The 144179-nt window shown below is 46.5% G+C and overlaps 1 protein-coding gene across 2 annotated transcripts; it reads right to left on the minus strand.

The window, feature by feature from the left end:
* Positions 1 to 5782: 5782 nt before the first annotated feature.
* On the minus strand, positions 5783 to 104057 carry cdh15 (cadherin 15, type 1, M-cadherin (myotubule)). Of its 2 annotated transcripts, XM_078210465.1 has the most exons (14): positions 103839 to 103977; positions 56258 to 56428; positions 53048 to 53200; positions 52824 to 52968; positions 30260 to 30417; positions 29403 to 29531; positions 28080 to 28265; positions 26702 to 26955; positions 25955 to 26097; positions 23709 to 23945; positions 22430 to 22669; positions 18932 to 19068; positions 8970 to 9137; positions 5783 to 6541 (listed from the first exon to the last, which is right to left on the minus strand). In XM_078210465.1, exons 1-14 carry the CDS (start codon positions 103911 to 103913, stop codon positions 6341 to 6343), a joined length of 2397 nt encoding a protein of 798 aa, XP_078066591.1. In that variant the 5' UTR covers positions 103914 to 103977; the 3' UTR covers positions 5783 to 6340. The 2 variants fall into 2 exon arrangements, with proteins under 2 accessions (XP_078066591.1, XP_078066592.1); XM_078210466.1 differs by lacking the exon at positions 23709 to 23945 and having other exon boundaries at positions 103839 to 104057.
* Positions 104058 to 144179: the final 40122 nt, after the last annotated feature.

Genomic DNA, 144179 nt, shown 5'->3' on the forward strand with positions numbered 1-144179 from the left:
TCCATTTTGAATGACCAGCCTCCAGCTTGGGAAGGGTTGACAATTGGCTCTGCCTTTGTTGAGCATTTAAATGCATTGCACACAAGTAGAAGAGCATTTTTGGAAGCAGATGTTTCTGAAAGAATTCACGGAGCTTTAAGGCACGGCCATCAAACACCGTTTTCCAGCAAGGAGACATATCAGAGAGATAATTTTAATGAATGGAAAGGCCCAGGGAAGGTTACAGGCAGAGATAAAGAACAAAGAAAATTACAGCAAGGGAACAGGCTCTTCGGCCCTCCAAGCCTGCACCGACCATGCTGCCTGACTGAACTAAAACCCCCTACCCTTCCGGGGATCATATCTCTATTCCCATCCTATTCATGTATTTGCCAAGATGACCCTTAAAAGGCACTATCATATCCGCTTCCACTACCTCCTCCGGCAACGAGTTCCAGGCACCCACCACCCTTTGTGTAAAAAACCTGCCTCATACATCTCTTTAAACCTTGCCCCTCGCACTTCAAATCTATGCCCCCTAGTAATTGACTCTTCCACCCTGGGTAAAAGCTTTTGATTATCCACTCTGTCCATGCCCGTCATAATCTTGTAGACTTCTTTCAGATCCCCCTCAACCTCCGTCGTTTCAGTGAGAACAAACCAAGTTTCTCCAATCTCCCCTCATGGTTAATGCCCTCCATACCAGGCAACATCCTGGTAAATCTTTTCTGTACCCTCTCCAAAGCCTCCACATCCTTCTGGTAGTGTGGCAACCAGAATTGAATACTATATTCCAAGTGCGGCCCAACAAAGGTTCTATAAAATTGCAACATGACTTGCCAATTTTTAAACTCAGTGCCCAAGCCGATTAAGGCAAGCATGCCATATGCCTTCTTGGCTACCATCTCCACCTGCGTTGCCACTTTCAGTGACCTGTGTACTTGTACACCCAGATCCCTCTGCCTATCAATAACTATCTGGCATAACTATAGGGTTCATGGTGGGAGATATAGGAAGGATATCAGAGGTAGGTTCTTCACGCAGAGAGTGGTTGGGGTGTGGAATGGACTGCCTGCAGTGATAGTGGAGTCAGACACTTTAGGAACATTTAAGCGGTTATTGGATAGGCACATGGAGCACACCAGGATGGTAGGGAGTGGGATAGCTTGATCTTGGTTTCAGATGAAGGTCGGCACAACATCGTGGGCCGAAGGGCCTGTTCTGTGCTGTACTGTTCTATGTTCTATGTTCTAATACTCCTAAGGGTTCTGCCATTTACTGTATATTTCCTATCCACATTAGACCTTTCAAAATGCATTACCTCACATTTGTCCGGATCAAACTCCATCTCTCCGCCCAAACCTCCAACCGATCTATACCCTGCTGTATCCTCTGTTGGTCCTCATCGCTATCCGCAATTCCACCAATCTTTGCGTCGTCCGCAAACTTACTAATCAAACCAGTTACATTTTCCTCCAAATCATTTATAGATATTACAAACAGCAAAGGCCCCAGCATTGAGGAACGTCACTTGTGACAGCCCTCCATTGAGAAACGCACCCTTCCACTGCTACCCTCTGTCTTCTATGAGCGAGCCAGTTTTGTCTCCACCTTGCCAGCTCACCTCTGATCCCATGTGACTTCACCTTCTGCACCAGTCTGCCATGAGGGACCTTGCCAAAGGCCTTACTGAAGTCTATGCAGACAACATCCACTGCCCTATCCTCATCAATCATCTTCGTCACTTCCTCGAAGAACTCGATCAAGTTAGTGAGACACGACCTCCCTTTCACAAAACCATGTTGCCTCTCGCCAATACGTCCACTTATTTCCAAGTGGGAATAAATCCTGTCTCGGCGAATCCTCTCCAATAATTTCCCTACCACTGATGTAAGGCTCACCAGCCTGTAATTACCCGAATTATTCTTGCTACCCTTCTTAAACAAAGGAACGACATTGGCTGTTCTCCAATCCTCTGGGTCCTCCCCTGTAGTAAGAAGTCTCACAACACCAGGTTAAAGTCCAACAGATTTATTTGGTAGCAAAAGCCACTTTTGCTACCAAAAGTAGCTTTTGCTACCAAATAAACCTGTTGGACTTTAACCTGGTGTTGTTAAAACTCTTACTGTGTTTACCCCAGTCCAACACCGGCATCTCCACATCGTCCTCCCCTGTAGCCAGTGAGGATACAAAGATTTCTCTCAAGGCCCCAGCAATTTCCTCCCTTGCCTCTCTCAGTATTCTGGGGTATATCTCATCAGGCCCTGGGGACTTGTCTACCTTAATGTTTCTCAAGAACCCCAATACCACCTCCTTTTTGATCTCAACATGATTCAAACACCCTTTCCCAGACTCATCATCCACCAAGTCCTTCTCTCTGGTGAATATTGACGCAAAGTACTCATTTAATACCTCGCCATTTCCTCTGGCTCCACGCATAGATTCCCTCTCCTGTCCTTGAGTGGGCCAACCCTCTCCCTGGCTACCCTCTTGCTCTTTATCTCTGTATAAAAAGCCTTGGGATTTTCCTTAATCCTGCTGGCCAATGCTTTTTCATGACCCCTTTTAGCCCTCTTTACTCCTGGCAAAACAATTGTTTTGCAACATCGTAATCAGACTATTGGGGCACATTCATCAAGGATAATGGGTACAGATTGCCAATTTGCAAATTTAGAAATAGTAGACAAACATGATGAGGAACCAGGGTCAGCTGATACTTACGTGTTATAGAATTATGAGAACCAGTTAACTGAAATAGACAGGGTATCGGTAGAGGAACACAATACTTCTGATGAACTAGAACAGGCCATTCTTCCTAAAGGACAACTGCCAGAAGTTCTTACAAAAGTGACTTACTTGCCTGAGGGGTCCAGTCAATGGAAGGATGCAACTGTCATTAGTAGAGCAGGGAAGGCCACTGGAAAGTATAAACACTGGTTGAATGTACAGAATAAGGAGTCTAACACCGGGTTAAAGTCCAACAGGTTTATTTGGTAGCAAACGCCACTAGCTTTCGGAGCGCTGCTCCTTCATCAGCGACTTCGTCTTCCTCCTGACAAAGGAGCAGTGCTCCGAAAGCTAGTGGCGTTTGCTACCAAATAAACCTGTTGGACTTTAACCTGGTGTTGTTAGGCTCCTTACTGTGTTTATCCCAGTCCAACACCGGCATCTCCACATCACGAATGTACAGAATACAGGGAAGGATGTCAAGACCATGGATTGGGAACACGAAGTTCAATAATGGAGGGCACAGAAATGTAGCGCCAGTTCAGATAGCAAGTCCGATAGTGAAGGTGATCACAGGAAGAGATCGAGAACTATTGAAGGAACATCCCACAGCAGGAGGGAAAGATCAAGCAATGGTAGTTTAGAATGAGATATCAGGTGGGAAAAGGGGGTGTAGCTTGACAAGGTCTCAGAATAGGGGGTAAAACTACGAACGATACTAGGAGTAGAAGCCCACATGCTCGCGAGGTTTTGGCAGCTTCCAATAAATTAGATGAAAAAGTTATAAAAGATGTTAAACAGCAAGAACTGCATAGTTGGAGTGAATTTGGGGTATATACGGAGGTACCAGATAGGGGACAAAGAGCTCTATCTCACAGATGGATTTGCACGGAAAGGGTGCTTCCTGATGGAGCTTATAAGGCAAAGGCCAGGCTCATGGCAAGGAGATTTGAAGAAAACTCAGGAGACCAGGATTTAAGGGTAGATTCACCTACGGCAGGAAAGATTATTTTAAAGATCTTCTTGGCTCTGTTAGCTACAAAGGCCCGGGAATGCAAATCTATCGATATTAAAGCTGCCTTTTTGCAGGGGCATCAGCTTCAGAGAGACATCTTTCTCCGTCCTCCCAAAGAGGCAGCTAACACAGAAGGGGTAATCTGGAAATTAAATAAATGTGTATATGGGCTGAATGATGCGTCTCGAGATTGGTATTTTTCGGTAAAATCGGTTTAATTGCCAGTTGAAAGCAAATCCTGCGATGCTTTACTGGCATTAAGAAGAAAATCTTTATGGTGCGTGTTGATGATTTTTTGTGGGGTGGTAGGAGTGATTTTGAAGCTATGGTAATCCCTGGGCTGAGGAAGGAATTCAGGGTCGGAAGTCAGGCAATTATTCAATAGAAGTCACTGCTATATAAAGGGGCCCCAGGTGGCACTGGGTTGTTGGTGGAGAATTGTGTGTGAAGTTGGATCAAAGAAATAAAGGTATTTTATGAAGAAGCAGAACTCGTGTCTCCCTTACTCCACAGCAGCCGAGACGCTCAAACACACTGTACCCCATCCAACTCCCCACCCTCACACACACACTGTACCCCATCCAACTCCCCACCCTCTCACACACACTGTACCCCATCCAACTCCCCACCCTCACACACACACTGTACCCCATCCAACTCCCCACCCTCACACACACACTGTACCCCATCCAACTCCCCACCCTCACACACACACTGTACCCCATCCAACTCCCCACCCTCACACACACACTGTACCCCATCCAACTCCCCACCCTCACACACACACTGTACCCCATCCAACTCCCCACCCTCACACACACACTGTACCCCATCCAACTCCCCACCCTCACACACACACTGTACCCCATCCAACTCCCCACCCTCACACACACACTGTACCCCATCCAACTCCCCACCCTCACACACACACTGTATCCCATCCAACTCCCCACCCTCACACACACACTGTATCCCATCCAACTCCCCACCCTCACACACACACTGTACCCCATCCAACTCCCCACCCTCACACACACACTGTACCCCATCCAACTCCCCACCCTCACACACACACTGTACCCCATCCAACTCCCCACCCTCACACACACACTGTACCCCATCCAACTCCCCACCCTCACACACACACTGTATCCAATCCAACTCCCCACCCTCACACACACACTGTATCCCATCCAACTCCCCACCCTCACACACACACATTGTACCCCATCCAACTCCCCACCCTCACACACACACTGTATCCCATCCAACTCCCCACCCTCACACACACACTGTATCCCATCCAACTCCCCACCCTCACACACACACTGTACCCCATCCAACTCCCCACCCTCACACACACACTGTAACCCATCCAACTCCCCACCCTCACACACACACTGTATCCCATCCAACTCCCCACCCTCACACACACACTGTAACCCATCCAACTCCCCACCCTCACGCACACACTGTACCCCATCCAACTCCCCACCCTCACACACACACTGTACCCCATCCAACTCCCCACCCTCACACACACACTGTACCCCATCCAACTCCCCACCCTCACACACACACTGTACCCCATCCAACTCCCCACCCTCACACACACACTGTATCCCATCCAACTCCCCACCCTCACACACACACTGTATCCCATCCAACTCCCCACCCTCACACACACACTGTATCCCATCCAATTCCCCACCCTCACACACACACTGTACCCCATCCAACTCCCCACCCTCACACACACACTGTATCCCATCCAACTCCCCACCCTCACACACACACACTGTATCCCATCCAACTCCCCACCCTCACACACACACTGTATCCTATCCAACTCCCCACCCTCACAAACACACTGTACCCCATCTAACTCCCCACCCTCACACACACTGTACCCCATCCAACTCCCCACCCCCTCATGCACACTGTACCCCATCCTACTCCCCAACCTCACACATACTGTAACCCATCCTACTCCCCACCCCCTCATACACACTGTACCCCATCCAACTCCCCACCCTCACACACACACTGTACCCCATCCAACTCCCCTTTTGCACAATGTTCCCTATCTCAATGTGTTCTCTGTCTTGCTCTCTCCGTTTACTCTCAATACTTCTTTCACTGTCTCACTCACTCTCCCTCTCCATATCCTACTCGATCTCTGTCTCTCTTTCCCACTCTCTCCATTTCTACCTTACTCTCCTCATGCTCTCTCACTATCTTACCTGGTTTCTCTCCCCCTCCATCTTCATCTTATTTTATCTGTCTCTCCATCAATCACCATACCTCTCTGTCTGTCTCTCTCACTTTCTCTCTTTCCCTTTTAGCCTCCTAATTTTCTGATTGTGAACATGGGAAGAAATGCCAGTGTGATGGACTGAGTTTACAACACGTTCAGCTCAATATCACCCTAACCCACTGATGCCTGAGATGAAAGGTTTAGCTGTTGTGTCCCATACCACAGAGTCGTGGCTCAGAATTCAGGTGGGAACCCGTCCAAAATATTGATAAAGAATGAGAATAATTTCCAACATTTAGTGATTCAGTCAAAAGAATACATTTCCTCAGACTGAAGCTCTGGGGATCTCAGCGAGATGAGAATTAGTGGTCGCCGTACATATCAGCCAGCTTCTTGAAGCGAGGGCCCCAGTCACTGAGGTAGTTGTAATCCTGGTCCGAGTCCGAAGCCCTGGATGTGATGGAGCTCAGAGTCTCAGCGAGAGAGCCCTCACCCTCGTAGTCATAGATCAGAGCAGTGTCATACGGTGGGGCATTTGGATCATTATCAGCTGCATCCAATCCCTACAAAAAGACCAAAGGAGAAGTTAATGAGGAACACAATGATAGCAGCACACGGCACTGCCAGGGAGAGAGCTCAGAGCACACGGCACTGCCGGGGAGAGAGGTCAGAGCACACGGCACTGCCGGGGAGAGAGCTCAGAGCACACGGCACTGCCAGGGAGAGAGCTCAGAGCACATGGCACTGCCAGGGAGAGAGGTCAGAGCACACGGCACTGCCGGGGAGAGAGCTCAGAGCACACGGCACTGCCGGGGAGAGAGCTCAGAGCACACGGCACTGCCGGGGAGAGAGGTCAGAGCACACGGCACTGCCGGGGAGAGAGCTCAGAGCACACGGCACTGCCGGGGAGAGAGCTCAGAGCACACGGCACTGCCAGGGAGAGAGGTCAGAGCACACGGCACTGCCGGGGAGAGAGCTCAGAGCACATGGCACTGCCAGGGAGAGAGGTCAGAGCACACGGCACTGCCAGGGAGAGAGGTCAGAGCACACGGCACTGCCAGGGAGAGAGGTCAGAGCACACGGCACTGCCAGGGAGAGAGGTCAGAGCACACGGCACTGCCGGGGAGAGAGGTCAGAGCACACGGCACTGCCGGGGAGAGAGGTCAGAGCACATGGCACTGCCAGGGAGAGAGGTCAGAGCACATGGCACTGCCAGGGAGAGAGGTCAGAGCACATGGCACTGCCAGGGAGAGAGGTCAGTGCACACGGCACTGCCAGGGAGAGAGCTCAGAGCACACGGCACTGCCAGGGAGAGAGGTCAGAGCACACGGCACTGCCGGGGAGAGAGGTCAGAGCACATGGCACTGCCAGGGAGAGAGGTCAGAGCACACGGCACTGCCGGGGAGAGAGGTCAGAGCACACGGCACTGCCAGGATAGCTAGTGGTATATGGCAGTACTGGCTCATTGGGATTATGTAAGTCTATACCGGCAACATTAGTTTAAAGTTTATTTATTAGTGTCACAAGTAGGCTTACATTAACACTACAATGAAGTTATTGTGAAAATCCCCCAGGTGCCACACTCCAGCACCTCTTCGGGTACACTGAGGGAGAATTCAGCATGGCCAGTGCACCTAACCAGCACATCTTTTGGAGTGTGGGAGGAAACCGGAGCACCCGGAGCAAACCACACAGACAAGGGGAAAATGTGCAGACTCCACATAGACAGTTAATAGTAGAGCATTGGGGAGAGTTACAGAACAAAGAGATCTAGGGGTACATGTTCATAGCTCCTTGAAAGTGAAGTCACAGGTGGACAGAGTGGTGAAGAATGCATTCGGCATGCTTGGTTTCATCGGTCAGAACATTGAATACAGGAGTTGAGACGTCTTGTTGAAGTTGTACAAGACATTGGGAAGGCCACACTTGGAATACTGTGTGCAATTCTGGTCACCCTATTATAGAAAGGATATTATTAAAGAAGAAAGAGTGCAGAAAAGATTTACTAGGATGCTACCGGGACTTGATGGATTGAGTTATAAAGAGAGGTTGGATAGACTGGGACTTTTTTCTCTGGGGCGTAGGAGGCTGAGAGGTGATCTTATAGAGGTCTATAAAATAATGAGGGGCACAGATCAGCTAGATAGTCATTATCTTTTCCCAAAGGTCGGGGAATCTAAAACTAGAGGGCATAGGTTTAAGGTGAGAGGGGAGAAATACAAAAGTGTCCAGAGGGGCAATTTTTTCACACAGAGGGTGGTGAGTGTCTGGAACAAGCTGCCAGAGGTAGTAGTAGAGGCGGATACAATTTTGTCTTTTAAAAAGCATTTAGATAGTTACATAAGTACGATGGGTATAGAGGGATATGGGCCAAATGCAGGCAATTGGGATTGGCTTCAGGGTTTTTTTTTAAAAAAGGGGCGGCATGGACAAGTTGGGCCGAAGGGCCTGTTTCCATGCTGTAAACCTCAATGGCTCTATGACAGTGACCCAAGCCGGGAATCGAACCTGGGTCCCTGGCGCTGTGAGGCAGCAGTGCTAACTGCTGTGCCACTGTGCTGATTAATATCAGTGTATGGTGGGGGATAGGTGACTTCATAGGATGCACTATTTGTGGATAGTTTGTATTTATGATGAGTTATTTATCAGCTTCTCAAATCCATAAGATGCAAACTGTAGGTATAATATTCCTAAATAATTTTAATACTATACCTACAGTTGTATTTATTGGACCCATATCCAGTTAGATAGTTAATAGTTATTAATAACTATAGTTAATAAGCTGGTTTCCTATATTAACAAACTGTTTTTCCATTGGGTCAGTGAGATTGGTATCACTCGGTTAGTGGTGTATTACTGTACAGGGTGAATGAAGTTTATAATGCAGATGCAGGTCAACCTACAGTTAATAAGAACACAACGTGCAGATGGCCAAATTGGGAGGATTAGAGTTTGTTCCATTGGCACCGAGCTCCCCCTTTAGAAACTCACCTCATTAATGAAATCCTTGATGTCGTTGGGATCAGCTGGCGGTTTCCTTGGATACTGTGGCTGCCCATAATTGAAGGGAGCATCTCTTCTGATTGGTTGCTTTCCTCTGATTGGGGTTGGGGACAGGACTTCATCCGGGTTCCTTAACTGGTCAATATTATAAGCATCCTGGGGGAATAAACCCCACTGTTACTCAGAGCCAGGGAGCAGTGTGACAGAGTGCATAAAAATCAGTAACTATATTTCCAGGACAGAAATTATATGCAGGCATCAAACAGAAACTCTCATTACTGTATTTTACTGACTAGTTGTTTCCTGTGATCTTCCTCAACTTCAGAAAAGCTGCAAACTACCAAACAGCATAATTAACCAGTAAACTGATAAATGGATTGAAGCAATCACACCAGTAATCTGTAGCAGTTATAATTTACTGATCTCTCAATTTCAGCAATGTCTGCTGTGCTAAATTTTAATATAGATTGGCCATATGGATAGAACTTAGCAACAAGAAAGGGATAGCCACTCTGATAGGATTATAGACCCTCCCAATAGCCAACGGGAACTAGAGGAGCAGATGTGCAGAGAGATTGCAGATAGTTGTAAGAATAATAGGGTAGTATTAGTGGGAGATTTTAATTTCCCGCAGTATTGACTGGGCCACTCAGAATGCAAAGGGCCTGGATGGGGTGGAATTTGTTAAATGTGTCCAAGAAAGTTTCCTCAATCAATATATAGAGACTCTACTCGGGAGGGTCGAACACTGGACCTCCTCTTGGGAATTGAGGTCGGGCAAGTGACTGAACTGTCAGTTGGGGAGCACTTTGGGTCCAGTGACCAGAACGCTATTCGTTTTAAAATAGTTATGGAAAATGATAAGAAGGGTCCACAGGTTAAGGCCGTAAACTGGAGCAGGGTTAATTTTGGGGACATTAGGCAGGATCTAACAGAGGTCAATTGGGTGAGGCTGTTTGAAGGGAAAGGAACAACTGGCAAATGGGAGGTTTTTAAAAGTCTGATATTAAGAGTTCAGGGGCAGTATATTCCTGTTAGGATGAAGGGAAAGGCTGGCAAGTTTAGGGATCCCTGGCAGATGAGGGACATTGAGGCTCTGGTCTGGAAAAAGAAGGAAACATTCATTGGGTTCAAGCAATCGGAAACAAATGAATCCCTCGATGAATATAAAAAGTGTAGGAGTGCATTCAGAGGGAAATCAGGAGGGCAAAAAGTGGGTTCGAAATGGATCTGGCAGAATAATCCCAAGAGGTTCTATAACTTTATTAAGAGTAAAAGGGTGGCTAGAGAGAGAATAGGTCCCCTTAAAGATAGTTGTGGATAGTGTGGAGGGATGTCAGAAGTTGCAGTGAGACATTGATAGGATGCAAGACTGGGCGGAGAAGTAGCAGATGGAGTTTAACCCAGATATGTGTGAAGTGGTTCATTTGGCAGGTCAAATAGGATGGCGGAATATAATATTAATGGTAGGACTCTTGGCAGTGTGGAAGATCAGAAGGATCTTGGGGTCTGAGTTCATAGGACGCTCAAAGCAGCTGTGCAGGTTGAGGCTGTGGTTAAGAAGGCATATGGTGTACTGGCCTTCATCAATCGAGGAATTGAGTTTCGGAGTCGTGAGATAATGATGCAGCTATATGGGACCCTGGTCAGACCCCACTTGGAGTACTGTGCTCAGTTCTGGTCGCCTCATTACAGGAAGGATGTGGAAGCCATTGGAAGGGTGCAGAGGAGATTTACAAGGATGTTGCCTGGGTTGGGGGGCATGCCTTATGAGAATAGGTTGAGTGAGCTCGGCCTTTTCTCCTTGGAGAGACGAAGGATGAAAGGTGACCTGATAGAGGTGTTTAAGATGTTGAGAGGTATTGATCGAGTGGACAGTCAGAGGCTTTTTCCCAGGGCTGAAATGGTTGCCACAAGAGGACACAGGTTTAAGGTGCTGGGGAGTAGGTACAGAGGAGATGTCAGGGGTAAGTTTTTCACTCAGAGGGTGGTGGGTGCGTGGAATGGGCTGCCAGCAACGGTGGTGGAGGCCGATTCGATAGGGTCTTTTAAGAGACTTTTAGATAAGTACATGGAACTTAGTAAGATAGAGGGTTATAGGTAAGCCTAGTAATCGCTAAGGTGATTACTAGGCTTACATGTTCGGCACAACTTTGTGGGCTGAAGGGCCTGTATTGTGCTGTAGTTTTTCCATGTTTCTAAGATCAGCATGGCTGTCTGTGTGTGGAGTCACAGGAGATGGGTGAGATTTTGAACGAATATGTCTCCTCTTTGTTTACTTCGGAAAATGTCATGGGTGCTAAAGAAATAGGGGAAATAAGAGGTGATGTCTTGGGCCAGATGCATATTACGAGGGAGGAGGTATGTGCAGCCTTAAATGCATTAAGGTGGATAAATCCCCTGGGCCTGATCAAGTGCATCCTTGGATCTTGTGGGAGGCTCTGGAAGAAATTGCAGAGGCCCTTTCGGAGATATTTGCTTCATCGCTTTCCACTGGCAAAGTTCTGGAAGACTGGAGGATGGCTAATGTTATTCCAATGTTTAAAAAGGGTAGCAAAGACAATCCAGGGAATTACAGGCCGGTGAGCCTGACATCAGTGGTGGGTAAGCTACTGGAGGGGAGTTTGAGGCTCAGAATCTACCAACATTTGGATAGTCAAGGTCTGCTTAGGGATAGTCAGCATTGCTTTGTGAGTGGGAATCTTTTAGAGTATTTTGAAGAGGTAACCAAGAGGATAGATGATGGTAGGGCAGCAGGTGTTGTTTATATGGACTTTAGCAATTCCTTTGACAAGGTCCCGCATAGCAGGCTAGTCTGGAAGGTTAGGTCGCATGGGACCCAAAATTGGCTCGATGGTAGGAAGCAAAAGATGATGGTCGAAGGCCGTTCCTCTGACTGGAGGCCTGTAACTAGTGGTGTGCCTCAGGGGTCAGTGTTGGGACCCTTGTTACATGTTATTTATATAAGTGATTTGGATGTGAATGTACAAGACATGGCTAGTAAGTGTGTGGATGATAATAAATTAGGAGGTATTGTTGATAGCGAAGAAGGTTATCAAAAGGTTATCAGGAGGATCTTGATCAGTTAGGGAAGTGGGCCGAGGATTGGCAAATGGGTTTCAATACAGATAAGTGTGACATGTTGTCTTTTTGGAAAATCAAACCAGGGTAAGACTTATACAGTAGAGGGACCTAGGAGTACAAGTACATAGTTCGTTGAAAGCGGCGCCACAGGTGGACAGAGTGGTGAAGAAGGCGTTTGGCATATTGGCCTTCATCAGCCAGAGCATTAAGTGTAGGAGTTGGGACATTATGTTACAGTTCTATAAGTCGTTGGTGAGGCCGCACTTGGGGTATTGTGAACAGTTTTTGTCATAGGTAAGATATTGATAAAACTGGAAAGAGTGCAGAGAAGATTTACGAGGATGTTGCCAGGACCAGTGGGCCTGAGTTATTTGGAGCGGTTGGCCAAGCTTTATTCCTTGGAACATAGGAGAATGAGGGGTGACCTTATTGAGGTGTATAAAATCATGAGGGGCATTGATAGGATGGACACACACAGTCTTTTTCCCAGGTAGGGGAATTGAAAACTAGAGGGCATAGGTCTAAAGTGAGAGGGGAAAGATTTAAAAGGGACCTGAGGGGCAACTTCACGCAGAGGGTGGTGCGTATATGGAATGAGCTGCCAGAGAAAGTTGAGGCAGGATAAATAGAAACATTTAAAAAGCATTTAAATAAGTACATGGGTGGGAAAGGATTAGAGGGATATGGGCCAAATGCAGGCAATTGGGACTAGCTGGGAGGGTGCCATGGTCGGCATGGACTGGTTGGGCTGAAGGGCCTGTTTCCGTGCTGTATTGCTCTATGACTTTTTGGCCAGAATTTTACCGTCCCACCCACCACGGGAATTGGAATGGGCGAGGGGTGGACCACTGAAAGGTCCATTGATCTTGGGCGGGATTTTACGGTTTCAAAATGGGTGAGGCTGGAAAATCCCACCCTATAATTTTATATACAAGTTCCCTGAATGTTAACTGTTTCACAAGGATTGATTACATCTAGACGAGAGAACTATTAAGAACCAGTCTCAAGATGCCCCCCTCTGCGTCCTCCTCTCTCATGTCTCTTTCCATCTTCTTTCTGTCTCTCTCCAAATGTCTCTTCCTTTCTCCAAGTGTGTGTGTGTATCTGTGTGTCTTTCTCTCACTCCATGTCTTGCTCTCACTGTCTCATTGTTCCAGAGGAGCAGCTAGAGTGGTGGTTCAAGTGAGGAGAGCTAGTAGGTGAGAGGTATTTTGAACTTACTCTTTTTTTTCGGAGTTTTTTTTCTCTAAGGCAGCCACGAGTGTAAAACCGGAAGTAGGCCCCAGTGAATTTTTTGAATCAGAGCAAGGGAGGCAGCGAGTGGAACGCGAGACTGCGCAGGCACCTGACGTCAGCCAGTAGCGCGCGGAAGGTTTAAAAAGCAGGCCGCTCTATCCAGCGGGCAGAGTTGTGAGCGGGAGGCGGAGTGAGAGGGAGCAGAGTGGGACGGCTTTGGCTCAAACAGGCTTCGGCGTGAACAGGCAGAGGCGAGGGTAGGTTCCGGTAAGTTGTTTTTGTTTCTTCAGAGTAGAAAGAATGCCAGGCAGGATGTTGGAATGCTTCTCTTGCAGGATGTGGGAAGTCAGGGAGACCTCCGGTGTCCCTGACAACGACACCTGCAGGAGGTGCATCCAGCTGCAGCTCCTAACAAACCACGTTAGGGAACTGGAGCAGGAGCTGGATGACCTCCGGATCATTCGGGGGAATGAGGAGTTTATAGATAGTAGCTTCAGGGAGGCAGTTACGCCAAAGGCACAGAGCACAGGTAATTGGGTTACCGTCAAGTGAGGGAAAGGGAAAGGGCAGGCAGAGCAGGGTTCCCGTGGCCATTCCCCTCCACAACAGGTATATCGGCAGCCGGATCTCTGGCACTGAGTCTGGTTCTGCAGCGCAGAAGGGAGGGTGGAAGAAGAGGAGAGCGGTAGTGATAGGGGACTTGACTGTCAGAGGTACAGACAGGAGGCTCTGTGGTTGTGACAGAGACTCCCGGATGGTTTGTTGCCTCCCGGGTGCCAGGGTCAGGGATGTCTCTGATCGCGTGCACAGCATTCTGAAGTGGGAGGGTGATCAGCCAGATGTCATGGTACACATCGGTACCAATGACATAGGAAGGAAGAGTGAGGAAGTCCTGAAGAGTGAGTATAGAGAGCTTGGTAGGAAGTTAAAAAGCAGGACCCCGAGGGTAGTAATCTCAGGATTGCTACCTGTGCCACGTACCAGTGAGGGTAAGAGTAGGATGCTCGGGCGGATGAACACGTGGCTGAGGAACTGGTGTAAGGGGCAGGGTTTCAGATTTCTAGATCATTGGGACCTCTTCTGGGGCAGGTGGGACCTGTACAAGAGAGACAGGTTACACCTGAACTACAAGGGGACCAATATACTTGCAGGGAGGTTTGCTAGTGTTATTGGGGAGGGTTTAAACTAGATTAGCAGGGGGATGGGAACCAGAGTGCCAGAGCAGATAGTGGAGCGGGGGTGAAAATAAATGATGTTAATAGTTCATGCAAAATCACAAATAGAAGGGTTGTGTGTGGTGGTAATAATCTTCTGAGTTGTGTCTATTTCAATGCCAGGAGTATTGCGAGGAAGGCAGACAAGCTGAGGGCGTGGATTGACACATGGAATTATGACATTACAACCATTAGTGAAACTTGGCAACAGGAGGGGCAGGACTGGCAGTTCAATGTTCCAGGGTTCCGATGTTTCAGACGTGATAGAGGCAGAGGGATGAAGGGCGGGGGTGGCATTGCTAGTCAGGGAAAATGTTACAGCAGTGCTCAGGCAGGACAGATTAGAGGGCTTGTCTACCGAGGCCATATGAGTGGAGCTGAGAAACAGGAAAGGTATGACCACATTAATGGGGTTGTATTATAGACCACCCAATAGTCAGCGAGAATTAGAGGAGCAAATCTGCAGAGAGATAGCAGACAACTGCAGGAAACATAAAGTTGTGATAGTAGGGGATTTTAATTTTCCACATATAGATTGGGACTCCCATACTTTTAAAGGTCGAGACGGGTTAGAGTTTGTAAAATGTGTTCAGGAAAATTTTCTAAATCAATATATAAGAGGTACCAACTAGAAAAGATGCAATATTAGATCTCCTATTAGGAAATGAGTTAGGACAAGTGACGGGAGTGTGTGTAGGGGAACACTTTGGTTCCACTGATCATAATGCCATTAGTTTCAACTTGATCATGGATAAAGATAGATCTGGTCCTCTGGTTGAGGTTCTAAACTGGAAAAAGGCCAAATTTGAAGAAATGAGCAAGGATCTAAAAAGCGTGGATTGGGACAGGCTGGTCTCTGGCAAGGATGTGATTGGTAAGTGGGAGGCCTTCAAAGGAAAAATTTAGAGAGTGCAGAGTTTGTATGTTCCTGTCAGGATTAAAGACAAAGTGAATAACAATAAGGAACCTTGGTTCTCGAGGGATATTGGAACTCTGATAAAGAAGAGAGAAATGTATGACATGTATAGGCAACAGGGAGCAAATAAGATGCTTGAGGAGTATAAAAAGTGCAAGAAACTACTTAAGAAAGAAATCAGGAGGACTAAAAGAAGACATGAGGTTGCTTTGGCAGACAAGGTGAAGGATAATCCTAAGAGCTTCTACAGGTATATTAAGAGCAAAAGGATAGTAAGGGATAAAATTGGTCCTCTTGAAGATCAGTGGTCAGCTATGTATGGAACCAAAAGAAATGGGGGAGATATTAAATGGGTTTTTTGCATCAGTATTTACTAAGGAAACTGGCATGGAGTCTATGGAAATAAGGCAAACAAGTAGGGAGGTCATGGAACCTATACAGATTAAAGGGGAGGAGGTGCTTGCTGTCTTGAGGCAAATCAGAGTAGATAAATCCCCAGGACTGGACAGGGTATTCCCTCGGACCTTGAAGGAGACTAGTGTTGAAATTGCAGGGGCCCTGTCTGTATCCACGGGTGAGGTGCCGGATGATTGGAGGATAGCTCATGTTGTTCCGTTGTTTAAAAAAGGCTCAAAAAGTAATGCGGGAAATTATAGGTCGGTCAGTTTGACGTCAGTAGTAGGTACATTATTGGAAGGAGTACTAAGAGATAGGATCTACAAATATTTGGATAGACAGGGACTTATTAGGGAGAGTCAACATGGCTTTGTGCGTGGTAGGTCATGTTTAACCAATCTATTAGAGTTTTTCGAGGAGGTTACCAGGAAAGTGGATAGGAACATAAGAACATAAGAAATAGGAGCAGGAGTAGGCCATCTAGCCCCTCGAGCCTGCCCCGCCATTCAATAAGATCATGGCTGATCTGAAGTGGATCAGTTCCACTTATCCGCCTGATCTCCATAACCCCTAATTCCCTTCCGATCAGGAATCCATCTATCCGTGATTTAACCATATTCAACGAGGTAGCCTCCACCATTTCAGTGGGCAGAGAATTCCAGAGATTCACCACCCTCTGAGAGAAGAAGTTCCTCCTCAACTCTGTGCTAAACTGACCCCCCTTTATTTTGAGGCTGTGCCCTCTAGTTCTGGTTTCCTTTCTAAGTGGAAAGAATCTCTCCACCTCTACCCTATCCAGCCCCTTCATTATCTTATAGGTCTCTATAAGATCCCCCCTCAGCCTTCTAAATTCCAACGAGTACAAACCCAATCTGCTCAGTCTCTCCTCATAATCAACACCCCTCATCTCTGGTATTAACCTGGTGAACCTTCTCTGCACTCCCTCCAAGGCCAATATATCCTTCTGCAAATAAGGGGGCCAATACTGCACACAGTATTCCAGCTGCGGCCTCACCAATGCCCTGTACAGATGCAGCAAGACATCTCTGCTTTTATATTCTACCCCCCTTCCGATATAGGCCAACATCCCATTTGCCTTCTTGATCACCTGTTGCACCTGCAGAGTGGGCTTTTGCGTCTCATGCACAAGGACCCCCAGGTCCCTATGCACAGTAGCATGTTGTAATTTTTTTCCATTTAGATAATAATCCTATTTGCTATTATTTCCTCCAAAGGGAAAGGCAGTGGATGTTGTCTACATGGACTTCAGTAAGGCCTTTGATAAGGTCCCGTATGGGAGGTTAGTTAGGAAGGTTCAGTCGCTAGGTATACATGGAGAGGTAGTAAATTGGATTAGACATTGGCTCAATGGAAGAAGCCAGAGAGTGGTAGTGGAGGATTGCTTCTCTGAGTGGAGGCCTGTGACTAGTGGTGTGCCACAGGGATTTGTGCTGGGTCCATTGTTGTTTGTCATCTATATCAATGATCTGGATGATAATGTGGTAAATTGGATCAGCAAATTTGCTGATGATACAAAGATTGGAGGTGTAGTGGACAGTGAGGAAGGTTTTCAAAGCTTGCAGAGGGATTTGGACCAGCTAGAAAAATGGGCTGAAAAATGGCAGATGGAGTTTAATGCAAACAAGTGTGAGGTATTGTACTTTGGAAGGACAAACCAAGGTAGAACATGCCAGGTAAATGGTAGGACACTGAAGAGTGCAGTAGAACAGAGGGATCTGGGAATACAGATACATAATTCCCTAAAAGTGGCGTCACAGGTAGATAGGGTTGTAAAGAGTGCTTTTGGTACATTGGCCTTTATAAATCAAAGTATTGAGTATAAGAGTTGGAATGTTATGGTGAGGTTGTATAAGACATTGGTGAGGCTGAATTTAGAGTATTGTGTGCAGTTTTGGTCACCTAATTACAGGAAGGATATTAATAAGGTTGAAAGAGTGCAGAGAAGGTTTACAAGGATGTTGCCGGGACATGAGAAACTGAGTTACAGAGAAAGGTTGAATAGGTTAGGATTTTATTCCCTGGAGCGTAGAAGAATGAGGGGAGATTTGATAGAGGTGTATAAAATTATGATGGGTATAGATAGAGTGAATGCAAGCAGGCTTTTTCCACTGAGGCTAGGGGAGAAAATAACTAGAGGGCATGGGTTAAGGGTGAAGGGGGAAAAATTTAAGGGAATATTAGGGGGGGCTTCTTCACACAGAGTGGTGGGAGTTTTGAATGAGCTGCCAGATGAAGTGGTAAATGCGGGCTCACTTTTAACATTCAAGAAAAACTTGGACAGGTACATGGATGAGAGGGGTGTGGAGGGATATGGTCCAGGTGCAGGTCAGTGGGACTAGGCAGAAAAATGGTTCGGCACAGACAAGAAGGGTCAAAAGGCCTGTTTCTGTGCTGTAATGTGCTATGGTTCTCTTGATCACTGATAGAAACACAGGGAGAGGAGGAGGTCAATCAGCCTCTTGAGCCTGTTCTGTCATTCAGTGAGACCATGGCTGATCTGTGACCTCCTAACTCCGTCCGCCTGGCTTTTCCCTGTATCCCTGAATAACTGTAGTTAACAAAGGACTATCAATCTCCGATTTAAAATTATATTGTATACCAGGAATGGGGATTATATAAGGAGTGGTGGGGATTATGTCCAGAGAAGTGGGGATATATACTGAGGTGTGGGGGTTATATATGGTGATGAGAATTATTTATGAAGGGGTGGGGATCATACAGAGGGGTAAGGGTTATATACAGAGGGGTAAGGGTTATATACAGAGGGGTAAGGGTTATATACAGAGGGGTAAGGGTTATATACAGAGGGGTAAGGGTTATATACAGAGGGGTAAGGGTTATATACAGAGGGGTAAGGGTTATATACAGAGGGGTAAGGGTTATATACAGAGGGGTAAGGGTTATATACAGAGGGGTAAGGGTTATATACAGAGGGGTAAGGGTTATATACAGAGGGGTAAGGGTTATATGCAGAGGGGTATCGGTTATATTCAGAGGGGTATGGGTTATATTCAGAGGAGTGGAGATTATATTCACTGTACAGTGCCACATGTTTGATGTTCCTTGGGGAGATCCACACTGACCTGATCTTCCTCGCCTCCTCCCTGCTCATCATAGTTTAAAATGTTGTCCCGAATGTCATCTTCAGAAGCAGCCAGGAGTCCCTTGTGATGGTGTCGACGATGAAGGCAGTCAGAAACTGCTACAAGCAGAATGAGAACTGGGACAGTGACAGCACGAGGAAGAGAGAGAGAGAATACAAGTCAGCATGACCATCACAATGACCTCAACACAGGAACTGGGCTCCCCTGGACCAGGGCAAAGTATTCCTGTCTCTCAGAGTTTTTTATTTTTCCTTCTTTGTGGATATTGCTGGCTGGGCCATCATTTATTGCCCATCCCTAATCTCCCTTGAGAAGGTGGTGGTGAGCTGCCTTCTTGAACCACTGCAGTCAATATGGTGGAGGTACACCCACAGTGCTGTTAGGGAGGGAGTTCCAAGATTTTGACCCAGCAACAGTGAAGGAATGGCGATATATTTCCAAGTCAACTTGATAAATGGTTTAGAGAGGTACTTCCAGGTGGCGGTGTTCCCAGGTATCTGTTGCCCTTGTCCTTCTCAGTGGTAGAGGTCACCAATTTGGAAGGTGCTGTCAATGGAATCCTGGCGACTTGCTGCAGTGCATCTTGTCGATGATATATGTTGCAGCCTGCACCAGAGAACTACCATCAGCGATGCCTTCACAACATTCTCCAAATGTGATGTGGAGACTCCACTGTTGGACTGGGGTGAGCATGGTAAGAAGTCTCACAACACCAGGTTAAAGTCCAGCAGGTTTATGTGGAATCACGAGCTCCTTCATCACCTGAGACTTCTTACCGTTCTCCAAATGTGGCAAGAAAGGCACACCACCCATAGAACCATAGAAAATTACAGCTCAGAAACAGGCCTTTTGGCCCTTCTTGTCTGCGCCGAACCATTTTATGCCTAGTCCCACTGACCTGCACTTGGACCATATCCCTCCACACCCCTCTCATCCATGAACCCGTCCAAGTTTTTCTTAAATGTTAAAAGTGACCCCGCATTTACCACTTTATCCGGCAGCTCATTCCACACTCCCACCACTCCCTTTAAACTTTTCTCCTTTCACCCTTAACCCATGCCCTCTGGTTTTTTTCTCCCCGAGCCTCTCCCAAGCCAGTGTGCCCAATCCCAGCAGATAGGACACGTCATTCGTACGTCTGACATCAGACACCCAGAGCAACTGTTTATCCAGAATTCAGTTACAGCAGGACAGTCCAGGATGGCAGTAGAAAAACTTTAGGGGTGTCCTCAAAAAATCCCTAAAGAGGTCAAACATTCCTGCTGACTTATTAGAGGCTCTGGCTTGTAACTGACCCTCATAGAGAAGGTTTGTTCGGGAAGGCACTAAACACATTGAGAGACTTCGTTGGGAACACTCAGAGGTGAAATTGAGATGTTGGAGAGAACCCACAAACCTCTCAACACCTAATTTGCCCAACCCTTCAAACCACAACTGCCCCACATGGGGCAGTCTGAAGATCGTGCATTGGACCCATCAGCATTTCAGAACCCTTCAAACCACAGTGCAATTGAGTCATCCTTGATTCTAAGGGACTGCTAAGAGGAAGTAGACGACATATGGCTGCCACTTTCATCGGTTATGGAGGGAATGAATGTTTGTGGATAAGGTACCAGTCAAGTGGGCTGCTTTGTCCTGGATGGTGTTGGAGCTTCTTGAGTGTTTATGGAGCTGCACTCATCCAGGCAAATGAAAATTATTCCAACACACTCCTGACTTGTGCCTTGTAGATGGTGGACAGGCTTTGGGAAGTCACAAGGTGAGTTAGTCATCACAGGATTCCTAGCCTTTGACCGGTTCTGTTAGCCGGTATTTATATGGCTAGTTCAGTTCAGTTTCTGGTCAATGGTAAACCCCGGAATGTTGATAGAACATAGAACATAGAAAGCCACAGCACAAACAGGCCCTTCGGCCCACAAGTTGCGCTGATCATATCCCTACCTCTAGGCCTATCTATAGCCCTCAATCCCATTAAATCCCATGTACTCATCCAGAAGTCTCTTAAAAGACCCCAACGAGTTTGCCTCCACCACCACCGACGTCAGCCGATTCCACTCACCCACCACCCTCTGAGTGAAAAACTTACCCCTGACATCTCCTCTGTACCTACCCCCCAGCACCTTAAACCTGTGTCCTCTCGTAGCAACCATTTCAGCCCTTGGAAATAGCCTCTGAGAGTCTACCCTATCCAGACCTCTCAACATCTTGTAAACCTCTATCAGGTCACCTCTCATCCTTCGTCTCTCCAGGGATTCAGTGATGGGAATGTCACGGAACGTCAAGGGGAAATGGTTAGATTTTCTCTTGTTGGAGATGGTCATTGCCTGTTAATGTGTGGCAAAAATATTACTTGCCATTTGTAAGCCCAAGCCTGAATGTTGTCCAACAGTGGTTAGCACTGCTGCCTAACAGTGCCAAGGACCCTAGTTCAATTCCCAGCTTGGGTCATGTCCGTGTGGAGTTTGCACGTTCTCCTTGTGTCTTCGTGGATTTCCTCTGGGTGCTCCAGTTTCCTCCCACAGTCTGAAAGACGTGCTGGTTAGAGTGCATTGGCCATGCTAAATTCTCCCTCAGTGTACCCGAACTGGCGTCGGAGTGTGGAGACGAGGGGATTTTCACAGTAACTTCATTCCAATGTTAATGTAAGCCTACTTGTGACACTAATAAATAAACTTACTTACTTACTTAGCTCTTGCTGAGTTTGGACATAGACTGCTTCAGTATCTGAGAAGTTGCAAATGGTGCTAAACATTGTGTAATGATCAATGAACATTGTCACTCTGGGAATTGTATCAGAGTGATTGAAGGCATCAGGTTACTGAGAGATGTTGGTGGCAGAGTCTAGCTGTCCTCACCTCCCTTTAGATGCTGGTTTTCCCAAAACCTAGATAGCCCAACAGGTCAGTGTGAAAATGGAGACTGCATCTGAGGTTTGGAGCCTCATTATAATATTTAAATGGCAAACATACCATTTGGGAGAAGATTGGTCACCCACAGGCCTATCCCGCCTTTGATAAATCTGGAAGTTTGTGTTTGGCTTCTGTTTTAACCTACCTCAACACAAACCTAAAACGTAAAATTTCCCCACAGGCAGCTAACATTGAGCAGAAACGGAGGAGCCACCTGCTGATGGTGGGATCCGAAATCTGCCCCCAGTCAACCAGAATTTTCCACCATCTGTGGCAGCTCATTCAATCCTCTCCTTATCTCCTCTTGCACCAGCCCAGTTCCCCCATGACCTTCACAGCTCCACCTTCAGACAGAACTACGGAGAAAACCTACAGGATGGTGCAGTGGAATTCACTGGGTCGTCAGATGTCTGTCCCGGAACACAGCACTGTAACTGGCGCTCAGAACCACAGCCTGATTCACATTAAACTCTCTAACTAGGATATGTAACACCGTGGACAGGATGTGAAACAATTGTTGGGCTATTGGGTCAGGTGGTTGGAAGTTTAAGCAGACAGTGATACTCACAGAGTAAGAGTAGAACACTGGCGAGAATCACCATCGCAGCACCAAAGCTCAGACCCACATGGGTACCAAGGAGTGCAGCTATTCCTGGAGTGCAATCCCCTCTCACACTGCAGAAACAGATGGTCACATTCAGCGTGTGGTCCTGGCTCAGACGTGGCTCCCCTGAATCACTCACTCGAATCTGGAGGCTGTAGGTTCCCTCGCTGACATCCGGCCGAGCTCTCAGCCGAGAGTGTGTATCTGTCACAGCAAGAACAGCGAAGCTGAAAACCACTGCGATCTCATAATCTCTCCACAGCTATCTTCCTGAATCCCACACTCTATCTGTAACATTCCCACAATAATTTTCAGTGCTCCAATCTCAGTATTACAAAATTCAGAATCTAAAGTGAAAGCTCTGTAACGCACCAATCCAGGATCAGGACAGGGAGCAGCTTGGGCGAGGGATAGGTTTGGGAATCAACGTGGGGATTGGATTGGGGTTGGTGAGGGTTTGGGATCAATCACAGTCCATGGAAGTTGCTGGGAAGTAAAATCCAGCAGCCTCATCAGGGGAGGAGTGAACCCACTGGCTTAAACACTGGAAAGGGGGCTCATACAAATCTGGCAAATGATGGGAGGGTGGAGAACAAGGGATCGATTCATATCCATACTGTTTAAATTGTCTTCAGGCCCCAGGACTAGAGAGAGACAGAGCAAGAATTTATAATCATAGAATTCCTACAGTGCAGAAGGAGGCTATTCGGCCCATTGAGCTGCACTGACAACAATCCCACCCAGGCCCTATCCCAGTTACCCCATATATTTACCCTGCTAATCCCCCGAAGGTAAGGAGCAATTTAGCACTAACCCGCACATCTTTGGAGTGTGGGGGGAAACCGGAGCACCCGGAGGAAACCCACGTAGACATGGGGAGAACGTGCAGACTCCGCACAGTCATCCAAGTCGGGAATCGAACCTGGGTTCCTGGTGCTGTGAGGCAGCTGTGCTAACCATTGTGCCATCGTGCCGCCCCAATAATTTAAGATTTTTTGCCAAGTTGTTGTCATCAATTGGAAATGATCAAGTTTGACACAGAGTAAAGCTCCCGCTAAACTATTCCATCCAACACTCACTGTCTGTCAGTGAGTGGTACTCGGTCCACTGAGCGGCTCAGATTTCCCAACACATTTCACCTTCAAACTGCAACACCCACCCCCACAGTGACTCTCATACTGACCCCACCCCACCCCTGTGTCCCTCTCCTACACACCCCTCCCCCACTTCACACTTTACCCACCGTTTAAGTGGCTAATTGTCCAGTTCTGGGAATACTCAGAATCTTCTGGAACAATCTCAAAATGAAAAGGTTCGGCATGAGGCTTTAGGTCTCCATCCACTGCCCAGATGAGGACTCCGTTCTCCTTGTCCCACTGACGGCACAGGAAACCAAGTTGTGGGTAGAGGACAGGGGGGAAATCATTGACCTCAGTCACATGAATCTCCAGGGTCCCTGTCGCTGTGAGTGGCGGCTCTCCTGTCATCACAGACATCAGAAGTTAAAGAATTACTCTGAGCTCCAAGACCAATGCTCCCAGCACAGATATACATCCCATTCCCCACAAGCTACACACAGATGAGATTTCATAACCCAATGCTGCATCAGTCTGGGTCAAGGGTTATGGAAATAGATTGCACAGATGGCCATAGTCTGGAGTGTTTACCAGCCATCAGGGAGAGGGGCTAGAGAGAGAGGGAGAAAGGTCAGAGGGAGTGAAGAAGAGGAATGCAGTGGGGGAGGTAAAGGGATGGTGGAGGCATGGAGAGAGAAAGGAAGAAGGGCACATCAGGGAGGGGGAAAGTTAACTGGATGCTTTGTATCAGGAGGCAGTCACACCACCTAGGATAGAGTCTTCTAGGAAAATGGTCAGAGACAGGAGGGTATGACTGCAGCTGAGACAGGTATGGGAATTCAGAGGGCAGGAGTGTCAGCCTCTGCAATTGTCCAGCAGGTTTGAGGTTCTATTAGCTTGTTTGGATGAGAGTGGGGACTGCAAGGTGGATGAGCTGACTGACCATAGCACCGTGGTACAGGAAGCCATTCAAGTGGAGGAGCAAAAAGGAATGTAGTGCTAGTAGGGGACACTATATTGAGGGTGATTGACACTGTTCCCTGCAGCAAAGAGCAGGAGACCAGATGCCCGGCCCAGTGCCAGTGTTCAGGACATCTGTTCAAGACTGGAGAACTTGCAATGGGATGCAGAGGATCCATTTGTCATGGTCCAGTAGGTACAGATGACAGAGTTAAAACTAGGAAAGAGGTTCTGCATCGTCAGTAAGAGGACCTAGCCAATAAATTAAAAAGCAGAAGCTCAAAGGTAATAGTACCTAGGTTATTACTTGAGCCATGTGCAAACTAGCATAGGGCAAATAAGATTAGGGAAATGAATGTGTGGCTTAAGGACTGGCGTGGGAGAAGTGAGTTCCAGTTTATACTATAGTGTCTAGTTCTGGGCAGCGCACTTTAGGAAGGATGTGAAGGTATTAGTAAAGATTTACGAGAACGGTTCCAGGGATGAGGAATTCCAGTAACATAGAAAGATTGGAGAGGTTGGAACTGTTTTCTTGAGAGGAGAGTTGAAGGACCTGGACAGAGTAGATAGGGAGAAACTGTCCCCATTTTTGGAAGGATTAAGAATTAGAGGGCACTGAATTAAGATCATTGAGAGAAGAAGCAATAGTAACATGAGGACAAATGTTTTCGCATCGTGAATAATAGGAGCTGGAATGCACCGACTGAGCATTCGGTGGAAGCAAGTTTAATCGAGGCAATAAAGAGAGAATTGGACCATTATCTGAAATTAAAAATTTTCAGGTCTATGGGGAAAAGGTAGGACAATAGCATGAGGTGCATTATTCCTTCAGAGGGTCTGCACAAAGATGGTGGACCAAATGGCCACCTGTGCTTCAACCATTTTATCATTCTATCATCGATAGCAGTAAATCTAACCCACCGAAACATAGAGAGGAGATCCTGGGTCTGAGCTGGCACAGAAATTACAGTAAGAAGTTTAACAACACCAGGTTAAAGTCCAACAGGTTTATTTGGTAGCAAAAGCCACACAAGCTTTCGAAGCTCCAAGCCCGTGTGGCTTTTGCTACCAAATAAACCTGTTGGACTTTAACCTGGTGCTGTTAAACTTCTTACTGTGTTTACCCCAGTCCAACGCCGGCATCTCCACATCATGACAGAAATTACAACCTAGACTATCGTTATCATCCTGTTTCATTACTCTAATTCTGCTGTGTTTCTATTAAACGTTAGTATGGACCTTTAGGGCTGAATGGCCTATCTCTGCTGTAAAGAATTTGCAATACTCTATTAATTGCTTTCTTACTATTTATGACACTAGTTATTCTGATTCCTACTCTATTACTCTGCTTTATTATAATAATTTTTCTTTCCAGTTTACTCCTCTATCAGTCCATCATTTCATGTTTATTGATGTCTGTTTGTAACTTGCTGTTTTATTCCTGTGCGCTTACCGCTATCAGTCGCTGTGATTACTGCTGTGTATTGATGGTTGAGTAGGAATGGAGACCTGCGCTCAATATTCTGCTGAAGAATTATCTCCCCTGTGTTCACATCGACTATCAGCCAATCAGCCGGATCGTACTGAATCCCGTAACTGGAACAGCGAAAAGGACAGAGTTAGTGTTCCGGGAGAAATACCCAAAAATGGGGAAAAAATAAACGTGGATCTAGGTAAAACATATCTGACACGGGAAAATATCCAGGAAGCACCACCATGTGGAAGTTCCCCTCCAAGTCACTCACCATCCTGACTTGGAAATATATCTCCCTTCCTTCACTGTCACTGGGTCAAAATCTCCCTAACAGCACTGTGGGTGTACCTACACCACATGGACTGCAGCAGTTCAGGAAGCAGCTCACCCACACCCTGAGGGGTAATTAGGGATGGACAATGAATGCTGATCTCACGGGTGCACCAGAAATGAACAAATAAAATGGAGAAAGATCATGGAGATAAAAAACATAGCTCAGGAGAAAATAAAACCCAGACATGGGAGAAAATAAGCACAGATAATGGGGAAAACATCTGAAACATGGGGAAAATAAAACTGCTGATAGAGGCAACACACCCAGACACTGAGGGAAAATACACCCAAATACCGGGGGACAGTGTCTCGATACCGGGGGGAATATGCCCAGACTGGGGAATAGGAAGTTTGGGATAGTCAGAGAATTAAGCAATTAACAGTCAGCCTGACCTGATATTCTGCTGTTGCTTTGTGTCAGGATCAGTGACTGTGTAGACTGTCAGAAAGCTTCCTGCTGTTAACCCTTCTGGCACACTCAGTTTGCGGGGGTCTTCCACAAAGCTGGGGGCTTCGTTCACGTCAGTGACTGTCACAATGACTTTTGCGGAGGAGCGGAGAGTTTGAGGCGCTCCAGGAGTAACAGCTTCCTTGTTCTTTGCTTTCACGGTCAGGATATGCTTGTCAGCCTTCTCATAATCAAGATTCTGAAACAGACGACAGCAAAATAAATCCCCATGGGTGACTCCTTGTGTTCTCTAACCTTTTCCCATTGCCTCAGCTTTTCTCCCCCCCCCTCCACTGACCCTTGTCCTGACCTGAGTCTAAAGATCTGGAGGCCAATTGTACAACAGCAACTTACATTTAACGTAGCAAAGCAGCCCATGGTGTTTCACACGAGCAGTATGAAATAAAACATGTTACTGAGTGACATAAAGAGTATTTGGGCAGAGTTTTAAAAGCTAGGTAAAGATTTTAAGAAACATCCTGTAGTGGTGATTGTAGTTCTCCCCACATTATCTGCTGCAGCTGAGAGCCACTTACAGCAGAGTCTGAGACTGATCCTTTCACAGGACCTGCTCTGTGAAACATTGGGCCAAGCAACACTTCACTATTTCAGAGCTCAGGTCCTGACTCTGTGTGTGAGTTATTCTCTCTGACATTGTGGGATGGACAGTTCCTGGGTTCTCCTCGGTAGCAATGAGAAATAATTTAATAATAAATAGTGAAAATGCTGGCAACACTCAGGAGATAAACCATAAACTGAGAGGGAAAGGATTGGTTAACCTTCTGAGTTAGACATTTCAGCGCATCTTCTTCAGTTTGGACATTTGGTCAGACTGTCAGAGGATCTGACCCTTGACCCCAGACCATTGGGTAATCTGATCATTTTGTTTCTAGACTGTTAGCTGATGGAGTCTAGCTTCTCGCTGAAAAATTACTCCTGGTTTGGAGTGTATTTGACCATTAAATCTGCCCTTTGACTTTTTCCCCTGGGGCAAAGGGGATCAAAGGATATGGGGGGAAGTTGGGATCAGGCTATTGGATTGGATGATCAGCCATGATCATAATGAATGGTGGGACAGGTTCAAAGGGCCAAATGGCCTCCCTGCTCCTATTTTCTATGTTTCTGCTGCCCAATTGGTCATACCAATTGGTCATACCAACTCTGATAGGCTGAAAGAGAAAACTGCCCAGACCTCTCACCCACTTGGGTTAGATTTGGACGCAGGCTATTTGAATTCTGTCTGGATCTCTCCAAGGTGACAATTCCTTTCTCTAAACATAAATCTAATTGCTAAACTGCTACTTGATTGGTTGCTTCCTTTACTTTTTCAACAAATAGGATGCCTCTGTTGGTCTCCGGCTCAGTCCTGATGCTGAAGAGTCCCTGGTCATTGCCATCAGTAATGGTGTAGTCCACAAGCCAGTTTGACGTTCCAGGCTGGTCCTTGTCCTCCACACTGACTTTGCCGATCTCCGATCCCACCACGTCCTCTGACACTTCAGTAATGAACTGCAAGGGCCAAGTTCAGAGGTTATTAGGAATTGTAACCAATATTTTAAAATGTTATCTTTCTTACTCAATAGGAGTGATGGGTCTGAGCAGAGTCTGCTAAAAATCTTGGCCCAGCATGTCCCTTCCTTTCATGGGGTAAAGCATATTATCCAGAACTAGACCAAGACTCAGTTACACCAAACTAGTCCCCACCTCAATGAGGGGTCAGAGCTGGGAACTCTGAACAGCCCTGCCTTATGATCAGAGCAAATCCCACACAGTAATGAGAAGGATAAGGGAGCCAACATGGGGTCTACTCCGGATGAAGGTGAAGACCTCTGAAAGCAGCCATTGTATGAAGGAAGCCTTGGAACTAAAGGTTTCTACTGGGTGTCCCAGCATCTCTACTGCTTTAGGTCTCTTCATTGAGAGAGCCTTAGATCCACGAAAGGTACATGAGACCTCCAGCCAACACGGTGAAGTTTGGCAGAGTCAGCACTGGATGTTTGGGTTGTGCTCATCACAGCAATTACACCAAGAAACACCAGATTGCAGATACTCTTTATTTAGGTTGTCCTCTTTCGTTCCCCCTCTGCTGATATCATATTCTTTCAGTCAAGACTCTTCACCTTGGGTGATGTCTTGCACCTTGAGCCTTCACTTAAAGTAAGTCTTGACCATTCACCTTGCTGATGTTCTGAGTTCAACCCTTCACCTACAAAGGGTTGTGAACGAAGCCCAGTCCATCACTCAAACCAGCCTCCTATCCATTGACACTGTCTACACTTCCCGCTGCCTCGGAAAAGCAGCCAGCATTATTAAGGACCCCACGCATCCCGGACATTCTCTCTTCCACCTTCTTCCATTGGGAAAAAGATACAAAAGTCTGAGGTCACGTACCAACCGACTCAAGAACAGCTTCTTCCCTGCTGCCATCAGACTTTTGAATGGCGCTACCTTGCATTAAGCTGATCTTTCTCTACACCTTAGCTATGACTGTAACACTACATTCTGCACTCTCTCCTTTCCGTCTCTATGTACGGTAGTATAGTGCGCAAGGAACAATACAGTTCACTGTATACTGATACATGTGACAAGAATCAAATAAGTTTCTCAATAATCAATATGATGAACAGACTGAATTACATCACGAACCTCAGAGGCGATGAACTCTGGGGCATTGTCATTGATGTCATTGATGAAGATGACTGCAGTGGCGGTGTTAGACAGTCCTTCGCCTGACAGATCCGCCACTTGTAGAGTCAGATTGTACACAGAAATATTCTGCAAATAAAACACAAACATTCAGGAAATAATTCCTCACTCACTTACATTGTGACCCCGCACTCTCCGTGCGTGGGATGGCTGGAATGAGGTCAAATCCCATGAGATTCAAAAAGTGCTTGTCACTCCGGTGTGACCGTGTTTCCAATTTCCATTGGCCTTTGCCAATGATGTAATCAGGTTAATGCCCATAATGAGCGAGAGCCTGATTTTAATCAATCTGAACATAATTAACTAATCCCTCGCCAAATTCTATCCCTGTAACCTTGCACATTTTTCAGACAGCAATCCAATTCCCTTTTGAATACCTCAATGGAACCTGCCTCCACCACCCTCTCAGAAACCTCGTTCCAGACTCCAACCACCCTCTGGGTAAAAATAAATTTCTTCACAATATTTTTACTCCTTTTACCCCTTCTTTTAAATCTGTGCCCTTTAGTTCTTGATGTTCTCCAACAGTTTCTCACTCTCTACCCTGTCCATAACCCTCAGGATCTTGGATACAAGTCTCCTCTCAGACTTCTTTTCTTCAAGGACAACAGACCCAACCTCTCCTCATAGTTACAGCTGTTTATCATTGTTGTAAATCTCCTCTGTACTCTCACCAATGTTTTCACATCCTTCCTCAAGTATGGCGTCCAGAACTGGATGCAGTTTTCCAGATGAAGCCTAACTAGTGTCTTTACAGCTCTCTCATTGTACTGGGTTCTTGTTAACTTTTTACTCACCTCCCGATCCAGTCCTACTCCGACAGTACGGATCTCTCCTGTCGTGGGATCAATTCGGAAAATTCCTCTTCCATCGCCAACTATCGAGTAGCCCAGAGCAGCGTTGTCAGTTTGAGGGTCATCAGCATCAGAGGCAGTTACTCGCATTACCAATGTGCCTGCAACATTCCACACAAAGATTAGCAAATGGGAACATTCTGATTCTACCCAAACAAGTTCAACCTGAGGCCAGCACTCAGGAGGTGAGTCAGGTTCTCAACACCTGAACATATCCTCTGTGTGCTCCACCTCATCCCAACTGTATTAATGGGCTTGAGTCCGAGGAACAGGAGGAAGCCACTCACCCCCTTGAGTCTGTTCTGTTATTCGGATTAATCATGGTTGGATTTTGTGTATTAAAAAGCAAAACTTGCATTTATGTTAATTAAACCTATCCACCTTACCCTTATCCAAAATAAACCCCTGAATATTTCTATCCATCAAAAAATCATCAGTCTAAGTTTTGAGATTTTCACTACACACCGGGTATCTTTATTGGGGACAGATTTCCATAAGACCATGCGAAATAGGAACAGGAGGAGGCCACTCGGCCCCTCGAGCCTGCTCTGCCATTCAATAGGATCCTGGCTGATCCGACATTTCTCACATCCACTTTCCTGCCATTTCCCTGTAATCGTTGATTCCCTTACTCATCAAATATCTACTTATGTCAGCCTTAAATTTACACAAGAACTCTGCCCCCACAGCTCAAGGCATTCCAAAGACTCACAACCCTCAGAGCAGCAATTCCTCCTCATCTCAGTCTCCAATTGATGCCCCTTTATTCTGAGACTCTGTCCTCTGGTCCTAGATTCTCCCATGAGGGGAAACATCCTCTCAGCATTTGCCCTATCAAGCCCTTTAAGAATCCTGTATGTTTTTGTGCGATCACCTCTCATTCTTCTAAATTTTGATTTGATTTATTGTCACATGTATTATTATGCAGTGAAAAGTATTGTTTCTTGTGCACTATACAGACAAAGCATAACGTAGACATTCAAGGAAAGATGAGAGTGCAGAATGTAGTGTTATAGTCATAGCTAGGGTGTAGAGAAAGATCAACTAAGTGCGAGGTCGGTCCATTCAAAAGTCTGATGGCAGCAGGGAAGAAGCTGTTCTTGAGTCGGTTGGTACGTGATCTCAGAATTTTATATCTTTTTCCTGACGAAAGAAGGTGGAAGAGAGAATATCCGCGGTGCATGAGGTCCTTAATTATGCTGGCTGCTTCTCTGAGGCAGCAGGAAGTGTAGACAGAGTCAATGGATGGGAAGCTAGTTTGAGTGATGGACTGGGCTTCATTCATAGAGGGGTAAGAAGCAGACAGGGCAGCGATCGCCTGGATCCCCTGTTCCTCTGTATAACAAGTATTCTGTTTTGGATACTGTTGGGGTGAGGGGGGGGGGGGACTTAACAGGGGTAAGCCATGGGGTACAGGTCTCTGGCACAGAGTCTGTCCTTGTTGCTCAGAAGGGAAGGGGGGAGAGGAGTAGAGCATGAGTCATTGGGGACTCCATAGTTAGGGGGATGGATAGGAGATTCTGTGGGAATGAGAGAGACTCGTGGTTGGTGTGTTGCCTCCCAGGTGCCAGAGTCCGTGATGTCTTGGGTTGTGTTTTCGGGATCCTTTAGGGGGAGGGGGACCAGCCCCAAGTCGTGGTTCACATAGGCATCACATAGGTAGGAAAAGGGATGGGGATAGAACATAGAACATAGAACATAGAACATTACAGCGCAGAACAGGCCCTTCGGCCCACGATGTTGCACCGACCAGTTAAAAAAAAACTGTGACCCTCCAACCTAAACCAATTTCTTTTCGTCCATGAACCTATCTACGGATCTCTTAAACGCCCCCAAACTAGGCGCATTTACTACTGATGCTGGCAGGGCATTCCAATCCCTCACCACCCTCTGGGTAAAGAACCTACCCCTGACATCGGTTCTATAACTACCCCCCCTCAATTTAAAGCCATGCCCCCTCGTGCTGGATTTCTCCATCAGAGGAAAAAGGCTATCACTATCCACCCTATCTAAACCTCTAATCATCTTATATGTTTCAATAAGATCCCCTCTTAGCCGCCGCCTTTCCAGCGAAAACAATCCCAAATCCCTCAGCCTCTCCTCATAGGATCTCCCCTCCATACCAGGCAACATCCTGGTAAACCTCCTCTGCACCCTCTCCAAAGCCTCCACATCCTTCCTGTAATGTGGGGACCAGAACTGCACACAGTACTCCAAGTGCGGCCGCACCAGAGTTGTGTACAGTTGCAACATAACGCTACGACTCCTAAATTCAATCCCCCTACCAATAAACGCCAAGACACCATATGCCTTCTTAACAACCTTATCTACTTGATTCCCAACTTTCAGGGATCTATGCACACATACACCTAGATCCCTCTGCTCCTCCACACTATTCAAAGTCCTCCCGTTAGCCCTATACTCAACACATCTGTTATTCCTACCAAAGTGAATTACCTCACACTTCTCCGCATTAAACTCCATCCGCCACCTCTCGGCCCAACTTTGCAACCTGTCTAAGTCTTCCTGCAAACTACAACACCCTTCCTCACTGTCTACCACACCACCGACTTTGGTGTCATCAGCAAATTTGCTAATCCACCCAACTATACCCTCATCCAGATCATTAATAAATATTACAAACAGCAGTGGCCCCAAAACAGATCCTTGAGGTACACCACTTGTAACCGCACTCCATGATGAATATTTACTATCAACCACCACCCTCTGTTTCCTATCCGCTAGCCAATTCCTGATCCAATTTCCTAGATCACCCCCAATCCCATACATCTGCATTTTCTGCAGAAGCCTACCATGGTGAACCTTATCAAACGCCTTACTAAAATCCATATATACCACGTCCACTGCCTTGCCCCCATCCACCTCCTTGGTCACTTTCTCAAAAAACTCAATAAGGTTAGTAAGGCACGACCTACCTGCCACAAAACCATGCTGACTATCACCTATCAATTCATTACTCTCCAAATAACTATAAATCCTATCCCTTATAATTTTTTCCAACATCTTGCCGACAACAGAAGTGAGACTCACCGGTCTATAATTCCCGGGGAAGTCTCTGTTCCCCTTCTTAAACAATGGGACAACATTCGCTAACCTCCAATCTTCTGGTACTATACCAGAGGCCAACGACGACCTGAAGATCAGAGCCAGAGGCTCTGCAATCACTTCTCTTGCCTCCCAGAGAATCCTTGGATAAATCCCATCCGGACCAGGGGATTTATCTATTTTCAGACCCTCCAGAATATCCTGCACATCCTCCTTATCAACTGTAATACTGTCTATTCTACTCCCTTGCAACCCAGTGTCCTCCTCAGCTATATTCATGTCCCCTTGCGTGAACACCGAAGAGAAATATTGGTTCAATGCTTCACCAATCTCCTCCGGTTCCACACATAACTTCCCTCTGCCATCTATAACTGGCCCTAAACTTGCCCTAACCAACCTTCTGTTCTTGACATACCTATAGAACGCCTTAGGATTCTCTTTAACCCTATCCGCCAAAGTCTTCTCATGTCCCCTTTTAGCCCTTCTAAGCTCGCTCTTCAACTCCCTCTTAGCCAATCTAAAGCTTTCTAGTGCACTACCCGAGTGCTCACGTCTCATCCGAACATAAGCCTCCTTTTTCTTTTTAACCAACAAAGAAACTTTTTTGGTGCACCACGGTTCCCTAGCCCTACCAATTCCTCCTTGCCTGACAGGGACATACCTATCACAGACTCGCAGTAGCTGCTCCTTGAAAAAACTCCACATGTCGGACGTTCCCAGTCCCTGTAATCTCCTAGTCCAACCTATGTTTCCTAATTCTCTCCTAATAGCCTCATAATTACCCTTCCCCCAGCTAAAACCACTGGCCCGAGGTTCATGCCTATCCCTTTCCATCACTAAGGTGAACGTAACCGAATTGTGGTCACTATCACCAAAATGCACACCAACTTCCAAGTCTAGCACCTGGTCTGGCTCATTTCCCAGCACCAGATCCAATATAGCCTCACCTCTAGTTGGCCTGTCTACATACTGAGTCAAAAAACCTTCCTGCACGCTTTGAACAAAAACTGACCCCTCTAACGAGCTAGAGCTATAACAATTCCAGTCAATATTAGTCAAGTTAAAATCCCCCATAACAATTGCCCTATTACTTTCACTCCTAAGCAGGATTGACTCCGCAATCCTTTCCTCAACTTCTCTAGAACTTTTAGGAGGTCTATAAAAGACTCCCAACAGGGTGACCTCTCCTCTCCTATTTCTAATCTCCGCCCATACTACCTCAACAGATAAGTCCTCATCAAACCTCCTCTCTGACACTGTGATACAATCTCTGACCAATAATGCTACCCCTCCCCCTCTTCTACCTCCTTCCCTACTTCGACTAAAACATTTGAACCCCGGGACCTGCAGCATCCATTCCTGCCCCTGCTCTATCCATGTCTCTGAAATAGCCACAACATCGAAGTCCCAGGTACTGATCCACGCTGCAAGTTCACCCACTTTATTGCGAATACTCCTGGCATTGAAGTATACACATTTCAAACCCTGCTCCACCCCACCTCTGCAATGCCGTGCATTGCAGTCCCCATCCATGCATCCCTCACTTTCAGCCCCACTACTCAGGATCCCTCCCCCCCCCCCGAATCAGTTTAAACCTCCCTGCATGGCCTTAGCAAATTTACCCCCCAGGATATTGGTCCCCTTCTGATTAAGGTGTAGACCATCCTTCTCATAGAGGTCACACCTTCCCCAGTACGAGCCCCAATTGCTTAAGTACCTGAACCCCTCCCTCCTGCACCATCCCCTCAGCCATGAATTCAAACCTTCCCTCTCCCTATTCCTCTCTAAACTATCCCGTGGTACAGGCAAGAGTCCAGAGATAACCACTCTGTCAGTCTTGGCCTTTAGTTTCCACCCCAACTCCATAAATCCCTGCCTAATATCCCCTTCCCCTATCCTCCCTATGTCGTGTGTCCCCACATGTACAATAACTTGTGGTTTATCTCCCTCCCCCCTAAGAGTCCTGAATACCCTGTCAGACACATCCCGGACCCCAGCCCCTGGTAGGCAACACACCAACCCTGAGTCCCTACCTTTAGTTCCGACCCTCCTATCTGTCCCCTTAATTGTGGAGTCCCCAATCACAAGGCCCAGTCTTTTACAGCCCCTAACCACCTGAGCTTTCTCACTCGGCTCACCCCCAGAGATCTGCTCTCTATGCTCAGTTGATTCCTCCTCAACTGTAGCCTCCAGCACCGAAAACCTATTATGGAGGGGAACCGCCCCAGGGGATTGTCTTCCCGATTGCTTCTTACCCCTCCTCCTGGCATTGACCCAAGCCTCATTTCTAGGAGTTACTATTTCTCTATAACTCCTATCAACTTCCACCTCCGCCTCCCGAATTATGCGGAGTTCCTGTACCTCCCCCTCCAGCTCCTTTACACGCTCCTCCAGAAGCTGCAATCTAATGCACTTCTTACAACTAAAATCTCCTGAAACACTACTGGATTTCCTCACCACATACATCCCACAGGAGATGCAGCATACTGCCTGAACTGCCATCCCTGAAGCCATTACCAGCAAGAAAAAAAGAAAACAAAAAACTTCCCCACACTTATAATTAGGTTAGAGGAGGATGGAAGGGTGGGATCCTCTACCAGTGTAGAGGATCGGGTATCTCCTCTGCACCAATTTATAGGGCTAGGGGCCCGAGAGAAAAAAAAACTACTACTGAGGGGGAACCTCCCAGGTAACTGACTTTTAAAGTTAAAATAAAAACCCTTCCCAGACTCCTAAGATGTAAGGCAGAAATTCAGGGAGTTAGGGTGGAAGCTTAGGGCGAGAACAAACAGAGTTGTTATCTCTGGTTTGTTACCTGTGCCACGTGATAGTGAGGAGAGGAATAGGGGGAGAGAGCAGTTGAACACGTGGCTACAGGGATGGTGCAGGAGGGAGGGATTCAGATACCTGGACAATTGGGGCTCATTCTGGGGTAGGTGGGACCTCTACAAACGGGATGGTCTACACCTGAACCAGAGGGGTACCAATATCCTGGGGGGGAAATTTGCTAATGCTCTTCGGGAGGGTTTAAACTAATTCAGCAGGGGGATGGGAACCTGAATTGTAGCTCCAGTGTACAGGAGGTTGAGAGTAGTGAGATCATGGATAAGGTTTCAAGGTCGCAGGAGTGTACTGGTAGGCAGGAAGGTGGTTTGAAGTGTGTATACTTCAACGCCAGGAGCATCCGGAATAAGGTGGGTGAACTTGCAGCATGGGTTGGTACCTGGGACATCGATGTTGTGGCCATCTCGGAGACATGGATAGAGCAGGGACAGGAATGGTTGTTGCAGGTTCCGGGGTTTAGATGTTTCAGTAAGTGCAGGGAAGGTGGTAAAAGAGGGGGAGGTGTGGCATTGTTAGTCAAGGACAGTATTACGGTGGCAGAAAGGACATTTGATGAGGACTCGTCGACTGAGGTAGTATGGGCTGAGGTTAGAAACAGGAAAGGAGAGGTCACCCTGTTGGGAGTTTTCTACAGGCCTCCAAAAGGTTCCAGAGATGTAGAGGAAAGGATTGCAAGGATGATTCTGGATAGGAGCGAAAGTAACAGGGTAGTTGTTATGGGGGACTTTAACTTTACAAATATTGACTGGAAAAGCTATAGTTCGAGTACTTTAGAGGGGTCAGTTTTTGTCCAATGTGTGCAGGAGGGTTTCCTGACACAATATGTAGATAGGCCAACAAGAGGCGAGGCCACATTGGATTTGATACTGGGTAATGAACCAGACCAGGTGTTAAATTTGGAGGTAGGTGAGCACTTTGGTGATACTGATCACAATTCGGTTAGGTTTACTTGAGCGATGGAAAAGGATAGGTATATACCGAAGGGCAAGAGTTATAACTGGGGGAAAGGAAATTATGATGCGATTAGGCGAGATTTAGGATGCATAGGTTGGGGACGGAAACTGCAGGGGATGGGCACAATTGAAATGTGGAGCTTGTTCAAAGAACAGCTACTGCGGGTCTTTGATAAGTATGTACCTGTCAGGCAGGGAGGAAGTGGTCGAGGGAGGGAACTGTGGTTTACTAAAGAAGTTGAATCTCTTGTGAAGAGGAAGAAGGGGACTTATGTAAAAATGAGACGTGAAGGCTCAGTTAGGGCGTTTGAGATTTACAAGTTAGCCAGGAAGGACCCAAAGAGAGAGTTAAGAAGAGCCAGGAGGGGACATGAGAAGTCTTTGGCAGGTAGGATCAAGGAAAACCCGAAAGCTTTCTATAGGTATGTCAGGAATAAAAGAATGACTAGGGTAAGATTAGGGCCAGTCAAGGACTGCAGTGGGAAGTTGTGCGTGGAGTCCGAAGAGATAGGAGAGGCACTAAATGAATATTTTTCATAGAAACATAGAAAAACTACAGCACAAACAGGCCCTTCGACCCACAAGTTGTGCCGAACACATCCCTACCTTCTAGACCTACCTATAACCCTCCATCCTATTAAGCTCCATGTATTCATCCAGGAGTCTCTTAAAAGACCATATTGAATTCGCCTCCACCACCACTGACGGCAGCCGATTCCACTCGCCCACCACCCTCTGTGTGAAAAACTTACCCCTAACATCTCCCCTGTACCTACCCCCCAGCACCTTAAAACTGTGTCCTCTCGTAGCAGACATTTCCACCCTGGGAAAAAGCCTCTGAGAGTCCACCCGATCTATGCCTCTCAACATCTTATACACCTCTATTAGGTCTCCTCTCATCCTTCGTCTCTCCAAGGAGAAAAGACCGAGCTCCCTCAGCCTATCCTCATAAGGCATGCCACTCAATCCAGGCAACATCCTTGTAAATCTCCTCTGCACCCTTTCAATCTTTTCCACATCCTTCCTATAGTGAGGCGACCAGAACTGAGCACAGTACTCCAAATGGGGTCTGACGAGGGTCTTATATAACTGCATCATTATCCCCGGACTCCTAAACTCAATCACTCGATTGATAAAGGCCAGCACACCATAGGCCTTCTAAACCACCTCCTCCACCTGCGGGGTGATTTTAGAGTCCTATGGACCCGGACCCCAAGGTCCTTCTGATCCTCTACAGTACTAAGAGTCTTTCCCTTTATATTGTACTCCTTCATCCCATTTGACCTACCAAAATGGACCACGACGTATTTATCTGGATTGAAGTCCATCTGCCACTTGTCCGCCCAGTCTTGCATCCTATCTATGTCCCTCTGTAACTTCTGACATCCCTCCAGACTATCCACAACCACACCAACCTTCGTGTCGTCGGCAAACTTACCAACCCATCCCTCCGCTTCCTCATCCAGGTCATTTATGAAAATGACAAACAGCAAGGGTCCCAGAACAGATCCCTGGGGCACACCACTGGTGACCGACCTCCATTTACAAAACTCTGATGCGGCCGCACTTGGAGTATTGCGTACAGTTCTGGTCGCCGCATTATAGGAAAGATGTGGAAGTGTTGGAAAGGGTGCAGAGGAGATTTACCAGGATGTTGCCTGGTATGGTGGGAAGATCGTATGAGGAAAGGCTGAGGGACTTGAGGTTGTTTTCGTTAGAGAGAAGAAGGTTAAGAGGTGACTTAATAGAGGCATACAAGATGATCAGAGGATTAGATAGGGTGGAGAGTGAGAGCCTTTTTCCTCGGATGGTGATGGCTAACACGAGGGGACATAGCTTTAAGTTGAGGGGTGAGAGATATAGGACAGATGTTAGAGGTAGGTTCTTTACTCAGAGAGTAGTAAGGGCGTGGAATGCCCTGCCTGCAGCAGTGGTGGACTCGTCAACGTTGAGAGCGTTCAAGTGGTTATTGGATAAACATATGGATGATATTGGAATAGTGTAGATTAGAGGGGCTTTAGATTGGAACCACTGGTCGGTGCAACATCGAGGGCCGAAGGGCCTGTACTGCGCTGTAATGTTCTATGTTCTATGAGGGTGATTAAGCGGTTTGGATCATGAATTGGCTAGCTGTAAGAAAACAGAGGGTGGTGGTTGATGGGAAATGTTTATCCTGGAGTTCAGTTACTAGTGGTGTACCGCAAGGATTTGTTTTCGGGCCACTGCTGTTTGTCATTTTTATAAATGACCTAGATGGGGGCGTAGAAGGATGGGTTGGTAAATTTGCGGATGACACTAAAGTCGATGGAGTTGTGGACAGTGCGGAAGGTTGTTGCAGGTTACAGAGGGACATAGATAAGCTGCAGGACTGGGCTGAGAGGTGGCAAATGGAGTTTAATGCGGAAAAGTGTGAGGTGATTCACTTTGGAAGGAGTAACAGGATTACAGAGTACTGGGCTAATGGTAAGATACTTGGTAGTGTGGATGAGCAGAGAGATCTCGGTGTCCGTGAAAGTTGGCACCCAGGTTTATAGGGTTGTTAAGAAGGCGTACGGTGTGTTAGCTTTTATTGGTAGAGGGATTGAGTTTTGGAGCCAGGAGGTCATGTTGCAGCTGTACAAAACTCTGGTGCGGCCGCACTTGGAGTATTGCGTACAGTTCTGGTCGCCGCATTATAGGAAGGGTGTGGAAGCATTGGAAAGGGTGCAGAGGAGATTTACCGGGATGTTGCCTGGTATGGTGGGAAGGTCTTATGAGGAAAGGCTGAGGGACTTGAGATTGTTTTCGTTAGAGAGAAGAAGGTTAAGAGGTGACTTAATAGAGGCATACAAGATGATCAGAGGATTAGATAGGGTGGATAGTGAGAGCCTTTTTCCTCGGATGGGGATAGCTAGCATGAGGGGACATAGCTTTAAATTGAGGGGTGATAGATATAGGACAGATGTCAGAGGTAGGTTCTTTACTCAGAGAGTAGTAAGGGCGTGGAATGCCCTGCCTGCAGCAGTAGTGGACTTGCCAACATTAAGGGCATTTAAATGGTCATTGGATAAACATATGGGTGATATTGGAATAGTGTTGATTAGAGGGGCTTTAGATTGGTTTCACTGGTCAGTGCAACATCGAGGGCCGAAGGGCCTGTACTGCGCTGTAATGTTCTATGTTCTATGTTCTATAACCGTTTGTAGTTTCTTGCGGTCTTAGACAGAGCAGGAGCCATACCAAACTGTGATACAACCAGAAAGAATGCTTTCTGTGGTGCATCTGTAGAAGTTGGAGAGAGTTGTAGCAGACATGCCAAATTTCCTTAGTCTCTTGAGAAAGTAGAGGCATTGGTGGGCTTTCTTAACTATAGTGTCAGCATGTGGGACCAGGACAAGTTGTTGATGATCTGGACACCTAAATACCTGAAGCTCTCGACCATTTCTACTTCGTCCCATTGATGTAGACAGGGGCATGTACTCCACGCTGCTCCCTGAAGTCGATGACTCTCTTCTTTGTTTTGTTGACATTGAGGGAGAGATTATTGTTGTCGCGCCAGTTCACCAGATTCTCTATCTCATTCCTGTACTCTGTCTCGTCATCGTTTGAGATCCGACCCACTACGGTGGTGTCATCAGCAGACTTGAAAATCGAATTGGAGGGGAATTTGGCTGCACAGCCATAGGTGCATCAAGAGTAAAGTAAGGGGCTGAGGACACAACCTTGCAGAACAACAAAGTTGAGGATGATTGTGGAGGAGGTATTGTTGCCTATCCTTACTGACTGTGGTCTGTGGGTTAGAAAGTCTAGGTTCCAGTTGCAGAGGGAGGAGCCGAGCCCCAGGCCATGAAGTTTGGAGATGAGTCTCACAGGAATAATGGTGTTAAAGGCTGAGCTGTTGTCTATGAATAGGTGTCTGACAGAGGTGTCTTTGTTATCTAGGTGTTCCAGGGTTGAGTGCAGTGCCAGGGAGATGGTGTCTGCTGTGTAAATTCCATTGAGTAGAGACCCAACTTGTTTAACCTTTCCCCATAAAACAATCCCTCTGTGCCGGGAATCATCCTGGTGAACCTTCTCTGAACTGCCTCCAATGAAATAATATCTTTCCTTAATAATTGGACCAAAACTGCTCTCAGTACTCCAGATGTGCTCTCACCAGTACCTTGTACAGTCGCAGCAAGATTTTCTACTCTTATACTCCAACCCCCTTGAGATAAGGGCCAACATTCCAGGCCTACCTATAACCCTCCAAGGATGGAGGGTTATAGATAGGCCTAAAAGATAGGGATATGTTCGGCACAACTTTTGGGGCCGAAGGGCCTGTTTTGTGTTGTAGTTTTTCTATGTTTCTATGTTTCTTCTACCGTTCCTGATTACCTGCAGACCCTGTGTGCTTCACGCACAAGTGCCCCCAAGTCCCCTTGTGTTGCAGCTTTTTGCAGTTTTTGTCCTTTTAAATAATACTGTTCTTTTGATCTCCTTTCCAAACTGAACAACTTCACATTTACCCACCTGATGCTCCATTTGTCAACTTTTTGCCCACTTACTTAACCTTTCAATATCTCTGTACACTTTATCTCTCTCGCCACTTGCCTTTCCGTCTATTTCCTCTCTCTCTCTTGTGAAGAAGTGCTTCCTGACATCATGCCTCAATGCCTGTTTCAGATTTTATGCTCCTTGTTTCTGAATTCCTTCACCAAAAGAAAGGATTTCTATCAAATCCTTTGATCAGCTTAAAGATCCCCACCTACTATTCTAAACTCAAGGAAATACAAGCTTAGTCTAAGCAACCTAAACCCCTATAGTCACCCTTTAAACCTACACTTGTCTAACAAAAATCCAGCAATCTCAGTTTTGAATTTTTCAATTGAGCCCGAGCCTCAGCAGCCAATTAGAGGAGAGAATTGCAGATTTCCAACATCCTCGCTGTAAAGAGTGATAACTTTAATGATAAATTTGAATTCTAAGGTTCTGCGCCTTTGTTCTGGACTCCCCGACCAGAGGAAGTAGTTTCCTTGACCTATCTGACGAAGGGAAGGCGGTAGATGTGGTTTATATGGATTTTAGCAAGGCGTTCGATAAGGTCCCCCATGCAAGGCTTCTAGAAAAAGTGAGAGGGCATGGGATCCAAGGGGCTGCTGCCCTGTGGATCCAGAACTGGCTTGCCCAAAGGAGGCAGAGAGTGGGTATAGATGGGTCTTTTTCTAAATGGAGGTCGGTCACCAGTGGTGTGCCCCAGGGATCTGTTCTGGGACCCTTGCTGTTTGTCATTTTCATAAATGACCTGGATGAGGAAGCGGAGGGATGGGTTGGCAAGTTTGCCGAAGACATGAAGGTTGGTGGGGTTGTGGATAGTCTGGAGAGATGTCAGAAGTTACAGAGGGACATAGATAGGATGCAAGACTGGGCGGACAAGTGGCAGATGGACTTCAACCCAGATAAATGCATTGTGGTCCATTTTGGTAGGACAAATGGGATGAAGGAGTACAATATAAAGGGAAAGACTCTTAGTATGGTACAGGATCAGAAGGACCTTGGGGTCCGGGTCTATAGGACTCTGAAATCGGCCCCGCAGGTGAAGGAGGTGGTTTAGAAGGCGTATGGTGTGCTGGCCTTTATCAATCGTGGGATTGAGTTTAGGAGTCCGGGGATAATGATGCAGCTATATAAGACCCTCGTCAGACCCCATTTGGAGTACTGTGCTCAGTTCTGGTCACCTCACTATAGGAAGGATGTGGAAAAGATTGAAAGGGTGCAGAGGAGATTTACAAGGATGTTGCCTGGATTGAGTGGCATGCCTTATGAGGATAGGCTGAGGGAGCTCGGTCTTTTCTCCTTGGAGAGACGAAGGATGAGAGGAGACCTCACTATAAGAAGGATGTGGAAGCGCTGGAGAGAGTGCAGAGGAGATTTACCAGGATGCTGCCTGGTTTGGAGTGTCGGTCTTATGAGGAAAGGTTGAGGGAGCTGGGGCTGTTCTCTCTGGAGCGGAGGAGATTGAGGGGAGACTTAATAGAGGTTTATAAAATGATGAAGGGGATAGATCGAGTGAACGTTCAAAGACTATTTCCTCGGGTGGATGGAGCTATTACAAGGGGGCATAACTATAGGGTTCATGGTGGGAGATATAGGAAGGATATCAGAGGTAGGTTCTTCACGCAGAGAGTGGTTGGGGTGTGGAATGGACTGCCTGCAGTGATAGTGGAGTCAGACACTTTAGGAACATTTAAGCGGTTATTGGATAGGCACATGGAGCACACCAGGATGATAGGGAGTGGGATAGCTTGATCTTGGTTTCAGATGAAGGTCGGCACAACATCGTGGGCCGAAGGGCCTGTTCTGTGCTGTACTGTTCTATGTTCTATGTTCTATGTTCTAATCGAGGTGGATAAGATGTTGAGAGGCTTTTTCCCAGGGTGGAAATGTCTGCTACGAGAGGACACAGGTTTAAGGTGCTGGGGGGTAGGTACAGGGGAGATGTTAGGGGTAAGTTTTTCACACAGAGGGTGGTGGGCGAGTGGAATCGGCTGCCGTCAGGGGTGGTGGAGGCGAACTCAATAGGGTCTTTTAAAAGACTCCTGGATGAGTACATGGAGCTTACTAGGATGGAGGGTTATAGGTAGGTCCAGAAGGTAGGGATGTGTTCGGCACAACTTGTGGGCCGAAGGGCCTGTTTGTGCTGTAGTTTTTCTATGTTCTATGTTAGAACCATAGAACCATAGAAAATTACAGCTCAGAAACAGGCCTTTTGGCCCTTCTTGTCTGTGCCGAACCATTTTTTGCCTAGTCCCACTGACCTGCACTTGGACCATATCCCTCCACACCCCTCTCATCCATGAACCCGTCCAAGTTTTTCTTAAATGTTAAAAGTGACCCCGCATTTACCACTTTATCCGGCAGCTCATTCCACACTCCCATCACTCTCTGCGTGAAGAAGCCCCCCCTAATATTCTCTTTAAACTTTTCTCCTTTCACCCTTAACCCATGCCCTCTGGTTTTTTTCTCCCCTAGCCTCAGCGGAAAAAGCCTGCTTGCATTCACTCTATCTATACCCATCAAAATCTTATACACCTCTATCAAATCTCCCCTCAATCTTCTACGCTCCAGGGAATAAAGTCCCAACCTATTCAATCTCTCTCTGTAACTCAGCTTCTCAAGTCCCGGCAACATCCTTGTGAACCTTCTCTGCACTCTTTCAACCTTATTTACATCCTTCCTGCAACTAGGTGACCAAAACTGTACACAATACTCCAAATTCGGCCTCACCAATGCCTTATATAACCTTACCATAACACTCCAACTTTTATACTCGATACTCCGATTTATAAAGGCCAATGTACCAAAGGCACTCTTTACGACCCTATCCACCTGTGACGTCACTTTTAGGGAATTCTGTACCTGTATTCCCAGATCCCTCTGTTCAACTGCACTCTTCAGAGTCCTACCATTTACCCTGTACGTTCTACTTTGGTTTGTCCTTCCAAAGTGCAATATCTCACACTTGTCTGCGTTAAATTCCATTTGCCATTTTTCAGCCCATTTTTCTAGTTGGTCCAAATCCCTCTGCAAGCTTTGAAAACCTTCCTCACTGTCCACTACACCTCCAATCTTTGTATCATCAGCAAACTTGCTGATCCAATTTACCACATTATCATCCAGATCATTGATATAGATGACAAACAACAATGGACCCAACACCGATCCCTGCGGCACACCACTAGTCACAGGCCTCCACTCAGAGAAGCAATCCTCCACAACCACTCTCTGGCTTCTTCCATTGAGCCAGTGTCTAATCCAATTTACTACCTCCCCATGTATACCTAGCGACTGAACCTTCCTAACTAACCTCCCATGAGGGACCTTGTCAAAGGCCTTGCTGAAATCCAGATAGACAACATCCACCGCCTTCCCTTCATCCACTTTCCTGGTAACCTCCTCGAAAAACTCTAATAGATTGGTCAAACATGACCTACCACGCACAAAGCCATGTTGACTCTCCCTAATAAGTCCCTGTCTATCCAAATATTTGTAGATCCTATCCCTTATCACACCTTCCAATAACTTGCCCACCACCGATGTCAAACTTACTGGCCGATAATTTCCCGGATTTCTTTTGGAACCTTTTTTAAACAACGGAACAACATGAGCCACCCTCCAATCATCCGGCACCTCCCCCGTGAATACTGACATTTTAAATATGTCTGCCAGGGCCCCTGCAAGTTCAGCACTAGCTTCCCTCAAGGTCCGTGGGAATACCCTGTCCAGTCCTGGGGATTTATCCGCTCTGATTTGCCTCAAGACAGCGAGCACCTCCTCCCCTTTAATCTGTAAAGGTTCCATGACCTCCCTACCCGTTTGCCCTATTTCCGTAGACTCCATGCCCGTTTCCGCAGTAAATACGGATGCAAAAAAACCATTTAGTATCTCCCCCATCTCTTTTGGTTCCATACACAGTCTACCACTCTGGTCTTCAAGAGGACCAATTTTATCCCTCACTATCCTTTTGCTCCTAACATACCTATAGAAGCTCTTTGGATTTTCCTTCACTCTGTCTGCCAAAGCAACCTCATGTCTTCTTTTAGCCCTCCTGATTTCCCTCTTAAGTAGCTTCTTGCACTTTTTATACTCCTTGAGCATCTGATCTGTTCCTTGCTGCCTGTACATTTCATACAACTCTCTCTTCCTCTTAATCAGTGTTACAATCTCCCTCGAGAACCAAGGTTCCTTATTCCTATTTACTTTGCCTTTAATCCTGACAGGAACATACAAACTCTGCACTCTCAAAATTTCTCCTTTGAAGGCCTCCCACTTTCCATTTACATCCTTACCAGAGAACAGCCTGTGCCAATCCACACATCCCAGATCCCTTCTCATTTCATCAAATTTGGCCTTTTTCCAGTTCAGAACTTCAACCCGAGGACCAGATCTATCCTTATCCATGATCAGGTTGAAACTAATGGCATTATGATCACTGGATCCAAAGTGTTCCCTCACACTCACATCCATCACCTGCCCTAACTCATTTCCCAATAGGAAATCCAATATCACATCCTCTCTAGTTGGCAGCTCTATATACTGATGTAGAAAATTCTCCTGAACACATTTTACAAACTCTACCCCGTCTAAACCTTTAACAGTATGCGAGTCCCAATCTATATGTGGAAAATTAAAATCCCCTCCTATCACACGGCGGCACGGTAGCACAGTGGGTAGCACTGCTGCTTCACAGCTCCAGGGACCTGGGTTCGATTCCCGGCTTGGGTCACTGTCTGTGTGGAGTTTGCACATTCTCCTCGTGTCTGCGTGGGTTTCCTCCGGGTACTCCGGTTTCCTCCCACAGTCCAAAGATGTGCGGTTAGGTTGATTGGCCATGCTAAAAAAAAAATTGCCCTTAGTGTCCTGAGATGCGTAGGTTAGAGGGATTAGTGGGTAAATATGTAGGAATATGGGGGTAGGGCCTGGGTGGGATTGTGGTGGGTGTAGACTTGATGGGCCGAATGGCCTCTTTCTGTACTGTAGGGATTCTATGATTCTATTCTATCACAACTTTGTGTTTCTTGCAGTTGTCAGCTATCTCTCCGCTGATTTGCTCCTCCAATTCTTGCTGACTATTGGGTGGCCTATAATACAACCCCATTAATGTGGTCATACCTTTCTTGTTTCTCAGCTCCACCCATAGGGCCTCTGTAGACAAGCTCCCTAATCTATCCTGCCTGAGTACCGCTGTAACATTTTCCCTGACCAACAATGCCACCCCCCCCACCTTTTATCCTTCTGCCTCTATCCCGCCTGAAACATTGGAACCCTGGAACATTGAGCTGCCAGTCCTGCCCCTCCTGTAGCCAAGTTTCACTAATGGCTATAATGTCATATTTCCATGTGTCTATCCACGCCTTCAGCTCATCTGCCTTCCCCACAATACTCCTGGCATTGAAATAGACACACCTCAAAAAATTATTTCCACCACACTCCACCCTTCCATTTGTGATTTTGCTTGAACTAACCTGTCTTTTTACCCCTGCTCCACTATCTGCTCTGGCACTCTGGTTCCCATCCCCCTGCAAATCTAGTTTAAATGCTCCCCAATAACACTAGCAAACCTCCCTGCAAGTATATTGGTCCCCTTGTAGTTTAGGTGTAACCCGTCTCTCTTGTACAGGTCCCACCTGCCCCAGAAGAGGTCCCAGTGATCCAAGAATTGGAAACCCTGCCCCCTGCACCAGTTCCTCAGCCACGTGTTCATCCGCCCAAGCATCCTACTCCTGCCCTCACTGGCATGTGGCTCAGGTAGCAATCCTGAGATTACTACCCTCGAGGTCCTGCTTTTTAACTTCCTTCCAAGCTCTTTGTACTCACTCTTTAGGACCTCCTCATTCTTCCTTCCCACGTCATTGGTACCGACGTGTACCACGACATCTGGCTGATCACCTTCCCACTTTAGAACGCTGTGCACGCGATCAGAGACATCGCTGACCTTGGCACCTGGGAGGCAACAAACCATGCCACGTTCTATCCTTTTATCATTCTAAATCCCTCAATCGCCTCACCTTCCAAATTCAAGGAAACACAAGCCAAGTCTATTCAAACAGCTCTAATTCTTTACATTCAAGACTATATTCACATCCCCGTTTGTGTGTGTGCAGTCAGTTCCCTTGATTTAATCATTCGATATTTTACTCTGTCTATTCTCATCTTGGATACATATTAAGGTAATCTGGAATTCCATAATTTACTGGGTGGGAGAGGGTTTGATTAAAGGACACAAGACTTTTCAGGGTTTGGTTTATCATTGTAGTCTGCACCCTTCCATCCAACAAAGAAGGTCCAGCAAACAACCCATTTCAGATGCCATGTCTACAGTGTACCTTTGCCGATGGTTGAAGAGGCAGGTCCTGCTACAAGTGCTGCACATGAAGCTACTGTTTTTTTAAAATTCATTTATAGGATGTGGACGTTGCTGGCTGGACCAGCATTTATTGTCCCTTCTTAGTTGCCCTTGAGAAGGTGGTGGTGAGCTGCCTTCTTGAACCGCTGCCAGAAATCTGCTGTTGCGATTGGGGAAATCCTACACAGGCTTTTCTCTCATCCAATATTGAGAGCCAAAGTTTGTATCATAACCTTGCAGACACAAATATTTTTCTGAGGGTGGCAGTAGTTGCTTTTCCACAGGTCTGTTTCCAGTGCTCACCACTTCAGGATCTCATTACCAAACCCACCTGCAATCTTACACCTCTCTTTAAAAATGATTTTTCTCTTTCATCTTTAATTCTATTGTTTTATATTCCCTTAGAAGTGTCCTTTCCCAGAATTTACGGGTCTTTCCATGTTAAGTTATGGCCATTGTTTTTTTAGGTACAAGTGAATTTAGCACTCTGCTCCACCCATTTACAATCTGTGTCAATTGTAAATTTTTTTTTGAAAGGCAATAGTTAACTTCAAGTCACTTCCCTATCTTCCTAAAGTAAATTTCCATTTATGCTGCTCATTGGTACTCCATCTCAGCACTGCTCATGTCCACTTCAAACTAACTCCCTCTTGAAGTTCTGAACCCTGCAGTCTTACTGTCCTCAGTTTAATTAAGTTACTCATGCCCATACTTACACACATAAGCCTGTTTCACAGTATACAGAAAATATTGGAAAAATAGAACATTCCATCCCAGCTAAGCAAAGGTATTTCCTATGATGCTATGGAGTGAGATGCCCCTATAGTTGTTGCAGTCTCCTCTGTTGCTTTTGTTTTTGTGATGATATTTGCACTTCTGTGGAATGGAGCTTAGAGAAGGAGAAGATCGTAAAGATATGGCAATAGATGGAGCTTTCCATGTGTGAGCAATTTGCCTGGTGTCTTTATGTTTGCTAAGCATTCTATGGCCTTCTTCAACTCAAGGTTTTTCATCTAACTCATCCATGATAGAAAGCTGTGGGAAAGGATGAAGCAGGAACTGGGAGATATCCGACTCCCAGACACCCAGCTCAGTAATTTTCAACCCAACAGAACATCTGTTTGCCTCTGTCAGTGAGAACTTCACCATCTGCCAACTTCAGAGGACAACTGTGGTGCTGGTCGGATCAAGCACCTTCTTACATAGCACGTGGATTTCATTGTCATAGGCAGCTTGAATTTTTTGACATCTGTCAATCCGGTGTTTATCTGCGCAGTATCTCCCTGCCTTTTACACAGCTGTCTCGGCCATTTTCAGGTCCTGTAGAACATAGAACATAGAACAGTACAGCACAGAACAGGCCCTTCGGCCCACGATGTTGTGCCGAGCTTTATCTGAAACCAAGATCAAGCTATCCCACTCCCTATCATCCTGGTGTGCTCCATGTGCCTATCCAATAACCGCTTAAATGTTTCTAAAGTGTCTGACTCCACTATCACTGCAGGCAGTCCATTCCACACCCCAACCACTCTCTGCGTAAAGAACCTACCTCTGATATCCGTCCTGTATCTCCCACCACGAACCCTATAGTTATGCCCCCTTGTAATAGCTCCATCCACCCGAGGAAATAGTCTTTGAACGTTCACTCTATCTATCCCCTTCATCATTTTATACACCTCTATTAAGTCTCCCCTCAGCCTCCTCCGCTCCAGAGAGAACAGCCCTAGCTCCCTCAACCTTTCCTCATATGACCTACCCTCCAAACCAGGCATCATCCTGGTAAATCTCCTCTGCACTCTTTCCAGCGCTTCCACATCCTTCTTATAGTGAGGTGACCAGAACTGCACACAATATTCCAAATGTGGTCTCACCAAGGTCCTGTACAGTTGCAGCATAACCCCACGGCTCTTAAACTCCAACCCCCTGTTAATAAAAGCTAACATGAATATAGCTGAGGAGGACACTGGGTTGCAAGGGAGTAGAATAGACAGTATTACAGTTGATAAGGAGGATGTGCAGGATATTCTGGAGGGTCTGAAAATAGATAAATCCCCTGGTCCGGATGGGATTTATCCAAGGATTCTCTGGGAGGCAAGAGAAGTGATTGCAGAGCCTCTGGCTCTGATCTTCAGGTCGTCGTTGGCCTCTGGTATAGTACCAGAAGATTGGAGGTTAGCGAATGTTGTCCCATTGTTTAAGAAGGGGAACAGAGACTTCCCCGGGAATTATAGACCGGTGAGTCTCACTTCTGTTGTCGGCAAGATGTTGGAAAAAATTATAAGGGATAGGATTTATAGTTATTTGGAGAGTAATGAATTGATAGGTGATAGTCAGCATGGTTTTGTGGCAGGTAGGTCGTGCCTTACTAACCTTATTGAGTTTTTTGAGAAAGTGACCAAGGAGGTGGATGGGGGCAAGGCAGTGGACGTGGTATATATGGATTTTAGTAAGGCGTTTGATAAGGTTCACCATGGTAGGCTTCTGCAGAAAATGCAGATGTATGGGATTGGGGGTGATCTAGGAAATTGGATCAGGAATTGGCTAGCGGATAGGAAACAGAGGGTGGTGGTTGATAGTAAATATTCATCATGGAGTGCGGTTACAAGTGGTGTACCTCAGGGATCTGTTTTGGGGCCACTGCTGTTTGTAATATTTATTAATGATCTGGATGAGGGTATAGTTGGGTGGATTAGCAAATTTGCTGATGACACCAAAGTCGGTGGTGTGGTAGACAGTGAGGAAGGGTGTCGTAGTTTGCAGGAAGACTTAGACAGGTTGCAAAGTTGGGCCGAGAGGTGGCGGATGGAGTTTAATGCGGAGAAGTGTGAGGTAATTCACTTTGGTAGGAATAACAGATGTGTTGAGTATAGGGCTAACGGGAGGACTTTGAATAGTGTGGAGGAGCAGAGGGATCTAGGTGTATGTGTGCATAGATCCCTGAAAGTTGGGAATCAAGTAGATAAGGTTGTTAAGAAGGCATATGGTGTCTTGGCGTTTATTGGTAGGGGGATTGAATTTAGGAGTCGTAGCGTTATGTTGCAACTGTACACAACTCTGGTGTGGCCGCACTTGGAGTACTGTGTGCAGTTCTGGTCCCCACATTACAGGAAGGATGTGGAGGCTTTGGAGAGGGTGCAGAGGAGGTTTACCAGGATGTTGCCTGGTATGGAGGGGAGATCCTATGAGGAGAGGCTGAGGGATTTGGGATTGTTTTCGCTGGAAAGGCGGCGGCTAAGAGGGGATCTTATTGAAACATATAAGATGATTAGAGGTTTAGATAGGGTGGATAGTGATAGCCTTTTTCCTCTGATGGAGAAATCCAGCACGAGGGGGCATGGCTTTAAATTGAGGGGGGGTAGTTATAGAACCGATGTCAGGGGTAGGTTCTTTACCCAGAGGGTGGTGAGGGATTGGAATGCCCTGCCAGCATCAGTAGTAAATGCGCCTAGTTTGGGGGCGTTTAAGAGATCCGTAGATAGGTTCATGGACGAAAAGAAATTGGTTTAGGTTGGAGGGTCACAGTTTTTTTTTAACTGGTCGGTGCAACATCGTGGGCCGAAGGGCCTGTTCTGCGCTGTAATGTTCTATGTTCTATGTTCTAACACACTATAGGCCTTCTTCACAGCTCTATCCACTTGACTGGCAACCTTTAGAGATCTGTGGATATGGACCCCAAGATCTCTCTGTTCCTCCACAGTCTTCAGAACCCTACCTTTGACCCTGTAATCCACATTTAAATTTGTCCTACCAAAATGAATCACCTCACATTTATCAGGGTTAAACTCCATTTGTAGTGTTCGAGCTGGTGAGTTTATTCTGTCAGCTTTGTTTTTTGCATCAATGATGGATATTATCTTAACTGATTAATCCAAAGCAGTCCTTGTTGGGTCCTGCCTTTACCAAATGATGCTTCTGTGCTACACAGATGATGGAGGTTAGTGACATCCAAGCTTCACCAAGATGAGCAACTGCGCTTCCTGGAAATCCTTTGGTGGGTCACAGTGCAAAGTGCTGATATTTGTCCTCATTCCGTGTGTAAGGGATGCTGGTGTGTGGCGGAACATCGTGTCTGAAACTGCTCTGATTGGGGGGGCAGCTTCACTGTGCCGCTCACAAGAGAGTGATTGGTGTTGCAATCTGCACTGTGGTAGGTCCAGATATGGAGAACACGAGGGAACTGCCTTCTGCTGGTTAGCTCTAGTTTGTGCCCGTTTCAGTCCTTGAGGTAATTTAGAGACAAATTGCTGGTTAAAAGAAGCTCGTGTCTCTTTGCAACTGATCGTAAATCCGTAGAATCTGGCTTTGGTGGAAATCAGGTTATCAAGGTCAGAAGAAATTGCAGAAAATAACTGAATTCCCCGGTGTTTTTTGAAATATGAGAGATGGACAAGAGGCAAGGCTTTTACAAATATACATTTTCATAGAATCCCTACAGTGCAGAAGAGGCCATTTGGCCCATCGGGTCTGCACCAACTCTCTAACAGAGTAACTTACCCAGGCTCCCAACCCTACCCTATCCTCGTAACCTCACACATTTCCCATGGTCAATCCATCTAATCTACACAGTTTGGAGTGTGGGAGGAAACTGGAGCATATGGAGGAAACCCACGCAGACATGGGGGGAATGTGCAAACTCCACACAGACAGTGACTCGAGGCTGGAATCGAACCCAGGTCCCTGGAGCTGAGGGACAGCAGTGCTAACCATTGTGCCCGCCGTACATTTTAACTACTTCAGCCTGTAATAACAGGGTAATGGTTTTCCATCTCATGGTACGAACCTGGAGCTGATCCCTCGAGAACATGTCCAGTGAAATATTGCTGGTCAAAGGTTGGTCGGTTGTCATTCTGATCAATAACAATGATCTCCAGATCTGTGGGTTCTTCCAGTGGCGTTCCTGTCTCATCAACAGCGTAAGCTTTGATCTATGTAAAACAAAGCCAGCCAATTATCTCAGGTTTCTGGACGTGATGTATCCTCTGCTCACTCTCTCAGTTTTCCTACCTTGTAACTGCTCTTCTCCTCACGGTCCAGCACTGTGGTCAGGAAGACAAGTCCTGTGTCTTGGTCAATGCTGAAGATTCCCTTTGGCTCTTCATCCACTCCTGGTCCTTTAATGCTGTAGATCACCTTGCTGGGAAGCTTGTCTGATTTGATCTGTTCACAAAACAAAATGAAATTATCTGCATCCTCCATCTGTTTTTATTTTTCCCCATGCTCATTTTCCGAATTCCCTCCCTCGCCCTGTTCATTAAGATGACACTCTGAACACTGCCAAATAATGACTAGTAGCAAAAAGCACTGAGTCACACACACTGGAATTCCCTCCTGAATCCTTTCACTGCTCTGCCTTCCTTTCTTTATAAAACCCACTCCCATCCACCAATCTTCAGGGCCCTTCTCCTAATATCCCTTCTTATTTACATCTATGTGAGCTCACGGTGGCATAGTGGTATTGCGGGACTAGTAATCCAGAGACCCAGGGGAATGCTCTGGGGACCCGGGTTTGGATCCCACCACGGCAGGTGGTGAAATTTGAATTCAATAAAAATGTGGCATTTGAAAAAAATGGCATTAAAAGTCCATGAAGTCCATGTGCCTCCATATGCGGCACTCCCTCAGCACTGACCCTCTGACAGTGCGGCACTCCCTCAGTACTGACCCTCTGACAGTGCGGCACTCCCTCAGTACTGACCCTCTGACAGTGCAGCACTCCCTCAGTACTGACCCTCTGACAGTGCGGCACTCCCTCAGTACTGACCCTCTGACAGTGCGGCACTCCCTCAGTACTGACCCTCTGACAGTGCAGCACTCCCTCAGTACTGACCCTCTGACAGTGCAGCACTCCCTCAGTACTGACCCTCTGACAGTGCGGCACTCCCTCAGTACTGACCCTCTGACAGTGCGGCACTCCCTCAGTACTGACCCTCTGACAGTGCAGCACTCCCTCAGTACTGACCCTCTGACAGTGCAGCACTCCCTCAGTACTGACCCTCTGACAGTGCGGCACTCCCTCAGTACTGACCCTCTGACAGTGCGGCACTCCCTCAGCACTGACCCTCTGACAGTGCAGCACTCCCTCAGTACTGACCCTCTGACAGTGCAGCACTCTCTCTGTACTGACCCACTGACAGTCCGGCACTCCCTCAGTACTGACCCACTGACAGTGTAGCACTCCCTCAGTACTGACCCTCTGACAGTGCAGCACTCCCTCAGTACTGACCCTCTGACAGTGCGGCACTCCCTCAGTACTGACCCTCTGACAGTGCAGCACTCCCTCAGTACTGACCCACTGACAGTGCAGTGCTCCCTCAGTACTGACCCTCTGACAGTGTGGCACTCCCTCAGTACTGACCCTCTGACAGTGCAGTGCTCCCTCAGTACTGACCCTCTGACAGTGCAGTGCTCCCTCAGTACTGACCCTCTGACAGTGTGGCACTCCCTTAGTACTGACCCACTGACAGTGCAGTGCTCCCTCAGTACTGACCCTCTGACAGTGTGGCACTCCCTCAGTACTGACCCTCTGACAGTGCGGCACTCCCTCAGTACTGACCCTCTGACAGTGCAGCACTCCCTCAGTACTGACCCTCTGACAGTCCGGCACTCCCTCAGTACTGACCCTCTGACAGTCCGGCACTCCCTCAGTACTGACCCACTGACAGTGCAGTGCTCCCTCAGTACTGACCCTCTGACAGTGCAGCACTCCCTCAGTACTGACCCTCTGACAGTCCGGCACTCCCTCAGTACTGACCCTCTGACAGTCCGGCACTCCCTCAGTACTGACCCTCTGACAGTCCGGCACTCCCTCAGTACTGACCCTCTGACAGTGCGGCACTCCCTCAGTACTGACCCTCTGACAGTGCAGCACTCCCTCAGTACTGACCCTCTGACAGTCCGGCACTCCCTCAGTACTGACCCTCTGACAGTCCGGCACTCCCTCAGTACTGACCCTCTGACAGTCCGGCATTCCCTCAGTACTGACCCTCTGACAGTGCGGCACTCCCTCAGTACTGACCCTCTGACAGTACGGCACTCCCTCAGTGCTGACCCTCTGACAGTACGGCACTCCCGCAGTACTGACCCTCGGACAGTGCAGCAGCCCCTCAGTACTGACCCTCTGACAGTGCAGCTCTCCCGCAGTACTGACCCTCGGACAGTGCAGCAGCCCCTCAGTACTGACCCTCTGACAGTGCAGCTCTCCCTCAGTACTGACCCTCTGACAGTGCAGCACTCCCTCAGTACTGACCCTCTGACAGTGCAGCACTCCCTCAGTACTGACCCTCTGACAGTGCAGCACTCCCTCAGTACTGACCCTCTGACAGTGCAGCAGCCCCTCAGTACTGACCCTCTGACAGTGCGGCACTTCCTCAGTACTGACCCTCTGACAGTGCAGCACTCCCTCAGTACTGAGCCTCTGACAGTGCAGCTCTCCCTCAGTACTGACACTCTGACAGTGCAGCACTCCCTCAGTACTGAGCCTCTGACAGTGCGGCACTCCCTCAGTACTGACACTCTGACAGTGCAGCTCTCCCTCAGTACTGACCCTCTGACAGTGCGGCACTCCCTCAGTACTGACCCTCTGACAGTGCAGCACTCCCTCAGTACTGAGCCTCTGACAGTGCGGCACTCCCTCAGTACTGACCCTCTGACAGTGCAGCACTCCCTCAGTACTGAGCCTCTGACAGTGCAGCTCTCCCTCAGTACTGACACTCTGACAGTGCAGCACTCCCTCAGTACTGACACTCTGACAGTGCAGCACTCCCTCAGTACTGAGCCTCTGACAGTGCAGCTCTCCCTCAGTACTGACACTCTGACAGTGCAGCACTCCCTCAGTACTGACCCTCTGACAGTGCCGCACTCCCTCAGTACTGACCCTCTGACAGTGCAGCACTCCCTCAGTACTGACACTCTGACAGTGCGGCACTCCCTCAGTACTGACACTCTGACAGTGCGGCACTCCCTCAGTACTGACCCTCTGACAGTGCGGCTCTCCCTCAGTACTGAGCCTCTGACAGTGCAGCTCTCCCTCAGTTGCCCCCACAGTGCTGCTCTGTTCTCTCAATCTACAGCTCTGAGAGGGTGAACAGAGATAAATGAGTAATTAATCTGTTTTTTGATGCGATCATTCTCTCTGAACAAAGCTAACATGCTAGAGTTAATCCTGAGTCTGCTCTGTACACACGTTCCTTACAGTGACTGGTGATGCATCTGTACCTGAACTAGCTGGAATGGGATCTTCCTGCTGTTCTCGGAGACAGCAATCGGAGGTATGACCCAGGCTCGTTTCACTCTTGTTAACTCTTCTGTTGCTTTTTTCAGTCTCCATGGATACAGAACAGGGCCATTCTCTGACTGTGGAGGCTGAGCTGTCACAGTCATCAAAATCTGGAAAGAATAATTCAAAACAATTAAATAATCAACACTTTACTGTCGATTAAAGTTGAGTCTGCAACTGTTAACCAAACCCGACACCGTTAACCAAACCCGACACCGTTAACCAAACCCGACACCGTTAACCAAACCCGTCACCACCAACCAAACCCGACGCCATTAACCAAACCCGACGCCGTTAACCAAACCCGACGCCGTTAACCAAACCCGACACCGTTAACCAAACCCGACACCGTTAACCAAACCCGTCACCACCAACCAAACCCGACGCCGTTAACCAAACCCGACGCCGTTAACCAAACCCGACACCGTTAACCAAACCCGTCACCGTTAGCCAAACCCGTCACCGTTAACCAAATCCGACACCGTTAACCAAACCCATCATCGTTAACCAAACCCATCACCATTAGCCAAACCCGTCACCGTTAACCAAACCCGTCGCCACCAACCAAACCCGTCGCTACTAACCAAACCCGACACCGTTAACCAAACCCACCACTGTTAACCAAACGCGACATATTTAACCAAACCCGTCACCACCAACCAAACCCGACACCACCAACCAAACCCGTCACCGTTAACCAAATCCGTCACCATTAACCAAACTTGTTACCACCAACCAAACCCGTCACTGTTAACCAAACCCGTCACCATTAAACAAATCTATCACCGTTAAACAAACCCGACACTGTTAACCAAACCCGTCACCGTTAACCAAACCCGTCACCGTTAACCAAACCCGTCACCACCAACCAAACCCACACTACCAACCAAACCCGTCACTGTTAACCAAACCCGACACCACCAACCAAACCCGACACCACCAACCAAACCCATTACCGTTAACCAAGCCTGTCGCCATTAACCAAACCCGACACCACCAACCAAACCCGCGCCATTAACCAAACCCAACACCGTTAATCAAACCCGTCACCATTAACCAAACCCGTCACCATTAAGCAAACCCGTCACCATTAACCAAACCCGTCACCATTAACCAAAACCTGCCATTTCATAAGAACATAAGAACATAAGAAATAGGAGCAGGAGTAGGCCATCTAGCCCCTGAGCCTGCCCCGCCATTCAATAAGATCATGGCTGATCTGACGTGGATCAGTACCACTTACCCGCCTGATCCCCATAACCCTTAATTCCCTTACCGATCAGGAATCCATCCATCCGCGCTTTAAACATATTCAGCGAGGTAGCCTCCACCACCTCAGTGGGCAGAGAATTCCAGAGATTCACCACCCTTTGGGAGAAGAAGTTCCTCCTCAACTCTGTCTTAAACTGACCCCCCTTTATTTTGAGGCTGTGTCCTCTAGTTTTAACTTCCTTACTAAGTGGAAAGAATCTCTCCGCCTCCACCCTATCCAGCCCCCGCATTATCTTATAAGTCTCCATAAGATCCCCCCTCATCCTTCTAAACTCCAACGAGTACAAACCCAATCTCCTCAGCCTCTCCTCATAATCCAAACCCCTCATCTCCGGTATCAACCTGGTGAACCTTCTCTGCACTCCCTCCAATGCCAATATATCCTTCCTCATATAAGGGGACCAATACTGCACACAGTATTCCAGCTGCGGCCTCACCAATGCCCTGTACAGGTGCATCAAGACATCCCTGCTTTTATATTCTATCCCCCTCGTGATATAGGCCAACATCCCATTTCATTTAATATTAGAAATTATGTCAACATTTTTAATACCCAAACTTATTAATCATTAAGCATTTATTGTCCATCCTTTAGGACATTTAAGAGTCAACCCCATTTCTGTGGATCTGGAGTCACATGTAGGCCAGACCGGGTAAGGATGGCAGATTTCCTTCCCTACACGTTTAATTCCAGATTTTTTATTTGAATTCAAATTTCACCATCTGCCGTGGTGGGATCTGAACCTAGGTCCCAGAACATTACTCAGTCTCCAGATTACTAGCCCAATGACAATACGATTGCAGCATTATCTCCTCCTAATTTTCAGATCAAGGCTATTATCCAGCTGTTAGCAAGAAAATGCAGAACATCTGGAAATCTCACCAGCAGAAAGACTGGAGGGCAATTAAAAAATGTCAAAGTGGAGTTTGGTAGATTCCAGCGAACTAAGCATATTAATGAATAAGGAATCAAAGTGGTATATGGATCTAGAATGTAGATCAGCCATGATCTAAATGGATGATGGCACAGGTTTGATGGGTTGAATGGCCTCCTTGTGTTGCCCTGTCCCTTCCTAGGTCAGGGATGCAGAGCCCTGGACCTCCTCACACGCAGTGAGATGTACAAGCAGTTATCTACCAGCTAAACATCAATAGCATGCAGAGAGGCGTGTCAGGGAGCAGTGTTGGGGGATGGTAGAGTCAGGAAAGGCTGTGTCTGGGGGAGGTAAATTCAGGGGAATTTGGAGTCAGAGTGGGGGAGGGGAGAGGGTCTGGGGTTGGGGATGTTGCAATAAGTGGAGTTGGGGAAGGGGGTGGTGGGTAATGGGAAGTTGGGGAAGGTAAGTCAGTGGGAAGTATGAGTTGGGGCAGGAGAATCCGGGAGGGGGGAGGCTGCAGAGATTGTAAGGGGGTCAGTGAGAATCAAGTGTTTGAAATGAAGGAGCTACAAGCTGAATGCTTGGAATTAAATGGAACATTCTTCGATTCTCCATGGGATTAGAGACAAGGCTGGTGGGGGAGGGGTTGGTGACAAGCAGCAGCTGAAATAATGACAGGTGTTACTGAGTTAAATATTCTTAGACTTTTCCCAAAAATCCAAGCAATGCCTATAAATGTGTCGGGGATTATTAACACAGCACACTTCCTGCTTATAAATTGTTAATAATTAAATCTTGAGAGGCTCCTCTTCCAACCTGGGCAGTTTTGCCAACTTTTCTTAAAATAACGGCCAGTAAACAATCCCACAGTGCTCCCATCTGTCCACCCAGGGCAGAATTTCCACACATTCATTCAAATTAATCATTTGAGGTGTTGAAAATCATGAAGAGTTTTGCTAGAATGGAGATGGGGAGAGAAGGAGACAAAGGAGATGGTAAAGATACAGAGTAAGAGAGTGACAAAGAGAGAGAGGCAGTGAAACAGGGAGTGAGAGTGAGACTGAGAGTGAGATAGAGAGTGAAACAGAGAGTGGGACAGACTGAGAGTGAGACAGGGAGTGGGACAGAGAGTGAGAGTGGGACAGGGAGTGGGACAGAGACCAAGAGTGAGACAGATGGAAAGGAAAAGATGTACACTCAAGAGGGCTAGGGAAAAATAAGGTGACAGAGATAAACAGAAACATAAAGATTGAAAGAAAGAGTGACAGAAGGAGAGAGAGACTAGCAGCGAGAGAGAGAGATCTGTGCTGGGTTCAAAGAATCATAGAATGAAGCATCTCAGGAGAGTAGCCCATTCTGTTTATTGCTTCTCTTAGAAAGAACTCAATTTGTCCCACTCTCCCTTCTCATTTCTTTCCCTTAAAGCATTTATCCAATTCCCTTCTGAAAGTTACTTTTGGATCTGTTTCCACTGCTTTTTCAGGCCGTGTTCCAGACACCATTGCTCACTGCCTAAAATAAATTCCTCTTATCCATTCCTTCAGTTGTTTCGCCAATCACCTCAAGTCTGTGATCCTGCCACTGAAACAGTTACTCCTTCATTATTTCATCACCCTTATGATTTTGAACACCTCAATTAAATCTCCTGTTAGCCTTCTCTGCTCGAACAATGATCAGCTTCCCTTCTCTCTCCCAGTAACTGAGACCTCTCGTCCCTGGAACCATTCAAGTAAATCTCCTCTGCACTCTCTCCAAGGCCTTGTCACCCTTTCTAAAGTGTGATATCCAGAATTAAACACAGTTCCCCAGCTGGGGGCTAACCAGTGTTTTACGGAGGTTTATTATTACTGATGCTAATTTTCAAATCCTCCCAGAGGAGAGGTGCAAGAGGACTGGAGGACAGCTAATGTGATATCATGAAGGAAGCAGGGAAAGCCAGGCAATTACAAGCCAGTGAGTCTAACATCAGCGGTAGGGAAATTGAGTGGCACAGTGATCAGCACTGCTGCCTCACAGGGCCACAGACCTGGGTTCAATTCTGGCCTTGGATGGCTGTCAGTATGGGGTATTCCAGACATGAAGAGAGGCTGGTTAGGCTGGGGTTGTTTTCCTTGGAGCAGAGAAGGCTGAGAGGGAACCTGATTGAGGTGAACAAAATTATGAGGGACATAGATAGGGGAGAAAGGAAGAAACATTTCCCCTTAACAGATGGGTAAGTCTGCTGCCATCAGACCTTTGAATGGACCTACCTCACATTAAGTTGATCTTTCTCTACACCCTAGCTATGACTGTAACACTACATTCTGCACTCTCTCCTTTCCTTCTCTGTGTACAGTATGCTTTGTCTGTATAGTGCGCAAGAAACAATACTTTTCACTGTATACTAATACATGTACTATTACAAGAAGGTAGATGAGGGCAGTGCAGTTGATGTTGTCTACATGGACTTTAGCAAGGCCTTTGACAAGGTACTACATGGTAGGTTGTTGCATAAGGTTAAATCTCACGGGATCCAGGGTGAGGTATCTAAATGGATACAAAATTGGCTTCTTGACAGAAGCCAGAGGGTGGCTGTAGAGAGTTGTTTTTCAAACTGGAGGCCTGTGACCAGCGGTGTGCCTCAGGGATCAGTGCTGGGTCCACTGTTAGTTGTCATTTATATTAATAATTTGGATGAGAATATAGGAGGCATGGTTAGTAAGTTTGCAGATGACACGAAGATTGGTGGCGTAGTGGACAGTGAAGAAAGCTATCTCCAATTCCAATGGGATCTTGATCAACTGGGCCAGTGAGCTGACGAATGGCAGATGGAGTTTAATTTAGACAAATGCGAGGTGATGCATTTTGGTAGATTGAACCAGGGCAGGACTTACTCAGTTAATGGTAGGGCGTTGGGGAGAGTTACAGAACAAAGAGATCTAGGGTTACATGTTCATAGCTCCTTGAAAGTGGAGTCACAGGTGGACAGAGTGGTGAAGAAGGCATTTGGCATGCTTGGTTTCATCGGTCAGAACATTGAATACAGGAGTTGGGACGTCTTGTTGAAGTTGTACAAGAGATTTGTAAGGCCACACTTGGAATACTGTGCGCAATTCTGGTCACCCTATTATAGAAAGGATATTATTAAACTAGAAAGAGTGCAGAAAAGATTTACTAGGATGCTAGTGGGACTTGATGGATTGGGTTATAAGGACAGGCTGGATAGACTGGGACTTTTTTCTCTGGAGCGTAGGAGGCTGAGGGGTGACCTTATAGAGGTCTATAAAATAATGAGGGGCATAGATCAGCTAGATAATCATTATCTTTTTCCAAAGGTAGGGGAGTCTAAAACTAGAGGGCATAGGTTTAAGGTGAGAGGGGAGAGATACAAAAGTGTCCAGAGGGGCAATTTTTTCACACAGAGGGTGGTGAGTGTCTGGAACAAGCTGCCAGAGGTAGTAGTAGAGGCGGGTACAATGTTGTCTTTTAAAAAGCATTTAGATAGTTACATGGGTACGATGGGTATAGAGGGATATGGGCCAAATGCGGGAAACTGGGATTAGCTTAGAGGTTTTTAAAAAAAAAGGTGGCATGGACAAATTGGGCCGAAGGGCCTGTTTCCATGCTGTAAACCTCTATGACTCTCTGTGACAATAATAACTCAAATCAAACCGAAAAGGGGTCAGAGATTTAAGGGGATTTGAAGAAAATCTTTTCAACCTTCTGACGGAGGTGCCCCCACTCCCCCACCCCTTCTCTATATGAGATGTAGCTTTAAACATTTTTCTATATGTCCCCACCCACCCAATCTGTCATCCACTCAGCAGGGCTGCAAAATGCTGTTCAGTGGCCACTAAATGGCCTTAATTGGGGCAAGAACGGCTCCGAGGCCCTGCCTGTCCCACAGTAAAATTGCTTCCAGGTTTGGACGGGCAGGATCCCGGACAAAATCCTGTCCATGCAATTTCACACCCCCACCCCCCAACCACCTCAAAACCCACCAGGTTCAGGCCCAGGTCTGAGTAGAGGCAGTTGGTGATGTAGCGGGAATGTCACTAGACTATGAATTCAGAGATCCAGGCTTGTGTTCTGGGGACAAAGGTTAAAATCCCGACAGGGCAGCTGAGGGAATTTAAATTCAACTTTTAAAATGTGGAATTTAAAGCTGGTCTCAGTAATGGTGACCACAAAATCATCATCGATTGCTGCAAAACCCCATCTTGGAAGGAAATCTGCCGTCCTTACCTGGTCTGGCCTGAATGTGACTCCGATCCCACAGCAGTGTGGTTAACATATTGTAAAGCAATAAGATGATTTCTCCTTCTTCCATACCCCAATGAGTTTAAGCTCAACTTTTCCTTGTAACCCCTTCATACCAAGAATCAGTCAGTGATTGCAAGTATCACCCTCCTTAAGTTAGGAGACAAAAACTAAATGATAATACAGGCATGGTCTCTATTGTTTGTAATAGATTTATCATAACATAGACCAGTACAGCACAGGAACAGGCCCTTCGGCCCACAATGTTGTGCCAAACACAACCATTAAAACTGACAAATCCCCAGGGCTTGATGGCATCTATCCTAGACTACTCAGGGAGACAAGCAATGTAATTGCTGGGCCTCTGACGGAAATCTTTGTCTCAGGTGAGACACAGGTGAGGTCCCTGAGGATTGGAGGATAGCGAATGTGGTACCGTTATTTAAGAAGGGTAGCAGGGATAACCCGGGTAATTATAGGCCAGTGAGATTGACGTCCGTGGTAGGGAAGTTGTTGGAGAGGAATCTTAGAGACAGGATGTATGTGCATTTAGAACGGAACAATCTCATTAGTGACAGACAGCATGGTTTTGTAAGAGGGAGGTCGTGCCTTACAAATTTGGTGGAGTTTTTTGAGGAAGTGACAAAAACGGTTGATGAAGGAAGGGCCGTGGATGTCGTCTGTATGGATTTCAGTAAGGCATTTGACAAAGTTCCTCATGGCAGGTTGGTTAAGAAGGTTAAGGCTCATGGGATACAAGGAGAGGTGGCTAGATGGGTAGAAAACTGGCTTGGCCACAAGAGACAGAGGGTAGCAGTCGAAGGGTCTTTTTCCGGCTGGAGGTCTGTGACCAGTGGTGTTCCGCAGGGCTCTGTACTGGGACCTCTGCTATTTGTGATATATATAAATGATTTGGAAGAAGGTGTAACTGGTGTTATCAGCAAGTTTGCGGATGACTCGAAGATGGCTGGACTTGCGGATAGCGATGAATATTGTCAGACAATACAGCAGGATATAGATAGGCGGGAAAATTGGGCGGAGAAATGGCAGATGGAATTTAATCCGGATAAATGCGAAGTGATACATTTTGGAAGAACTAATGTAGGGGGGAGTTATACAATAAATGGCAGAGCCATCAAGAGTATAGAAACACAGAGGGACCTAGGTGTGCAAGTTCACAAATCCTTGAAGATGGCAGCACAGGTGGAGAAGGCGGTGAAGAAGGCATATGGTATGCTTGCCTTTTTAGGACGGGGTATAGAGTATAAAAGCTGGAGTCTGATGTTGCAGCTGTATAGAACGCTGGTTAGGCCACATTTGGAATACTGCGTCCAGTTCTGGTCGTCGCACTACCAGAAGGACGTGGAGGCTTTAGAGAGAGTGCAGAGAAGGTTTACCAGGATGTTGCCTGGTATGGAGGGTCTTAGCTATGAGGAGAGATTGGGTAAACTGGGCTTGTTCCCCCTAGAAAGACGGAGAATGAGGGGAGACCTAATAGAGGTGTACAAAATTATGAAGGGTATAGATAGGGTGAACAGTGGGAAGCTTTTTCCCAGGTCGGAGGTGACGATCACGAGGGGTCACAGGCTCAAGGTGAGAGGGGCGAGGTATAACTCAGATATCAGAGGGATGTTTTTTACACAGAGGGTGGTGGGGGCCTGGAATGCGCTGCCAAGTAGGGTGGTGGAGGCAGACACGCTGACATCGTTTAAGACTTACCTGGATAGTTACATGAGCAGTCTGGGAATGGAGGGATACAAACGAATGGTCAAGTTGGGACCAAGGAGCGGCACAGGCTTGGAGGGCCGAAGGGCCTGTTTCCTGTGCTGTCCTGTTCTTTGTTCTTTGTTCTTTGTTCTAGTCCCTTCTACCTGGCCTTGGTCCATATCCCTCCATTCCTTGTATATTCATGTGTTTATCTAAAAGTCCCTGCTTAACCTGTCTGCTCCTGTACCCTATGCCCCTATTTATAAAGCCCAGAATACTGCATGCTTTATTGATGTGCTCTCTACCTGTCCTGCCACCTTCAATGATTTATGGACATATACACCTAGTTCCCTCTGCTCTTCCACTCCCTTTATTTGATATTGTTTCTTTGAATTGTTCCTCCCAAAATTAATAACTTCACACTTCTCTGTATTAACTTTAATTTGCCACTTGTCTGCCTCATTCCAACAACTTGTCTACATCCTTTAAAATTCCTCACAGTTTACAATGCTTCCAATTGTCCGGAAATTTTGAAAGTGTGTTCTGTGCACCAGGGTCTAGACCATTCTTTACTCAGAGAGTGGTTGGGGTGTGGAATGGACTGCCTGCAGTGATAGTGGAGTCAGACACTTTAGGAACATTTAAGCGGTTATTGGATAGGCACATGGAGCACACCAGGATGATAGGGAGTGGGATAGCTTGATCTTGGTTTCAGATAAAGCTCGGCACAACATCGTGGGCCGAAGGGCCTGTTCTGTGCTGTACTGTTCTATGTTCTATGTTCTATTAATATATATTAGGAAGGACAGGGTCCCAATACTGACCTCTGGAGAACTCCACTAGAAACCTTCCTCCAGTCTGAAAAACATCTGTTAACCACTTCTCTCCGATTTCCAATCATGTCTAACATCTTTATGAAAGAGTTTGAACAAGGAGCCAGTCTTAAACCTAAACTCTTGCTTTGATATTGTTGACAATATTTACGTCAAATAGCAATAGGAATAAAAAAATCATAGTTTCCTATAACACATTAACAATCACCATTCAAATATTAATTTTAACATGGAGATGGAGCACAGCTTTTCATACCAGTTCTCGATGTTCTTAATACCAAGTCACACAGCAACACTCACACTGATACCTGAGTATCAATCTTCCCATCATCCCTCCAAACTGTTTCTAAAACCCTCGTTAGAAGAACCTACCCGATCAGTGATAAACGTCTACAACAAGAACTTCACCATATTACGTTTATACTTCAACTCAATAGATTCCCTTCACATAAGATTAGCAAGTGTCTACCAGTTGTTTGCTCTATAAAACTACTTCATTAAGACATGAGTCAGCCTTCCATACATCAGTTCCACCTTGCGCAGATTGCTTAAGTTAGCAAAGATAAAAGCCCAACACACACCATCCAAGAAGCTCCATTCCATCCTTCATAAGCACAAGGACAAGAAACCATCTTATAGTGAACCAGGAATTTCCAACATTCCATGGGATAGAACATAGAACATAGAAAGCCACAGCACAAACAGGCCCTTCGGCCCACAAGTTGCGCTGATCATATCCCTACCTCTAGGCCTATCTATAGCCCTCAATCCCATTAAATCCCATGTACTCATCCAGATGTCTCTTAAAAGACCCCAACGAGTTTGCCTCCACCACCACCGACGTCAGCCGATTCCACTCACCCACCACCCTCTGAGTGAAAAACTTACCCCTGACATCTCCTCTGTACCTACCCCCCAGCACCTTAAACCTGTGTCCTCTCGTAGCAACCATTTCAGCCCTTGGAAATAGCCTCTGAGAGTCTACCCTATCCAGACCTCTCAACATCTTGTAAACCTCTATCAGGTCACCTCTCATCCTTCGTCTCTCCAGGGAGAAGAGACCAAGCTCCCTCAACCTATCCTCATAAGGCATGCCCCCCAATCCAGGCAACATCCTTGTAAATCTCCTCTGCACCCTTTCAATGGCTTCAACATCTTTCCTGTAATGAGGTGACCAGAACTGCGCGCAGTACTCCAAGTGGGGTCTAACCAGGGTCCTATAAAGCTGCAGCATTATCTCCCGACTCCTAAACTCAATCCCTCGATTAATGAAGGCTAGTACGCCGTACGCCTTCTTGACCGCATCCTCCACCTGCGAGGCCGATTTAAGAGTCCTTTGGACCCGGACCCCAAGGTCCTTCTGATCCTCTACACTGCTAAGAATGGTACCCTTCATATTATACTGCTGCTTCATCCCATTGGATCTGCCAAAATGGATCACTACACACTTATCCGGGTTGAAGTCCATCTGCCACTTCTCCGCCCAGTCTTGCATTCTATCTATGTCTCGCTGCAACTTCTGACATCCCTCCAAACTATCCACAACACCACCTACCTTGGTGTCGTCAGCAAACTTACCAACCCATCCCTCCACTTCCTCATCCAGGTCATTTATGAAAATGACAAACAGCAAGGGTCCCAGAACAGATCCCTGGGGCACTCCACTGGTCACTGACCTCCATGCAGAGAAAGACCCCTCCACAGCCACTCTCTGCCTTCTGCAGGCAAGCCAGTTCTGGATCCACAAGGCAACAGCCCCTTGGATCCCATGCCCTCTCATTTTCTCAAGAAGTCTTGCATGGGGGACCTTATCGAACGCCTTGCTGAAGTCCATATAGACCACATCCACCGCTCTTCCTTCGTCAATGTGTTTGGTCACATTTTCAAAGAACTCAACCAGGCTCGTAAGGCACGACCTGCCCTTGACAAAGCCGTGCTGACTACTTTTGATCATACTAAACTTCTCTAGATGATCATAAATCCTGTCTCTCAGGATCCTCTCCATCAACTTACCAACCACTGAGGTTAGACTCACCGGTCGGTAATTTCCCGGGCTGTCCCTGTTCCCTTTCTTGAATATAGGGACCACATCTGCAATCCTCCAATCCTCCGGAACCTCTCCCGTCTGCATCGACGATGCAAAGATCATCGCCAAAGGCTCCGCAATCTCCTCCCTCGCCTCCCACAGTAACCTGGGGTACATCCCATCCGGTCCCGGCGACTTACCAACCTTGATGCCATTCAATAGTTCCAACACATCCTCTTTCTTTATGTCCACATGCTCGATCCTTTCTGTCCACCGCAAACCAGCAGTACAACCACCCAGATCCCTTTCCACCGTGAATACCGAGGTAAAGATTGCTGACTCTTCTATATTGGGGAAGCAGGCCACAGCCTACAGAGTAGACTTAAGGAGCATCAAACCCAGTTCAAACACAGTGAATGGGCAAAGTCAGCTATTGTCAAACATATTCAACTTAATAACCACCACATCCAATAGTCCAACTCTAAACTTTGCTCATCCGTCATGCACTGGCATACATGAAGTGCCAGAAAGGGCAATCATCCATTCTACACAGTCAGCCAATCAACAGCAAGAACTTTGACATGACCTGACCCTTCACAAATGCAATAGCTTGACCGATGTATGGCCAGAATGGGAGGAACGCACTGTCGCTCTCCAATTCCACGACTCCATGGGTCACAGCACATTTTTAAAAGATTTCTCCCCCTCGCCATTTGACCAAATCTGCTTTACCCATGAATCTCAGAATGACCGCTCAGTGATTTTTTTATTCGTTTATTATAAAACCAGTCAACTTATTAATATACAGTATGAAATATGGAAATATCATAATTACTCTTCCTAACTGTCTCACACACACTGACTCTTTGGTTACACTCTCTGTTGCTCTCTCTGCAACCCCCCTTCACACACGCACATGCACACACGCATGGTCTCACGCACGCACATGCATGCTCTCACGCACGCACATGCATGCTCTCACACACGCACACAGCAAAAGCAAATCAAAATAGGGGAATTCTGCTCAAAGGTTCAAGGGAAAAAGACAGATGAAGAAGTCCTTGAAATGGTGTCTGGGCTACTCAGTATTGGGTCTACAGCACAATCAATTGCTCTGCTTTCAGGGGGACTTTGTGGAAAGCTTGCAGCCAGAATTCAGAATGCAGAGCGGCTTTGGAGAAACTTCCATTCACTTTTTGCTTTTGACTATGTCTGCAACTTCAGGATCAGTTGTCTCCTTTACCGAAGATCCTTCATAGCCCCACCCCATCCCCACAGCAAAACCACACAATCAGCTTTTAAAACTCTGTTTTCCAGGCATGTTTGTTTCTTCCAAGCCACATGACTGCAGCTGTAACCGCAGTCCCTGTCTCTTGTTGTGTGCTACCTTCTGCACTGAGAGAGAGCAGAGAATTCGGAGTGTGTGGAGTGGAATGTACAGAGAGGATGGAATGAGAACATTTGTGGACAGTGACCGTTAGGGATGTGTCAATAGGATGAGGGGGCTCAGGTTCAAGGTGAGAGGGGGAAGGTTTAAGGGAGATGTGCGGGGGAAGTTTCTCATGCAGAGAGTGATGGGTGCCTGGAACGTGCTGCCAGAGGAGGCGGTGGAAGCAGGCACATTAGCAACATGTAAGAGGCACCTGGATGAGTACATGAATAAGGAGGGAATAGAGGGATATGGACCAAGAAACATTGAAACATAGAAAATAGGTGCAGGAGGAGGCCATTCGGCCCCTCGAGCCTGCGCCACCATTCAATATGATCATGGCTGATCATGCACTTTCAGTATCACACTCCCGCTTTCTCTCCATATCCCTTGATCCTTTTAGCCACAAGGGCCACGTCCAGCTCCCTCTTGAACATATCTAACAAACTAGCCCAACAGCTTTCTGTGGGACAAAATTCCACAGGTTCACAACTCTCTGAGTGAAGAAGTTCTTCCTCATCTCAGTCCTGAATGGCTTACCCCTTATTCTTAGACTGTGACTCCCAATTCTGCAATTCCCCAACATCGGGAACATTCTTCCTGCATCGAGCCTGTCCAGTCCCGTCAGGATTTTATATGTTTCTATGAGATCCCCTCTCATTCTTCTACATTCCAATGAGTACAAGCCCAGTCAATCCAATCTCTCTTCATATGTCAGTCCTGCCATTCCGGGAATCAGTCTGGTGAATCTTCGCTGGACTTCCTCAATAGCAAGAATGTCCTTCCTCAGACTAGTCACTGCCTGCCATTCTGAAAAGGACCCATTTATTCCCACTCTCTGCTTCCTGTCTGCCAATCAGTTCTCTATTCACATCAGTACGTTACCCTCAATACCATGAGCTTTAATTTTGCTCACTAATCTCTTGTGTGGGACCTTGTCAAAAGCTTTTTGAAAGTCCAGATACACAACATCCACAGATTCACCCTTGTCCGCTCTACTGGTCACATCCTCAAATAATTCCAGAAGATTTGTCAAGCACGATTTCCCTTTCGTGAATCCATGCTGACTTGGACCGATCCTGTCACCACTTTCCAAATGCTTAGCGATTACGTCCTTAATAATTGACTCCAGCATTTTCCCCACCGATATCAGGCTAACCGAGTATGGGCAGAAGGTTTTTTTTAAAACTTAGTTTGGGCATCATGATCGGCACAGGCTTGGAGGGCCGAAGGGCCTGTTCCTGTGCTGCACTTTTCTTTGTTCTTTGAGGGTAAGTGTCAGTGTTGACTGTTTAGATGGACAAGTGAGGAGGAGGTGCCTTGATAGGGGAATGAATGGAGCAGCAAGGTGTGTAATTCTGAGGAGAGCTGTCCAGGAGAATGCTGAGGAAGTCAGAATTTGTGCATTGACACCAGTGGGCCAGGTCTCAGAGTCTCCTGCATTTAGGCCATTGAACTTATTGCAGAACTGAATCTAGCTGTGAGGAACCACACCCCTACTGATCACAACTTCAGTGTGAGCTCCAGCACCAACTTCACCCAAAGTCCAAAGAGAAAGGATGGCTGTGTATAGAAACATAGAAAATAGGAGCAGGAGGAGGGTGTTCAGCTCTTTGAGCCTGCTCCACCATTCTGTATGACTATGGCTGATCATCCAACAAATAGCTTTATCCTTTCTGCCCCCCACATCCTTTGAACGCCTTCGCCTCAAGAGTTACATCTAACTGCTTCCTGAAAACGTACAATGTTTTGGCCTCAACTACTTTCTGTGGTAGTGAATTCCACAGGCTGACCACTCTCTGAGTAAATAAATTTCTCCTCATCTCCGTCCTAAAAGGCTTGCCCCGTATCCCGAGACTATGACCCCTGGTTCAGGACACCCCCGCCATCGGGAACATTCTTCCTGCATCTACCCTGTCTGGTCCTGTTAGAATTTTATATGTTTCTATGAGATCACCCCCTCATTCTTCTGTTCTCCAGCAAATACAAGCCTAAGCGACTCAATCTCTCTTCATACGTCAGTCTTGTCATCCCAGGAATCAGTCTGGTAAACCTTCGCTGTACTCCCTCTATAGCAAGCACGTCCTTCCTCGGACGACATGGTGGCACAGTGGTTAGTACTGCTGCCTCACATCGCCAGGGACCCGGGTTCGATTCCCGGCTTGGGTCACTGGCTGTATGGAGTTTGCACGTTCTCCCCGTGCCTGCGTGGGTTTCCTCCGGGTGCTCCGGTTTCCTCCCACGGTCCAAAGATGTGCGGGTTAGGTAGATTGGCTATGTTAAATTGCCCCTTAGTGTCAGGGGGATTAGCAGGTTAAATGTGTGGGGTTACGAGGATGGACTTGGGTTGGATTGTGGTTGGTGCAGATTTGATGGGCCGAATGGCCTCCTTCTGCACTGTAGGATTTTAAGGGGAACAAAACTGCACACAATATTCCAGATGTGGCCTCACCAAGGCCCTAGACAACTGCAGCAAGACATCCTGTTCCTGAATTCGAATCCTCTCGCAATGAAGGCCAACATACCATTTGCTTTCTATACTGCCTGCTGTACCTGTATGTTACTTTCAGTGACTGATGTACGAGGACTCCCAGGTCTCATTGCATATTCCCTCTTCTTTTAATTATAAACATTCGGAGAATAATCTGACTTCCAATTTTTGCTGCCAAAGTGGATAACCTCACATTATACTGCATCTGCCACACATTTGCCCACTCACTCAGCTTGTCCAGATCACACTGAAGCATCTCTGCATCCGCCTCACAGCTCACTCTCCCACCCAACTTTGTGTCATCTGCAAATTTGGAGATAATACATTCAGTTCCCTCATCTAAATCATTAATATATATGGTGAATAGCTGGGGTCCCAGCACTGATCCCTGCGGTACCCCACAAGTCACTGCCTGCCATTTGGAAGACGACCCATTTATTCCTACTCTTTGTTTCTTGTTTATGAACCAGTTTTCGATCCGTCTCAGTACAATATCCCCAATCCCATGCACTTTAATTTTACACGCTAATCTCTTATGTGAGACTTTGTCGAAGACCTTAAGTCCAAATAAACCACATCCATTGGCACCCCCTCATCAAGTCTACTAGTTACTGGAATAGGGGGGTGGGGGTGAGTTAATAGGTTGTAATGAACAAAGCATCGTAGCTGTGAGGGACAGCTCGGTGGCTAGGATATTGGTATGTAGATAGGCTGGAAAATTGGGCGGGGATCCTGGGTTCAGGATTCAATCCTGGACCGGGGAGCGGCGCGGGCTTGGAGGGCCGAAGGGCCTGTTCCTGTGCTGTATTGTTCTTTGTTCTTTGTTCTTACCTTCTCGAAGAATTCCAGTAGATTTGTCAAGTATGATTTCCCTTTCATAAATCCATTCTGAGTTTGCTCGATCCTGCTACTGTTTTCCACTTCTCTGCTATAAAATCTTTGATAATGGACTCTAGAATGTTCCCCACTACCGGCATCAGGCTGACTGGTCTATAATTCTCTGTTTCCTCTCTAGTTCTCTCTTTATATTAGCTACCATCCGCTGTTTATTTTTAATAATTTGTGGGACATGGGCGTTGCTGGCTGGCCAGCATTTATTGCCCATCCTTAGTTGCCCTCGAGTTTGTAGCAGTTAATACAATTGAATGGCTCACTAGGCCATTTCAGAGAGCAGTTGAGAGTCAGCCACATTGCTGTGGCTCTGGAGTCACAGGTAGGCCAGACCAGGTAAGGACGGCAGATTTCCCTCCCTAAAGGACATTAGTGAACCAGATGTTTTTTTTCCGACAATTGACAATGGTTTCATTGTAGATTCTTAATTCAAGATATTGTGTGGGAACTGTTCCAGAGTCTATAGAATAGATCCAGAGATAGTTAATTGCTTATGTTCATTGTACAATATAAACTACTCTAAGTTTTTTTCTTTATGATTAAATAGTTTCTGCTCAAACACTTCCTGTTGCCACAAACATGAACCTTTGTTTCAATCTGTCTCTCTCCCAGTGCAAGATTTCAACTCCTGACGATGACATATCAAATTAAAAGCAGATTAACCTCCTGTTCATTAAACCTGGCCGTGTTCCACACACACAGTTCACACTGGCTCTGGGATGAGCTTGTTACTGTTTGTTAAAATTAAAATTGATCTAAAGTCACATTTTCACAATGTTGATGCAGATCAAACGATAAGCAGCTTAAAACCATCAGACCCAAGTACTGTCAATCAATATGAGCTTCCTGTCCCTATCATCAGGACTGCTTGCTTCCAACTCTTCACCCCTTCCTCAACTCATCTGCTGCTGAATCTCCCATCTAAGCCTATACCTTCAAACTTAACTATTCCAATGCTCTCGTGGCTGGTCTTCCATATTCTGCCCTCCAAAAGCTTCAGCATGTCCAAATAGTCCCCTGTTCACCCATCACTTTTGTACTCACCAATCAACTTCTGGCCCCAAAATGCCTCAATTTCAACATTCTAAAATTAATGTTTCCAATCCCAACATGACCTTGTCTCTCCATCTCTCTTTAGCCTCCTCCTTCCTGCTACCCCTTCAGTTGCATTTAAATACACCTTTAAACAAGCCGCTTCATGGGAGTGTTGTCAATCCTCAACTTCCATCACTTCAGCATTGGCGGCTGTGCCTTCAGATTCCTAGGCCCCAAGCTCTGGAATTCCCTCCCTACCCCACTCCGTCTCTCTTACTCGCTTGCCTCTTTTAAGCCACTCCTTAAATAACTTACCTCTTTGACCAAGCTAATACCTCCTTATTTGGCTAAGCATCACATTTCTTTATTATCCTCCTGTGAAACACCTTGGAACATTCTAATATGTTAAAGGTGCTACATAAATACAAAGTTGTTGCTACTCGTGATTTTTAAAATTATATTTTAATACATTTTAAACCCGAGGTGAGAAGTTGAAAATGCAGCCCGTGATAGACTGAAAGGTGGGTGTGCTATTTAAGGAGACAAGAGATATAGTCAAAGAACAAAGAACAAAGAACAGTACAGCACAGGAAACAGGCCCTTCGGCCCTCCAAGCCTGTGCCGCTCCTTGGTCCAATTAGACCAATCGTTTGTATCTCTCCATTCCCAGGCTGCTCATGTGACTATCCAGGTAAGTCTTAAACGATGTCAGCGTGCCTGCCTCCACCACCCTACTTGGCAGCGCATTCCAGGCCCCCACCACCCTCTGTGTAAAAAATGTCCCTCTGATGTCTGAGTTATACTTCGCCCCTCTCAGCTTGAGCCCGTGACCCCTCGTGATCGTCACCTCCGACCTGGGAAAAAGCTTCCCACTGTTCACCCTATCTATACCCTTCATAATCTTGTATACCTCTATTAGATCTCCCCTCATTCTCCGTCTTTCCAAGGAGAACAACCCCAGTCTACCCAATCTCTCCTCATAGCTAAGACCCTCCATACCAGGCAACATCCTGGTAAACCTTCTCTGCACTCTCTCTAACGCCTCCACGTCCTTCTGGTAGTGCGGCGACCAGAACTGGACGCAGTACTCCAAATGTGGCCTAACCAGCGTTCTATACAGCTGCATCATCAGACTCCAGCTTTTATACTCTATACCCCGTCCTATAAAGGCAAGCATACCATATGCCTTCTTCACCACCTTCTCCACCTGTGTTGCCACCTTCAAGGATTTGTGGACTTGCACACCTAGGTCCCTCTGTGTTTCTATACTCCTGATGACTCTGCCATTTATTGTATAACTCCTCCCTACATTATTTCTTCCAAAATGCATCACTTCGCATTTATCCGGATTAAACTCCATCTGCCACCTCTCCGCCCAATTTTCCAGCCTATCTATATCCTGCTGTATTGCCCGACAATGCTCTTCGCTATCCTCAAGTCCAGCCATCTTCGTGTCATCCGCAAACTTGCTGATTACACCAGTTACACCTTCTTCCAAATCATTTATATATATCACAAATAGCAGAGGTCCCAGTACAGAGCCCTGCGGAACACCACTGGTCACAGACCTCCAGCCGGAAAAAGACCCTTCGACCACTACCCTCTGTCTCCTATGGCCAAGCCAGTTCTCCACCCATCTAGCCACTTCTCCTTGTATCCCATGAACCTTAACCTTCTTAACCAACCGCAGATACTGCCAGACCTGCTGAGATTTTCCAGCATTTTCTGTTTTTGTTTCAGATTCCAGCATCTGCAGTATTTTGCTTTTGTTATAGATATAGTCAGTAACCTGGGTCCATGTATTTCGATACCTGCAAAATCCCACAGTGTACAGGAGGGAGTTTGCTACTCATTAGAAATAGGGGCACCATGTATCTGAACATGAAGCACTAATAAATGTTTTAAATTTAGTTTAAGATGAGTTCTTTTGATCAGAGTTCAGTATTTTTAGATGTGGAATCAGGCCACCTCCCACAGGCTGTAATATAATATCATGCTGCGCCACACATTGAGCAACACAAGAGGGCAAGCAGTCTATCACAGGCTGGCATCCACCATACGCAGTGCCTGTGGCACATCCCTACTGCAAAGTATCTGCCGACTGTTGGTGGAATGTAACACAGACCCATTGGTCCTAATCTGAGCACAAAGGGCCCTGCCTGAAGAATGAACCAATTGTGGCTACCTGGAAATGTGACAGGAAAGATGCACAATATTGAGATGACTAACGGTAGGTTGCAAGCACAGGCTGCCATACATAGAGCGTACATCTCAGCGATTGGCCAATTGAAGCAAACCGCATGTTCCTTCAGTTGTTTGTAACAGATAGGAGTACAGACTGGAGTCTATCAGCCCATATTGCACAACGCGAAACAAAAGTCCACGCTGTTACATCTGATGCAGCGATTAGGCAGCATTTACTGAACAATTCTGAGTGTGCTACTAGCTACAGTAACAACCAATTTAAAATAATCTGTCAAGCTCATAACATGGCTCCTTTTTGCTAAAAACAACATCCATTCATATATGGGGGCCCATCCTCTGCAAACAACAGGAATATGTTCAAGTCTTGTGCTTTTTTAAACTACTTGGGAGCTTAAGGAGCCTATAATTCCCCATTTCTTTCTCCACAAGAACACCTCAGCCAATCAGAATTGGCTTGCCAACCAATCACCATCCTTTTTTCCCTCAAGTATAAATTGTTGTGATCATGTCAAATTTGGCATTCTTGCATTTGTCCTGATGAGTACACAATGAAAAGCTTCAACAACATGATTTCCTTTTCAGCAATATCCATTGAACATTAAAATGGTTCTAAGAACAAAGAACAAAGAACAATACAGCACAGGAACAGGCCCTTCGGCCCTCCAAGCCCGCGCCGCTCACTGGTCCAAACTAGACCATTCTTTTGTATCCCTCCATTCCCACTCCGTTCATATGGCTGTCTAGATAAGTCTTAAACGTTCCCAGTGTGTCCGCCTCCACCACCTTGCCTGGCAGCGCATTCCAGGCCCTCACCACCCTCTGTGTAAAATATGTCCTTCTGATATCTGTGTTAAACCTCCCCCCCTTCACCTTGAACCTATGACCCCTCGTGAACGTCACCACCGACCTGGGGAAAAGCTTCCTACCGTTCACCCTATCTATGACTTTTATAATTTTATACACCTCTATTAAGTCTCCCCTCATCCTCTGTCTTTCCAGGGAGAACAACCCCAGTTTACCCAATCTCTCCTCATAACTAAGCCCCTCCATACCAGGCAACATCCTGGTAAACCTCCTCTGTACTCTCTCCAAAGCCTCCATGTCTTTCTGGTAGTGTGGCGACCAGAACTGGATGCAGTATTCCAAATGCGGCCGAACCAACGTCCTATACATCTGCAACATCAGACCCCAACTTTTATACTCTATGCCCCGTCCTATAAAGGCAAGCATGCCATATGCCTTCTTCATCACCTTCTCCACCTGTGACGTCACCTTCAAGGATCTGTGGACTTGCACACCCAGGTCCCTCTGCGTATCTACACCCTTTATGGTTCTGCCATTTATCGTATAGATAGCTTGCCTTTATAGGATGAGGCATAGAGTATAAAAGTTGGGGTCTGATGTTGCAGATGTATAGAACGTTGGTTCGGCCGCATCTGGAATACTGCGTCCAGTTCTGGTCGCCACACTACCAGAAGGACGTGGAGGCTTTGGAGAGAGTACAGAGGAGGTTTACCAGGATGTTACCTGGTATGGAGGGGCTTAGTTATGAGGAGAGATTGGGTAAACTGGGGTTGTTCTCCCTGGAAAGACGGAGGATGAGGGGAGACTTAATAGAGGTGTATAAAATTATGAAAGGCATAGATAGGGTGAACGGTGGGAAGCTTTTCCCCAGGTCGGTGGTGACGTTCACGAGGGGTCATAGGTTCAAGGTGAAGGGGGGAAGGTTTAACACAGATATCAGACGGACATATTTTACACAGAGGGTGGTGGGGGCCTGGAATGCGCTGCCAGGCAAGGTGGTGGAGGCGGACACACTGGGAACGTTTAAGACTTATCTAGATAGCCATATGAACGGAGTGGGAATGGAGGGATACAAAAGAATGGTCTAGTTTGGACCAGTGAGCGGCGCGGGCTTGGAGGGCCGAAGGGCCTGTTCCTGTGCTGTATTGTTCTTTGTTCTTTGTTCTTTGTATAGCTCCTCCCTACATTATTTCTACCAAAATGCATCACTTCGCATTTATCAGGATTGAGCTCCATCTGCCATTCCTTTGCCCAAATTTCCAGCCTATCTATATCCTTCTGTAGCTTCTGACAATGCTCCTCACTATCTGCAAGTCCTGCCAATTTTGTGTCGTCCGCAAACTTACTGATCACCCCAGTTACACCTTCTTCCAGATCGTTTATATAAATCACAAACAGCAGAGGTCCCAATACAGAGCCCTGCGGAACACCACTAGTAAGAAGTTTAACAACACCAGGTTAAAGTCCAATAGGTTTATTTGGTAGCAAAAACCACACAAGCTTTCGGAGCTCTAAGCCCCTTCTTCAGGTGAGTGGGAATTCTGTTCACAAACAGAGCATATAAAGACACAGACTCAATTTACAAAACACCACTAGTCACAGGCCTCCAGCCGGAAAAAGACCCTTTCACTACCACCCTCTGTCTTCTGTGACCAAGTAAGAAGTTTAACAACACCAGGTTAAAGTCCAACAGGTTTATTTGGTAGCAAAAGCCACACAAGCTTTCGGAGCTCATAGCCCCTTCTTCAGGTGAGTGGGAATTCTGTTCACAAACAGAGCTTATAAAGACACAGACTCAAATTACATGAATAATGGTTGGAATGCGAATACTTACAACTAATCAAGTCTTTAAGAAACGAAACAATGTGAGTGGAGAGAGCATCAAGACAGGCTAAAAAGATGTGTATTGTCTCCAGACAAGACAGCCAGTGAAACTCTGCAGGTCCACGCAACTGTGGGAGTTACAAATAGTGTGACATGAACCCAATATCCTGGTTGAGGCCGTCCTCGTGTGTGCAGAACTTGGCTATCAGTTTCTGCTCAGCGACTCTGCGCTGTCGTGTGTCGCGAAGGCCGCCTTGGAGAACGCTTACCCGAATATCAGAGGCCGAATGCCCGTGACCGCTGAAGTGCTCCCCAACAGGAAGAGAACAGTCTTGCCTGGTGATTGTCGAGCAGTGTTCATTCATCCGTTGTCGCAGCGTCTGCATAGTTTCCCCAATGTACCACGCCTCGGGACATCCTTTCTTGCAGCGTATCAGGTAGACAACGTTGGCCGAATTGCAAGAGTAGGTACCGTGTATCTGGTGGATGGTGTTCTCACGTGAGATGATGGCATCTGTGTCGATGATCCGGCACATCTTGCAGAGGTTGCTGTGGCAGGGTTGTGTGGTGTCATGGTCACTGTTCTCCTGAAGGCTGGGTAGTTTGCTGCGGACAATGGTCTGTTTGAGGTTGTGCGGTTGTTTGAAGGCAAGAAGTGGGGGTGTGGGGATGGCCTTGGCGAGATGTTCGTCTTCATCAATGACCTGTTGAAGGCTCCGGAGAAGATGCCGGAGGAATCTCCGGAGGCTCCATTTACAAAACACCGGAGCTCCGGATATGCTCTGTTTGTGAACAGAATTCCCACTCACCTGAAGAAGGGGCTTAGAGCTCCGAAAGCTTGTGTGGCTTTTGCTACCAAATAAACCTGTGGAACTTTAACCTGGTGTTGTTAAACTTCTTACTAGTGGTGTTCCGCAGGGCTCTGTATTGGGACCTCTCACCCTCCACTTCTGTGACCAAGCCAGTTCTCCACCCATCTAGCCACGTCCCCCTTTATCCCATGAAATCCAACCTTTTTCACCAGCCTACCATGAGGGACTTTGTCAAACGCTTTACTAAAGTCCATATAGACGACATCCACAGCCCTTCCCTCATCAACCATTCTGGTCACTTCTTCAAAAAACTCCACCAGGTTAGTGAGGCATGACCTCCCTCTCACAAAACCATGCTGACTATCGTTAATGAGTTTATTCCTTTCTAAATGCGCATACATCCTATCTCTAAGAATCTTCTCCAACAACTTCCCCACCACGGACGTCAAGCTCACCGGCCTATAATTACCCAGGTTATCCTTCCTACCCTTCTTAAATAACGGGACCACATTAGCTATCCTCCAATCCTCTGGGACCTCACCTGCGTCCAGTGACGAGACAAAGATTTGCGTCAGAGGCCCAGCGATTTCATCTCTCGTCTCCCTGAGCAGCCTTGGATAGATTCCATCAGGCCCTGGGGATTTGTCAGTCTTTATATTCTCTAACAAACCTAACACTTCCTCCCTTGTAATGGAGATTTTCTCCAACGGTTCAACACTCCCCTCCGAGACACTCCCAGTCAACACATCCCTCTCCTTTGTGAATACCGACGCAAAGTATTCATTTAGGATCTCCCCTACTTCTTTGGGCTCCAAGCATAATTCCCCACTTTTGTCCCTGAGATGTCCGATTTTTCCCCTGACAACCCTTTTGTTCCTAACGTATGAATAAAATGCCTTGGGATTCTCCTTAATCCTGTCTGCCAAGGACATTTTGTGACCCCTTTTTGCCCTTCTAATTCCCCGTTTGAGTTCTTTCCTACTTTCTTTGTACTCCTCCAGAGCTCCCTCTGTTTTTAGCTGCCTGGACCTAACATACGCCTCTCTTTTCTTTTTGACCAGTCCCTCAATTTCCCTGGATATCCACGGTTCTCGAATCCTACCCTTCCTATCCTTTTTTACAGGCACATGCCTGTCCTGCAGCCCTAACAACTGTTCCTTAAAAGACTCCCACATACCAGATGTGGATTTACCCTCAAACAGCCTCTCCCAATCAACAGCTGCCAATTTCTGCCTAATCCCACTAATGATAGCCTTCCCCCAATCCAACACCTTACCCTTGGGACACCACTCATCCTTTTCTATCACTATCCTAAAGCTAACAGAATTGTGGTCACTATTTGCTACATGTTCCCCAACCAAAACTTTGAAGAACTGACCGGGCTCATTCCCCAGTAGTAGGTCCAGTATAGCCCCCTCTCTAGTCGGGCTATCTACATATTGTTCCAAAGAACCCTCCTGTACGCATTTTACAAATTCCTCCCCATTCAGAGTCCCAGCTCTCAGCGATTTCCAGTCTATACCAGGGAAATTGAAGTCTCCCACAACACCAACCCTATTTTTCCTGCACCTATCCAGTATCTCCTGACATATCCGTTCTTCCACTTCCCTTGGGCTGTTGGAGGGCCTGTAGTATACCCCCAACATAGTGACTGTGCCCTTCCTGTTTCTAAGCTCCACCCACAGTGACTCGTTACACGACCCCTCTGAATTGTCCTCCCTCTGCACCGCTGTAATATGCTCTCCAACTAATACTGCTACTCCCCCACCTCTTTTGGCCCCTCCTCTGTCTCGCCTAAAACACTTGTACCCCGGAATATTCAGTTGCCAGTCCTGTCCCTCTTTCAACCAAGTCTCTGTCACCGCAACCACATCCAAATTCCTCGTGAGCATTAAGGCCCTAAGTTCGTCTGTCTTACCTGCTACGCTCCTTGCATTGAAGTGTAAGCACTCCAGACCTCCAGGCCCAGTGAGGTCATCCTCCCCCAGAGTGCTCTTCTTCTTTGCCAGCCTTGTCCCAGCCCCAAGCTCGTCCCCAGCCTCTACACTTGTAGACCTAATATTTTGATCCCCACCCCCCTGCCATATTAGTTTAAACCCCCACGAACTGCACTAGCAAAACTCCCAGCCAGGATATTCGTGCCCTTCCAACTTAGTTGTGACCCGTCCTTCTTGTACAGGTGCCATCCTCTCTTGAAAACTTCCCATTGATCTAGGAAAATGAAGCCCTCCTGGTTCTGAGCATTCCAGGAATTTTGCATGAAATGTGAGCATTCTCAACTGAACCTGTGAGTGGAATATGGAAGTAGAACTTTGTGGAACAATTCAGGAGAATTACTGTCAGTGGGAAAGACTGGGTTTTTGGCTCATGTGTCAATAGTTTGTGAGGCAAACAGGTTCAAAGGGCAATCTCTTTAAGATTGGAAGAGTTTTTCCATGAGTTATCTATTTTCTAGTTTTAGAAGCAACATATTACCTCAAAAGCACTTGTGCAGAAAGAATTTCAGCAACACATTGCAATGAGGAGAATGCCAAGGTACAGCACAAATCCTGATCTATTCCTGAGCACTGACATTCTGTCAGGATGCTCCTGCCCTACCCTAAGCTGCCTTCCTCATTCTCCAGCAAGTCATCTGCAGTTGTGTCTGTCCTGGTCCCCCATGCCAACACTATAGTTAAGAAAGGAAGTTTGGCATGTCCGCTACGACTCTCACTAACTTTTACAGATGCACCATAGAAAGCAGTCTTTCTGGTTGTATCACAGCTTGGTATGGCTCCTGCTCTGCCCAAGACCACAAGAAACTAAAAAAGGTCGTGAATGAAGCCCAGTCCATCACGCAAACCAGCCTCCCATCCATTGACTCCGTCTACACTTCTCACTGCCTCGGAAAAGCAGCCAGCATAATCAAGGACCCCACGCACCCTGGACATTCTCTCTTCCATCTTCTTCCGTCGGGAAAAAGATACAAAAGTCTGAAGTCACGTACCAATTGACTCAAAAACTGCGTCTTCCCTGCTGCCATCAGGCTTTTGAATGGACTTACCTCACATTCGGTTGATCTTTCTCTACACCCTAGCTATGACTGTAACACTACATTCTGCACTCTCTCCTTTCCTTCTTTATGTACAGTATGTGTGGTCTGTATAGCGCACAAGAAACAGTACTTTTCACTGTATACCAATACACATGACAATCATAAATCAAATCAAATTTTTTAAAAATCCAAAAAATTTACCCCTTATCCTCAAACTATGACCCCTAGTTCTGGACTCCCCCACCATTGGGAACATTCTTTCTGAATCTACCCTGTCTAACCCTGTTGGAATTCTATAAGTCTCTATGAGATCCCCTCTCACTCTTCTAAACTCCAGTGAATATAATCCTAACAGACTTAATCTCTCCTCATATGACAGACCTGCCATCCCGGGAATTGGCCTGCTAAACCTTTGCTGTACTCCCTCTATAGCAAGGACATCCTTCCTCAGATAGGGACACCAATGAGAATAGAGCTGGGCCAGTTAGACAGGAATGAAAGATTGGCTGAACAATGGGCTAACATCAAAACAGAACTGGTCTGGACACAGTCAAGGTATATTCCATTAAAAGGGAAAAGTTGGGCGAACAAATCCAGAACTCCCTGGATGAAAAAGGCAATAGAAAGTAAGATAAGGAAGAAAAAGGTGCTGATGCCAGGTGTCAGGCAGAAAGTACAGTTGAAAACCACGAGGAAGACAGAAGGTTCAGAGGGGAGGTGGAAAAGCACATTAGAGAGAAAAGGAATGATGAGAAAGGACTGGCAGCCAACATAACGGGGAATCCCAAAGTCTTCTCTAGGCACATAAATAGCAAAAGGGTGGTGAAAGGAGCAGTACAGCTGATTAGGGACCAACAAGAGAATTTACATAGAGGCAGGGGCATGGCTGAGATATTAAATTAATATTTTGCTTCAGTCTTTACCAAGGAGGTAGAAGCTGCCCAGGACATGGTGACAGAGGAGGAAATTCCATCTCTAGAAGTGTTCAAAATTGATAAGAAGGAAATGTTAAATAGATGGTTATGTTTGAGTCTCTCAGTTGCAGTCCAGTGAAGGAAATATACGTCTTGCTTCTTCATAAACTCCCTTTATTTTCTGATTCAGCTCCACATACACATCCAGCACCCAGTGCCACCTGTAACCTCTTTATATATCCCAGTGACTTCTATTAAATGATTAACATCCAATTCAGGATTCAAGTGGAGGGAGCTGTTAACCCATTCCTAACAGTCTCTCCTTTAAAGAAAAAAAATTGAGAAATATTGTTTCTACAGAAAACACAAAACACTATTTTCCCTTCCCTATTTTTTCACATACATCTCTTGAAAAAAACCATACATTCACAGAAAGATACAACCTTCCTTGATAATGTCCAAAAGTTTATTTGAACTAGCTGCTCTTAGTAAAACAATTGGATAATTGATAAGGGGATCGAGACGAGGTGACTGGAAGCGAGGAAGTTAGCTCGCAAACAGAGAAGGGTTATAGACAGTGTAAGAGGGAGGAGGTTAATAACGTTTCAACAATTCGGGTCCAGATAAAAACTGGAATAAGGACACTTTGCCTGAATGCACGAAGCACTCGGAACAAAGTAAATGAGTTGATGGCACAAATCAGCACAAATGGGTATGATCTAGTGGCCATTACAGAAACGTGGTTACAGGGTGACCAGGACTGAGAAATGAATATCCAGGGGTATCAGGCATTTAGGAAGGATAGACAGGATGGAAAAGGTGGTGGGGTAGCTCTGTTAATAAAGGATAATATCAGGGTAGTAGTGAGGGACGACATAGGCTCTGAGGAGCAAAACGTGGAATCATTATGGGTGGAGATAAGGAATAGTAGGGGGAGAAAGACACTAGTAGGCATGGTCTCTAGGCCCCCAAATAATAATGTTGAGGTGGGGAGGGCTATAAACAAGCAAATAATGGATGCGTGCAAAAACGGAACGGCAATAATCATGAGGGATTTTAACCTGCATATTGATTGGCTGACTCAAGTTGGACATGGTGGGATGGAGGAAGAGTTCTTAGAATGCTATCGGGATAGTTTCCTTGAACAGTATGTTACAGAACCTACGAGGGAACGAGTTATCTTAGATCTGGTAATGTGTAACGAGACAGGTAGAATTAAGGATCTTCTTGTGAAGGACCCTCTTGGGTCGAGTGATCACAATATGGTCGAATTTCTGGTGCAGATGGAGGGGGAGAGAGTAGGGTCCCAAAGCAATGTCCTCTGCTTGAACAGAGGGGAGTACGATAGGATGAGGGCTGAATTGGCTAGGGTGGACTGGGAGAGCAGACTGGTAGGTAGGACAGCTGAGGAACAATGGAGGATTTTTAAGGAGATCTTTTTCAGTACTCAGCAAAAATATATTCCGGTGATAAAGAAGGACTGTAAGAAAAGGGATAGCCAGCCGTGGATAATGAAAGAAATAAAGGAGAGTATTAAATTAAAAACCGATGTGTACAGAGTGGCCAAATATAGTGGAGACTTAGAAGATTGGGAAAGCTTTAAAAAAACAACAAAGAATGACTAAGAAAGCGATAAAGAAAGGAAAGATAGATTATGAAACTAAACTAGCTCTAAACATAAAAAATAATAGTAAAAGTTTTTACAAATATATAAAAAGGAATAGAGTGGCTAGAGTGAATGTTGGACCCTTGGAGGACGAGAGGGGGGATTTAATAGTGGAAAACGAGGAAATGGCTGAGACTTTAAATAGGTTTTTTGTGTCGGTCTTCACGGTGGAAGACACAAATAGTTTACCGAATATTAACGATCGAGTGTTGGTAGGAGGAGAGGTACTCAATACAATTATTGTTCCTAGAGAGGCAGTGCTTGGCAGACTAATGGGACTGAAGGTGGACAAGTCCCCGGGCCCGGATGGAATGCATCCCAGGGTACTGAAAGAAATGTCAGAGGTAATAGCGGATGCGTTAGTGGTTATTTATCAAAATTCACTGGACTCTGGGTCGTGCCAGCTGATTGGAAAACGGCCACTGTTACGCCGCTGTTTAAAAAAGGAAGTAGACAAAAGGCGGGTAACTACAGGCCGGTTAGCTTAACGTCTGTAGTTGGGAAAATGCTGGAATCCATCATTAAAGAAGAAATAGCAGGCCATCTGGATAAGAATGGTTCGATCAAGCAGACGCAGCATGGATTCATGAGAGGAAAGTCGTGTTTGACAAACTTACTGGATTTTTATGAAGATGTGACGAGTGCAGTTGACGGAGGGGAACTGGTAGATGTGGTGTTTTTGGATTTCCAAAAGGCATTCGATAAGGTGCCTCACAAAAGGTTGCTGAAGAAGATTGGGGCACACGGAGTTGGGGGTAGGGTGTTAGCGTGGATTGGGGATTGGCTATCCAACAGGAAGCAGAGAGTTGGAATAAATGGGTGCTTTTCTGGTTGGCAGATGGTGACTAGTGGCGTGCCACAGGGATCGGTACTGGGGCCTCAACTGTTTACTATTTACATCGATGATCTGGAGGAGGGGACTGAGTGTAGGGTAACAAAGTTTGCTGACGACACGAAGATAAATGGGAAAGTGAATTGTGTAGAGGAAGCGGAAGGTCTGCAGAGAGATTTGAATAGGCTGAGTGGGCGAGGATCTGGCAGATGGAGTATAATGTTGGCAAATGTGAGGTTATTCACTTTGGAAGAAATAATAGCAAATTGGATTATTATTTAAATGGTAAAAAAATTACAACATGCTACTGTGCAAAGGGACCTGTGGGTCCTTGTGCATGAGTTGCAAAAACTCAGTCTGCAAGTACAACAGGTGATCAAGAAGGCAAATGGGATGTTGGCATTTATCGCGAGGGGGATAGAATATAAAAGCAGAGAAGTCTTGCTGCATCTGTACAAGGCATTGGTGAGGCCGCAGCTGGAATACTGTGTGCAGTTTTGGTCCCCTTACTTGCAAAAGGATATATTGGCCTTGGAGGGAGTGCAGAGAAGGTTCACCAGGTTGATACCGGAGATGAGGGGTGTAGATTATGAGGAGAAATTGAGCAGATTGGATTTGTACTCATTGGAGTTTAGAAGGCTGAGGGGTGATCTTACAGAGGCATATAAGATAATGAAAGGGCTGGATAGGGTAGAAGTGGAGAGATTCTTTCCACTTAGAAAGGAAACCAGAACTAGAGGGCACAGCCTCAAAATAAAGGGGGGTCAGTTTAGATGTGGAGATGCCGGCGTTGGACTGGGGTAAACACAGTAAGAAGTTTAACAACACCAGGTTAAAGTCCAACAGGTTTATTTGGTAGCAAAAGCCACACAAGCTTTCGAGGCTCTGAGCCCCTTCTTCAGGTGAGTGGGAATTCTGTTCACAAACAGAACTTATAAGACACAGACTCAATTTACATGAATAATGGTTGGAATGCGAATACTTACAACTAATCCAGTCTTTAAGAAACAAAACAATGGGAGTGGGGAGAGCATCAAGACAGGCTAAAAAGATGTGTATTGTCTCCAGACAAGACAGCCAGTGAAACTCTGCAGGTCCACGCAACTGTGGGAGTTACAAATAGTGTGACATAAATTCTGATTCTAGGATCGCATGATAAAGACTCAGGAGGAAAAAAGCAGAAATATTTATGTGAAATAGTGTGACATAAACCCAATATCCCGGTTGAGGCCGTCCTTGTGTGTGTCCAGTTTAGGACAGAGTTGAGGAGGAACTTCTTCTCTCAGAGGGTGGTGAATCTCTGGAATTCTCTGCCCACTGAAGTGGTGGAGGCTACCTCGTTGAATATGTTTAAATCATGGATAGATGGATTCCTGATCGATAAGGGAATTAAGGGTTATGGGGAGCAGGCGGGTAAGTGGAACTGATCCACTTCAGATCAGCCATGATCTTATTGAATGGCGGGGCAGGCTCGAGGGGCTAGATGGCCTACTCCTGCTCCTATTTCTTGCGTTCTTATGTTCTTATAATACTATCAGCCGATTTTATTTTTGATATTTTACCCTTGTCCAGCACCTGCTTTAAGCTGGCTGTGTCTATCCTTAACCTTTTCCTGTTTACACTCTGTGGAGTGCACATTTTCCCAAAGTGACTTATTGTCAATGTGACACGCAATGGGTATTTTACCCAAATCACCTAACCCCAAAATTTCTGTTAATATCTGGGATATATAAAAGGCCATATCCACTGCCTCCACAAGGCTTAGTGTCTCAGCGACCAATGTGCTTTTTACCACTTTCCTTATTTTCTTTGTTTCCCAATCAAGAGGGCAACATTTAGCAATTTTCCCCAAAAGAAAGATTATAAAATTTCCCACGTGTGAAAACCCATCACACAGATTGGCACACGATGCGTCACGATAAACGGAGTTTCAGGTGCCTAAGATCGCCCAAAAACAGGAACCTCAAAACACACACCTGCATTTTTAGTTTGGTCAATGTTTTGTTTGTTCTCATTGTGTCTTCCACTGTGGGATCATTCATTTTTTACTCAACTCTAGCACATTGAAACTAGCGTCCGGTCTGGCCTGTCTACCTAGCCAATTCAGTTGCCCAATCACACTTCAGAGTTTCTCTTTTTCCATCTTAGAAACCATCGCATCCTTTTGTGAAGCCCAACTGTGACTAATTGCTATTAGGCTGATACTCTGCAAATAAGACTGCTGATGTAAAGTGACACCCGACTCAGCCTGTCCAATTTCCAGCCCAATATGTTTGAAGGCTCCTGAAGCCCGACTCCCAACGCTGAATTCCTCCTTCAGCCCAGAAATTGCAAGAGCTTCAAAATCGCTCCTACCACCCCACAAAATAATCAGCATGCATCACAAAGATACCAGAAAGATTTCCTTCATAATGCCAGTAAAACACTGCAGGATCTGCTTTAAACTGGCAACAGCCTAACTTTAACAAAACCGATCTTACAGAAAAATACCAAACTCTAGACGCATCATTCAGCCCATACACACATTTATTAAATTTCCAGATTACCCCTTCTGTGTTAGCTGCCTCTTTGGGAGGACGGAGAAAGATGTCTCTCTGAAGCTGATGCCCCTGCAAAAAGGCAGCTTTTAATATCGATAGATTTGCATTCCCGGGCCTTTGTAGCTAACAGAGCCAAGAAGATCTTTAAAATAATCTTTCCTGCCGTAGGTGAATCTACCCTTAAATCCTGGTCTCCTAAGTTTTCTTCAAATCTCCTTGCCACGAGCCTGGCCTTTGCCTTATAAGCTCCATCAGGAAGCACCTTTTCCGTGCAAATCCATCTGTGAGATAGAGCTCTTTGTCCCCTATCTGGTACCTCCGTGTATACCCCAAATTCACTCCAACTATGCAGTTTTTGCTGTGTAGCATCTTTTATAACTTTTTAATCTAATTTATTGGAACCTGCCAAAACCTCACGAGCATGTGGGCTTCTACTCCTAGTATCGTTCGTAGTCTTACCCCCTATTCCGAGACCTTGCCAAGCTACGTGCCCCCTTTTCCCGCCTGATATCTCATTCTGAACGACCGCTGCTTGATCTTTCCCTCCTGCTGTGGGATGTTCCTTCAATAGTTCTCGATCTCTTCCTGTGATCACCTTCACTATCGGACTTGCTATCTGAACTGGCGCTACATTTCTGTGCCCTCTATTATTGAACTTCATGTTCCCAATCCATGGTCTTGACATCCTCCCCTGTATTCTGTACATTCAACCAGTGTTTATACTTTCCAGTGGCCTTCCCTGCTCTACTAATGACAGTTGCATCCTTCCATTGACTGGACCCTTCAGGCAAGTAAGTCACTTTTGTACCAACCTCTGGCGGTTGTCCTTTCAGAAAAATGGCCTGTTCTAGTTCATCAGAAGTATTGTGTTCCTCTATGATACCCTGTCTGTTTCAGTTAACTGGTCCTCTTAATTCTGTAACACGTGAGTATCAGATGACCCTGCTTCCTCATCATGTTTGTCTACTCTTTCCAGAAACACCAGGTTAAAGTCCAACAGGTTTATTTGGTAGCATGAGCTTTCGGAGCGCTGCCCCTTCATCAGTTGAGTGAAGAGTTGGGTTCACAAACAGGGCATATATAAACACGAACTCAATTACAAAATAATGGTTGGAATGCGAGTCTTAACAGATAATCAAGTCTTTACAGATACAGACAATGCGAGTGGAGAGAGGGTTAAGCACAGGTTAAAGAGGTGTGAATTGTCTCAAGCCCAGAAAGTAGTCTCACAATACCAGGTTAAAGTCCAACAGGTTTATTTGGTAGCACGAGCTTTCGGAGTGCTGCCCCTTCATCAGGTGATGAAGGGGCAGAGCTCCAAAAGCTTGTGATTCCAAATAAACCTGTTGGACTTTAACCTGGTGTTGTGAGACTTTTTTACTGTGCTTACCCCAGTCCAACACCAGCATCTCCACATCACGGCTACACTTTCTAAATTTGCACGTTTGTAATCTGTACCCATTATCCTCTATCCTAATAGTCTAATTACCATGTTGCAAAATTGTTCAGCCATCTATGTCTATAACCTTCCCTGGGCCTTTCCATTCATTAAAATGATCTCTCTGATATGTCTCCTTGCTGGAAAACGGTGTTTGATGGCCGTGCCTTAAAAGCTCTGTGAATTCTTTCAGAAACATCTGCTTCCAAAAATGCTCTTCTACTTGTGTGCAATGCATTTAAATGCTCAACAAAGGCAGAGATAATTGTCAACCCTTCCCAAGCTGGAGGCTGGTCATTCAAAATGGATGGAATTTTAGGATTCCTACCAAATACTAATTGATAGGGACTATAGCCCCCAACCATCTGCAATGAATTCTTTGCATGTACCGCCCATGCTAAAGTTAAAGTTAAATTTAACTTGCAATTTAGTCTATCTGCCATAATTTTCCGGAGCATGTCATCTCTCACCGCGTGGTTCCTCTCACACACCCCACTACTAAATGGGCTTTCCGCAACATGTTCATGACTACGAGATTCATGTTTTCACACACATCCTTAAACTCATCATTAGCAAATTCCCCCCCATTGTCTGTAAGGAACTTTGCTGGTGGCCCCATTCCTGTCCCTATCCATTTTTCCGTGACCTGATCCAGGATTACTCCCTTTTCTTTATTACAGACAATGGTTGATTGACCAAATCTGGTTGCTAAATCTACAAAGTGCAGAATGAATATATTGTTTGCTTTATCCCAGATCGTAAGGTCCATGGCCACAATGTCGTTAAAATCTCTGGCCAAAGGTAAGGTCACTATCGGTCATGAAGCTACCCTTCTGTACTTCCTATAAATCCCACACTGATCACTGACCTGTTCTATCAGTTTAGTATAGTCCTCATCTTTTACCCCTGCATCCTTTAATAACATTTGCAGCCTCCAAGGAGATGGATGCACAAATTGCGAATGCAGCTTTAACACAATGAGCTTTTTATCTGCAAAAGTCCCATTTCCAGCTGCTAATAATTCTTCCTTAACCTCTTCATCTGAAAAATTATTTGTCAATAACAGAATAAATAGTGTTCCGACTGTGTAAATTGTAAGTCCACTGTTTTTCCAAAAGCTGTTGCCTTATCATTTTCCATATCCAGTTTCATGTGTGCTTTCTTCATCGATGGTCTACATAGAACATAGAGCAGTACAGCACAGAACAGGCCCTTCGGCCCACGATATTGTGCCGAGCTTTATCTGAAACCAAGATCAAGCTATCCCACTCCCTATCATCCTGGTGCGCTCCATGTGCCTATCCAATAACCGCTTAAATGTTCCTAAAGTGTCTGACTCCACTATCACTGCAGGCAGTCCATTCCACACCCCAACCACTCTCTGCGTAAAGAACCTACCTCTGATATCCTTCCTATATCTCCCACCGCGAACCCTATAGTTATGCCCCCTTGTAATAGCTCCATCCACCCGAGGAAATAGTCTTTGAATGTTCACTCTATCTATCCCCTTCATCATTTTATAAACCTCTATTAAGTCTCCTCTCAGCCTCCTCCGCTCCAGAGAGAACAGCCCTAGCTCCCTCAACCTTTCCTCATAAGACCTACCCTCCAAACCAGGCAGCATCCTGGCAAATTTCCTCTGCACTCTTTCCAGCGCTTCCACAGCCTTCTTATAGTGGTCTACTCAAGTGAAGGGATCTCACTCGACACAACATCTGTGCTAATGAAATGATTCACTCTGGCAACATTGCAAGGGATCACTACTCTTTTCAGTAACTTCAGGGGATTATCATCTCTGTGGTGAACCACTGTTACTACATGTATGTGCCTGGACACACCCATGCTGCACCTGGCCCGAGACTCCTCCCTTTCCACCTGAGGCCCCTCCCTTTCCATCCAGAGTGGGGTATAAAGGTGATGGTCCCTGCTCCTTGCCTCAGTCCAGACCAGGTCAGCTACAAGGGTGTGCTCCTGTTCTCTGTGAATAAAAGCCTATTAGTTTTCCCTCAGTCTCAGAAGTCTTCGCGTAGTAATTGATAGTGCATCAATCTCCAAACCTGAAACTTGTAGAACTTTCAAATTCCTTAACCATGTTCCGATTTTCAGTATTTAGAGTCCAGGTAACATTTTAACCAGTCAACTCCACACATGGCAGATGTGCAGCCACTGTTCAATACAACACAATTAAAGGGCTGTGCAACCAAAACACTCATTACAGGAGTAAAACTTCTCTTTAATAAGACAATGCCTTCTTTCTGGTCACTATCTCTTTCCTCTTCCGTTTCTTTCATAAAAACATAGAAACATAGAAAACTACAGCACAAAACAGGCCCTTCAGCCCCACAAGTTGTGCCAAACATATCCCTACCTTTTAGGCCTACCTATAACCCTCCATCCTATTAAGTCCCATGTACTCATCCAGGAGTCTCTTAAAAGACCCTATTGAGTTTGCCTCCACCACCACTGATGGCAGCCGATTCCACTCACCCACCACCCTCTGTGTGAAAAACTTACCCCTAACATTTCCCCTGTACCTACCCCCCCAGCACCTTAAACCTGTGTCCTCTCGTAGCAGCCATTTCCACCCTGGGAAAAAGCCTCTGAGAGTCCACCCGATCTATGCCTCTCAACATCTTATATACCTCTATTAGATCTCCTCTCATCCTACGTCTCTCCAAGGAGAAAAGACCGAACTCCCTCAGCCTATCCTCATAAGGCATGCCACTCAATCCAGGCAACATCCTTGTAAATCTCCTCTGCACCCTTTCAATCTTTTCCACATCCTTCCTGTAATGAGGCGACCAGAACTGAGCACAGTACTCCAAGTGGGGTCTGACGAGGGTCTTATGTCATGTCATGTGTAGCTTCAAACACTTTATTAGATCGTTTGGACAGTTGAAAGCATAATGAAATTTAGAGTCACACCAAAAACACTGATTAATTATCCCCTGGGCATTTTTGGGGTTCATTTTACTGTTACCACTCTCCATATCCTTCCTCCTGTTATAGACAATAAAGGGGTTTTTGTCCTCAATTTCTGGCTCCCAATCTGCTGCCATATTCCCGTAGCCAGCTTGTGCCTGTACGATTTCACCATCCTGTTAACGGTGTATCTGCCACAGTCTGTTTTATCACTGACATTTGAGGTCATAAAAGCCGTGGATTGAATGTTTCCCAAAAAAAATTTGTTAACGCCTCTAACATTTGATCATATAGGGTATGGGGTGAATGGGGTCAAAGATTATGGGGAGAAAGCAGGATTAGGCTATTGAGTTGGACAGTCAGCCATGATCGTAATGAATGGCAGAGCAGCCTCGAAGGGCCGAATGGCCGCCTCCTGCTCCTTTCTTCTATGTAATCTATATATCTTTGTCTGTAAATTTAACTCCTGTCAAAACCAAGAACCTATCCATATTGGTAACCTTAGCACAGTCCAGTAACGTAAATGGCAACACGGACTGTGGAATTTCCAGGCGGTGTTTTGCAGCCTTATATATAGTTAAGTAAATTCCATCACATACTCTTCAATAGAAATATCCTCTGATTTCCGAAATCTGACCAGACTTCATACACACTTAATAAGTTATCCTTTTAATAAATCTTATCCATAAAGATTAATAAATTATTCAAACCTTCCTCCTAGTCCAAATGTTCCAACTCCAATTGGGAAAATACTTTGCGTCTAATTTTACATCTAGATGGTAAAGAAAGAGCCAAGGCCATTCCTTGTCTTCGTTTCCAAAACCGGTTACCATGGTCCACATGATGACTTCATTTCTCCATTGGTCATAAGGTTCAGTGTCAGAGAGTAATGGTGGATAGTCATACCACGACACTTTTACTCTGGATTCAGTCATTTTGTTGTCGCCCATTCACTCCTTCATTGATTGGAAATGCTCAGTGAAATCTTCCTATTTTTTTCTTGAAACAGTCGTAACTTGCAGTCCTTTACTTGGAACCAGCAACCACCCTCTGCTACCAATGTTTGAGCCTCTCAGTTGCAGTCCAGTTAAAGGAAACACAAGTCTTGCTTCTTCATAAACTCCCTTTATATTCTGATTCAACACATCCGCATGGACAAGTTGGGTCGAAGGGCCTGTTTCCATGTTGTAAACCTCTATGACATCCAACACCCTGTGCCACCTGTAACCTCTTTATAAATCTCAGTGACTTCTATTAAATGACTAACATCCAATTCAGGACTTAAGTGGAAGGTGTATTGTTTTGGTGTCCTTATCTGAGGAAAGGTGTCCTTGCTATAGAGGGAATACAGTGAAGGTTCACCAGGCTGGTCTGTCATATGAGGAGAGACTAAATTGGTTAGGATTATATTCACTGGACTTTAGAAGAGTGAGAGGGGATTTCATAGAAACTTACAAAATTCTAACAGGGTTAGACAGGGTGGATTCAGAAAGAATGTTCCCAGTGGTGGGGGAGTCCAGAACTTGGGGGTTATAGTTTGAGGATAAGGGGTAAACCTTTTAGGACTGAGGCGGGAGAAATTTCTTCACCCAGAGGGTGGTGAATGTGTGGAATTCACTACCACAGAAAGTAGTTGAGGCCAAAACGTTGTCTGATTTCAAGAAGAAATTAGATGTAGCTCTTGGGGCTCAAGGGATATGGGCAGAAGAATGTTGAATTTGATGATCAACCATGATCAAGATGAATGGCAGAGCAGGCTCGAAGGGCCGAATGGCCTACTCCTGCTTCCAGTTTCTATGTTTCTATGTAACTGTTAACCCATTCCTAACAGGTTAGTACGGAAAGTTGATAAGGTACCGGGATCAGATGAGATGCATCCAAGGATATTGAAAGAAGTGAGAGTGGAAATTACAGGAGCGCTGGCCAGAATTGTCCAGTCTTCTCTAGACTTAGGGAAGGTGCCAGAGGCTGGAGAATTGCAAAGTTAAGCCCTTGTTCAAAAGGGATTATAAGTATAGCCCCAGGAATTACAGAACCATCAGTTTAACATCAGTGATGGACAGGCTTCTAGAAACAATTATTTGGGATAGAATTAATAGTCACACAGATAAATATGGGCTGATGTGGAACCAGCATGGATTTCTAAAGGGGAAATTGTGTTTAACTTGCTGCACTTTTTTGAAGAGGTAACAGAAAGAGTCGATGAAGGTAATGCTATTGATATGGTGTACATGGACTTTCAGAAAGCATTCAATAGAGTGCCCCAAAAAGCCTTATGAGAAAAGGTATAGCTCATGGAATTAAAAGGATGCTGGTAACATGGATATAAAATTGGCTGAATAATAGGATGATGTGGAGATGCTGGCGTTGGACTGGGGTAAACACAGTAAGAGTTTTAACAACACCAGGTTAAAGTCCAACAGGTTTATTTGGGAGCAGCAGTTGGATGCACCTGGGAGCATGAAGGAGGTGGAAAGCATCATAGATAGGAGCTTTAGAGACGTGGTCACACCCAAGGTGCAGGCAGATAGATGGGTGACCACTGGAAGGGGCAGGCAGTCAGTGCAGGAATCCCCTGTGGTCGTCCCCCTCTCTAACAAGTATACCATTTTGGATACTGTTGGGGGAGATGGGCTATCAGGGGATAACAGCAGCAGCCAGAGCACTGGCACCACAGCTGGCTCTGTTGTTAAGTAGCAAGGGACAAAGAGCACTAGAGCAATAGTTATAGGGGACTCCATGGTCAGGGGCACCGATAGGCGCTTCTGAAAGAGACTCTAGGATGGTATGTTGGCTCCCTGATGCCAGGGTCCAGGATGTCTCTGAACGGGCAGAAAGTTCAGAACGTGAACAGCCAGAGGTCATTTTTCATATTGGTACTAATGACATAGGCAGGAAGAGTGATGAGGTCCTGCAGCAGCAGTTTAGGGAGTTAGGTAGAAATTTAAAAAGCAGGACATCTAGGATTACTCCCTGTGCCACGTGCCAGTGAGGCTAGAAATAGGAAGATCGCGCAGCTTAACATGTGGCTAAACAGCTGGTGTAGGAGGGAGGGTTTCAGATATCTGGACCATTGGGGTCTCTTATGGGACCTGTACAAGGAGGACGGGTTGCATCTAAATTGGAAAGGCATAAATATTCTAGCCGGGAGGTTTGCTAGTGTCACACGAGAGGATTTAAACTAGTTTGGCAGGGGGGTGGGAACCAAAGCAAAGGTGAATTAACTGAAGGGGAACCAGAGAGCAGGGCCAGTAAGACTCAGAGAAACAGCAGGCAGGGTGGGGTTGCTAATCAGAGAGGGTCTGGTGGACTGAAGTGCATCTGTTTCAATGCGAGGAGTGTAACAGGTAAGGCAGATGAACTTAAAGCTTGGATTAGTACTTGGAACTATGATGTTGTTGCTATTACAGAGACTTGGTTAAGGGAAGGACAGGTTAACATTCCAGGATACAGAGGTTTCAGGTGGGATAGAGGGGGAATGTAAAAGGGGTGGGGGAGTTGCAATACTGGTCATCACAGCTGTACTGCGGGAGGACACCTCGGAGGGCTTATACAGCGAGGCAATATGGGTAGAGCTCAGGAATAGGAAGGGTGTAGTCACAATGTTGGGGGTTTACCATAGGCCGCCCAACTGCCAGTGGGAGATAGAGAAACAGATATGTAGGCAGATTTTGGCAAGGTGTAAAAGTAACAGGGTTGTTGTGGTGGGAGATTTTAAATTCCCCTATATTGACTGGGACTCACTTAGTGCGAGGGGTGTGGATGGGGCAGAATTTGTAAGGAACATCCAGGAGGGCTTCTTGAAACAGTATGTAGATAGTCCAACTAGGGAAGGGGCCATACTGGACCTGGTATTGGGGAATGAGCCCGGCCAGGTGGTCGATGTTTCAGTAGGGGAGCAGTTTGGGAACAGTGACCACAATTCAGTGAGTTTTAAGGTGCTGATGGATATAGATAATGCAGTCCTCAAGTGAAGGTGCTAAATTAGGGGAAGGCTAATTACAACAATATTAGGCAGGAACTGAAGATTGGGGGCAGATGTTTGAGGGCAAATCAACATCTGGCATGTGGGAGGCTTTCAAGTGTAAGTTGATAGGGATTCAGGACCGGCACATTCCTGTAAGGATGAAGGATAAGTATGGCAAGCTTTGGGAACCTTGGATAACGAGATGTTGTGAGCCTAGTCAATGAGAAAAAGGAAGCATTTGTCAAGACCAGGAGGCTGGGAACATAAGAAGCAAGTGTGGAATACAAAAAATGCAGAAAGAAACTTAAGCAAGGAGTAAGGAGGGCTAAAAGGGGTCACGAAAAATCATTGGCCAAGGGAAATCCCAAGGCTTTTTATATATATATATATATTATACATATATATATAAAAAAGAGCAAGAGGGAAGTCAGAGAGAGGGTTGGCCCACTCAAGGACAGGGAAGGGAATCTATCCGTGGAGCCAGAGGAAATGGGCGAGGTATTAAATGTGTACTTTGTGTCAGTATTCACCAAAGAGAAGGACTTGGTGGATGATGAATCTGGGAAAGGATGTGTAGATAGTTTGAGTCACGTTGAGATCAAAAAGGTGGTATTGGGGTTCTTTAGAAACATTAAGGTAGACAAGTCCTCAGGGCCTGATGGGATATACCCCAGAATACTGACAGGCGCAAGGGAGGAAATTGCTGGAATCTTGAGAGAGACCTTTGTATCCTCACTGGCTACAGGGGAGGTCCCAGAGGATTGGAGAATAGCCAATGTTGTTCCTTTGTTTAAGAAGGGTCGCAAGAATAATCCAGGTAATTACAGGCCGGTGAGCCTTACGTCAGTGGTAGAGAAATTATTGGAGAGGATTCTTCGAGACAGGAATTACTCCCACTTGGAAATAAGTGGACGTATTAGCAAGAGGCAACATGGTTTTGTGAAGGGGAGGTCGTGTCTCACGAACTTGATTGAGCTTTTCGAGGAAGTGACAAAGATGATTGATGAGGGTAGGGCAGTGGATGTTGTCTACATGGACTTCATTAAGGCCTTTGACAAGGTCCCTCATGGCAGACTGGTGCAGAAGGTGAAGTCGCATGGGATCAGAGGTGAGCTGGTAAGGTGGATACATAACTGGGTTGGTCATAGAAGACAGAGGGTAGCAGTGGAAGGGTGCGTTTCTGAATGGAAGGCTGTGACAAGTGGCGTTCCTCAGGGATCAGTGCTGGGACCTTTGCTGTTTGTAATATACATAAATGATTTGGAGGAAAATGTAACTGGTTTGATTAGTAAGTTTGCGGATGACACAAAGGTTGGTGGATTTACGGATAGTGATGAGGACCATCAGAGGTTACAGCAGGAGACTTGGGCAGAGAGATGGCAGATGGAGTATAATCTGGACAAATGTGAGGTGAAGAATTTTGGAAGGTCTAATGTAGATAGGAAATATACAGTAAATGGCAGAACCCTTAAGAGTATTGATAGGCAAAGGGATCTGGGTGTACAGGTACACAGGTCACTGAAAGTGGCAACGCAGGTGGAGAAGGTAGTCAAGAAGGCATACGGCATGCTTGCCTTCATCGGCCGGGCATTGAGTTTAAAAATTGGCAAGTCATGTTGCAATTTTATAAAACCTTAGTGAGGCCGCACTTGGAATATAGGGCCCTATTTTGGGCGCGAAAATGTGGTAAAGTTGGGTGAGAGGCCATTATCGCGATCCGCACCCGCATCCGCGCAGATTGCCACTTTACCAAAACCCGGGAACGGCGGCGATTCGATTCGCGCCCAAAACAGGCGCAATGGCGATTTAAAAGTATTTGCATGCATTTAAATTGAATTAATGAACTGCCCGCCCAACTTTATCAGCATTTCCCCCTTTACCACCGCGTTTACCAATCCGGAACCGCGCCGTAATGGACCTGCTGAATAAAAGTCTGAATCGGGCGCTCCAGCTGCTGAAGAGCGAGTTCAGTGTTTCCAACGGCTCCCTGACTCAGATCAGTGGTGGGGGGGAGGAGGGAGGCGGGTCAGATCATTCTCTGGTTGTGGGGGGGAGGGGAGTGAGGCCAGATCGTCTGATTGGTGGAGGGAGGAGGGGGAGGCGGGTCAGATGTATCTCTGGTGGTGGGGGGGGGAAGGGCTGATCGTTGTCTGGTGGTGGGGGGGGGGGGGGGGAGGAGGCAGGTCAGATGTTCGTCTGGGGGGGTGAGTGAGGCCAGACCATTCTCTGGGGGGGGGGGGGGGGGGGGGAGATGAGTGAGGCCAGATCGTTGTCTAAGGGCGGGGGGGGGGGGGAGAGAAGTGAAGCCAGATCATTGTCTGGGAGGGGGGTGGGGGGGTGTGCAGATGGATCTTCGGTGGGGGGGGAGGATCAGATGGATCTCTGGCGGGGGCAGGGAGGTCCGCTGCCACGCTGCAGGTGATCGGTGGGGCGGGGGGGGGGGGGGGTGGGGGGGGCAAGGATGGGGATCGGTCTGGGTAGTGAGGGGGGTGGATAATGGGGACAGTGATGTGTTTGGGTAGGGGGGGATGGATAAGGGGGACAGTGATGTGTGTGGGTAGTGGGGGGGGGGTGGATAAGGGGGACAGTGATGTGTGTGGGTAGTGGGAGGGGTGGATAAGGGGGACAGTGATGTGTGTGGGTAGTGGGCGGGTGGATAAGGGGGACAGTGATGTGTGTGGGTAGTGGGGGGGTGGATAAGGGGGACAGTGATGTGTGTGGGGGCCATCGCTCCCACTTTTCGCTCCCGGACCACTTTAGAACATAGAACATAGAACAGTACAGCACAGAACAGGCCCTTCGGCCCATGATGTTGTGCCGAGCTTTATCTGAAACCAAGATCAAGCTATCCCACTCCCTATCATCCTGGTGTGCTCCATGTGCCTATCCAATAACCGCTTAAATGTTCCTAAAGTGTCTGACTCCACTATCACTGCAGGCAGTCCATTCCACACCCCAACCACTCTCTGAGTAAAGAACCTACCTCTGATATCCTTCCTATATCTCCCACCACGAACCCTATAGTTATGCCCCCTTGTAATAGCTCCATCCACCCGAGGAAATAGTCTTTGAATGGTCACTCTATCTATCCCCTTCATCATTTTATAAACCTCTATTAAGTCTCCCCTCAACCTCCTCCGCTCCAGAGAGAACAGCCCCAGCTCCCTCAACCTTTCCTCATAAGACCTTTCTCCGCTTTCTGACACGGGCGTGCTTTTTCAAATTTTTTTTCCAACTGCGCATGCGCAGTTCAGAGCTCCGATCGTTTTGGCCGTGCTAAGCCCCGCCCACAGCATGAATGGGACTGGAGATGGCTGAGTGCGTATGGGGGGCGCCTGAAAGCAGATTTCCAAGTCGGATCTGCATTACGCCCAGATTCAGCACTTAGAATGGAAATGGTAAAATCGGGCCCATAGTGTTCAATTCTGGTCGCCACACTACCAGAAAGATGTGGAGGCTTTGGAGAGGGTACAGAAAAGATTTTCCAGGATGTTGCCTGGTATGGAGGACATTAGCTATGAAGAGAGATTGGAGAAACTTGGTTTGTTCTCACTGGAACGACAGAGGTTGAGGGGCGAACTGATAGAAGTCTACAAGATTGTGAGAGGCATGGACAGAGTGGATAGTCAGAAGCTTTTTCCCAGGGTGGAAGATTCAATTACTAGGGGGCACAGGTTTAAGGTGTGAGGGGCAAGGTTTAAAGGGGATGTATGAGGCAAGGCTTTTACACAGAGGGTGGTGGGTGCCTGGAACTTGCTGCCGGGGGAGGTAGTGGAAGCAGATACGATAGTGATTTTTAAGGGGCATCTTGACAAATACGTGAATAAGATGGGAATAGAGGGATATGGTCCCCGGAAGGGTAGGGGGTTTTAGTTCAGTTGGGCAGCATGATTGGTGCAGGCTTGGAGGGCCGAAGGGCCTGTTCCTGTACTGTAATTTTCTTTGTTCTTTGTTCTTTGAGTTCCCCCGGGGTCGGGATTGGAACCCTTGCTTTTCCTGATAGATATTTATGATCTAGATCTTGGTGTGCAGGGGGCAGCTTCAAAGATTGTGGAAGTATTGTAAACTGTGGAGAGGACAGCGTAGAACTTCAAAAGAACACAGATAAGTTGGTGGAGTGGGCAGATAGGTGCAGATGAAGTTCAATGCGGAGAAGTGTGAGGTGATGCATTTTGCTCAGAAGAACATGAAGAGACAATATAAAATAAAGGGTAAAATTCTTAAAGGAGTGCAGGAGCAGAGGGAGCTGGGTGTCCATGCGCATAGTCCAGTGAATGGCAATCTAGGCAAGTGCATCCAAACCCCGGTCACCTTGTTTATTTATCAACATTCATAAACCCCCTGCACAAGGGGCAAAGGTTAGATTCTCTCTTATTGGGTATGTTCATTGCCTGCCATTTGTACTTGCCACTTGTCAGCCCAAGTCTGGATATTGTTCTGATCTTGTTGCCTTTGGACATGGAGGAGTCATGAATGGTGCTGAACTTGTAGTGAACATCCCCACTTCTGACTTTATGATGGAAGTAAGGTCATTGGTGAAGTAGCTAAAGATGGTTGGGCCTAGATGGTCAGGGCATCATGATCGGCACTGACTTGGAGGCCGAAGGGCCTGTTCCTGTGCTGTACTTTTCTTTGCTCTTTGTTCTAGAAGACTAACCCTGAGGAACTCCTGCCGTGATGTCCTGGAGCTGGGGTGACTGATCTCCAACCACTACCGCCGTCTTCCTTTGCGCCAGCTATGATTCCAACCAGTTTTCCTTCCAATTCCCACTGACTCTAGTTTTACTGGAACTCCTTGTTGCCAGATTGACACCTCATTTTTAGGTGTGTCTGGCATGCCCTCCTGCACACTACATTAACCCAGGGTTGACCTTCAGGCTTGGTAATGGTAGAGTGGGGAATATACTGGGCCATGAGGTTACAGATTTACAATTCTGCTGATGGCCCACAGCACCTCATGATGCCCAGTCTTGGATTGCTAGATCTGTTCAAAGTCTATCCCATTTAGCACGGTGGAAGTGCCACACAACGCAATGGAGGGTATGCTCAATGTGAAAATGAAACTTTGTCTCCACAAGGACTGTGTGGTGATCACTGCTACCGATATTGTCACGGACAGATTTATCTGAAGCCGGCAGTTTGGGGAGGATGAGGTCTCTCAGTATGTTTTTCCCTCTTTAGGCTGCCTCACCGCTTGCCACATCCCAGTCTAGCAACGATGTCCTTGAGGACCCGGCCAGCTCGGTCTGTGCTGGGACCACCGAGCCACTCTTGGTGATGGACATTGAAGTCCCCCACCCAGAGTACATTCTGTGCCCTTGCCACCCTCAGTGCTTCCTCCAAGTGGTGTTCAACATGAAGGAGTACAGATTCATCAGCTGAGAGGGGGACAGTTAATGGGCAGGAGGTTTCCTTGCCCATGTTTGACCTGGTGCCATGAGACTTCATGGGGTCCAGAGTTGATGTTTAGGACTCTCAGATTCCTCAGTTTCTGTTTGCTTGTCATTTTAATTCTCCACCTTGCTCCCACTCTGACATTTCTGTCCCCTGCTCCTATAGTGTTCTGGTGAAGCTCAACATAAGTTGAAGAAGAGTCCCATCTTTTGATTAGGCATTTCACAGTGTTCCAGGCTTCTCTCTAACAATTTCAGAATGTAACCTCTACCCCTATTTACTTTCCCTTTGTTTAGTTTTTTCTTTTTTTCCTTTTGGACAATAACCATTACATCCACCTGCCAATCACCCCTTTACAGACATCTTGTCTTTCTCTATCTGTCCTTGCACCATGAACCCTATTTTCTTTTAATCTCTCTTGCTGTCCAGCCTATCACAGACTTTTCCTTTTAATTTATCCCCCCTCCCACCAGCTACCTTCATCTGCTACATAGAATCATAGAATCCCTACAGTGCAGAAGAGGCCATTTGGCCCATCGGGTCTGCAGCGACTCTCTGACAGAGTATCTTATCCACGTCCTCTCCCACACGTAACCCCGCACATTTCTCATGGCTAATCCATCTAACCAGCACATCTTTGGGCTGTGGGAGGAAACTGGAGCACTCGGAGGAAACCCACACAGACATGGGGAGAACATGCAAACTCCACACAGTGACCCAAGACCAGAATTGAACCTGGGTCCTGGCTCTCTGAGGCAGCAGCGCTAACCACTGTGCCACCCCTTACATCTCAAACTTTTTCCATTTAAGATGAAAGGTCACAGAGGTGAAATGTTCAATGTTTCTCTCTCCACAGACGCTGCCAGACCAGCTGAGGATTTCCAGTATTTTCAGATTTCCAAAATCTGCAGCATTTTGCTTTTGTAGAGCTGGGCTTTTATTCTCCTGACTATAAAAGATTGAGGGATTGAGATATTTAGAGGAATTTGATAGAAACTAGTGGGCGGGTGGGAGGATGGTGGGAATGGTGGTAGAGAGTTCAGATCAAGGGGGCAACATTAAAATTGGAGCCAGGCTGTTCAGGGGTGATGTTAGGAAGCATTTCCTCACATAAAATGGAGTGGAAATCTGGAACTCTCTCCTACAAATCTCCAAATGGTCATACAGGCGGGGGGTCAATTGAAAAATTCAAAACAGAGAATGCGGAGATTATTGTTCGACATTGAGAGTCATGGCACAAAGGCAGGTGAACGGAATTTGGGTAGAAATCAGCTCTAATTGAATGGCAGAAATCCTGCGGGGCTGATGGACCTCCTCCTGTTCCTAAAATAGAGCAGATTCCTGTATTCACAGTCTGCAAGTTATACGGAGTGAGATTCCGGGCTCACACCTACACTGGCACTTACACAGTCGCTCATGAAACTGATCCTTCCAAGATATTTAACATTTACCTTGTCCCAGCAACTGCTTTCAGTCAATCTTGAAACTTTTACCAGAAAGTGGGCGTTGCGGATTGCATTTCCGAAAGAATCTCTCGAATCTTGTTTGCATTGAAGTCAACTGAAGCAAAATTGTGGAGATGGGAATCTATCTGACCCATATCTCCCATTTGACAAAGTTCCACCCAACAAAACTGATATCACTGCAAAAAGCACAAACCAAATGTGATTGTGATCGATCTGTCCAAACGTAATCACCAACCCTACCAGGGATACTAACCAACCTGATACAACCTTTATATCTGACACAAGTACAGACCATGCACTCCTTTAAACTCACAAACTCACATGCACCCCCTAAACACAGCACACACGCATGCATTACACCAGCCCCCACAACACGCACACACGCAGCAACTTGTATTAACAAAGCACATTTAAGATAATGAAAAGCCCAAGGTGTTTTCAGAGGAATTATAAAACAACATCTGACACCAAGCCGCATAAAGAGATATTAGCTCAGGTGGTCAAAAGCTTGCTCAAAAAGGCAGGGGATTTAAAGAGTGTCTTAAAGGAAGAAAGTGAGGTAGAGAGAGGTTTAGGGAAGGAATTGTAGAGCTTAGAGCTGAAGGCACGGCCGCTGATGGTAACACTGGGAATGTTCAAGAGGCTGGAATTGGAGGAGGGCAGAGGTTTCGCTGAATTGGCTGGAGGAGATTAGAGAAATAGGGAGGATGATACCATGAAGGGATTGGAAATCAAACACGAGAATATTAAAATCATTGCTGGACCAGGACCCAGTGTAGGTCAGTGGACAGAGCAGTGATAGGGAACACACACACATCCCTTAACTCTCACTCTTTAGCACATGATTCCTTAATACACACACGACATAACACACATGTTTACATGCATGTACAGCACATACCTGAAGAACTGCTACCACAGTCAGCAGAGTAATACAGGTTTCAGCCCACATCCCAAAGCTGGAGAGACAGAACATCGGAGAGCGCGACAGAAAGCCCTACAGAAATAAAGTGAGTTGGAGCTGGTCTGTGTGATCTGTTGTTTCTGGGATGCCAATTAACTGACAGCTGACGAGCTGCACAGGGTCCAGGAAAACCAATTGACTGACAGCACATGTGCTAAGGAGAGAGTGAGAGGCGGATTGAAATATTCGTGTCCTGACACACAGCAATTGTGGAGAGAAAGACAGACAGAAAACAGCTGCTCCCCATCAAAGTGCCCCCAGACCACCCCCCCCTCCCCCAGCCTCTCCACTCAATGCTGGCTTTGAGCAAGTCACTCAGATTGTGATATTTTAACACGATGAACAAATGATTAGTTTGTTGCAATTATTAATGCACAAAGTGACACGGTTACTGATGATTAACTGTCCTGTGACAGGGCCCAAAAAAAACAAATGTTGACTTAGCTTCTCAGGGCAAAACGTGTGAGGAGCATCTTGTGAGAATTAATATATATACAAGGATGTCGCTGAATATCACAGAATGAGTATCAGGCTTCACAAACTCAAAGCGGAAACTTCCAAAAATTAAGATAAAGGAAACAAGTCAAATGAAATCTGAAGGCAAATCAGAAGTGGAAATGTGTATTGGATAAGACAATGTATCTAAAGGGATGTGTCCTCTAAGTTGAAAAATTCAGTGTCAGCACAATGAGACAGTGGAAGGGGCAGTGGTGCAGTGACTGGATTACTAATTCAGGAATCCGGGGTCAAATCCCACGACAGCAGAAAATTAAATCCAATAAAAATCTGGAATTAAAAGTCTATTGATGACTACGAAACCATTGTCGAAAAAACAAATCTGGTTCACTAATGTCCTTTAGGGAAGGAAATCTGCCGTCCTTACCCAGTCTGGCCCACATGTGACTCCAGAACCACAGATTGTGGTTGACTCTTAAATGGGCAATAAATGCTGGCCCAGCCAGCGACACCCACAAACAAATAAAAAAAAGAGTTAAAGGATCTTCAGCTATGTTCAGTAGAGGCCAAGGTGGAATGTGTCTGTTCACCAAGTTCACGATTAGCTGGCCTGAGGAGAGTTTATCCAAACACCAATCCAATCTGCCGTTCTTTACAGGATAATAGTTCAGAGAGAGAGAGTTCCAATTTCACTCTAAGAATTGGAATTCAGTCTTGAAAACCTGGAAACAGAAATCTGGAATCAACAAAGTTGACCATGAAGCTGTTGGATTGTTGTAAACACCCATCTGATTCATTAACGCTCTTCAGGGAAGGACATCTGCCAAACCAACCCAGTCCAGGCCTAAAATTAACTCCAGACCCATAGAAAGCTGGACAATGTTTAGCTGTCCCCTAGAGGCTGTGAGATGAAGAATGAATGGCAGGCTTTGCAACAGCACCCACCTGTCAAGAATCAATTAAAATAAGGAAAGAAAGTTCAGAGAATGAGAGTGTTATTTACACTGGCATTACAGAGAGAGAGAGAGATATTAGATACTCTGGGATTATGGAGAGAGAGATATTAGTTACTCTGGGATTATAGAGAGAGATATATTAGATACTCTGGGATTATGGAGAGAGATATTAGTTGCACTGGGATTATGGAGAGAGATATATTAGATACTCTGGGATTACAGAGAGAGATATTAGTTACACTGGGATTACAGAGAGAGAGAGATATTAGTTACTCTGGGATTACAGAGAGAGAGAGATATTAGTTACTCTGGGATTAGAGAGAGAGAGAGATATTAGTTACTCCGGGATTACAGAGAGAGAGAGGTACTAGTTACACTGGCATTACAGAGAGAGAGAGACATTAGTTACACTGGCATTACAGAGAGAGAGAGATACTAGTTACTCTGGGATTACAGAGAGAGAGAGGTATTAGTTACACTGGGATTACAGAGAGAGAGATATTAGTTACTCTGGGATTACAGAGAGAGAGAGACATTAGTTACACTGGCATTACAGAGAGAGAGAGATACTAGTTACACTGGGATTATAGAGAGAGAGAGGTATTAGTTACACTGGGATTACAGAGAGAGAGATACTAGTTACACTGGGATTACAGAGAGAGAGAGGCACTAGTTACTCTGGGATTACAGAGAGAGAGAGAGATACTAGTTACACTGGGATTATAGAGAGAGAGGTATTAGTTACACTGGGAATACAGACAGAGAGAGGTACTAGTTACACTAGGATTATAGAGAGATACTAGTTACACTGGGATTACAGAGAGAGAGAGGTATTAGTTACACTGGCATTACAAGGTATTACGGTAGAATCTTAGTTAGGCCGCATTTGTGTTCAATTCTGGTTGGCACACTACCAGAAGGATGTGGAGGCTTTGGAGAGGGTACAGAAAAGATTTACCAGGATGTTGCCTGGTATGGAGGGCATTAACTATGAGGAGAGGTTGGAAAAACTTGGTTTGTTCTCACTGGAACGACGGAGGTGGATAGTCAGAAGCTTTTTCCCAGAGTGGAAGAGTCAATAACTCGGGGGCACAGGTTTAAGGTGCGAGGGGCAAGGTTTAAAGGAGATGTACGAGGCAAGTTTTTTTTACACAGAGGGTGGTGGGTGCCTGGAGCTCACTGCCGGGAGAGGTAGTGGAAGCAGATACGATAGTTACTTTCAAGGGGCGTCTTGACAAATACATGAATAGAATGGGAATAGAGGGATATGGTCCCCGGAAGGGTGGGGGGCTTTAGTTCAGTCGGGCAGCTTGGAGGGCTGAATGGTCTGTTCCTGTGCTGTAATTTTCTTTGTTCAAAGAACAAAGAAAATTACAGCACAGGAACAGGCCCTTCGGCCCTCCAAGCCTGCACTGACCATGCTGCCCGACTTAACTAAAATCCCCTAGCCTTCCAGGGACCATATCCCTCTATTCCCATCTCATTCATGTACTTGTCAAGACGCCCCTTAAAAGTCTCCGCTTCCACTACCTCCCCTGGCAACGAGTTCCAGGCACCCACCACTCTCTGTGTTCTTTCGTTGTTCTTTGAGATGCAGGTTACAGTAGTATTACAGAATGATAGATACTAGTTACAATGAAATTACAGAGTTAGATATACTGGTTACACTAGATAAAAGAGTGGGAGATACCGGTTACAGTAGGATTACAGCATAAGAGATACTGGTTGCACAGAGATTATAGGGTGAGAAATTGTTACACTGGGATTACAGAATGAGAGGTACTGGTTACACTGTGATTACAGTGTGGGAGGTATTGGATACTCTAGGATTAGCGAGTTAGAGACATAGTTTAATCTGTGATTACAGATTAAGAGAAACTGGACACTTTGAATACAGAATGAGAGACACTGATTACACTGGGATTACAGAGTGATAGATACTGATTACACTGGGATTACAGAGTGAGAGACACTGATTACACTGGGATTACAGAGTGATAGATACTGATTACACTGCGATTACAGAGTGATAGATACTGATTACACTGGGATTACAGAGTGATAGATACTGATTACACTGGGATTACAGAGTGATAGATACTGATTACACTGCGATTACAGAGTGATAGATACTGATTACACTGCGATTACAGAGTGATAGATACTGATTACACTGGGATTACAGAGTGATAGATACTGATTACACTGGGATTACAGAGTGATAGATACTGATTACACTGGGATTACAGAGTGATAGATACTGATTACACTGGGATTACAGAGTGATAGATACTGATTACACTGCGATTACAGAGTGATAGATACTGATTACACTGCGATTACAGAGTGATAGATACTGATTACACTGGGATTACAGAGTGATAGATACTGATTACACTGCGATTACAGAGTGATAGATACTGATTACACTGGGATTACAGAGTGATAGATACTGATTACACTGGGATTACAGAGTGATAGATACTGATTACACTGGGATTACAGAGTGATAGATACTGATTACACTGCGATTACAGAGTGATAGATACTGATTACACTGGGATTACAGAGTGATAGATACTGATTACACTGGGATTACAGAGTGATAGATACTGATTACACTGGGATTACAGAGTGATAGATACTGATTACACTGGGATTACAGAGTGATAGATACTGATTACACTGGGATTACAGAGTGATAGATACTGATTACACTGGGATTACAGAGTGATAGATACTGATTACACTGGGATTACAGAGTGATAGATACTGATTACACTGCGATTACAGAGTGATAGATACTGATTACACTGGGATTACAGAGTGAGAGATACTGATTACACTGGGATTACAGAGTGAGAGACACTGATTACACTGGGATTACAGAGTGATAGATACTGATTACACTGCGATTACAGAGTGATAGATACTGATTACACTGGGATTACAGAGTGATAGATACTGATTACACTGGGATTACAGAGTAATAGATACTGATTACACTGCGATTACAGAGTGATAGATACTGATTACACTGGGATTACAGAGTGATAGATACTGATTACACTGGGATTACAGAGTGATAGATACTGATTACACTGGGATTACAGAGTGATAGATACTGATTCAAGAGGCATTACAGGATGAGAAATAATGGTTACACTGGATTACAACATGAGATAATCTGGATGCGAGATTACAGGGTGAGTGATATGGTTTACTCTGGGTTTACAGAATTAGAGATAGTGGCTACATTGGGATTACAGAGTGATAGTAGTGAGTGAGTGGTATTGTTGATCAGAGGGTTAGTTTAGCGCTGGGTGGTTTGGGCAGAGACTGCCTTTCTCGTACATCCCACCCTCTACAACAAGAACAAAGAATTTGGCGCTCAGCCAAATCTCCATCCATAGCAGCAGGACCGGAAAATCCAAGCCCCAGGCAAGGTCGGAGAATCCCGGCTGTCATATCCTGATACAACATCCCAAACCTTTAGCAATCGTGTTCTCTTCAATTTTCGTGTTGTTAATGAACTGCACACTCTTCATTTGAAATTGAAAAGCCTTTTGTGGTAGCGAATTGGGGTGGTTTTATGAAGATGCTCTTACCCTGGTGGTACTTTACCATTGCTCTGAGGCAGGCTGTAGGTTGTCTGTTTCCACAGTTTATAGATGCACGGATCACTGCTCTCTGATAAACCATGGCTTTAGTCTCAGGTATGAGATCCTGAAAGCTGAGCTGGCAGATTGGAGACAATGAAGAACTTTGTTGCCCTTATTGAATGGAGGCTCCCAAAATACGGAAAATGTTCCACATGTTCCAGGATCTCAGCATTGCTGCGGTGTGATTGGATGGTGGAACCATCTCAAATTGTTGAAGAGCTTTGTGGGGTTTCAGTGGTGACCGGATTGGTGTTTCCCCTGCACCAGTTTAATTCCACACCCAGTACAAAGTGGCAGGAAGGAGGCAGGACAGCAGGGGATTGTCAGAAGTCATGTTGGTAAAGATCCCCTTCCTGCCATCACACTCTACTCTGTCATACAGCTCACTGATATTAAGATGTTGGGTCGAAGGCAGTAACCAGGCAAGGTTGATCATGAAAGCTCTCTGACCAGAAGGATTGCCAGCTGCCCAGACAATCCATCTGCTCCGGTTTAAAGGGTTTTATTTCTCCCACTTGCTGCTGTTGATCAAAAGTGTAGGTAGTGACTCAATGAGTTGTAGACAGCCCCCCACCCCTAACTCCCTCACTGTAAACTGAGTGTCAGCACACATCACCACTGCTTCCTGCTGCTGAGACGCTACATATGGTCAGGACCTTTCCCTCTGCTTCCCCCTCCCTCACCTCTCTCCTCCCTCACCTCTCCCTCCTCTCCCACACCTCTCCTCTCCCTCTCACCTTCCCCCTCCTGACCCTCTGCTTTCCCTCTCTCACTCTTCCCTTTATTTGAAGTGAGTTGACAGAATTTTAGTTTTGCAAAACCATGCCATGCCCACAGGGTGGTGCTAGAGTCACACAAATTCAAGCATCTCAGCTCTGAGTACCAGCTGGAGCTGACCAGGAGGTGGCAGCACTCTGCTGTCTGGCTCAATCTGTCTGCCTCAGTCTGTCTGTCTGTCTGCCTCAGTCTGACTGTCTGTTTCAGTCTGTCTGACGGTCTGTCTGGTTCAGTCTGTCTGGCTCAGGCTGTCTGTCTGGTTCAGTCTGTCTGTCTGGTTCAGTCTGACTGGCTCAGTCTGTCTGGTTGTCTGCCTCAGTCTGTCTGGTTTAGTCTGTCTCTGACTCAGTTTGTCTGTCTGTCAGTCTCAATCTGTCTGACGCAGTTTGTCTGGCTCAGTCTGTCTGCCTCAGTCTGTCTGGTTCAGTCAGTCTGTCCATCTGGCTCAGTCTATCTGTCTGTCTCAGTCTGTCTGACTCTGTCTGTCTGGCTCATGTCTGGCTCAGTCTGTCTGGCTCAGTCTGCCTGCCTCAGTCTGTCTGGCTCAGTCTGTCTTTCTGGCTCAGTCTGTCTGTCTGGCTCAGTCTGTCTGTCTGGTGACTCAGTCAGACTGTTTAGCTCTGCCCACCCAGACCTGGGACAGAAGTAATAAAACAAGGTTTGATTCTGAAACACTTTCACCCCAACCAGCAGCAGAGAGCGATTTAACAGGATTTAGTTACTGTTCCCTTTCAATAATAATCTTTAAAGCAAGGTCGCAGCTTCAAAGTAAAACATTCCTGGGAGCTGAGTGGATTGGATAAGGATCTGGGAGAGAGGGAAAGTGGTATCGTAAGCAGAAAAATATAACACAGTTGAATGGGAGGATTCAGAGAACTCTTGTAACCAGGGGGTGCAGTGACTGAGGGTGAAATACAGGAACAGGAGGAGCCCATTTACCCGCTGTCCACCATTCAGTGAAGTAGATACTGACCCACACCGCAACCCTATTAGCCGGCCTGTTCCCTGTGGTGAACCATAGATGGTTACCACTATGGGTACTTGTATATATGTTACTCTTGTTGCTGTTGGGGTCAGGGTTGTTGGGTGTTCCATCTGTTATTATTGTTTATGTGGTACACTCCGTTCGGCTCCGCCCAGGACTCCACCTTCTTACAGGAGTATAAAGGTCACTGCTACTTCCTAGTGGTCTTTAGTCTGGGATAATATTGTTGAGTAGTGTGCTCCTATTTGTAGTGAATAAAAGCCTTTATTCCCGGGTACGTTCTAGCCTCCCGTGTGAATCAATCGCGCATCAATTTGATTCACTACAATTGCTGAAAATTTTGTTCAAAGAAAATGGAGCAGATGCTAAAGCCCGATCGGCTAACCTTGGATCCGCGTGCCGCTGGGGCATCGAACACTTTCGACCATTGGTTAAAGTGCTTCGAGGATTACGTTAAGGCCTCGGCAGCAGTCCAGTCCGACGCCGACAGATTGCGGGTCCTCACGCCAGGGTGAGCGACACTGTGTATGCAACAATTTGCGATTCCCAAAATTATAAAGATGCTATCGACTTGCTCAAGGGGCTGTGTAACAAACAGCCGAACGAAATTCATGCCACTCGACGGCGGCAGCCCGGCGAAACTACGGGACAGTACCTGCGCGAACTTCAACAGCTAGCCAGAGCCTGCTACTGTAAGACGGTGTCGGCTACTCAATGCACCAACGACCTCATTCGGGACGCGTTCGTGACTGGAATCGCCTTGTCCTATATCCGCCAGCGGCTGCTAGAGCAGGGTAACCTGGACCTGGCTAAGACGGTAGAATTGGCCGACACACTGGAGACAGCCTTCAGAAATCTCGAAGCCTACCTCACCGACCACGTGGGAACAGCGTGGCAAGCACAGCCACCGCCTCAACTGTACTCGGCAGCTCCTCGGAACTGCGCGATGACGCTCCCAACTTCGGACCTTCCGGCTGCGGCGGCTCCTGGAGGCCCACGGTGCTACTTCTGCGGTTTGGCGAAGCATCCTCGCCAAAGATGTCCGGCCAGGGCGGTGTTTTGCTCCGCCTGTGGAAAGAAAGGGCACTATGCTAAGGTGTGCCGAGCGAAGACCCCTTCCAGGCCCAGCAGCGCTGCGTGTGACTCTCCAGGATCCATCTCCACGTCTCCGGCCTCGTCGATGTCTTCAGCCACGTGCGATCCACGGGCGCCGCCATTTCCTATGACGACGATGTCAGCCATGTGCGACCTGCAGGTGCCGCCGTTTTCAACATCCTTGACTGCGTGCGATTCATGGGCGCAGCCATTTTGCTTGGCATCAGCCGCAGGAGACCAGCAGGGGTCGTCGTTGTCGGCTATCTCAACTGCCTGCAGTTACGCTCGGGATCCAACAGTGGCGTCAATCATCCTGGATCAGGCCAAGCCTCACAAACTCGACAAGTCCATGATGGACATAGAGGTAAACGGGCACCTGGAGCATTCATTGTCTGTTTGACAGCGGGAGCACGGAGAGCTTCATCCATCCGGATACAGTAAAAGTTGCGCTCTCTGTGTGCAAGCTGTCAGGCAGACACTCTCCATGGCATCGAGGTCCCGATCTGTCCACGTTCTCGGGAGCTGTGTGGTAACTCTAACGGTGCGGGGCACAGTCTACGAGAACTTCAGGCTCCTCGTGCTGCTGCACCTTTGCGCTCCGGTACTCCTGGGGCTAGACTTTATGGTCCACCTGAGGAGTGTCACCCTGCAGTACGATGGGCCACTCCCCCTACTTTCAGTGGGAGAACCGCAGCCTCCAAATTGTCCAGCGCACTCCACTTGCGGCCTCTCAACACTCAAAATTACCCCACCTTCCCTATTCGAAAATCTCGTGCCAGGCTGCAAGCCCATCATGACTAAAAGCAGGCGTTACAGCACTGAGGATCGGATCTTTATTAGATCTGAGGTACAGCGGCTCCTGAGGGAAGGGGTCATTCAACCTAGCACTAGCCCATGGAGAGCACAAGTCATGGTGGTCAAGACTGGAGACAAACCCTGGATGGTCATAGACTATAGTCAGACCATTAATAGGTACACGCATCTGGACGCGTATCCTCTCCCGCGCATATCTGACATGGTCAACCAGATTGTGCAGTACCGGGTGTTCTCCACCATCGACTTGAAGTCAGCCTCCCACCAGCTCCCCATTCGCCCAGAGGACCGCAAATACATGGCCTTTGAGGCGGATGGCCGTCTCTACCACTTTTTAAGAGTCCCTTTCGGTGTCACTAATGGGGTCTCGGTCTTCCAGCGTGAGATGGACTGAATGGTGGACCAAAACAGGCTACGGGCTACCTTCCCGTACCTAGACAACGTCACTATCTGCGGCCATGACCAGCAGGACCACGACGCCAACCTCCAGAAGCTTTTACGCTCTGCAGCTCTCCTGAACCAGACCTATAACAAGGAGAAGTGCGTATTCAGCAAGCACCGCCTAGCAATCCTCGGATACGTGGTGGAAAACGGGGTCATCGGACCCGATACAGACCGTATTGTCCCCTCCTTGAACTTCCCCTACCCACTAGCATCAAAGCACTGAGAAGATGCTTAGGCTTCTTCTCGTACTATGCACAGTGGGTCCCCAATTACACGGACAAAGTCCGTCCGCTCATAAAATCTACCTCTTTTCCCCTGACAGCAGAGGCTCGCCTAGCCTTTGAAAGGATAAAAGCCGACATCGCGAAAGCCACGATGCACGCTGTCGATGAGTCCATCCCCTTTCAGGTGGAGAGTGATGCATCTGATTTCGCCCGAGCCACCACACTTAACCAGGCGGGCAGGCCCGTCGCCTTTTTCTCTTGCTCCCTCCAAGGCCCTGAAATTCGGCACTCCCCTGTGGAGAAAGAGGCTCAGGCCATTGTGGAGGCCGTACGGCATTAGCGCCATTATTTGGCTGGCAAATGGTTTACCCTGCTCACGGACCAAAGGTCCATGGCCTTTATGTTCAACAACACGTTAAAGGGAAAAATTAAGAATGATAAAATCTTGAGGTGGAGAATCAAACTCTCCACCTACAACTATGATATCATGTACCGTCCGGGGAAGCTCAATGAGCCCTCAGATGCCCTGTCGCGTGGAACATGTGCCAGTTTGCAGGAGGACCGGCTACAGGCCCTCCACAATGATCTCTGCCATCCGGGGATCACTCGGCTCTTCCATTTTGTAAAGGCTCGGAATCTGCCCTATTCCATAGAGGATGTCAGGTCGATAACTCGACGCTGCCAGGTCTGTGCGGAGTGCAAGCTGCACTTCTACCGGTCTGACAGGGCACACCTCATTAAAGCCACTCGCCCTTTTGAACGACTGAGTGTCGACTTCAAGGGGCCCCTCCCTTCGGCGGATCGGAACGTGTATTTCCTCAACGTTGTTGATGAATACTCCCGATTCCCCTCTGCCATCCCCTGTTCTGACATGTCCTCTGCCACGGTCATCAAGGCCCTGCGGAGTCTTTTCACCCTGTTCGGCTACCCCAGTTATATCCACAGTGATAGAGGTTCGTTGTTTATGAGTGACGACTTGAGGCAATACCTGCTCTCTAAGGGAATTGCCTCAAGTAGGACTACAAGTTACAACCCCAGGGGTAACGGACAGGTCGAAAGAGAAAACGCTAGTCTGGAAGGCTGTTTTACTGGCGCTACGGTCTAGGGATCTTCCAGTCACCCGTTGGCAAGAGGTACTTCCTGATGCGCTCCATTCGATCCGGTCCCTCCTGTGTACAGCAACCAACACTACCCCACATGAGCAGATGTTTGTCTTCCCTAGGATGTCTTCCTCTGGGACCTCACTGCCGTCTTGGTTGACGTACTCAGGACCTGTTCTCCTGCGGCGGCATGTCAGGGCCCGCAAGTCCGACCCTTTGGTTGAACAGGTCCATCTCCTCCACGCCAACCCTCAATATGCCTATGTGGCATATCCTGACGGGCAAGAGGACACGGTCTCTATCAGAGATCTGGCGCCTGCAGGGGACCTGGAAACCCCCGTCACTCCCGCACCCCTGGTTAGGATTCCTTTGCCCATTCTCTCCTCTCCTGACACGGCGTGGGCAGCATCGGGACCTCAACTTGATCCTCTTACTCCCGTGTGCAGCTTGCCTGAGTCCAGGGGATTGTCACCATCTCGAGGTCGGCGGTCGGGAGAGGAACTGGAGGAGTCTGTGGACACCACCTCGGAGAGAGGGTCGTCACCACGGTCACCAGAACCGGCACTGGAGCCGGTACTGCGGAGGTCGCAGAGACGGTGCGGACCTCCGGTTCGGCTGAACTTGTGAACATGTGGACAGTTCTTTTTTTTTTACCCCACCTGTCTTTGTTTTTTAAAGGAGGGGTGAATGTGGTGAACCATAGATGGTTACCACTATGGGTACTTGTATATATGTTACTCTCGTTGCTGTTGGGGTTAGGGTTGTTGGGTGTTCCACCTGTTATTACTGTTTATGTGGTACACTCCGTTTGGCTCCGCCCAGGACTCCGCCTTCTTACAGGAGTATAAAGGTCACTGCTACTTCCTAGTCGTCTTTAGTCTGGGATAATATTGTTGAGTAGTGTGCTCCTATTTGTAGTGAATAAAAGCCTATATTCCCGGGTACGTTCTAACCTCCGGTGTGAATCAATCGCGCATCATTCCCAATATCCCATTAGCCGGCCTGTTCCCCATAACCCCATATCATTCATGGAGAAGGAAACGAGAGAGCGCAGAATGTAGTGTTACAGTCATAGCTAGGGTGTAGAGAAAGATCAACTTAATGCGAGGTAGGTCCATTCAAAAGTCTGAGCAGCAGGGAAGAAGCTGTTCTTGAGTCGGTTGTTACGTGACCTCAGACTTTTGTATCTTTTTCCCAAAGGAAGAAGGTGGAAGAGAGAATGTCCGGGGTGTGTGGGGTCCTTAATTATGCTGCCTGCTTTGCCGAGGCAGAGGGAAGTGTAGACAGAGTCAATGGATAGGAGGCTGGTTTGCGTGATGGATTGGGCTACATTCACAACCTTTTGTAGTTCCTTGCGGTCTTGGGCAGAGCAGGAGCCATACCAAGCTGTGATATAATCAGAAAGAATGCTTTCTATGGTGCATCTGTAAAGGTTGGAGAGAGTCGTAGCTGACATGCCAAATTTCCTTAGTCTTCTGAGAAGTAAAGGCGTTGGTGGGCTTTCTTAACTATAGTGTCGGCATGGGGGGACCAGGACAGGTTGTTGGTGATCTGGACACCCAAAAACATAAAGCTCTCGACCCTTTCTACTTCGTCCCCATTGATGTAGACAGGGGCATGTTCTCCTTTATGCTTCCTGAAGTCGATGACAAGCTCCTTCGTTTTGTTGACATTGAGGGAGAGATTATTGTTGCCGCACCAGTTCACCAGATTCTCTATCTCATTCCTGTACTCTGTCTCATCATTGTTTGAGATCCGACCCACGACGGTGGTGTCGTCAGCAAACTTGAAAATCGAATTGGAGGGGAATTTGGCCGCACAGTCATAGGTGTATAAGGAGTATAGTAGGGGGCTGAGAACACAGCCTTGTGGGGCACCAGTGTTGAGGATGATTGTGGAGGAGGTGTTGTTGCCTATCCTTACTGATTGTGGTCTGTGAGTTAGGAAGTTCAGGATTCAGTTGCAGAGGGAGGTGCCGAGGCCCAGGCCATGGAGTTTGGAGATGAGTTTCATGGGAATAATGGTGTTGAAGGCTGAGCTGTAGTCAATAAATAGGAGTCTGACATTGGTGTCCTTGTTATCTGGGTGTTCCAGGGTTGAGTGCAGGGCCAGGGAGATGGTGTCTGCTGTGGACCTGTTGCGGCGGTAGGCAAACTGTAGTGGATCCAGGTAGTCCGGGAGGCTGGAATTGATTCGTGCCATGACTAACCTTTCAAAGCACTTCATAATGATGGATGTCAGAGCCACCGGCCGATAGTCATTAAGGCACACTGCTTGGTTTTTCTTAGGTACCACGATGATGATCATCTTCTTGAAGCAGATAGGAACCTCAGATTGTTGTAAAGAGAAGTTGAAGATGTCTGTGAATACCCCCGCCAGCTGAGCTGCACAGGATCTGAGTGCATGTCCGGAAACCCCATCCGGGCCAGTTGCTTTCCATGGGTTGACCTTCAAGAAAGTTGCTCTGACATCTGCAATGGTGACCCCAGATACAGGTTCATCCAGGGCTTCCAGGGTGGAGGAAATGCTCTCGCTGACCTCTTGCTCAAAATGGGCGTAGAATGCATTGAGCTCATCAGGGAGGGGTGAGCCTGGGGAATTCATTATCACAGGAAGTAGTTGATGCCAAAACATTGAATACATTCAAGAGGCGGCTGGATATAGCACTTGGGGCAAACGGGATCAAAGGTTATGGGGAAAAAACAGGTTTTGGCTATTGAGTCGGACGATCAGACACGATGGTAATGAATGGCAGAGCAGGCTCAAAGGGCCAAATGGCCGCCTCCTGCTCCTATCTTCTTCTATGTTTCTATCCCATTAGCCGGCCTATTCCCCATATCCTATGCATGATTTTATTACTCTGTTCCTTACTATCTTTAAAAGAAATCTGTCAATCTTACAATTTACAGAGGTGGCACAGTGACACAGTGGTTAATACTGCTGCCTCACAGCGCCAAGGACCTGGGTTCGATTCCCAGCGTTGGTCACTGCCTGTGTGGAGTTTGCACATTCTCCCCGTGTCTGCGTGGGTTTTTCTTCTGAGTGCTCCGGTTTCCTCCTGGATCAGGCCTGGGTCAGATTGCTGTCAGTGCAGGCTTGATGGGCCAAATGGCCTCATTCTGCACTGTTGGGATTTTATTTAAATTTACACCCAATCCAGCAACCACTGTCTTTGACAGGAGAGAGGTTTACTGCCCTGTGTATGTTGCCACAGTATTTATAACACAAACAGCCCAACACATCTATCCCAGTGTTTATGGTTTCAAAACCACCTTTCATTTAGCAAATCCTTCTATTATTCTCTCCCACATTCTTATCTACCTTCCATTTACATCCACCTGTACTGTTTGCCTCAAGTTGTCCATGTTGTCATGAGATCCATATTCAGAAATTTGCATAGAGCCCAGACCAACCTAAATCGCCCTCTACACTTTCTCCATCAAACACTCCCTGGACAGGTACAGCACGGGGTTAGATACAGAGTAAAGCTCCCTCTACACTGTCCCCCATCAAACACACCCAGGACAGGTACAGCACAGGGTTAGATACAGAGTAAAGCTCCCTCTACACTGCCTCCATCAAACGCTCCCAGGACAGGTACAGCACGGGGTTAGATACAGAGTAAAGCTCCCTCTACACTGTCCCCCATCAAACACTCCCAGGACAGGTACAGCACGGGGTTAGATACAGAGTAAAGCTCCCTCTACACTGTCCCCCATCAAACACGATGTGGAGATGCCGGCGTTGGACTGGGGTAAGCACAGCAAGAAGTCTCACAACACCAAGTTAAGGTCCAACAGGTTTATTTGGTAGCACAAGCTTTTGGAGCGTTGCTTCTTCTTCAGGTGAGTGAAGAATTGTGTTCACAAACAGGGCATAGAAAGACACAAACTCAATTTACAAAATAATGGTTGGAATGCGAGTCTTTACAGGTAATCAAGTCTTAAAGGTACAGACAATGTGAGTGGAGAGAGGGTTAAGCACAGGTTAAAGAGATGTGTATTGTCTCCAGCCAGGACAGTTAGTGAGACTCTGCAAGCCCAGGCAAATCGTGGGGGTTACAGATAGTGTGACGTGAACCCAAGATCCCCTTTGAGGCCGTCCTCATGTGTCCGGAACCTGACTATCAGTTTCTGCTCAGCGATTCTGCGTTGTCGTGTGTCGTGAAGGCTGCCTTGGAGAATGTTTACCGAAGATCAGAGGCCGAATGCCCGTGACTGCTGAAGTGCTCCCCCACAGGAAGAGAACAGTCTTGCCTGGTGATTGTCGAGCGGTGCTCATTGATCCATTGTTGTAGCGTCTGCATGGTCTCCACAATGTACCATGCCTCGGGACATCCTTTCCTGCAGCGTATCAGGTAGACAACGTTGGCCGAGTCGCAAGAGTAGGTACCGTGTACCTGGTGGATGGTGTTCTCACGTGAGATGATGGCATCCGTGTCGATGATCCGGCACATCTTGCAGAGGTTGCTGTGGCAGGGTTGTGTGGTGTCGTGGTCACTGTTCTCCTGAAGGTTGGGTAGTTTGCTGCGGACAATGGTCTGTTTGAGGTTGTGCAGTTGTTTGAAGGCAAGAAGTGGGGGTGTGGGGATGGCCTTGGCGAGATGTTCGTCTTCATCAATGACATGTTGAAGGCTCCGGAGGAGATGCCGTAGCTTCTCCGCTCCGGGGAAGTACTGGACGATGAAGGGTACTCTGTCCGCCGTGTCCCGTGTTTGTCTTCTGAGGAGGTCGGTGCGGTTTTTCGCTGTGGCACGTCGGAACTGTTGATCGATTAGTTGAGCACCATATCCTGTTCTTATGAGGGCATCTTTCAGCGTCTGGAGGTGTCTGTTGCGATCCTCCTCATCTGAGCAGATCCTGTGTATTCGGAGGGCTTGTCCGTAGGGGATGGCTTCTTTAACGTGTTTAGGGTGGAAGTATCGTGAGGTCATCCGTGGGCTTGCGGTAAAGTGAAGTGCTGAGGTGACCGTCCTTGATGGAGATCATAGAATCATAGAAACCCTACAGTACAGAAAGAGGCCATTCGGCCCATCGAGTCTGCACCAACCACTATCCCACCCAGGCCCTACCCCCATATCCCTACATATTTTACCCACTAACCCCTCTAACCTACACATCTCAGGACACTAAGGGGCAATTTTAGCATGGCCAATGAACCTAATCCGCACATCTTTGGACTGTGGGAGGAAACGGGAGCGCCCGGAGGAAACCCACGCAGACACGAGAAGATGGGTGTGTCCAAGAATGCAACCGTTTCTGGAGAGTAGTCCATGGCGAGTCTGGTGGTGGGATGGAACTTGTTAATGTCATCATGTAGTTGTTTCAGTGATTGTTCGCCATAGAGTCATAGAGGTTTACAGCATGGAAACAGGCCCTTCGGCCCCACTTGTCCATGCCGCCCTTTTTTAAAAAAACCCGTAAGCTAATCCCAATTGCCCACATTTGGCCCATATCCCTCTATACCCATCGTACCCATGTAACTATCTGAATGCTTTTTAAAAGACAAAATTGTACCTGCCTCTACTACTACCTCTGGCAGCTTGTCCCAGACACTCACCACTCTCTGTGTGAAAAAACTGCCCCTCTGGACACTTTCACCTTAAACCTATGCCCTCTAGTTTTAGACTCCCCTACTTTTGGGAAAAGATATTGACTATCTATCTGATCTATGCCCCTCATTATTTTATAGACCTCTATAAGATCACCCCTCAGGCTCCTACGCTCCAGAGAAAAAAGTCCCAGTCTATCCAGCCTCTCCTTATAACTCAATCCATCAAGTCCCGGTAGCATCCTAGTAAATCTTTCTGCACTCTTTCTAGTTTAATAATATCCTTTCTATAATAGGGTGACCAGAATTGCACACAGTATTCCAAGTGTGGCCTTACCAATGTCTTGTACAGCTTCAACAAGACATTCCAACTCCTGTATTCAATGTTCTGACTGATGAAACCAAGAATGCTGAATGCCTTCTTCACCACTCTGTCCACCTGTGGCTCCACTTTCAAGGAGCTATGAACATCTACCCCTAGATCTCGTTATTCTGTAACTCTCCCCAATGCCCTACCATTAACTGAGTAAGTCCTGCCCTGGTTCAATCTACCAAAATGCATCACCTCACATTTGTCTAAATTAAAGTCCAAAGGAGTCATGAGTCCAAAGGAAGAAAATATCATCGATGTATCTAGTGTATAGCATCGGTTGAAGGTCCTGTGCGGTTAAGAGGTCTTGTTCGAACCTGTGCATGAAGGTGTTGGCATATTGAGGAGTGAATTTGGTCCCCATGGCTGTTCCGTGTGTCTGGATGAAGAACTGGTTGTTGAAGGTGAAGACATTGTGGTTCAGGATGAAGCGGATGAGTTGTAGAATTGCATCTGGAGATTGGCAGTTGTCGGTGTTGAGTACTGAGGCCGTTGCAGCAATGCCGTCGTCGTGGGGGATGCTGGTGTAGAGTGCCGAGACATCCATTGTGACGAGGAGTGTTCCTGGTTCAACTGTTCCAAGTGCGCTGAGTTTCTGTAGGAAGTCTGTAGTGTCGCGACAGAAGCTGGGGGTTCTTTGTACAATGGGTTTCAGGATGCCCTCGGCGCAGCCGGAGAGTTTTTCGCACAGGTTCTCATTGCCCGATACGATGGGACGGCCGGGTGTGTTGGCCTTGTGTAACTTCGGGAGGCAGTAGAGATCTCCAATGCGGGGAGTACGTGAGATGAAAGCACGGAGGGTGCTCTGAAGGTCCGGATCAAAGGTCTTGATAGAGTCTGTTGAGTTGACAGGTGTGTTCTTTGGTCGGATCTGTGGGTAACTGTCTGTCGTGTTCCTCGTTGTTCAGTTGTCAGTACACTTCTTTGCAGTAATCCGTTCTGTTCAGTATGACGATGGCCCCTCCTTTGTCTGCTGGTTTGATGACAATGTTGTGGTTGGTCTTGAGAGCGTGGATGGCGTTGCGTTGTGCTTGGGTGATGTTCGGGGCTGTCTTGTGAGTGCGGCTGATGAATCTGGCATTGATGCACCTCCTGGGCATACATGTCAAGTCGAAGGCAGCGGCCTTCCGGAGGAGTCCAATTCGACTCTTTCCTCTTCGGTTGATGCACCGCGGATCCCTCTGTCAGCTGCCCTTCCATTCGTGCCGGATCATCGACACGGATGCCATCATCTCACGTCAGAACACCATCCACCAGGTACACGGTACATACTCTTGCAACTCGGCCAACGTTGTCTACCTGATACGCTGCAGGAAAGGATGTCCCGAGGCATGGTACATTGGGGAGACCATGCAGACACTACGACAGCGGATGAATGAACACCACTCAACAATCACCAGGCAGGACTGTTCTCTTCCTGTTGGGGAGCACTTCAGCGGTCACGGGCATTCGGCCTCTGATCTTCAGGTAAGCGTTCTCCAAGGCGGCCTTCACGACACACAACAATGCGGAGTCGCTGAGCAGAAACTGATAGTCAGGTTCCGCACACATGAGGACGGCCTCAACCGGGATCTTGGGTTCATGTCACACTATCTGTAACCCCCACGACTTGCCTGGGCTTGCAGAATCTTACTAACTGTTCTGGCTGGAGACAATACACATCTCTTTAACCTGTGCTTAACCCTCTCTCCACTCACATTGTCTGTACCTTTAACACTTGATTACCTGTAAAGACTCGCATTCCAACCATTATCTTGTAAATTGAATTTGTTTCTTTATATGCCCTGTTTGTGAACACAACTCCTCACTCATCTGAAGAAGGAGCGACACTCTGAAAGCTTGTGCTACCAAATAAACCTGTTGGACTTTAACCTGATGTTGTGAGACTTCTTACCATGATTACCCATCAAACACTCCGAGGGCAGGTACAGCACGGGGTTAGATACAGAGTAAAGTTCCCTCCGCACTGTCCCCATCAAACACTCCCTGGACAGGTACAGCACGGGGTTAGATACAGAGTAAAGCTCCCTCTACACCGTCCCCATTAAACACTCCCAGGACAGATACAGAACGGGGTTAGATACAGAGGAAAGCTCCCTCTACACTGTCCCCATCAAACACTCCCAGGACAGGGACAGCACGGGGTTAGATACAGAGTAAAGCTCCCTCTACACTGTCCCCATCAAACACTCCCAGGACAGGGACAGCACGGGGTTAGATACAGAGTAAAGCTCCCTCTACACTGTCCCCATCAAACACTCCCAGGACAGGGACAGCACGGGGTTAGATACAGAGTAAAGCTCCCTCTACACTGTCCTCATCAAACACTCCCAGGACAGGTACAGAACAGGTCAGATACAATAGAAAGCTTGTGGTGAGAAACCTGGGTCGGAAACAACGTAATTACAAAGGAATGAGGGCAGAGCTGGCTGGAGTGGACTGGGAAAGAAATTTGATCAAAGGCAGTTTACCAGCAGTGTTTATGAAAATAATTCATGACTCACAACAAAGAGTAAGGATTCTAGGAAGGGGATAAATTAAACATGGCGAACCAAGGAAGTTAAAGATAGTACTAAACTCAAAGAAAAAACATACCATGTGACAAAGATTAATGGGAAACCAGAGGATTGGGAAAGTTAAAATGACAACAAAATAGGACCAAAAAAAAAAGAGGAAGAAGATAAACTATGAGAGTAAACTCACAAATAATATAAAAATTTGATTTGATTTATTATTGTCACATGTATTTGTATACAGTGAAAAGTATTGTTCCTTGCGCACTATACAGCATACCATTCATAGAGAAGGAAATGAGTGTGCAGAATGTAGTGTTACAGTCATACCTAGGGTGTAGAGAAAGATTAACTTAATGCAAGGTAGGTCCATTCAAAAGTCTGACAGCAGCAGGGAAGAAGCTGTTCTTGAGTCGGTTGGTACGTGACCTCAGACTTTTGTATCTTTTTCCCGACAGAAGAAGGTGGAAGAGAGAATGTCCGGGGTGCGTGGGGTCCTTAATTAAACTGGCTGCTTTGCAAAGGCAGCGGGAAGTGGAGACAGAGCCAATGGATGGGAGGCTGGTTTGCGTGATGGATTGGGCTACATCCACGACCTTTTGTAGTCCCTTGCATCTTGGACAGAGCAGGAGCCATACCAAGCTGTGATACATCCGGAAAGAATGCTTTCTATGGTGCATCTGTAAAAGTTGGTGAGAGTCATAGCTGACATGTTAAATTTCTTTAGGCTTGTGAGAAAGTAGAGGCGTTGGTGGGCTTTCTTACCTATAGTGTCAGCATTGGGGGATGGGACAGGTTGTTGGTGATCTGGACACCTAAAATCTTGAAGCTCTCAACCATTTCTACTTCGTCCCTGTTGATGTAGACAGGGGCATGTTCTCCACTACGCTTCCAGAATTTGATGACAATCTCTTTCATTTTGTTGACATTGAGGGAGAGATTATTATCACCGCTAGATTGTCATCACTAGATTCTCTATCTCATTCCTGTACTCTGTCTCGTCATTGTTTGAGATCCGACCCACTACGGTGGTGTCATCAGCAAGCTTGAAAATCGAGTTGGAGGAGGTGAGGATGATCATGGAGGAGGTGTTGTTGCCTCTCCTTACTGATCGTGATCTGTGGGTTAGGAAGTTCAGGATCCAGCCGCAGAGGGAGGTGCCGAGGCCCAAGCTACGGAGTTTGGAGATGAATTTCGTCGGAACAATGGTGTTGAAGGCTGAGCTGTAGTCGATAAATAGGAGTCTGATATAGGTGTTTTTGTTATCTAGGTGTTCCAGGGTTGAGTGCAGGGCCAGGGAGATGGCATCTGTTGTAGACCTGTTGCGGCGGTAGGCAAACTGTAGTGGATCCAGGCAGTCGGGAAGGCGGAATTGATTCGTGCCATGACTAGCCTTTCGAAGCACTTCATAATGATGAATGTTAGAGCCACCGGATGATAGTCATTAAGGCACACTGCTTGGCTTCTCTTTGGTACTGGGATGATGGTTGTCTTCTTGAAGCAGATAGGGACCTCAGGTTGTTGTAAAACTTGAATCATGGATCCCTACAGTGCAGAAGGAGGCCATTTGGCCCATCCAGTCTGCACTGACTCTCCGAAACAGCATCTTACCAAGGCCCGAACCCCACTCTATCCCCATAACCATGCACATTTACCATTGCTAATTCACCCAACCTATTATACATGTGGACATTAAGTAGCAATTTAGCATGGCCAATCCACCTAACCTATTCATCTTTTTGATTGTGGGAGGAAAGCAGAGCACCTGGAGCAAACCCCCCAGAAATGGGGCAAATGTGCAAACTGCACACAGTCACCCAAGGCCAGAATTTCTGTGAGGCATCAAACCCAGGTCCCTGGCACTGTGAGGCAGCAGTGCTACCACAGTGCCGCCCCAGTAAGAACACTTTTAAATATATAAAAAGGAAGAGAGAGGCCAAAGTGAACATAACCCTCTTAGAGAATGAGACTGTGGAAAAAATAATGGGGAATCAGGAAATGGCAGTGGAGTTAAATAAATACCTTGTGTCAGTCTTCACTGCGGAAGACACTAATAATATTCCAAAGATACCGAAATAATCAAAAGCCAGAAGGAGTGTGGGGGTGGGCGGGGGGCGGATAAATATAGTAACTATCATTAGAGAAAAGATACCAGGAAATGAATGGGGCTAATGGCCAATCATTCCCCATGGTCCTGATGGGTTGAATCCTAGGATATTAAAAGAAGTAGCGACAGAGATAGTGAATGCACTGGATAGTAATTATCCCATTGGGAAGATGCAGCATGGGTTCATGAAAGGCAGGCCATGTTTTACTAATTTACTGGAATTCTTTGAGGACATTACGAGTGCAGTGGACAATGAGAAACCGGTGGATGTGGTGTATCTGGATTTCCAGAAACATAGAAAAACTACAGCACAATACAGACCCTTCAGCCCACAAAGTTGTGCCGAACATGTCCCTACCTTAGCGATTACTAGGCTTACCTATAACCCTCTTACTAAGTTCCATGTACTTATCTAAAAGTCTCTTAAAAGACCCTATCGAATCCGCCTCCACCACCGTTACTGGCAGCCCATTCCACACACCCACCACCCTCTGAGTGAAAAACTTACCCCTGACATCTCCTCTGTACCTACTCCCCAGCACCTTAAACCTGTGTCCTCTTGTGGCAACCATTTCAGCCCTGGGAAAAAGCCTCTGACTATCCACTCGATCAATACCTCTCAACATCTTACACACCTCTATCAGGTCACCTTTCATCCTTCGTCTCTCCAAGGAGAAAAGGCCGAGCTCACTCAATCTATCCTCATAAGGCATGCTCCTCAACCCAGGCAACATCCTTGTAAATCTCCTCTGCACCCTTTCTATGGTTTCCACATCCTTCCTGTAATGAGGCGACCAGAACTGAGCACAGTACTCCAAGTGGGGTCTGACCAGGGTCCCATATAGCTGCAACATTATCTCACAACTCCTAAACTCAATTCCTCGATTGATGAAGGCCAGTACACCATACGCCTTCTTAACCACAGCCTCAACCTGCACAGCTGCTTTGAGCGCCCTATGAACTCGGACCCCAAGATCCTTCTGATCTTCCACTCTGCCAAGAGTCCTACCATTAATATTATATTCCTCCATCTGAAAGTGAGGGATGCATGGATGGGGACTGCAATGCACGGCATTGCAGAGGTGGGGTGGAGCAGGGTTTGAAATGTGTATACTTCAATGCCAGGAGTATTCGCAATAAAGTGGGTGAACTTGCAGCGTGGATCAGTACCTGGGACTTCGATGTTGTGGCTATTTCAGAGACATGGATAGAGCAGGGGCAGGAATGGATGCTGCAGGTCCCGGGGTTCAAATGTTTTAGTCGAAGTAGGGAAGGAGGTAGAAGAGGGGGAGGGGTAGCATTATTGGTCAGAGATTGTATCACAGTGTCAGAGAGGAGGTTTGATGAGGACTTATCTGTTGAGGTAGTATGGGCGGAGATTAGAAATAGGAGAGGAGAGGTCACCCTGTTGGGAGTCTTTTATAGACCTCCTAAAAGTTCTAGAGAGGTTGAGGAAAGGATTGCGGAGTCAATCCTGCTTAGGAGTGAAAGTAATAGGGCAATTGTTATGGGGGATTTTAACTTGACTAATATTGACTGGAATTGTTATAGCTCTAGCTCGTTAGAGGGGTCAGTTTTTGTTCAAAGCGTGCAGGAAGGTTTTTTGACTCAGTATGTAGACAGGCCAACTAGAGGTGAGGCTATATTGGATCTGGTGCTGGGAAATGAGCCAGACCAGGTGCTAGACTTGGAAGTTGGTGTGCATTTTGGTGATAGTGACCACAATTCGGTTACGTTCACCTTAGTGATGGAAAGGGATAGGCATGAACCTCGGGCCAGTGGTTTTAGCTGGGGGAAGGGTAATTATGAGGCTATTAGGAGAGAATTAGGAAACATAGGTTGGACTAGGAGATTACAGGGACTGGGAACGTCCGACATGTGGAGTTTTTTCAAGGAGCAGCTACTGCGAGTCTGTGATAGGTATGTCCCTGTCAGGCAAGGAGGAATTGGTAGGGCTAGGGAACCGTGGTGCACCAAAAAAGTTTCTTTGTTGGTTAAAAAGAAAAAGGAGGCTTATGTTCGGATGAGACGTGAGCACTCGGGTAGTGCACTAGAAAGCTTTAGATTGGCTAAGAGGGAGTTGAAGAGCGAGCTTAGAAGGGCTAAAAGGGGACATGAGAAGACTTTGGCGGATAGGGTTAAAGAGAATCCTAAGGCGTTCTATAGGTATGTCAAGAACAGAAGGTTGGTTAGGGCAAGTTTAGGGCCAGTTATAGATGGCAGAGGGAAGTTATGTGTGGAACCGGAGGAGATTGGTGAAGCATTGAACCAATATTTCTCTTCGGTGTTCACGCAAGGGGACATGAATATAGCTGAGGAGGACACTGGGTTGCAAGGGAGTAGAATAGACAGTATTACAGTTGATAAGGAGGATGTGCAGGATATTCTGGAGGGTCTGAAAATAGATAAATCCCCTGGTCCGGATGGGATTTATCCAAGGATTCTCTGGGAGGCAAGAGAAGTGATTGCAGAGCCTCTGGCTCTGATCTTCAGGTCGTCGTTGGCCTCTGGTATAGTACCAGAAGATTGGAGGTTAGCGAATGTTGTCCCATTGTTTAAGAAGGGGAACAGAGACTTCCCCGGGAATTATAGACCGGTGAGTCTCACTTCTGTTGTCGGCAAGATGTTGGAAAAAATTATAAGGGATAGGATTTATAGTTATTTGGAGAGTAATGAATTGATAGGTGATAGTCAGCATGGTTTTGTGGCAGGTAGGTCGTGCCTTACTAACCTTATTGAGTTTTTTGAGAAAGTGACCAAGGAGGTGGATGGGGGCAGGGCAGTGGACGTGGTATATATGGATTTTAGTAAGGCGTTTGATAAGGTTCACCATGGTAGGCTTCTGCAGAAAATGCAGATGTATGGGATTGGGGGTGATCTAGGAAATTGGATCAGGAATTGGCTAGCGGATAGGAAACAGAGGGTGGTGGTTGATAGTAAATATTCATCATGGAGTGCGGTTACAAGTGGTGTACCTCAGGGATCTGTTTTGGGGCCACTGCTGTTTGTAATATTTATTAATGATCTGGATGAGGGTATAGTTGGGTGGATTAGCAAATTTGCTGATGACACCAAAGTCGGTGGTGTGGTAGACAGTGAGGAAGGGTGTCGTAGTTTGCAGGAAGACTTAGACAGGTTGCAAAGTTGGGCCGAGAGGTGGCGGATGGAGTTTAATGCGGAGAAGTGTGAGGTAATTCACTTTGGTAGGAATAACAGATGTGTTGAGTATAGGGCTAACGGGAGGACTTTGAATAGTGTGGAGGAGCAGAGGGATCTAGGTATATGTGTGCATAGATCCCTGAAAGTTGGGAATCAAGTAGATAAGGTTGTTAAGAAGGCATATGGTGTCTTGGCGTTTATTGGTAGGGGGATTGAATTTAGGAGTCGTAGCGTTATGTTGCAACTGTACACAACTCTGGTGCGGCCGCACTTGGAGTACTGTGTGCAGTTCTGGTCCCCACATTACAGGAAGGATGTGGAGGCTTTGGAGAGGGTGCAGAGGAGGTTTACCAGGATGTTGCCTGGTATGGAGGGGAAATCCTATGAGGAGAGGCTGAGGGATTTGGGATTGTTTTCGCTGGAAAGGCGGCGGCTAAGAGGGGATCTTATTGAAACATATAAGATGATTAGAGGTTTAGATAGGGTGGATAGTGATAGCCTTTTTCCTCTGATGGAGAAATCCAGCACGAGGGGGCATGGCTTTAAATTGAGGGGGGGTAGTTATAGAACCGATGTCAGGGGTAGGTTCTTTACCCAGAGGGTGGTGAGGGATTGGAATGCCCTGCCAGCATCAGTAGTAAATGCGCCTAGTTTGGGGGCGTTTAAGAGATCCGTAGATAGGTTCATGGACGAAAAGAAATTGGTTTAGGTTGGAGGGTCACAGTTTTTTTTTTTAACTGGTCGGTGCAACATCGTGGGCCGAAGGGCCTGTTCTGCGCTGTAATGTTCTATGTTCTATGTTCTATCCTTTTATGAATTGACCTGGATTTTTATACATGACCTGGATGAGGAAGTGGAAGGATGGGTTGCCAAGTTTGCTGATGACACAAAGGTTGGTGGGCTTGTGGATAGTGTAGAGGGATGTCAGCAGTTGCAACAAGACATAGATAAGATGCAAGACTGGGCGGAGAAGTGGCAGATGGACTTCAACCCAGATAAGTGTGTGGTGGTTCATTTTGGCAGGTCGAATAGGATGAAAGAATATAATATTAAGGGCAAGACGCTTGGCAGTGTGGAAGATCAGAAGGATCTTGGGGTCCGGGTTCATAGGACGCTCAAAGCAGCATCGCAGGTGGAGGCTGTGGTTAAGAAGGCGTATGGAATACTGGCCTTCATCAATAGAGGAATTGAGTTTAGAAATCGGGAGATAATGCTACAGCTGTATAGGACCCTGGTCAGACCCCACCTGGAGTACTGTACCCAGTTCTGGTCGCCTCATTACAGAAAGGATGTGGAAGCCATAGAAAAGGTGCAGAGGAGATTTACAAGGATGTTGCCTGGATTAGGTGGCATGACTTATGAGGATAGGTTGAGAGAGCGAGGTCTTTTCTTCTTGGAGAGGCGAAGGATGAGAGGTGACCTGATAGAGGTGTATAAGATGTTGAGGGGTATTGATAGAGTGGATTCTCAGAGGCTTTTACCCAGGGCTGAAATGGTTGCCACAAGAGGTCACAGGTTTAGGGTGCTGGGGAGTAGGTACAGAGGAGATGTTAGGGGTACGTTTTTCACTCAGAGGGTGGTGCGTGCGTGGAATCGGCTGCCGGTAGTGGTGGTGGAGGCAGATTCGATAGGGTCTTTTGAGAGACTTTTGGATAAGTTCATGGAAGTTAGTAAGATAGAGGGTTGTAGGTAAGCCTTGTAGGTAGGGACATGTTCGGCGCAACTTGTGGGCCAAAGGGCCTGTTGAAGACAAACATCTCGCCAAGGCCATCCCCATACCCCCACTTCTTGCCTTCAAACAACCGCACAACCACAAACAGACCATTGTCCGCAGCAAACTACCCAACCTTCAGGAGAACAGTGACGACGACATCTCACAACCCTGCCACAGCAACCTCTGCAAGACGTGCCGGATCATCGACACGGATGCCATCATCTCACGTCAGAACACCATCCACCAGGTACACGGTACATACTCTTGCAACTCGGCCAACGTTGTCAACCTGATACGCTGCAGGAAAGGATGTCCCGAGGCATGGTACATTGGGGAGACCATGCAGACGCTATGACAATGAATGAACACCGCTCGACAATCACCAGGCAGGAGTGTTCTCTTCCAGTCGGGGAACACTTCAGCAGTCACGGACATTCGCCTCTGATCTTCAGGTAAGCGTTCTCCAAGGCGGCCTTCACGACACACGACAACATAGAATCACTGAGCAGAGACTGATAGCCAAGTTCTGCACACATGAGGATGGCCTCAACCGGGATCTTGGGTTCATGTCACACTATCTGTAACCCCCACGACTTGCCTGGGCTTGCAAAATCTCACTAACTGTCCTGGCTGGAGACAATACATATCTCTTTAACCTGTGCTTAACCCTCTCTCCACTCGCATTGTCTGTAGCTTTAAGACTTGATTACCTGTAAAGACTTACATTCCAATCATTATCTTGTAAATTGAGTTCGTGTCTTTATATGTCCTATTTGTGAACACTTCGGTGGTTGGTAAGTTGATGGAAAAGGTCCTTAGGGATGGGATTTACGACCATTTAGAAAGATGCGGATTCGTGAAGGGCAAGACGTGCCTCACAAATTTGATTGAATTTTTTGAGGAGGTAACTAAGTGTGTTGATGAAGGATGGATTTTAGTAAGGCGTTTGATAAGGTCCTCCATGGTCGGCTTATGATGAAAGTGAGGAGGTGTGGGATAGAGGGAAAGTTGGCCGATTGGATAGGTAACTGGCTATCTGATCGAAGTAAGAGTTTTAACAACACCAGGTTAAAGTCCAACAGGTTTATTTGGTAGCAAATACCATTAGCTTTCGGAGCGCTACTCCTTAGTCAGCAGCGCTCCGAAAGCTAATGGTATTTGCTACCAAATAAACCTGTTGGACTTTAACCTGGTGTTGTTAAAACTCTTACTGTGTTTACCCCAGTCCAACGCCGGCATCTCCACATCATATCTGATCGAAGACAGAGGGTGGTGGTGGATGGAAAATTTTTGGACTGGAGGCAGGTTGCTAGCGGAGTGCCACAGGGATCAGTGCTTGGTCCTCTCCTATTTGTGATTTTTATTAATGACCTAGAGGAGGGGGCTGAAGGGTGGATCAGTAAATTTGCTGATGACACCAAAATTGATGGAGTAGTGGATGAGGTGGAGGGCTGTTGTAGGCTGCAAAGAGACATAGATAGGATGCAAAGCTGGGCTGAAAAATGGCAGATGGAGTTTAACCCTGATAAATGTGAGGTGATTCATTTTGGTAGGACTAATTTAAGTGTGGATTACAGGGTCAAAAGTAGGGTTCTGAAGACAGTGGAGGAACAGAGAGATCTTGGGGTCCATATCCACAGATCTCTAAAGGTTGCCACTCAAGTGGTTAGAGCTGTGAAGAAGGCCTATAGTGTGTTAGCTTTTATTAACAGGGGGTTGGAGTTTAAGAGCCGTGGGGTTATGCTGCAACTGTACAGGACCTTGGTGAGACCACATTTGGAATATTGTGTGCAGTTCTGGTCATCTCACTATAAGAAGGATGTGGAAGTGCTGGAAAGAGTGCAGAGGAGATTTACCAGGATGCTGCCTGGTTTGGAGGGTAGGTCTTATGAGGAAAGGTTGAGGGAGCTAGGGCTGTTCTCTCTGGAGCGGAGGAGGTTAAGGGGAGACTTAATAGAGGTTCATAAAATGATGAAGGGGATAGATAGGGTGAAAGTTCAAAGACTATTTCCTTGGGTGGATGGAGCTATTACAAGGGGGCATAACTATAGGGTTCATGGTGGGAGATATAGGAAGGATGTCCGAGGTAGGTTCTTTACTCAGAGAGTGGTTGGGGTGTGGAATGGACTGCGTACAGTGATAGTGGAGTCAGACACTTTAGGAACATTTAAGCGGTTATTCGATAGGCACATGGAGCACAGCAGGATGATAGGGAGTGGGATAGCTTGATCTTGGTTTCAGATAAAGCTCGGCACAACATCGTGGGCCGAAGGGCCTGTTCTGTGCTGTACTGTTCTATGTTCTATGTACAAGTCCTCACTCACCTGAAGAAGGAGCTTGAGGCTCCGAAAACTAGTGCTGTCAAATAAACCTGTTGGACTTTAACCTGGTGTTGTGAGACTTCTTACTGTGCTTACCCCAGTCCAATGCCGGCATTTCCATATCTTAAAAACATTCAACAAGGTAGCCTCAACTGCTTCACTAGACAGGGAATTCCACAGATTCACAACCCTTTGTGTGAAGAAGTTCCTCCTCAACTCAGTCTGAAATCTGCTTCCCCTTATTTTGAGGCTATGCCCCCTCATTCTATAAGATCCCCCCTCATTCTTCTGAATTCCAATGAGTATAGTCCTAGTCTACTCAGTCTCTCCTCATAAACCAACACTCTCAACTCTGAAATCAACCGAGTGAATCTCCTCCATTTTTCTGTTATTGTCATGACATTACGGACTTCCTACAGAAACTCAGCACACATGGAGCAGTTGAACCAGGAGCACTCCTCGTCACAATGGATGTCTCGGCACTCAACACCAGCATCCCCATGACGAAGGCATTGCTGCAACTGCCTCAGTGCTCAACGCCGACAACTGCCAATCTCCAGATGCAATTCTACAACTCATCCGCAATTCTACAACTCATCCGCTTCATCCTGGACCACAACATCTTCACCTTCAACAACCAGTTCTTCATCCAAACACACGGAACAGCCATGGGGACCAAATTTGCACTGCAATATGCCAACATCTTCATGCACAGGTTCGAACAAGACTTCTTCACCGCACAGGGCCTTCAACCGATCCTATACACTAGAGACATCGATGACATTTTCTTCCTTTGGACTCATGGTGAACAATCACTGAAACAACTCTATGATGACATCAACAAGTTCCATGCCACCATCAGACTCACCATGGACTACTCTCCAGAATCGGTTGCATTCTTGGACACACGCATCTCCATCAAGGATGGTCACCTCAGCTCTTCACTTTACCGCAAGCCCATGGATAACCTCACGATGCTCCGCTTCTCCAGCTTCCACCCTAAACACGATAAAGAAGCCATCCCTACGGACAAGCCCTCCGTATACACAGGATCTGCTCAGATGAGGAGGATCGCAACAGACGACGCTGAAAGATGCCCTCATAAGAACACGGAAATGGCGTTCGACTCATCGATTGACAATTCCGACGTGCCACAGTGAAAAACCGCACCGACCTCATCAGAAGACAAACACGGGACACAGTGGACAGAGTACCCTTCGTTGTCCAGTACTTCCCTGGAGCGGAGAAGTTACGACATCTTCTCCGGAGCCTTCAACATGTCATCGATGAAGACGAACATCTCGCCAAGGTCATCTCCACACCCCCACTTCTTGCCTTCAAACAACCACACAACCTCAAACGGACCACTGTCCGCAGCAAACTACCCAGCCTTCAGGAGAACAGTGACCACGACATCACACAACACTGCCACAGCAGCCTCTGCAAGACATGCCGGATCATCGACACGGATGCCATCATCTCACGCGAGAACACCATCCACCAGGTACACGGTACATACTCTTGCAACTCGGCCAACGTTGTCAACCTGATACGCTGCAGGAAAGGATGTCCCGAGGCATGGTACATTGGGGAGACCATGCAGACACTACGACAACGAATGAATGAACACCGCTCGACAATCACCAGGCAGGAGAGTGCCCTTCCAGTCGGGGAACACTTCAGCAGTCACGGGCATTCAGCCTCTAATCTTCCGGTAAGTGTTCTCCAAGGCAGCCTTCACGACACACGACAGCGCAGAATTGCTGCGCAGAAACTGATAGCCAAGTTCCGCACACATGAGGACGGCCTCAACCGGGATCTTGGGTTCATGTCACACTATCTGTAACCCCCACGACTTGCCTGGGCTTACAACATCTCACTAACTGTCCTGGCTGGAGATAATACACATCTCTTTAACCTGTGCTTAACCCTCTCTCCACTCACATTGTCTGTACCTTTAAGACTTGATTACCTGTAAAGACTCGCATTCCAACCATTATCTTGTAAATTGAGTTTGTCTCTTTATATGCCCTGTTTGTGAACAGAACTCCCACTCACCTGACGAAGTAGCAGCGAGCGCTCCGAAAGCTAGTGGCTTTTGCTACCAAATAAACCTGTTGGACTTTAACCTGGTGTTGTGAGACTTCTTACTGTGTTTTCAAGGTGAGGGGGGCAAGGTTCAATACAGATATTCGGGGGACGTATTTTACACAGAGGGTGGTGGGGGCCTGGAATGCACTACCAAGCAAGGTGGTTGAGGCGGACACGCTGGGATCGTTTAAGACTTATCTAGATAGCCATATGAACAGACTGGGAATAGAGGGATACAAACGGATGGTCTAGTTAGGAACACGTGATTGTTGCAGGCTTGGAGGGCCGAAGGGCCTGTTCCTGTGCTGTATTGTTCTTTGTACGCCAGTCCAACGCTGGCATGTCCACATCAGAATGTTTTTAAGGCAGAGATAGATAGACTTTTGAACAGTAAAGGAATTAAGGGTGATGGTGAGCGGGCGGGTAAGTGGAGCTGAGTCCACCAAAAGATCAGCCATTATCTTATTCAATGGCGGAGCAGCCGAGAGGGGCCAGATGGCCCACTCCTGCTGCTAGTTTTTATGTTGTTAATCTTCCAAGACCTCTTAAATTCTAGAAAAAGCGCAGAGGACTGGAAAATTGCCAATGTAACACACTTATTCAAAAAGGGGGAGAGGCAAAAAAATAGGCAACTCTAGGCCAGTTAGCTCAACTGCTATCATTGGGAAGAGTCCATTATAAAGGATGTAACAGCAGAGGCTTTTGAAATGCATAATTTAATCAAGCTGAGTCAGCATGGCTTCATGAAGGGGAAATCATGCCTGATAAATTCTTTGAAGTGGTAACAAGCAGGATTGATAAAAGGGAACCATTAGATGCAATAATCTTGGATTTCCAAAAAGTGTTTGATTAGGTACAGCAAAAAAAGACTACTTAATAAGAACCCATGGTGTTGGGATAGCATATTAGCATGGATAGAAGATTAGCTAACTAATAGAAGACAGAGTTGAGATAAGAGGGGCATTTTCAGGATGGTAACCTGTAACTAGTGGGATCAATGCTGGGCCACATTTATTTGTAATATAAATGATTTGGATGGGGGAAGTGAATGTAATATTGCCAGGTTTGTGGATGACAGAAAAATAGATGGGAAGGCAAGTGGTGAGGATGGCACAGAGTCTACAGAGAGATATAGACAGGTTATGTGAGTGGGTAAAACTTGGTAGATGGAATATAATGTAGGAAAATGTGAAATTACGCACTTTGGTAAGAAGAATAAAGGAGCTGAACATTATCTAAAGGAGAAGGACTGCAGGAAGCTGCAGCACAGGGATTTCGGGATCCTCGTGCATAAATCACAAAACATTTAGAGTCACAGCAGATATTCTCTTCTAAAAGACACAGTTTCATACCTTCATTGAAGCGGGAAAAAACATTTTCCCGGACTTGGTCAGCTAATTGTATTGTGTGGTAATTATGGGCTGGATTTAATTTCTAGAATTACTAAAGTGTCTGGGAAAAGGGGTCTCAGTGATTTTAGCAACATGGGTTTTGGGAACAAAAGGTAATCTCAGATAAAATGGTGTGTTTAGTTATTCATATACTTAAGGTTCAGAGTGTACATTAGTCTTTCTTGTGTGTTTCTTTTTTACTTTAATAAATACCCTTTATTAATTGTTTATACAATGACTGAACTGGTTCTTCACTGGGTTGTACACTGTTCCTCACATTATTCTATACAAATATACACCACTAAGAACCAGTGTTTCAAGTTATCCTTCAGGATGTTGAAGGGTCACGTAACATCAGCAGGGTTCTTAACAGGACAATAGCTGAGGAGTCGCGAATGGTGTGAAATGTGTGTAATCATCCATATATGTGGTAAGCAACAGGTGGTTTCCTTGTCTATGTTTGATCTGATGTCATGAGACTTCATTTGGTCCAGAGTTGATGTTGAAGATTCCCAAAGCAACTCCCTCCTGACTGTATACCACCGGGCTGCCACCATCTCTGCTGGATCTGTCCTGCCGGAGGGTCAGGACACACCCAGAGATGGTGATGTTGGTGTCTGGGACGTTATCTAAGGTGGTATCTAGGATGTTGCCTGTAAGGTATGATTCTGTGAGCATGACTATGTCAGGCTGTTGCTTGACTGGTCTGTGAGACAGCTCTCCTAATTCTGGCACAAACTCCCAGATGTTAGTAAGGAGAACTTAGCAGGATCAACAGGGTTGGGCTTTCTGTTGTCATCTCTGATGCTTAGGTCAATGTCTGGTGGTCCGTTTGGTTTCACTCCTTTGAGACCCTTTAGCTCCTTTGATAGAACTGAGTGTCTCGCTTGGCCATTTCAGAGGTAGCTGGAGTCAACCACATTGCTGACTCTGGAGTCACATGTAAGCTAGACCAGGTAAGGACTCAGATTTCCTTCCTTTAAGGACATTAGTGAACCAGATGGGTTTTTATGACAATCGACAATGTTTTCATTGTCGCCAGTAGACTAGCCCTTAATTGTAGATTTATGAATTGAATTTAAATTCCACTTGCTGCCATGGTGGGATTCGAACCCATGCCCTCTGAGCATTATCCTTGGTCTCTGGATTACTTGTCCAATGATAATACCACTTTGTCACCAATACCACTGACCTGACATCCCCAGCCACCGATTGGAAATGTCAAAACACAGGATTAAAGTACCTGAACTCTTAATGTCAATCAAGCTGATTAAAGTGAGCTCTCTTTCTACCTTCCTGTCTCCCTTTCTTTCTCTCTCCCTGTCTCCCTCTCTTTCTCTCTCCCTATCTCTTTCTGTCTTTCTGTATCTGTTCTCTGTCTCTTTCTCTCTCTCTCAGGTCTATTTGGATTAAAGAGGAGTTGGGAGAGCAGTAATGAGTCAAGCTGATCATTTCATTGCATGTCTATGTCGGCAAACGTGCCATGTTGTCTGAAGGATTCTCTTTTTAAACTTTATTCATTAGTGCCACATGTAGGCTTACATTCACACTGCAGTGAAGTTACTGTGAAAATCCCCCAGTCGCCACACTCGGTGCCTGTTTGGGTACACCGAGGGAGAATTTAGCATGGCCAATGCACCTCAGCTCTTTGCAGGGCTGAGGCAGAGTATGTGAATGTGAGACAGTGAAGTGCAACCTGAATGAGCTCATTCTTCTTGTCTCTGATCAAACTGTAAATGAAATGAGATTGCAGTGATTACAAAACACTAGAGAACAGCTAAAGAGCTGTTCACATCGACTCTGAGCTCTTAGTACTGAGCCCTTATGATTAATACACATGAACACTGCTTCAGAGAGGGCAGTGAGACTGAAACACACAGATAAGCAATATCAGATAGAGTGAATGGCTCCCATCCTGTAAACACAGCAATAGGATGGACAGAAGATAAGCAGTACATCAGAGCAACAGGAACAAACTGTAGAAAGCAGGTACAGGCTGAAATGTGGTAAATGCATGGAATATATCTTAAACAGTAAAGCTTTCTATGGGGCATTTGGATATAGATATGGAGGAACAGGGGAAGCCATTCAGCCCCTCAAACCTGTTCTGCCATTCAATTAGATCATGTGTAATTTGTATCCTAATTCCATTAACCCATCTTGGTTCTCTAACCCTTAAAACCCAACAAAAATCTATCGTTCTCAGAGTTTAATTTTTAAACGACCCTCAGTATCACTGGGGGTGCAGGGGGTGGGGGCTGGGAGAGGAAGGTTGAAGAGTTCTAGATTTTTACTCTCCGTTGTGGGAGGAAACACTTCTTGACATCACTCCTGAATGATCCTGGCTATAATTTCAAGGCTTGTTCCAGACTCTAGTCACCAAGGGAAATAGATTCTCTTGATCTATTCTATCAAATCTGTTAATCAGCTTAAACACAATTAGACTGATGCTTAATCTTCTATACTCTGAGAAATCAGGAGGGCAAAAAGGGGGCACAAGATTGTTTTGGCAGATAAGGCAAAGGAGAACCAAAGAGCTTCTACAAATACGTAAAGGCCAAAAGAGTATCTAGGGAGAGAGTAGGGCCTCTTAAGAACCAACAAGAGATGGGCGAGATCCTAAATGAATATTTCTCATCAGTATTTAATGTTGAGGAAGGCATGGATGTTAGGGAACTTGGGGAAATAAATAGTGATGTCTTGAGGAGTGAACATGTAACAGAGAAGGAGGTGCTGGAAGTCTCAAAGCGCATCAGGTAGATAAATCCCCGGGACCTGATGAAGTATATCCGAGGACACTGTGGGAGGCTAGGGAGGAAATTGCGGGTCCCCTGGCCGAGATATTTGAATCATCGATAGTCATGGGTGAGGTGCCTGAAGATTGGAGGGTGGCAAATGTCGTCCCTTTGTTTAAAAAGGGCTGCAGGGAAAAGCTTGGGAACTACAGGCCAGTGAACGTCACATCTGTGGTGGGTAAATTGTTTGAGAGTGGAAAATCATGTCTCACAAATTTGATTGAGTTTTTTGAAGGGGTCACCAAGAAGGTAGATGAGGGCAGTGCAGTTGATGTTGTCTACATGGACTTTAGCAAGGCCTTTGACAAGGTATCGTATGGTATGTTGTTGCATAAGGTTAAATCTCACAGGATTCAGGGTGAGGTAGCTAAATGGATACACAATTGGCGTGATGACAGGAGGGTGGTTGTAGAGGGTTGTTTTTCAAACAGGAGGCCTGTGACCAGCGGCGTGCCTCAGGGATCAGTGCTGGATTCATTGTTATTGGTCATTTATATTAATGATTTGGATGAGAATATAGGAGGCATGGATAATAATTTTGTATATGACACCAAGATTGGTGGCATAGTGGACAGTGAAGGTTATCTCAGATTGCAACGGGATCTTGATCAATTGGGCCGGTGGGCTGACGAATGGCAGATGGAGTTTAATTTAGGTAAATGCAAGGTGATGCATTTTGGTAGATTGAACCAGGGCAGGACTTCCTCAGTTAATGGTAGGGGGCTGGGGAGAGTTACAGAGCAAAGAAATCGAGGGGTACAGGTTCATAGCTCCTTGAAAGTGGAGTCACAGGTGGATAGAGTGCTGAAGCTTTCAGCATGCTTGGTTTCATTGGTCAGAACATTGAATACAGGAGTTGTGACGCCTTGTTGAAGTTGTACAAGACATTGGTAAGGGCACACTTGGAATACTGTGTACAGTTCTGGTCAACCTATTATAGAAAGGATATTATTAAACTAGAAAGAGTGCAGAAAAGGTTTACTAGGATGCTACCAGGACTTGATGGTTTGAGTTATAAGGAGAGGCTGGACAGACTGGGACTTTTTTCTCTGGAGCGTAGGAGGCTGAGGGGTGATCTTATAGAGGTCTATAAAATAATGAGGGGCATAGATCAGCTAGATAATCAATATCTTTTCCCAAAGGTAGGGGAGTCTAAAACTAGAGGGCATAGGTTTAAGGTGAGAGGGGAGAGATACAAAAGTGTCCAGAGGGGCAATGTTTTCACACAGAGGGTGGTGTCTGGAACAAGCTGCCAGAGGTAGTAGTAGAGGCGGGTACAAGTTTGTCTTTTAAAAAGTATTTAGATAGTTACATGGGTACAATGGTTATAGAGGGATATAGGCCAAATGCGGGCAATTGGGATTAGCTTAGGGGTTTTTAAAAAAAGGGCGGCATGGACAAGTTGGGCCAAAGGGCCTGTTTCCATGCTGTAAACCTCTGACTCTATAAAATATTCTTTTGGGAAGTTGATTGACAGGGTTATGTGATAATTTGGTTCCTGTGCAGTGCTGGGTCTGTAGCAGAAGGAAAGATGATTTTGCAGTTCAGGGTTGAAATTGTTTGAAGACGGAAGCTTCTGCAAGCTACTCTGAAACTGATCTCTCAGAAAACTCCAAAGCTATCTACGCTTATTATAGCAAGTATTTTTGTGATTGCCAACTATATTTAAAGTGACCTTTAATTCTGTAAGAGGAATGTTGTTCATTTGGAACTGGAACAGTGATGAGTTAGAAATTAAAATTGTTTCCTTTGTTTTAAGAATTGTTCGACTGTTAATGGTTATGCCATTTCCTTTGTTAGGGATATATTTAAACTGTGTTAAGAATAAACTAAGTGTAGGGTAACAAAGTTTGCAGACGACACAAAGATGAGTGGAAAAATGAATCAAGTGGAGGGCGTAGAAGGTCTGCAGAGAGATTTGGACAGGCTGAGTGAGTGGGCGAGGATCTGGCAGATGGAGTATAACGTTGACAAATGCAAGGTTATTCACTTTGGAGGAAGTAATAGCAAATTGTATTATCTAAATGGAAAAAAATTACAACATGCTACTGTGCATAGGGACCTGGGGGTCCTTGTGCATGAGACGCAAAAACCCAGTCTGCAGGTGCAACAGGTGATCAAGAAGGCAAATGGGATGTTAGAACATAGAACATAGAAAGCCACAGCACAAACAGGCCCTTCGGCCCACAAGTTGCGCCGATCACATCCCCACCTCTAGGCCTATCTATAGCCCTCAATCCCATTAAATCCCATGTACTCATCCAGAAGTCTCTTAAAAGACCCCAACGAGTTTGCCTCCACCACCACCGACGTCAGCCGATTCCACTCACCCACCACCCTCTGAGTGAAAAACTTACCCCTGACATCCCCCCTGTACCTACCCCCCAGCACCTTAAACCTGTGTCCTCTCGTAGCAACCATTTCAGCCCTTGGAAATAGCCTCTGAGAGTCCACCCTATCCAGACCCCTCAACATCTTGTAAACCTCTATCAGGTCACCTCTCATCCTTCGTCTCTCCAGGGAGAAGAGACCAAGCTCCCTCAACCTATCCTCATAAGGCATGCCCCCCAATCCAGGCAACATCCTTGTAAAGTCCAGGCAACATCCTTGTAAAATCCAGGCAACATCCTTGTAAAATCCAGGCAACATCCTTGTAAAATCCAGGCAACATCCTTGTAAAATCCAGGCAACATCCTTGTAAAATCCAGGCAACATCCTTGTAAAATCCAGGCAACATCCTTGTAAAATCCAGGCAACATCCTTGTTGGCCTATATCGCAAGGGGGATAGAATATAAAAGCAGAGATGTCTTGCTGCATCTGTACAGGGCATTGGTGAGGCCGCAGCTGGAATACTGTGTGCAGTATTGGTCCCCTTATTTGCGGAAGGATATATTGGCCTTGGAGGGAGTGCAGAGAAGGTTCACCAGGTTGATACCAGAGATGAGTGTTGATTATGAGGAGAGACTGAGCAGATTGGGTTTGTACTCGTTGGAATTTAGAAGGCTGAGGGGGGATCTTATAGAGACCTATAAGATAATAAAGGGGCTGGCTAGGGTAGAGGTGGAGAGATTCTTTCCACTTAGAAAGGAAGCTAGAACTAGAGGGCACAGCCTCAAAATAAAGGGGGGTCAGTTTAGGACAGAGTTGAGGAGGAACTTCTTCTCTCAGAGGGTGGTGAATCTCTGGAATTCTCTGCCCACTGAAATGGTGGAGGCTACCTCATTGAATATGTTTAAATCACGGATAGATGGATTCCTGATCGGTAAGGGAATTAGGGGTTATAGGGATCAGGCGGGTAAGTGGAACTGATCCACTTCAGATCAGCCATGATCTTATTGAATGGCGGGGCAGGCTCTTATGTTCTTATGTAATAAAGAACATTTTGATATAAAAGTCCCTATTTTGTCAGTGGAATCAATCCTGGAGTGAAGTACCTTTTCCTCACATTTTTCCAATATTTGTTTCCTTTTCGGGGTCTAGTCTGTCTTCCAAATATAACCTGGGGTTCTGGCCCAGTGCCTTAAAGTGCATCTAAAGAATTAAATTACTTCCCCAGTTCAGGATCACAGAATAAATGGTCAGCACAAGAGTCCTACTATACTTACGTGTTTCAATTAACTACTTAGTTATTTAATCATGTATTTATCCTATTAATCTTACCACAAATTTCTGTTCTATTTTAAATCTTTCGAATAGAAATAGACTTTACCACTCACTAGGGACTTACCAGATACTCAGCAAACACCGAGCTTCCTCCCCAGACCAATTCCAGACGATGAAACAGTTAGAAAAGCCACAGTTCTCTGCAGATCCCGATTTAATCTTCTGATGCTGAGATTTTGTTTGTCCATCAGAACAAGCTCATATCGAGATGGTAATATATGCATTAAGAAACTGCAGTTCATCAGCAGAAGCATACACTATTATCACCTTTGCTTCAAAAGGTTAGTTATCGCACGAATCAATTCCTGCCTCCCAGATTGCCTGGATCCACTACAGTTCACCTATCGCCGCAACAGGTCCACAGCAGACACCATCTCCCTGGCCCTACATTCAACCCTGGAACACCTGGATAACAAAGACACCTATGTCAGACTCCTATTTATTGATTATAGCTCAGCCTTCAACACTATTATTCCCACAAAACTCATCTCCAAACTCCGTGGCCTGGGCCTCAGCACCTCCCTCTGCGCCTGGATCCTGAACTTCCTAACTCACAGACCACAATCAGTAAGGATAGGCAACAACACCTCCTCCACCATTATCCTCAACACCGGTGCCCCACAAGGCTGTGTTCTCAGCCCCCTACTATATTCCTTATACACCTATGACTGTGTGGCCAAATTCCACTCCAATGCCATTTTCAAGTTTGCTGATGACACCACCGTAGTGGGTCGGATCTCAAACAATGATGAGACAGAGTACAGGAATGAGATAGAGAATCTGGTGAACTGGTGCGACAACAATAATCTCTCCCTCAATGTCAGTAAAACGAAGGAAATGGTTGAGAACTTCAAGTTTCTAGATGTCCAAATCACCAACAACCTGTCCTATTCCCCCCACGCCGATACTATAGTTAAGAAAGCCCACCAACGCCTCTACTTTCTCAAGAGGCTAAGGAAATTTGGCATGTCCGCTATTCCTCTCACCAGTTTTTACAGATACATCATAGAAAGTGTCCTTTCTGGTTGTATCACAGCTTGGTATGGCTCCTGCTCTGACCAAGATCGCAAGAAACTACAAAGGGTTGTGAACATAGCTCAGTCCATCACACAAACCAGCCTCCCATCCATTGACTCAGTCTACATTTCCTGCTGTCTCAGAAAAGCAACCAGCATCATCAAGGACCCTATGCACCCAGACATACTCTTTCACTTTCTTCCATTGGGAAAAAGGTACAAAAGTCTGAGATCACAATCAAGAACAGCTTCTTCCCTGCTGCCATCAGACTTTTGAATGGACTTACCTTGCATAAATTTGATCTTTCTCTACACTCTAGCTATGACTGTAGCACTACATTCTGCACCCTCTCATTTCCTTCTCTATGAACTGTATGCTTTGTCTGTATAGTGGAAGAAACAATACTCTTCACTGTATACCAATACATGTGGCAATAATAAATCAAATCAATCAAAACCATCAGAAAAACCATTTCACAGCCCTTTCCTTGTGGGGGTTTGTGACAGGTACGACTTTCCTCCACTTGTAAGACCTGCTTGACCATCTCTTCCTTGTTTTTGAACTTGGAATTGGTCATCACCTTTTCTCTGTACTGGCTCTGGATTAGCTCGAAACCTCCGTACTTCCATTCCTCTGCTTTTTCCCGTATCCCTTTGTAATTTTTACTTTTCAAATGCTTTCCTATTTCTAACATTACTTCTGGTTAGGCATTTATGAGTGTTTAAAATGTGCTTTTGGGATGTGGGTGTAATTGGCAGGACAGCACTTACTGCCCCACCACAGGTGGCACTGCAGCTCACACAAAGGACTGACTGGGTCAGGACTCCCTTCCCTGAAAAACTTTCATGAACTTGCTGTTCTTTTTTGCTGATCTTTGGTTCACGGCTGACAAATGAGCAGATTTATTGAATTTAGTTGCTTTTTGAACTTGTCTGGTATGATAACCATGAATCTCTTGTATCCATATCCAACAATCCTGATATTAAAGAAGTATTATCCCAACCTGTCCCTCTGCTCTCGTGGGAAAACCATGGTGTTTAGCTCTCACCTTTCTGGACCAGTGGAAACAGGTCT

This window comes from Mustelus asterias, chromosome 4 (assembly GCF_964213995.1).
Source record: "Mustelus asterias chromosome 4, sMusAst1.hap1.1, whole genome shotgun sequence".
Taxonomy (NCBI): domain Eukaryota; kingdom Metazoa; phylum Chordata; class Chondrichthyes; order Carcharhiniformes; family Triakidae; genus Mustelus; species Mustelus asterias.

Coding starts and splice junctions, on each gene's coding strand:
- cdh15 (XM_078210465.1), bottom strand. CDS start 103,913: ATGTTCTGTCTCTCCAGCTTTGGGATGTGGGCTGAAACCTGTATTACT. Junction 28,266..29,402: donor CAGAGTTCATCGCCTCTGAG/GTTCGTGATGTA, acceptor TGGCCCTTGCAG/TTCATTACTGAAGTGTCAGA. Junction 26,956..28,079: donor GCATCCTATTTGTTGAAAAA/GTAAAGGAAGCA, acceptor CGTCTGTTTCAG/AATCTTGATTATGAGAAGGC.